Source organism: Hoplias malabaricus, chromosome 5 (genome assembly GCF_029633855.1).
Source record: "Hoplias malabaricus isolate fHopMal1 chromosome 5, fHopMal1.hap1, whole genome shotgun sequence".
NCBI lineage: Eukaryota > Metazoa > Chordata > Actinopteri > Characiformes > Erythrinidae > Hoplias > Hoplias malabaricus.
In genome coordinates this window covers 46210627-46330152 of record NC_089804.1, presented here as the reverse complement: position 1 = coordinate 46330152, position 119526 = coordinate 46210627, and the positions used below count along the sequence as shown (strand labels likewise).

Here is a 119526-nt window from a genome sequence, read left to right as displayed (position 1 = left end):
GTGTTAATTTAACACTAATAGTGTTGATTTAACACTGGTGAATTTACTGTGCATAATGGTTTAATATAGATTCCACACCTTTGTCTTAATTTAGTATGCTTGATTCTATGAATATGAAATTAGTCCCTGTTTCCACCTCCAATCAAATGGTTGCCGCCCCAAGACCCTGTAATTTGACAGGAATGGTTCCTTGGGTTTATGATGTAAGAAACCTTGTTTGTCTGAATCTGCCAGTCTTTCAAACACTGGAGATTCAAAATGGAACAACACATGTTTAAACCCTCAATTTTCTCTGGAGAGGTATTTGAGAACATTTTAGAAGTTATAATTTTGGAGATCCTTTCATGTATTGGACAATCATGGGTTTAATATTTGAAATCACAACTGGGCCCTGATGAGAACGGGAAATAGCTCATAATTTAGATGCAACAGGAAAATGGTAGAAAGAAAAAAAAAAAATAAACATAACATACCATAACATTAGTTCAGGAATTCAGATTATTCCATCAGTCCAGACAATATTTTCCACTGCTCCAAGGTTCAAAACTGTTCAAAGGTTCAATAATTGGGCAAGATGACTTAAGCTCATGTTAAGCTGCCAGAGTGACACTTTTTGAATATTTTTATAAGAATATTGCAGAAGCCATATCTGAAAAAAAAAACAGAATGCGCATACCTTAATATAACATTCATCCATTCATTCGTTCATTCATTCATTCATTCATTGCCTGTAACCGTTTATCCAATTCAGGGTCACGGTGGGTCCTTCAGCGTTCATTTTTCAAAATGCTTTCTGCATCACAATACCGCTGTGTTTATCATCAGGGGTCTTTTCCAGACAAGTGGCTTAAAATGTCTGTAACTTGTTGTAATATGACATAGCAGGCGTGTGAAAATGAGCTGAATATAAATGGGGATTAAAGCAGGTGGTGAAGTAGGAGAGCGAAAAGAAATGCGTCCCATGTCAGCACATGTTAATCTGCAAAGGTGAGGAGCATGCTTTATTTTTATTTATGGCTTATGCCTTGCTAATGGCCCTGGCGTAAACGGTTTCTGGCATTTACTGTCATATGGAGTACTCTGTATACAGAATGTCTAACACTGCATATGTTGTACATGAACAGAATTATATATTTAAAATTACACTGTGTGCATATTTTCTGTGTCATTTTCTCAGTAACAAATTCTTGATAGCTACATATCTTTTTATACCCATAGCTTTGGTTCTTCTTAGTAGAAGGAAGGATGTGAATTTTATTTATTTCTTTTTTGGTCATAAGATGAAGATAGATGTGTTTATCCACCAGTATTTACAGATTTATGAGCTTCAGTTTTCTAAAATCATTCATTCATTCATTCATTCATTCATTCATGTACAAGTTGAAAATCTTTCACATAATCTCTTTAGAAAAATCCCCTTGAAATGAATCACTTGGGTTTAAAGGCTGATATGACTGTAAATTAAATCAAAGAAGGGACATCTTGAAATTACTGTATACTGTTCATTCATTCATTCATTGTCTGTAACCTCTTATTCTGGGCCACGGTATTGTATAATGTTATACACTGTAATATGTATGACAGTATACATATTATATAATGTGTATGTTCTAAGTAGTTTACAAATAGAGTTATGAACAAAACAAGTACAAATAAATATTGTATAACATCCAAATAAAAAACATGCTGATAAAAAAATGTCAAGATTTAGAAGAAATAAAAAAATTTAAAAGCAAGCTAAACTAAGAATCTGTTAAAGCTGTTGTTCTTTGTAATCATGGACGTTTGTGGTATGTTTCATGAAAAGATTTGCCGTATTTTGAAGTACAAACACTAATCATGGCATCACCAATTTGTTTTGCTCTTCTGACAGATACAGATATTCATTCACTGCATGGTGTGCGCTGCTAATTCCACAATTATAACTTCACTGCGTTGATATAGGACAAACAGTGTTTACACCCAGTCACTAACCAAATCTGATGCTCCTTATGGGCCGGAGGGAAAAGGGGGGTGGGGAAGGGGGGTGTTCAGAGGCTCTCGACCTTGAGAGCCAGAGCTGAGATAAGAGTCTCCTGTAGCAAAGACCAGAGCCCACCATGGGTCTCAAAATAGAAGAGAACGCCCGTTCCCAATGGCAGCCATTCCATGAACAGATAGACATGTTTAGAGATAGAAATGGTTAGAGATAGACGTACTGTCTGGCAGGGCTCTGGTGGTTAAAGAGGCAGAGCACTCTTCTGTTTTAAATCACTTACAGTTTTAAAGTATGGTTTTGGGGTTTGTATATCTTTTCCTGAGCATATTAGTGGCTATTTATTTTTCCGTTAAGACATGTGGAGCTGTGCGTTTGTTTTGAGTTGAATACCATAGGTAAGGATGTTGACTGTTGTAACATGCTTTTGCATTTGTAATAAAATCAGGTATGTTCAAATATACATAATAAAATATATACATAAAAGACTGTGCAAACGTTTTAAGCACCAGAGATAATGAGATTAAAAAAGCTATTTATCTGAGCAGTAAGTAAAAAACAAACAAACAAACAAAAACAACAAATAATGCCCAGTATTAAAAGAAAAATAAAGTTACATTATTCCAGTAAGTGTGATATTCTCATATTTTTCCAAATCTCTCCTCGTGGTGGTCCGTATTATTTGAGGTTATCATCCAATACTTAGTTTTACCAGTTAATAAATAATTATTTTAAATAATGTGTGCTTTTGATTTAACAAACATGCAATGAAGGAGAATCTGAACAAAACTTTGTTCTTCAAACTCACTCTCACCTACTACTTCATAGAAAAATGTATTTTGTTTCTTATTTGTTTTTTATTATTATTTTTTTATTTACTGTGATTTATACAAGCACCACGCTTATTCAGAAGGCATTAGTTTAAATATATATATGAATATCTTAGGTGCCAAATACTTCTGCACAGTACTGTATATAATAATATATAAATGAACCCTGAGCAATCATGCATATTCGGATAGACTAGAAAATCTGTTATCATCAGACAAAAGGTACTTAAAGGCTTTATCTTTGAGAGACAAGAGCTAATCCACTCAAACTTATGATCTAAAATAACCACAGCTGTTAGACAAGTAAGAAGACATTTGGTAAATCTAACAAAGAAGGTGCTGGTGTTTCCCCAGAGTACAAACCTCAACATCACTGACTGTGTTTAGTTTTACTTGGATTGTGAGAAATAGAAAATGCCAACAATTTTAAAACTGACTCTTTAGGGGTGTGAGGAAGCATCAGGACATGCTTCTGTGATAATAATTTGAAAAAGTGTGCCATTTTTGGTTAGTTATAAATATGTTCCGCTTTATCATCCCTTAGACTTAATGCACAGTTACTTAATGACTGTTTGACTGTAATAAATGAAGAGTGATCTCTGATGTAGGTAGAAGAACCGTTGAGGAGATGGCCAAAAGCACATTCTAATTGAACGTCAACTTGAACCTAACACTTGCTAGTGTTTGTGTGATTTGTCATAAGCTAGAACTGTACTCTTGCTCTCAATGGGAGTGATCTTTAAATTAGGCCAGATCTCATCCTGGGAGCCACTGGAAGAGGCGCTGGGCTTACCCCAGCCTCAGCAAGCTTTCCTGGAACTTGGGCTTGGAGCTCTGTTCATGGAGTTGAGCAGTTGTCTTAGATTATCACGCACTGAGTTAACACCACCGAGGCCGAAACGCTGGCACAGGGCTGTTTACGGTGCACTTTTTCAGATGGTAGAAAAAAAAACATCACATTAAAAAGGCAGCTCAGGCACACAGAGGCTAATTAATCCTTTTCGCAAGCCAATGAAAGGACTGCGAATGTGAGAGCTTTTCTCAGGATCCTGGTCATGATTTATTTGCCCTGCGGTTGCCAGTAGCTTTTGACAACATTCAAGCCACAGGCTTTTGATTCCCCTCTCCTGATTTGTTTACTTGAATTAAAGTTTTAGTTTAATTTCTCAGCCTGATCTCCTTTAAAAGCCCCTGGCAGGCCCTCATGCTTGATCAGTCACTGGGCCACAAGTGTGTGTGTGAATAGCATGTGAGGAGAGAGAGAGAGAGAGAGAGAGAGAGAGAGAGAGAGACTTTGGCCATCGCTAGGCGCTCTAATCTCAAGCTTATAGACCAGCCCACTCCCGGGTTAGCAATAATGTGAGCTAATCAGTCTTTTAGCGAGTGTCTCACGCTGGGGACATGCCAGTGCCATCACTCCCACCTCTCGGCTCCAGCCCTGGACCCGTCTGCATTGCGATAGGGCTGATCTGCAGTCCTTTAACATCTCTCCTCCACCACACACACACACTCCAGCACATAACCACATAACCCAGATAGGAGCACCTACAGCTGTTTGGCTATTTTCGTCAGCTTTGACAGCGACATGTCCACCTCCCACCCCTCCTCTATTCGAAACCCTGACGCCTGAAGCAGAACAATAGCCTCTAGCTCACGTAAAACCCTGTAAACTTAGAAAGTAGACAGGCTCCAGAATAGCGCAGCAATGCCACAACAATCCCCCATGCTGCCACAATGTAAGCCCAGGGAGGACGGACAGGGTTAATGAGGTCTTGAGTCAACACCAGAAGGTTGATTCCTCAAGTGAGGCATTCAGATGACGTTTTCCCTCACAGTGACTTATGTTTCTTCTGAAGTTACTTGAATGCAAAACACAAGGGGATGGATAAACTGGGATCAAACACCATGACGTTCTGGGGCACACTCAGGAATGGGTAAGGTTCTGGCTCCAGTGTCCTGCAACGTTTTACTTCTAGTTTTCAGATCAAAAGTACAGTCATAAAAGCAAATGGCAATGTGTTTAATGATCTAGAACAATAACCGTGTTCCAAGTTTATCCCTGATAATAATAATAATAATAATAACAATAATTTCAGCTTATATAACGCCTGTTCCAAACCCCAAAAAATCGGAGGATTAAGTTACTGGGAGTAAAATGTGGAAAAAAAAGGATTGTGTTTAGTCGTGATTTAAAAGAAGACAAAATTGAGCAACTGCAAAGAAGAGGAGGAACAGAGTTCCAAAGTTTAGGGGCAACAGCAATGAAAGATCTGCCACTGAAGGTAGAAAGCTTAGTTAAGGGGACAGTAAGGAGGCCTGAGTTGGAGGAGCAAAACAAAACAAAGTACAAAACAAAGAAATTAGTTCAGCCAGACCATGTAGAGCCTTGAAGGTGCTATTCTACCAAAGGTTCCTGCAATGAAATCTTGCCTAATTTATTTGTTTTTTGCAAGACTCAAATAATGCTTTCCTTAGCTTGTAGCAAAACACATTAAACCTGACAATATTTGATGAAATTCCTGTAGATTGTTAGGATGGTCCTCATTCTCCCTTCATCCCCCAGATGATGCTGTCTTGGGTGCCAAAAAATGTTTTATTTACTGTTCTCTTACAAGCATGCTGAGCTGTCCAAAAACGCTGCAGTAGCAGCAGTTTGAAAATACATTGTGGGTGTCTCAAACAAACATACGTTTGCCGTACCTCTCCCAACTTTCAAAAGTCAAAACTTATAATCTTACTTGAAAGGGCTGTATTTAGTACCTACTGGAATGTTTCAAAAGTTATTGCTGCTGTTATGTTGATTGTTAATGTATTTCTATCTCTGAACCGTGTTAAGTGACCTTGGGTATGAGAGAGAGACTGTATAAATTAAACTCATTCCCTGCTCACTGTTTGCTAGCTCAATATTTCTGAACTCAGTAAAGTTCACTCAGGTTGTTGTGACCATAAAATTGTGGATTTATACCAGCTCTTTAAGCCCTGAGGCAGAGAAGAGCTTTCAGGCCAGAAGCAGTCTCATGAATCCTGAAAAATCTCTTGACTTTTAGTACTCAGAATAAGCTGGTTCTGATTTAGCACACTTTATTTCTGCTTTTTTATTTTTTATTTTTGGAAGCATCTTCATGTTCTCCTTTTTTATATTCATTGATAATTTTTTTTAATTGATATCACAAAAACTGCTTGCTAGCAGCTCAATGGTGTCCTAGTTAAGCTGATAACAGAATTATGGTTAAATATATTATATATCCTTGTAGTAAATCATATCATTTTGATCAAATATGTTAAATATTTTCATACCTATCTTTTAATTAATGTTGGTAACACAAATTAATGTAATATTTGCTACGTGGAATTATAACTTAGTTGGTTTTCTTTTTATGAAGTTCTCTCTTTTAAATTTCACAAGCCTGCTAAAACCTTTCCTTGCACAGCCATTTGCACATATCTTTTGGTATCAAGAATGCAGTTTATGAACAGTTTGATATAGTCACAACAAATAATTAAAATTCTGACACAGTAACACAGACTCCTTCGTTCAAAACACAAATATACACATGCCTTTGTGCAAATGCATGTTTCCCCTCACACACACACACACACACACACACACACACACACACACACACACACACACACACACACACACGCACATACACACACACGCACACACACACACACACACACACACACACACACACACAGTGTTGTGCTGGCGGAACCTTGATCCTGGCGGTTAGATGAGGGATGAGAGGGTGAAGTGGGTCAGTGTGGTGTGTGTGTGGAGTGTGCCACAGATATTTTGGTATAAAATGTGTGTTCACACTGAGCCACTCTGAGAGAAGGCAGCTCTTCAAAGGGGCTCGGAATTCTGGCAAAAAGCAAAGGCCTCTGAGGGGCTCACTCAGAAAGCCCCCGGAGACACGCTCAGCACCTGTCCCCTACAACAACTGCTGCTACACACACACACACACGGGCACCCCTATACATACACAATATATTTCAGTACCTTGTGAGCTGACTTTATAGTCAGCATTTGGCATTTGATTTGTTAAAATAAATATACTTTTTTTTTATTTCCAATATAGGTATGAGATCAATATTGTTATAAAGCTTCACTCTTGGATTTATGGAATTCCTGACTTCACTGTCTGCTGGCAAATACCAGTCACAGTCAGTTTCAAATAAAACATGAAAAGTAATTTACAAGCTTCAAATGTCCGTGTTTTATCTAGACCGACCAAATGTGCATGTGTACCAGCATTAGCTTAGCACTAACATACTATTATAAACCTAGCAAAGCAGAGCAGCTGGTAGTAGATTAGCAATATCATAAAGTTGTTGACTTGTTCTGACATTATGTCCTGAATGGAAGGACACAGGATAGTAATATAATCTATGATATACTGAAAACAATGATAAGGTATTTTTATAGGACCCCAGACAGTGAGCATATATCAGTCAACTGGCTTAAAATGCTGGCACACCACTGACTGTAAACCACTGCTGGTCCACCATCAGACCAATCAGGTTACTGTCCTGTGCATAAGTTCTAATTAATATTTAATCTCCTCAACGAGATTTTAAATTCACAGAGACTTTTATTCTGGAAAACAAACTAATACAAATATTACCAACAACTATGAGAGATATAATAATGAGTATAAGCCTGATATAAAATGATTAAATGCTGGAAATGTTGACACTGTGCTGGTTTAAAATGATTTACTAATCAAATTTATAAAGAATAACAAAAGAAGCTAATGAAAATTAGTAAATTGGACTGTGAATAGAAAACTACTAAAATGCGCCATTTTGCGTCTAAAATTCCGTTTAACCACCAGTGGTCGATCCAGAAAACGCTGTGTAAAACACCAGTAGACCAGCCATGGTCCTCTGTCTCCTTTCTATCAGGGACAGCAACACTACATAAATTCTGAATAAAAACATAAACAAGCTAGCATGTTTTTCAGAGCAGATTTTAGGGCTGCTGCTGCTTTCTATAGACTTGACATCTCTCAGAGAATGTGACACCATCCATGGAATGTTCTCTGACATATTTTCCATAACCACATGTTAGAATCAAGGCTTTTCATTCAAGACAATATTTTCATTATTATTTCATAATAAAAGGTAATTTTAGGTCATATTACATCACTGATCATTTTCAAGTTTTCACTAACATTGCCAACAGTAATAAGCTACATTTATGGCCTCCTCAATGAAACAAATGCTACACTATATGGCCGGAAAATGTGTAGACACGCTGCGTAAACCAACGTGAAAAGCATGAAATCAAATGGGACCTTCTGGAGCAGCTGAAAATGAGCTTAAGCCCATCATACTCAATGTCAAGTGTACGTTAGATGTCTGCCAGCACTGTGCTCAGGAGTGGAGGATGGAAAAGCATCTGAGATGGGATGGAGAGTCTATATATCATTATATTTATCTAAAATTATCAAAAACCATAAAGGCTGAATGCCATGAAATTCTCATAGCAATATTTCAACATCTAGTTTAAAACCTGTGGAGAAAAGCTATTACTGTGGCAAAAATGGGTCAAATTTCTAATGATACAGTTAATTTTAGAAGAAATGTTGAATAACCAGGTCTCTACAAAATATATAATGTAAATAAACACCGTCGCTAGTTAAAATGATGATGTAAGCACATACATGAGCTCACAGTAAACACAGTTGTGCTGTTTATGCTTATGCTATTTATGCTAATGTCTTCATAATCCACAGGGCCAGGCTCGCGTGTGGCACTATGGCCAGCTGGCATCAGAGCTGTGAAGACAAATGATTTTCTTGGAGAGAGGGGTGTGGGTGTGAAACACACTCCTTCCTTTCTTCCTCCCAGAAGGTGGAAATCTCAAAGCTTAGAGCTGCTTCAAGTCTTTGGACACTCTGTAAGGCTGCTCAAGAATTGTGACAAGTGCTTGGAGGCAGAAAGCCAAACACTTGAGCTCCCATCTGTTTCCTGCCTCTCTCTTTCTCTCTCAGTCTCTCACACACACACATATGCTTAGATGGACAGCACTCACTCCAAGCAGCACACACACCAGTGTTAAATAATGCCACACACTTGCTTTGGAAAATATGACAACCACTTATGGTTAGAGCTTGGAAGCTGTTTTGGAAAAACCAGACCAGAGCAATAAAAGTATTTCTGATCAAATTCTATTGCATAAATATTTCAAGAGTGGGTTTCCTTGTCAGAGAGAAGGTCTAGTCCTCAACAGCATAAACAATCTTCATTCAGGATGATGTATATTTAATTTCTAGACCTAACTGACCAAAACCCAAAAGTTTATACGGTTTGTTTTAAATTTCTACTAAACCAAAGCTATTTCCGTTCTGGGTAGGCTCCAGATACACAATACCACAATGCCAGGCAGCTTTATATGTCTGTATTTGACATGTGGCACTGAGCAGGTTGAGTTTGAGTCATGCTAGATTATCCATTCTATAGGCAGTCTTTATGTGGATTTTAAATTTGGACATTACCTTTTAGACATAAAATTTAAGAATTTATCTAAATTTTATTTAAGATGTTTAATGTATGTGAACAATTTATTTGGAACAAGATATTTAATATGTGGGAATAATGTTCTCTGGGCCTAAACATATATCAAGAAAAGGAATTTATCTCTTTTTACAGTGCAAATTTAGAATACATGGGCGACATGGTGGCACAGCAGGTTAGTGTCGCAGTCACACAGCTCCAGGGACCTGGAGGTTGTGGGTTCAAGTCCAGCTCTGGGTGACTGTCTGTGAGGAGTGTGGTGTATTCTCCCTGTGTCTGCGTGGGTTTCCTCCAGGTGACTGTCTGTGAGGAGTGTGGTGTGTTCTCCCTGTGTCTGTGTGGGTTTCCTCCAACGGCCCAAAAATACATTGGTAGGTAGACTGGCGACTCAAAAGTGTCTGTGAGTGTGTGTAGCCCTGGGAAGGACTGGCGCCCCCTACAGTGTGCGTTCCTGCCTTGCCCACAGTGGATAAGTGGTTACAGACAATGAATGAATGAATTTAGAATGCACTTAAAATGCTATTGTTAATGCATTATATTAATGATTATTATTTGAATTGTAAACCCATTTAAAAAATATTAAAATTTTACATAATATTTATAATAAAACACATTATAAATAATAATTTCTAACAGATAAAATGAGTAACGGCGATCTGATATTGGCCAGTGAACCCACATCCATCTACACAGTTAAACCTCAGATGTTGCCAAATTATGACCTTACATCTCCATCAGTCCACATTAACCCTGTCACACATTTGTTAATAAGTTAAGGTGTTTGCAACCTATTTAATAACCATGTGAAAAACAGACCCCTTGTTTCTACATTTATTGTCCATTTTGTTCAAGCAACACTGCTCTGTCTGATCTATATGTAGCAGCACAATGCACACTCCCACAAGCTGCCACCACCTCAGTCTCACTGCAGCACTAAGAATGATCCTCCACCCAAATTAAATCTGCCCTGTGGTGGTCCTGTGAGGCGTTCCTGACAATAGAACAAAGTGAAAGGTGGCTAGCAAAGTATCCACCACAAGAGCTGGACTACAGTCATTAATTATACAATCTCCAAGTGCACATCTATGGTCAATAATGGTCAACATCTATGGCTGATAAAATAGACCGTTCAAATACCAGGAGGTCATTTTAATGTTTTGGCTGACTGGTGCATATAAAGAACACTATCTGCATCACCTTAGCTCTCTGACACCATCTGCTGAACGGCCTTGCCTTTGCAAGTGACAAAATATGTATGTGTTAATGTCTGGTCAGTAAAACAGCATAACAACAAATGGAATAAATATTTCATTATAAATTCATAAACTCAATTTTAAAAACAGTTCGTTTAAAATGAAATAAATAAGAGTGCCACAATTATTATTAAAATACATTTAGCAAGAGACAGTGGCCTCAAATTGTTTATAATTGACATTATAACAGAGTTCTGTTGCTTTGGTGTTGAGTCTAGAATAAACGTATGACATCACAAGGGATGACACTCAGCTGGAATTCCATTTCTCCAGTGAAGACGTGGTGGGAGTCAGAGCGGAGTGTGGCGCAGAGAGGAGGTGAGATTAAGTACATGAACAGAGACTCAACAAGAATTGAATTTCTGCTGTAAGATTTTATAAAGAGACTCAACAGACACCGCATCAGATACAAGTAAGTTAAATGAAATATAGCTAAGTGAAATATACATAAACATTACATTTATAAATATCAAGTGCCGACCTTGGTCTTATCCAACAACATCAAAGTCAAAGATTTTCCATTAGAGAAACAGGCAAAAAGACAAGTATCAGAAAACAGAGCAGGACAAAAGTACATCCTAAAACACCTGGAAAAGCAGACAGGTTTTCATTATAGGTTTAAAAATGTATACTGTAGAGGACAATCTTATGAAAACGTAAGCTGTTCCATAATTTAAAAAGCTGCCATAAAAATGTCTTGATCACCTTTTAATCTCAGGTGAGATTCAGGAACTGTTAGAATAATCTCACAGCACAACCAGGGCATTCTACTTCCTTAAACCTTTTGAATACATTTTGTTATTTCCACTTTGTCCAGCTGTTGTTATTAGGTTTTGTCAGCAGGGGGAGCAGTGCACTCACTGTTCAATCTCACACTCCACCTGTGTGCACAAACATTTAGTTGGCTTATTTACCAAAATATCTGATGAGTTAAGGCGTGTTTGATGTAAATTATATGTAAATGTGTCACTGGTTTGCTGATAATTAATGTCCCAAACTGAATCATCAACTGTGCTCTATTTTATTACTGTTTCCATGCTGTACAAAGGTGTTATATATCAGACGATGAATAGTTCATATATCATTCAGCATAATCAAATCATTGTTTTGTCATTCAGATAGTGATGTGGCACAATAAGCTGTTGACTGAATCCTGAAAGAGTAAGAATTCAAACAAACTGAAATTCAGCTCCAGTCCAGAGGAGAGGAGATTACTAAAAAACAGAGTGAAGAAGTGGAGAACCGTCTCTCTGAAGTGAAGAGAGCTGCAGAACGCAGGAGAGCAAGAGAGAAAGGGATGATGAGAGAGTACAAGAAGAGGCTGCAGATGGAGAGAGAGAAATCGAGGCAGGAGATGAAGGAGTACAGGGAAAGGGTGGACAGGGAGAGAGAGGACGAGAAAAGAGAAATGTCTCGATTCATAGAGAAGGCAGAGGAGCAACAGAAAGAAATGGAGAAAGAGAGAAGGATGATGCAGGAGGAGAGGAAGAAGATGGATGAGGAGAGGAAGAAGATGGATGAGGAGAGGAAGAAGATGGATGAGGAGAGGAGGAAGATGGATGAGGAGAGGAGGAAGATGGAGGAAATATGGACAAAAGAGAAGGAACAAATGGAGAGATATCAACAAGAGGAAGAGTCTGAGAAGCTGGAGCTGAGAAGAGAGATATGGTGGATGAGGACAGAGAGAAATAAAGATAAACAACAGCTGAGAATTCACCAGGACAGAGAGGAGGCTTGGGCAATTGAGACAGAGGAGCTAAGGAGAGAGATGGAGGAAAAGATGAAGAGGCAGAAGGAAATGATTAAGAGCAAATTTAGAGAGCGGGAGCAGGAGAGAATAAAGGAGTGGGAGAAAGAAAAAGAAACAATGAGGAAGGAGAGAAATATTGACCTGCTGCTGATAAGGACAGAGGTAGAGACAGAACTGATTAAGATGAGGGAGGAAAGGGAGAGAGAAAAACAGGAGCTGCTGAAAGACAAGGCTCTACATCGTACACTGGCAGAGCAGAAACTGATGAAGGCCTTCACCAAGGTGATGAAAGAAGCCAGTGAAGAACGGAGGGAAAAAGAGAGGAGAGAAAGAAATGAAAGAGTGAGAATCCATGAAAGAATGAATAGCACAGAGGGAGATTTAACCTGGAATGACACACAGAAACAGAGTCAAAGCAAGAGCAGAGCAGAAAAGAAAGAGAAGAAAAAGAAGAGGAGTTTGTTTTGCAGATTGTTTCAGAAACAGAAATGATGTTCCAGAAGCAGAAAGATGGTGTGGAAATACCTGTTTATGAAATAAAATGCAGCAAGATATGTGCTGAAAGATTATTGTTATTCTCTTTGTCTCTTTGTTGAGCCTAAAAACTGACCTAAACATTTTGGGAGAGCGGAACTGAAACAGAATCACTGTAATTTAAAATGTACATTTGCATGTAAAAATTGTTGAACATTTGTTTATTTACTGAACAACTGTGTTCTGCCTGGCTATCTACATATGCGTCAGGGCTCTGCTCTGCATACACTCACCTGTATTTATTTGTACTGCCTCTGCTACTAGTCCAACCTGAAAAAGTGCCTACATGTCAGGCTAAAATAGCACACTTGTGATTGGTCCTTTTACGTGTCAGTCAAATTTCTTTTCCTGCTGTAGAAGGCAGTTCTTGGCCTTGTTAAGTGGCGAAAGGTACCAAAGCAAGACTAATCAGAAAGCATCTGGCAGAATCCTGACACTGAAACCAGACTTGCACTGAAGGTATCAGACTCTCCTTCAAACTGTGTGCTGAGGCTACTGGACAACAGACTGTTGGGTTGTTGTTTTATCATATTTTAGAACATGCATTTAGAGTTTTTTCTTGCCACAGTTCCCTCAATAATTCTTACTTGGGCCAAGACCCAGAATTCTGTAAAAGTGCTTTGCGAAATCACCTGCGATAAAATTAAAATGTACTCTAGAAATTAAATTGTATATAAATTAATTAAAGGTAGTGTCACTGTCTCACAGCTACAGGGAGTAGGGATTGTAGGTTTGAGTCCCACTCCGAGTTACGGTCTGTGAGGAGGTGTGTTCTCCGTGCCCATGTGGGTTTCCTCAGTTTGTAGGTGGATTGACTAGTGTGAGTAAGTGAGTGAATGTGAGAGTGTGTGTTGCCCTACGAAGGACTGGTGCCCCCTCCAGGGCATGTTCCCACCTTGCGCTGAGTAATTCCAGGTAGGCTCCAGACCATCCAGAGCTGGATAAATGGTTACAGAAAATAAATGAACAAATTAATTAAATTTTAGGTTTTTTTTTTAAATTCTCTTTACATCCAGACAACATATCAAATTTTCTGCTATGGCCTATGCCTACTTAACCTACCTACTCCACATATGTACTCACTCTGTGCATGTGGGCTAAGCCTGTGTCGAGTTACATCGATGCCTACAGCAAAACTCACTGCTAAAGAAGAAAGAAAAGTAAGACCTTAACCTCCTCTCTCCAACACTCTCATGGAGTACTCCATCTGTAAGGAAGTACGAGTAAGTGTTGTGGGAGTGACTCAAGATAGTGGGGGGCATCTGTTAAGTTGGATATTTTTTTAAATTAGCTTACACTTTCTTCTTTCTAAAATGAAAATGATAATTCTATGAATATGAAATTCTAAGAAAGATTTTATCATTATATTAATTAGAAATTGTATTAGGATTTATATTATTAATCACATATTATGTATAAAATGCCACGTGTCGAAATATAAATGAATAACCTATTATATTGCAAATTATTAGGCATTATTTTCATGAGACTTTTCTGTCTAACTCTAACAGTTACAGGACTCGTATTTTGAAATTCACCGGTCATTCTCCACTGCTGCTGGTTTGCCGGTGCTAGTTTTTTCCCAGACCTCTCTACTTCTGTATAAAGCGATTGTCTCTTTTGAGGCGGATATTTAAGGTCTTTTTAAATAGACTGTGTGTAAAATGGAGGGTGAGGAGATCAGTAGAGGAGAGGCTCTGTCGCGGGAGGGATATAAACACGCCTGTCATATCCTACTGTACGCGGACACGAGCTCGAAACTCTTCAGAAAAATCCCTATTAAACACATAGTGCTGGTGAGAAAATATACACGCCACTTGCCCAGCCCTTTTAAACAAACTAGCTACTTATAGCACACTTTATTTTAGTATGTTTTGTTTGTTGTATCTTTGTAGGACGATCAGTTTGCACTTTACAGGATCCCTTCATTTTTTCCCTTTACGGCATCCCTGAAACAGTATGCAGGACTTTACAATTAACATTTAATGTGGAAAGGAATACCATACTCTAGAACAATGTTTACCTGACTTAGCATTTAATGTGGAACTGGAACTATATGAAAAAGTATGTTAACTGGTTAAGGTTAAACGGTAATGTAGTTTTTAATGTTAAATTGTACTATTTAATTGATTTATTATAATAAATTAATAAATAAATTCTATAGAGACATTCTGAAACCAAATGTTACTTTTTGGATATTGGGAAATGCATCCACACCTATTTGTGGCTTCAAAAGTTGTCTAACAGGTTCAGCACTGTTGTGAAAGAAAACCAAATTTTTTAATTATATTTTTGACAGTGATGTACATGCAAGACTGTCGGTGTGAAAGTAGCAGCCAAACTAAATTGTAAATTCACCTTTGGTCACTCTCATTAAAGGAATTTGAATCAGTACATTTCTCTACCTGATTTCACATCAAAACATCATTAAGAAATTCAGCACCAATTAATGTTCTTGAAGAAATGTAGAAATGTGTCTTCTATATTGATGCAATACAGTGAAGTTTTTGAAACAGAGATGTTACGACTGAATGTAAAAATGGATTATAAACTCTAATCCCCCTCCCACCACCACTCAGATGCAGATGCGGTTTGATGGTTTGCTGGGCTTTCCAGGAGGGTGAGTTTTGCTTCTGTATTATAAACCAGTGTATACTCTTAAAGGGAATGTCAACAGTTGTAAAAAAATAATCAGTCAGCCCCTGTCTCTGCTCCTGGCAGAAAAACAGTAAAGAAACAACCAAACATCGAAAATCATGAAATGAGATGAGAATATTACTTTATCCCTGCTCCATAGGTGGGTAATATTGGCTTATTTTTGCTCTTTTTGCTCAAGTTGGAACTTGTTCTAAATTCGGAAGACTGCTAATGAATGAAAGTAAACACAGACTGTGCAACAAAACTAAACCACTCAAATTACAAATTAGTTTCTGTGGTAATTTAAACATTGAATAAAAAACTTCAGCTACATACAAACAATGGTCTTTTTTTCCCCTCAAACATACCTTTCCACCTTAAAAGACACATTGGTTCTTTTAAGAGCATTGACTAGTAGAGTATAAAGCTTCCAGTGTTAGCAGTGTTAGGCTGTGGAGCAGTGGAAGTGTGTTCTCGTCAGTAACTCCTTCTAATTAATTTGGGATAAGATAGAGTTATGTTTATGGTCCAAAACAAATCATCTGACATCAGTGGCTAAATCTGAATGCTCTAGATGCTGAACGCAGCCACTTCCTGAGAGTAGGGTTCCAAAGTTAAGGCATTCCCACAAGAGTAGATTGTACCTGCCGCAAAGGGGGGAACTGCCTGTTAGGAATATCTTTTCAGAAGTCATACTTAATAAGCATCCGGCAGCATATATTTGGCTAAATATTGCCTATAATGATGAAAACAGGAAATTATTAGAATGTTACTGAAACAGCTTGTTTTGTTACAGGCTGGTGAAGCCCTCAGAAGAGAGTCTGGAGGCAGGGTTGATCAGAGAACTCCAGGAGGAGATAGGGGTTGCAGTGCCGGTGACGGTGGACGACTATGTGTCATCTCGCCTCGCTCCATCCCCTCCTCTCCTCATCACACACTTCTATACCAAGAAGATGACAGAGGCTCAGCTGCTGGAAATAGAGAAAGCTGCTGTATCTAAAGCAGCTGATCATGGTTTGGAGGTAGATAGACATGCAGCTGTACTGAGTGTAATGTGTCATCTTTTCAACATTCACTGGCCAACATTAATTTTTCATGTTCACCTAACAATTTGTATACAAACGTTTGGATACCCAGTGCACCACAATTTAAAGAACATCTGCACCACTCGTTTGTGCTAACTCCACCCAAGGGGCACTTTAGGTGTGGCACTGCAGTGATGTAGGCGTTTAGACGTGTGGCTGGTGGGCGAGTTAATGTTGGCACCAGAAAATGATGTGCAGCAAGTTGGAGAGGTGTCTGTAATACTGCACGACCCTGTTCCTCATAACCTTCTCTCTCTCTCTCTCTCTCTCTCTCTCTCTCTCTCGCCTCCACATCCCCAATTCCCTCATTATCTCTCTCTCTCACTCTCTCTCTCTCTCTTTCTCTCTTCCCCCCCCACCCCTCTCTCCTCCCCCTTCACCTTCCCTGCTCGTATGTTTTCATATTTGTGCGGCACAGGTGGAGGGCAGTAATATTGCTTGACTGGTTTGCATAATGTGATGTGTCATTGTACTTTGGGACAAGGACACGTCATACGTGGGTGCAGTTACTCTTTAATGAAGTGTGTTAAATAGAATGGAAATCATTAGGTGCTGCATGATTCTTAGTGTTATTTTTGAACACATGATAAGGTTGTATAACGTATAGGAGTATAATTGTAAATAATTGTAAATATGTATTTATGCTTTCTTCAAACAAACCTTAAATACAGGCTTCTACGTCAAAATGCTGTGTGATATGTCTAACAAATACATTTAAATTCAGCTAGTACCTACACAGCTTCTTTTCTAACATTTAGCATGTAATTTAATTGGAGAAGCCGTAGTTTAATCACCCACGCGGTGCACTATGTAGGAAGCACAGAGCCATTTGAGACACAGCCTGCATTCCGCTGCTGGTGCTGGCTGATTATGAATGCACGAAGCATGTGTACAGGCAAAATAAATGAAATGCAAATGCATGAAATCCCATCTGAGCATTTACATTAATGCTGCTTGCTCACAAATTGGATAGGATATAGTTCTACATATCACTCAAATCTGATTTGAAAATATTGGATTTGACATGTCCACACAGCCCCGAGAATATCAGATCTATTTCACATTAATGCAAAAAATCTGATTTAGTCACATCAGCCTGTGTAACATTACCTTTTCCAGCAAAAAGAACCCAGTGGAAACTGTGTGTGTTTTCTCCAGGTGTTGGGCATGGTCCGTGTGCCTCTCTACACCATGAGGAACGGTGGTGGTCTTTCCTGGTTCCTGTCTCACTCCTTTATCAGTAACTCTCGGGCCCAGCTGCTTGGGGCTCTAGGGCGTTTGGGGCTGGTGTCTCAGGGGGCTCTGGAGGAGGCAGTGCGACAGGCAGAGCAGATGAGACACACACACCAAGCTGATCTTCACTGACACTGATTTTGCTCTCCATGTGCTCCTGTGCACCGCTGTGATCAAAGTGAGAGAGAAGCCTCAGCCTCCTAGATCCTGACTGGAGGACCCATGGAGCATCTGTCCTTGGGGTCTTCGTAAACATTCGCCACTGCCTTATCTCAGTCACATGGAATGTGAAGGAATGTGTTTAATGCAGATACCGCCAAATGCTTGCACCCCTGGATATATTTTCGCACAGTTATTATTTATTTGCTGAATGTAACATAATGTAAAAAAAATAATAATATATACATGTGTGTAAGTATGATTTTTTTTCAACATTAAAATATGAACTATAAAATGGATTTTATTTTTACCACTTTGTATGTTTGTTTTCCTAATATGAGAACATCTGAAAATAGAGTAACAATGTAATGTGTTTTTTATTTTTATTTATTTTTATTTTATTTTTTACTTTATTATTATTATTTGTTTTACTTAGAATTGTTCTTCTTCTAAAACACAAAACCATACATCATTAGTAACAATGCTATGGTAGCTGCATGTATGTGGTAGCATTTCCCAGACGATGAGAGATTGTTAATTCAGGCACATGTAAATGTGGTGTGTTTACACCTGTGAAATTGGTTTGAATGGATGGTACAGCTGTATGGGCATTCAGCTAAGAGTGAAACAGCCTGTGGTATAATCCCTTTTGTTTGAGAATATAATGAGAAATAACACCTGCCTAATATGAGCTCATTTAAACAAAACTCCAAGGCTGATATTTTAATAATTTGCTTTACAACCTGAAGGTTAAGAGTATGACTGTTGGTGTGTAAGCAAAATAAATGGTTATGATGCTATATATTTATTTAATTCTGCCAGATATGTAATTAACCGCTTAAATGTGAACTCGGTGAACTCTCAATGCGACAGTCTGTGTAAAGCCCCAGGAGAGGATGCTTTAGTCAAGGTCATTTCCTCGCTGCAGTTTTCAGAAAGACCACAGAGTTGTGCTGTTTTTGCTGAATAAACAGCATTTCTCTCTTCCCGTAAGTATTCAGTTGAATAGTGGTGAAACATGGCGTCAGGAAGTTAATTATGAAAGCACATTGACGCGAATATATTTGCCGTTTCCAACGGACATTCAAGGCAAGACAGGAACACATCATGCACTGGTTAAGATGTTACAGACAATGAATTAATTAATCAACTCAATACTGAGTATTAGCTATGAGGGTTCTCTGCCTTCAAGATGAGTTCTCAATATCTAACATTGCTCTGAGTAGCTCATGTAAACACTACTACATAGTACTACTACTACCTCATGTAGACACAATATGGTCTATATGAGCTACTAAAGTATTTCTCTGGATAAAATGTGAATGTGTTACTGAATGTAACATTTATTCACTACTAATTTGGCCTAAATGTTATATTTTTAAGGGATATTTCATGAACCACTATAATTCTGTGATTTGTGGTACTTTTAACCTGTTAGTGTTGCTATGTAATTTGAAAAATATGACAAAAAAAAAAAACTAATTTTTTTTTTATACTTTAAAATGTGTTTTCTGAGGTATGCACATATGTTTCCACTAGTATGAAAATCTGCAAACCACCGTTATGAGCACTTCCCCCCAAAAAACTCCCAACACATTCATCTTACAGACTCTTACAAAGCTCTGTACTTAACACATGTCCAGACATATCTCAGTGATGAGACCATAGACTCTGTTAGAGACAACGAATTTGGGTTTAAGCCTTATCCATCAATAATAATCCTTTATTTGACTTTTATTCATAGCTTTGGTTATGAAAGTGTGTCAGGACTGCATGAGTGAACTTTGCAAATTTTCAGATGTTGTTTCTTCTGTCTATTTAAAGCTGGAGTATTTATGATAGGGTGCAGAAGTCTACAGTCTTTGTGCTTTGAATTTAGAGCTAACCTGATGCATGCACAGTTTAGGTGTTTTATTGTTGATTCTGTGCAGATCATCTTTGCAAGCAGTGGGAGTCCCTTAAGGGTGTTGGGTTGTCATAGTCTTGTTATTTCTTGATATTTTAAATCTTTGTCACTGTTAATTCCATTCAGGCTGTGTATCCATTTTAAATCAGGGATTTATTGGCAGCAGTCTGAGCACTGTATATAAAAAAATCTGTTTCTCTTGCAGGATGAGGATGAATTCTGTTTGATCAACAGTTTGACATGTGGTTTGTTGCCTCTGACGGTGCGGTAAAGTGTGAAAGTGCAGACTGCTATTACTGAAGTTTCTGAGTGTTTGGGATGATACCATTTATGGTGCTGTACTTTCTCTGTTTTCAGTGAACTTAAACAGTACTGTTCAGTCAGACTGGACAATTTGGAGAGTGCATGTAAAACAAAATTGTAATCTAATATTTCAATAAAATAATCTGCATTTAGGTTTATATTTTTAGTGCATATTGGTATATAACAAAAAATGCATCTTTGGCTCTTGAGTGACACCACATTGTTGGTCCTGTATTTGTGAGATTGTAAGATCCCATTGATGCCTCAACCATCCGAGGCCAACTGGCATTATTCCCATTGGGCCCTCTCCCTGATCATTCAGCACAGTGCTAATAAAAGCAGGGGTTTGTTAATTAGCATAAAATCTGGTATTGTTCTTCTGCTGATAGTGTTCTCCTCCAAGTGTGTTGAGCTGTGCAACATATATTTAGTGGCAGTTTGATAAAATGTGGATGGCTGGTTTCACATGAATAAGACAAAGCATGTGCCAGCCTTTAATTCTTAGTGTCTGGAGAATTGTGTGAATGGGGAGACTGGGTAGGTGGGTGGAATTATACAAAAATGTTTAATCATTCAGCCCTACAGTGTGTGTGTGTGTGTGTGTGTGTGTGTGTGTGTGTGTGTGTGTGTGTGTGTGAAGCCAGAGATGAAGTAGGTCAGAGCTGTGAGGACTGACTGACCAAGTGGAAACTGAATTGCCCTCAGGGGAAAACAGCGAGGCAGCATGGGATGCAGCAGAAGGAGGGGCAGGTGAGGCACCACTGACCAAATTAGCATAAAGGTGGGATATTAACTGTTTGTGTTCTCTCAGAGTGAATGAGTGTGTGTGTGCGTGTGTGGGCTTGCTGCCAGACTGGAGGAGACCACTGCAATGTGACAGTTTCCACAGTTCCTGTCACATCTGGTCTGTTGGTGTCTTGCCGGCTCTCCCCAGCATCTGTCTGGCAGAGGTGTGGTTTTTCCAGGCAAACATTCATGAGATAATACTTCCAGAACATGTGTAGAAATCCCTGTTTCCACACCTACTGCATCTGTATTTGGCCAAGAGTTTGATGACCATAGCAAAAAGCAGCAGTCTCTTGAGAGTGGCAAGTTCTTGGAAGGTAAGGGGTTACTCTGACGCGTGTGCATGCAGCTGTGGGTTTTTTTTTTTTTTTTTTTAAAACATGAATATTTTTTCTGTTCCATGTGAAACTGAAAACAATACTATTCAGTATTCTGTTTGTTATATATTGTAATTTTTCCACATATTTCATTTTCTTACATAGACTGTTAATGTTCGTATGTGTGGCACTATATGTAGTTTCTTTAGCTTTAGTTTTTCTAAAATCAGATGAAAAAAAATCGACTTGTACGTTTGTTCATTCGTCCATCGTGAAGGACGGCACTGTGATTGCTTGGATCATGAGAAGCAGATAATGTAAATAAGACTGAAGTTGTATAAACTTAGTGTATTAAAATATCCCTGCAGCTAGTTCCTTGAAAAACGAACAACTTGCTTCATTAAAGTTTGCTGTTGGCAATTAAGGAAATACTATTATCTGGCTTTTGCTTAGTATTGTATATTGCACACGTCTCCGTCTTAGTAAGTAGCAATGCAACAATGACACTCCATTCTGTTTGCAGCCCTGCTGTGCTTGTGTGTGTGTGTTGTCAATAGAAGGATAAAAGTGGAGTTTTGTTTTTCTGAATTTTTAGTCTTGTTACCACATCCTGAGCCCAAAAATGAAGGCAGAGGCAGAATCAGAGGCAGAGGTAGTCTAACAGAGGAAGGAAGCAAGCACAGGAAAGCTGGGGGTGTTGGAGGGCGTGCTACTTCTCTGAAGTTCTCACACTGTAAGAGCTCATTGCATTCATTAACAGAGAACTGTCACAACTGCAAACTGCTCGTAACACCGTCTGAAACTACAATTACTTCTATTTCCAACGAATGCCCCTGAACAGGGCTTACTTCTTCAAAATAGGTCTTTGTCATGCTTATTCAGGCATATCGAGTTTCTTCTGCTTTCATGAAGCCCGTTTTGAAGACACTAACATCCTCCTTTTTAAAACTTAAGTGCAAAATGATGAGCTTATCGATGCTGACACATGAAAATTTTGAGTTTTCCCTCCCCCACTTCTGATACAATCTTTCTCTCAGTCATATGAGTCTTCATGCACCTTCCCAGTACTGTATGTCACGTACATTGATGAGAAACCTTCACTTCCTGTGAGGTTCTTGCTTGTTTATTGCTCATGGCAGAGAGAAAAAGTATTACTGCAAAGTATTACTGCTCCATGTATCATTAAAAACCTGTCAAATACAGAACATGTACAAAACAGCAGAAGAACCCAGATGAAATACTAATACATTCATTGACAATTTTAATTTTTCATGTAGCTGCAACACAAAACTTCATGACTGTAGACAACATTTCTTCTCAGTCCATCTAAACATGGGACCATGAAACCAGACCACGATGGAATCACCTCTGTCCATATTGATATTGTCGGCATGGCACATCATTCCCAGTTCATCACTGACAGTGCCTTCACAGATGTGCAAATTACCCAAGCCATGGACACTAATACACCCCCACACTTTCACAAACTTTGACTTCTGATCTTTATGCTGGTAACAATCTGTATGGTCTTTTCCTTCTTTGGCTGGACAAAAACAGCATCCATTATCTTTGTAAACAATTCAGAGTTTTGATTTGTCACATCACAATACTTCCTTCCACTGTGCATCCCTCGGAATCGAAAATAGTACAGTCTTATTACAGATGCATTTTTTATTTGGAGTTGTGAAATATTTAATGTCTGTGGTATTGAAGGTCATCAATCCTAGTATTTAATTGCCCCTGTCCCAGGGTTTGTAAAGACTATTAGCAAATGATAGGGTTGAATAAAGGGTTAGTTAAAATTAAGCTAGAAATTGTTTTTTAAAAAGGTCTACTATAAGAATATCAATCAACTATCATGCAATATATGGACGTTTCCTCAATAGCTTTTGCTGACCTTAGTGTTGCCCACTGTTATTTTAGACACTTGCTCTGTGTTTATTGAGCGTATTCACATTTCTAGGTCCAATCTCTGGATATTCCTCATAACTATGTTTTTGCTAAAATTCCTGCTCTTTAATGAGGTGAAACTGTATTATTATGCTATTATATTACAATTTTATCAATGGCATGTAATTGTTTTTAAATGAAAATAAATATAGTTTATCGCTATTATTTTTGGGACAATATATTAACCACAGAAATGTCTATAGTGACAGGTCTATTGATAGTACATACGTGATACCAGTTGGTTTTAGACAGTGTAGTGATACATTTATAGTCATATCTCCTGTTGGTGTGTTGTGTGTGAGCTTGTAGTGGTCAGTGTATTTGGCTTGCAGCCGTTTCTGGGTGTGCAGGAGCACGGAGTGAAGCCTGTTGTTGTTGTGTGGGGTCTGCTTTATCAGCCAGCCACTCTCATTATTGATTTAATCACGTTTGGTCTCGCAGTATCAGTTTTACGGCCGTATTGTCTGCACACCCACGGCCCTGACTGCGGTGCAGTATATTAACCCTGCGATTCAGTGGTCATGTGGTCATTATGTTATGTGTACAGGGCTACTGGTTTGGTGAGCACAATGCAAGGTCATAAGAGAAGCATTTCATGGCTGGAGACAGAGGGAGGGAGAGGGTGAATGAGGGATGAGAGATGGAGGAGAGCAGAGAGAGAGAGAGTAAGAGAACAAGACAGCATATTCATATCCATCCCTGTATTTATAGCAAGCCTGCAGGGAGTGGGGAGAGATGGGGGCGTGGCTTGGCTTATGACATTCTCTCAGTGCAGCGAGCCATTGGGCGCGCACGGTTTGAACGCGCACTCGTGTGTGTGTGTGTGTGTGTGTGTGTGTGTGTGTGTGTGTGTGTGACAGAGAGAGTGAGACAAGGGGGGAGCTGTTTTCTTGTGCGTGTGTATGTGTGTGTGCTTGCATGCATGTGCATGTGTGAGAGAGTGGAGGGCTATTTTGAATGCGAAGCTCAGAGAGAGAGAGAGAGAGGTCTATGTTGAATGTGTCAGAGGGAGAGAAATCAAATTGGCTCCATGAAATCTCTGTGACTCAAACACAGTGTTCTCTGTGTCCAAGGGAGAGAGAGACAGAAAGAGAGAGCAAGGGAGGTGGAGGAGAGAGGAGTGAGGGAGGTAGAGAAGGAGAGAGAGGAAGAGAGGACAGGAGATTACAGAGAATGAGGTAAGCCTTTTGCCATTGTTTATTATTGATGTATGTGAGTGTAACGTCTGTCCACTGTCAGATTGTGTGTGTGTGTGTGTTTGTTCATGCCTGCAGCATTACACATAGAGTGGACATGTGTGTTTATGTGAACCATTGTTTTATCAGTGTACCTGTCAGTGACTGTATGACTGTCTGTATGTCTGTGTGTGTACAGGTTTTCGATGATGCTCACAATTTCTGTGCATTGTCTAATTGTGTGTATATATAGGGACCAAGGGGGTTGTTTCTGTTTGGTCTGACAATGATATCAACACACACACATACACATTCATGGAAATACACATACACTTTACATATACACATACACTACTGCACAAAAATCAGATCAGTGGTATTTCATCCCATGTGTTGTCATGCAACCCTTACTTTGCAAATGTCAGAAATCAGCTTTCATCTATTTTCAAAACATCGATATTAAGAGATTCATATCTACTTCAGGTCTGGATAAATCCACAGGTATATACTATTTCTCCACAATAAGAAGACAGCCCAGTGCTTCTGGCCTGGACAGATGCCGTTACTAAGAAGCAGTTACTGGGAAATGGTAAAAAGAAGAGAAATCAAGCATTAAAAATAAGAAAAGAAATAAGACTGCTGGTGTTCCCTGAGAACCCAGAACTCGACATCATTGGATTTACTAGTAAATAAAAACAAGTACTCAGACTGAAATCTAGAGGTGTTAAAGTTCCTGCAGATGCGTATTAAAGATTGAAACAAGCCTTATGAAATGGGAAGCAGTAAAAAAGGCTGAGGTTGGACAAACTAAAAAATGAAGGGTGGTCACATGGCTTTTGCTCAGTACCACATATGAATACATATGTATACACAGTCCTCCTCCATATCAGGTTCAGCTGTGTATGTGTACACAAATGCATGTAGGCTACTCTGTCAGCCATTTGAGCTGCTGAAAGGATTGTGTGTGTGTGTGTGTGTTGCGCATGTGTGAGCTGCTAACGGTTTGAAGAGTGTGTGTGTGGCTGCTTCCTGTTTCAGTATATCTCAGCATTGATCCATACCAGACAGCTACCACCTCCCAATCTCCATCTCAATCTCAGTTCTGACCAAGCAGCATTCTCCTCCACCTGTTTTTCCTTCTGCTTTTTCTCCTCTCCATCTCTCCTTGCTCTTTTTCATCACTTCTTCCCACTCTCTCTCCCCTTTCTCCCTTTCTCTTCCTCATGCTTTCTCTATTCACCTTTCTCCCTTCTCCCTTTCTCCTCTTTTTTTCTCGTCCTTCTCCTCGTCTTCTTTTCTCTCTCCCTTCTCTTTTCTTACTCTTGCATCTTTCTCTGTCCTTCTTCCTCTTATCTTCTTTCACATTTTCTTGCACACATTCTCACGCTAGATCTTATTCTCGTTTTTTAATGTTCTATCTATCTCTCTATTTCTCACTTTCTCCACCCTCCCCCACTCTTTTCTCGCCCTGTTCATCAGTGTGAGTATATGGTCAACGTGAAGGACAGTGTGATGTGAAGGATAGTTGGACATATCAGAGAAGATGCAGAGATTGAGCAAGAAATTTGGTGCTGATAGAAGGGTATAGAGGAGCTTTTTGGACAGAAAGCAGACCTTCTGTGTCTTTCTTTTTGATGGAGAGAATGCTAGAAAGATGCAGACTGTTTATTATGAGAGTTGTGTTTGTGTATGTACCTGGAGAGCTCAAATAGAGAGTGACTGGACTAAAGTAAACTGTGATAGATAAGAGACCAGTTATAAGTCTGACCTCTGGTCACTGTCCAAGGCCCCATGCTCCTCCAGTGGAGGGACATGTGACCTGTCACACATCCTGCATCTGTTATTCCTCATGTCTCATCGCTGCAATCCGTATCATCTCTTTCAGTTCTAGACAAGAATGCAGATTACACAGGCTGTCATAAAACGGACATCATGTGCTTACATTTAAAGTAAGATATTTTCCATACTCCAGATAGTAGTTTTCCCTACATCACATTATCACAATATACCAAATCATAGACCTGAAACATAATTCATTAATTTATTATTTGATAATAGGCCTGTGAATGGAGCAGTAACAGTGGTGCAGCAGGTAGTGTCGCAGTCACACAGCTCCAGGGACTTGGAGGTTGTGGGTTAGATTCCCGCTCCGGGTGACTGTCTGTGAGGAGTTTGTGTGTTCCCCCTGTGTCCACGTGGGTTTCCTCCGGGTGCTCCGGTTTCCTCCGGGTGCTCCGGTTTCCTCCCACAATCCAAAAACACACGTTGGTTTGTGGATTGGCGACTCAAAAGTGTCCGCAGGTGTGAATGTGTGTGTGTCTGTGTTGCCCTGTGAAGGACTGGTGCCCCCTCCAGGGTGTATTCCCGCCTTGTGCCCAATGATTCCAGGTAGGCTCTGGACCCACCGCGACCCTGAATTGGATAAGCAGTTACAGATAATGAATATATATATATATATATTATAATCTCCCAACAGCTCGATTTTGGAAAAGTCCTCACAGAAATTTTTTCAACGTTTGTATACAACATTTGCATAAAGCCTTCCCAGATGAGTAGATGCTGGACGTGCAGCAAAGTGTCTGCAGTAATTGAAAAAAAAGACACATTAAAAACTGAAAATAAATGAAAACAATATACATCAAAAACCAAAATAGTTTCACAGTTGTTTGTAAATTGTTTCCTCATTATAAAAACTGTAGCTAGAAATGGCATTCTTATACTAGCTGGGACTCACTGACTCACTCATTCATGTTCAACAAAATGCTTCACAAGGGATGCCTTGTAACGTTTTGCATAAATAACACTGCATCCTTTTTCAGTTTGTCTGTTCTAGTTTCATTAAGACAAGTCATATACCTCAAGAATGAGGCATCTCATTGGCTGCTTTAGTTTCTGGTTGTCATATGCTATGTGGGCATGCCTTGTATGGCCTTTCAAATGAAAGTGAGTGGTGAGTGTTATTGTGGTGGGGTAAGGATGTGTGATGTGTCGGCTGTAGTGAATGTGTGAACGCTCATATCTCTATTGATGTTATGAGAAGATAAACAGATGGCTGTTAGCTTCTTTAACACCACTCATAATCCTCCTGGTTTATTTTATCTGTTAGTTCATGTTTCGTTTGAAGGTCCTTTAGCTAGGATTAGCAGGAACCTGAAATGTTTTAAAGCTACGTTAGGTGATTTTGTAGGAACCAATCAGTGTGGGTTGGGTTGGAAAAAATCGTACAAAAAAGTCCCAACCCATTCTTTCAGCCCTCCTTCTAAAGCCACTCCCCTAATCTACATGTGAATGTATACACAGAGATTAATAGACACAGAGAGAGCGCTTTAGAGAGAATAATCCTTGTCAAGCCTATATAAATTTTTTTATACTGTCTTGGTTTATTTGGTATTACTCGGTTAAAATCACAAGTGCCCTCTAAAAGTTCCTTAATATTCCATTCCATGGTAAAAAATAACTAAGTTGAGTTTTTCAAAGTTTCAATTCCACCTTAAATGCTTCCGCCATATTCACACAGTCACACTACCAGTATATTTGAGGTTTTCGTTACACCTTAAACAGTGAAGCAATTACAGCAGCCTGGACAAAACTACTCCATCATTTAAGGAGACACAAAGCTGCAAGCTGGAAAATAAACAGCTACATTTGCTTCTTTTTTTCTATTCCACCTCAAGTGCTGTATCTATCACAGAATGGCTCGCAGAGTCAGGTAGGAGGGCCCCTTAAACATTTTGCTTAGGGCCTTAGGAAAGTCTGGACCAGCTCTGTCTATAAATAAACACAAATAAGCCAGCGAGGTACACCACCTCAACTCATGTCCTGTTAAATGTATAGTATATAACATAAGATAAATACCACCAACCAACACTCGCTCAAACTACAGTGCAGATTACGAACAAGATAAACACAGTGAGATAGTTAGCTGACTGCGTTACAAAGAAGCAGCTATTCTGGCTACATAACTGCAACAATTACATTTCACACACACACATACACACACACACACATATACAAAATGATAAATGATATAATTAGCTATCTAGTAGGAAAACAGCTACCTCTGCATCACTTGCCATGCCTTTCTGCGCTCTTAGAGTCCTCCATCATTGGAAAGCTCCACTGATATTTTCTCTGGTTTGTCCTCTGGCTTTATCCAACTTCTTTTTATTTAATACCATCTCTGCCACTGACTTGTGTTTCTTTAGTTATTTATCAGCGCATGCTGTCGTCTGTTTCTCCAGCACTCTGCGGTGCTAGTATGTATGTATATAGTCGCGTATGCACACATTCAGGTCTGGTGTGAGGGCGTGGATTTTGGGCTGGTCAGTAGATTGTCAGTTAAGCAATTCAATCATTTTCTTCGGTCTGAAAGGTATGACTGGATGAAATATTTACAGTTTTTTCTATTTTTTGGCCTTTATACACTTTAATTCATCACATCTGTAAACTTACTGGATTCTACTTATTAAGATTATTTCAAGAAATAAAACAAAAAATATTTTTAAGACAGTTCACCTAACCTAGCTTTTAGGGGTTGTATTCAGAGGCAACGTTTTGGGGGTGGGCTCTGGTGATGTCCTAGATTTGGAATATTAATCTGTTTTAATTTTGAGAATGAAACTGGTTAAATATGCACAATTTCAACTGTATTGTTGTAAGTAATAGGTCAAACCAAAAAAAAGGGCTTCAAAAGGTTTTAAACAAGTTTTCTATGTTTGTAATGGTGCTGTGTTACCTTTAAAAGCAAAACATTTTATATATATATACAATTAGGCAGTGCACAGAAATTGTGAGCATCATCGAAAACCTGTACACACAGAGACATATATATATGTGCGTATTTGTGTGTGTGAGTGTAGATGAGCTGGTCTCCTGCTTGAAGAGATAAGGCCCAGTGCCTGGTCTCATCTTGGTCCCACTGGGAGCGTAAAACAGGATTGATCCCATGGATCTCTAATTCCCCACAGCTCCTTAACTCAATACAGCAGCCAGATCAAGTTTAAACAAGCAGCGGCTGTTTAGCGAGGACTGGGCCTGATCCAACACACTCTTTTCCCTCACACACATTTACACACTCATATACTGGCTTGTATTCCACTGCATGATTAGTATAATTACAATAACATTAGAATGGATATAAAAGTATGCATTCATTCCCATGATGCTCAGCCCAGCAATGGTGCATTTGCTAAAGGCTTATGTAAGTGAACGAATAAACATTTTAATTTTATTGACTCTTGTGGTCTTGCTGACTCCTTTTTTTAGGCCAGTAATAGTGTGCATGCTTTCATTAGATAATCTTGGTGTGGTCTATGGGGACATAGTGCAAACCAAAACCAGCTGTGATTTACCCTTTGCTGCACACACTACTGTGTTGAGCTGGTGTCCATTATCCATAAATCAATAACTGCATGCTTATAATGAAGAGTGCTCCTTGCTCCTGATTGGCTAGCCTAAGGTTTGACCTCTAACCTTTGCCCTTCTTAACGTTTTCGAATGTTCGCGAACATTTGTGAACGGAGAGGAAATGGGGGTCATGATTACTGTTAGAGACTGGGGTTAACTATCTCCACAGAGACATCCAGAGTCACTCACACAAAGATACAACTACTCATGCTGACCTTATCTTTTTCTGTCTGATGCGTTCTCTCTTTTTCTCTCTCTCTCTCTTCATTTTTTATTCTGCCTTCAATCTCTCTTTTGTTCACTCACTCTGTTTTTCTGTCTCTCACTTCTCTCTTCTCTCACCATTTCTGTCTGTTTGTCTTGCTATCACTCTCTTTCTGTCTCATTCTCCATGTCCCTCCCTATTTCCTTCTCTCTCTCTCTCTCTCTCTCTCTCTCTCTCTCTCTCTCTCTCTCTCTCTCTCTCTCTCTCTCTCTCTCTCTCTCTCTCCCTGTATGTCTCTTGCTCTGTCTCTTACATACAGTCTCTCTTTGTGTAGGGGCTGTTCTGCTCTTTGTGCAGCTCAGATGAAAGTGCCCTCTATGCCGCTATTATCACATCACACCATATGAAACAGTCTGAGGCCGCATCAGCACTTTAAGCCTAAAGCGGTTTCCAAACTCTGTAGTTTGTGTGTGTGTGTGTGTTTTTGAGAGAAGGAGATGAGTCAGGTCCCCGCACCCTCTCACAGGAATAACACACTGCACTGACGCAACCCGCAGAATCCCCAGCAACTGCTTCTCTCCTCCAGCTCTACAATCAGTCAAATTTTCACAGCAGCAGAAATGAACTCTCACATCTGGAGTTTGATTATTTTGCCTTAGTGACATTTTCCCCCTGAAATCCCACGTTTGTTGATCCATATTTCATTTCATTAGTATCAAAACATATTACTTTAAATATACATTTATTTATTACATAATAATCTTAAAGTAATAATTACTAAATTAGGAAAGGTAGGTACTTACATGTGAAGCCATTTTCTGCTTAATTTTGAGCTGCCATTAACACAATGTCTATGGACAGTTCAACAACAGTGATGTGATCTCCCACCCCAATATCTCTTTACGTTAAATAATACTTATACACTACTTATTTTTAAATCTTTTGCAACTGAGGAGGGCCTGAAGCCTGCGACACATACAGCTCACCGGACACTGAGAATCTATCTTGGAGGTGATTGACTTGTCCTCAGTTTGTCAGTCCATGTTCAGATAGGGTGAGTGTCAAGAGAATTCTACATATTGTGTGGTGTTGCTTTGAGGCTTTTGGTGGGATCTGAGCAGTAAGGTTTATGCTGGCAGTCACATCATCTATCAGAATAAGTGAGTCAGTTCTGGCTCAGAGCCCTGGCAACATGTTTCACACATTAGGTGGTATGCTTTGGATCAGTTCCTACTTTTCTTCACATTTTCCTCATTTTATTTTTTTGGTCCAGATTAATCATCGTTTTCTCTGTCCATTAGTCCTTGTCCTGGAACATTTTATCTAAGGTTGACCTGGCTTTTCTAGTGCTTTGTGTCTTGTGTAAATTTGAATTTAGCAGTTTTTTTTTTGTAGTTGCAAACAGTGCCCTTTATTCACAAAGACATCTAGGTATTACATGAATCGTTTGAGGATTTTATGCACTGTAGAGGGTGGAATACTTGAAATTCTCACAGTCACTCACTGAGGAGCATTGTTCTTAAAGTGTTGGACCATTCGCTGACACATATTTTGGCAAATTGGTGAGCCTTGACCCATCCTCACTCATGAAGGACTATTTTTTTGTATTTAAACTCAAGTATGTCTGCTTCACAAGCATATAATTTTTTGAATGTTGCAATTTCCTTAGATCTCTCTATTGGAGACAATTGAAATGCTTTGCAGGCATCAAATTGGCATATACTTAATACAAGTTAATTATCACCTCCCCTGTCCATATGCATTTATTTCAAAATATTTTAGCTATTTAGAACCTGGCTTTCATGCACTTGAGCCTAATGGCTTGTATCGTGTGGTAAACCCTCAGAGGTCGTAGTAGTGGTTTCCTTATATTTCATATTTGTAACTACCTCCGGCTCAACGGTTTTTATTCATAGCTGAAAATATTCTTCGGTCATCCTCTGTGGTCTGACATGGGTGGGGTATTGCTAAGCCCTTCTTGCTTCAGCTGATTTTGATATTCAATCAACTTGGCTTGGCTTTAGATAAACTCAGATTTTTCAGCCCTATAGCGGCATGTTGAGTGACTCCAATAACATACTGAGCAAGCAAGACAAGAACAAAGACTACTGGATTAACAAATGGAGAGTAAAATAAGGTAAACGTAAATAGAATAAAGTGAAAGAAGCTAGAAGAGATGCATGAATGTGTGCACAAGCAGAGCATACAAAGTATAAAGAATATAGAGAGTATAAAAGTATTATTTACATTATATAATAGTCTGACAAGTACAGTTGTTCAAGATGCATTAGAAATGTAATAAATTCTTTCCTTTTTTGTAAATTACAGTACAATATTTGATGATGAATGAGTTGTTTATGTTTCTTTTTTGTTGTTGTTGTTAAATATTGTTGTGTGTTTATGTGTTGGCTGAAAATGAAATGAATGTGGAGTGGACTTTGACCTTTTCATTGTCAGGTGCTTGTTGTTCTACAAAATGTTAGCTTATTTATACCATGGGTGTGGGAAACCACTCTCAAGGCACCTGAGACACTAAGGAAGGAGCATCATAAAGGAAGGAGTATATGTGACCACATCAGCTCAGGAACCCTTGTGTTTGAGCACTGTCTTTGCTGAATATCTTAGTGAGACTCTTAGGTAAAGCGGATGTGGGCAGGTGTGCTGGATTTCGTTGAACTGGTTTCCACGTGCTGGTCATATCTCCAAATCAGCTTCTCTCTCTCTCTCTCTCTCTCTCTCTCTCTCTCTCTCTCTCTCTCTCTCTCTCTCTCTCTCTCTCTTCCTCTCTCTCTCTCTTCCTTTCTCTCTCTCTCTCTTCCTCTCTCTCTCTCTCTCTCTCTCTCTCTCTCTCTCTCTCTCTCTCTCTCTCTCTCTCTCTCTCTCTCTCTCTAATAATCCTGTTGCTTAAATGTACTCCCTGATTTTAAATAGTTTACGCTCCATAGAGTGGGTCACCCACATGAGGGCAGCCATTGCTGAAGGCGGTTTCAAACAGAATCTGTGAAGTGCATCTCATTTCAGGGGCAGCATCCTTCGGAGGCTCATTCACATGTGGCAGACAAATGCGTCCTTCTTTTCCCAAGAAATGAAGGATACAACTGGACTATTTTTCACCAGCCAAAATGGTTCATTGCGTGCTGTGCAGATTTCAGAATGTTGCGACACCAGCAGAGGAGCAAACAAGATTTAAACGTACTGTACTCAACATCAAATCATTATTGATACAAATATTAAGACGGAAAATGTACTACAATGTTTAGTGTGTTTAAGCAGCACTAAACAGTTTATTAAACCGCAGTAGTAGTGTTAGTAGTAGTTAGTAGTAGTAGTGTAGTGTTTATATATGAATCAACTGATTTCTCTCTTGTTTATCTCCTGCATTGTGAAATCGCTGTTTATTTTAAAGATTACTGTTGTGTGTATACTTCTGTGAGGTGAGCACGTTGGAGAAAAGAGAAGGAGCAGAGAATTTTTTTGTTTGTTTAATTAATAATGTTCATTAAAATGTAATGAACATGTGTACTACTTATTATCGCCATAAAAATAACCAGAAAAATCAAAAAGGACTGTATCTGTTTCAAATTATTATTATTTTTTTCACTTTAAAATAAAAAATAAATATGTAACCTGTATTAAAAATGAATGAATCTGAATCTATTTTAGTATTTAAATAATCCAACTCTTTTCAGTCAAATCCACTATAATAAAACACTTTAATCTCCAGCTGTAATAAATAATAAAATTAAAGTTTATGGCTCCGCCTTTAAGGTGCAGGAGCCATCAGGAGCTAACAGGAGAGGCGTTTAGTGACAGCAATCAACCAGGAAATCCATCATAGAGTAGACTGTCCCATTTCAGTTTGGCCTTCAAATGACACTCAACAGCCTTCGAAATGACAGACCACCGTAGACTGCGCACTTCAAAGGATGCAGCCCCTAAATTGAGACACACCTTGTGATTCTAGTTCCTGAATCTTTGGTCAGGCCATTAGGTGTCAGTGTAAAGATTGTTTTCATAACATGAGAAGACTCATTGGAGTAAATGCATGATTGCTCCTGTAGGTACGTGTTCTGTGTCTTTTGATGTGACCTCATTGTTGTCTAGGTGAATTTTATGAGATATATATTTAATTCTTCCTTTCAATGTTTCTCTCTCTCTCTCTCTCTCTCTCTCTCTCTCTCTCTTTTTCTTTCTCTTTCAGGCGAGGACAATCACATTCATCCCTTTGCTCAGGACCCAGATGAAGAAACTGGCAAGCCCCCCTGCTCTGTTTTTAAGATTGAAATTATAAGAGCTCACAGGGGGCAGATTTCATCCTAAAGGCAGAGAACCAGCTCTAACTGCAGCTCAGCTTGACTCAAATCTTGACTCAAACACAAACACACGTCTCTGTTCCCCTTCTGCTGAGGGTACAGAAGGTCAAGGGGTAGAGACGGAGTGGTCAGCCAGTGCACTCCCACTGGAGAGACTGCAGCTAGCCTACGAACAAGAGATACAGAAAGAGTGAGACAGGAAAAGAAAGCCATCACATCTCACGGTGACACTGTGGATCCCTCTCCACTGTGTAGAGGAGCTGCATTTGCTTTGAAAATAAAGGTACGTGCAGTTTAAAGGAAAAGAATGGTATGCTGGAGAAACCGATCATATTACTTTATATGTATATTCATATACGGTCAAGTGTATATGGTAGGCACACCCTAGTTAAACGAACAGTAGGTAAGATTTGGGTGTTTTGCTCCTTGGTCTCCACTGAGTGTAATTCATATTTACAGCACTTTGCTGAAATCAGTGGAGAGGGAGTGGGGGTGGTGGGGTTACATAGTGCAGTTTCTGCAATGCTGAGCCCAGAGTAGCAACGACTGTGGCTCTAGTGGCTGTCAGTTAAAGCTGTAATTTTAAGGCATAAATATTACATAGTGTTTCTTAAATTAAACGTTTTTTTGAAGTGAAATTAAATAGAAATATTGTACTAGATGTCTACTGCAGAATTAACCATAGCCTGAGCAAAAGTATATTACAGATATGAGCAAATATGTTATTTGTGGGTTTATTTTTTATTTTGGTTTGTTTTTTTTCTCTTTGCTTGTTTTTTCACCCCCCACTTCCATATTTAATCTGTTCTTTGACTAGATACAGTAGAATGTGTGCCTTAGAATTTATAAAATCCACAATACATGTCTTTTAAACAGTGGTGCACAAACCTTTGCATACAAATATATAATGTTTTCAAACCACAAAGCTAAGAAATGTTGGCACATTTGTATATTCACTTATATAAACTGTAAGCTGTGATTATACTTATATTTGTTTTGATTTGCTTTTGATTTGTTTAAATGCATTATTTCATAATTAAATCATTAATATACTGTTTTCAGTTGTTAAGCCTGCAACATAAACTGACAGTTGGGGCAGGAGCATGTTTTCCATTGTATTTCATCTACTTTCCTTTTCCAGAAAACACAGTATGCATTATTTCCATAAACAGTCTGAAACGTTGACTTGTCAGACCACAACACTTATTTCCTCTGTGCATCACTCGGTTTTTTACATTACCTGAACCCCAGAGAGCTTGGTGCAGTTTCTGAATGTTGTCCTATTGCTTTATATGAGTCGAGTATGGTATTTTACATTTGTGAGTACAACAATCTGTTTATTGACATTTTATGGTGAAGGTATTCCAGGGTCCATACAGTAGTGTCTGTGAGACTGAAGGTCATCAGAGTTCAGTTTACATCTGCAGTGCCCTTTACGCACAGACATGGCCTTCAAATGTACACTGTAAAAGGTGGAATCCCTCTACTTCTCATAAGCACTCAACTCAAACTGCTGGATTATTCACTGACACTTGTTTTGACGTGTGAGCCTGGAATCTGTTTTTTGAACATCTCACAATGCTCCTGGCACTTGTCTTAATCTTTTAGGACATTTTGCCGGTATCAATTTTAGAATGAGTGTACACATACAGTAAACAATGAAGCTGATAAGGCAACACAATATGTACCTTTCCTTTGAATTATTTTCATTGAAATACAAGTCAAAGTAGATACATTTTACTGATTCCTGTATTCTGCACCCCCTCCAGGGTGTGTCCTTGCCTTGCGCTCAGTGATTCCGGGTAGGCTCCAGACCCACCACGACGCTGAATTGGATAAGCGGTTACTGACAATGAATGAATGAATGAATTAATTAATGATTCCTGTATTCATTTAGATTTCACATATTATCCCTTTTTTTTTATTTTATTTTTTTTTGAATGAAAGATTTTTCATTTCATATTTTCTGAATCTGCAGATGCTTTATATTGTGCACGTCCATCATACTGGCAATGTGTTTTGAAAAAGACCTTGTTTGTTGCTCTATTTCACTAGTTTAGAGTTACAAACTAACTCATCGGATGATTTAGGTTTGTGTTCCCCTGTGCTAATTTCTCACATCAGTGTTGCTGCTGAATTAAGACTGACCACCACCCAAAAATATCAAACCAAAAGCAGCGACTCCACTGTACCTAATATATCCTGCATGACCAAAGATCGTTGCCACCTGTCATTCAACATTTCTTCTGACAGAAATATTATTGTTGGATTATCTATTGTTTGCTGTATTAACAGCCTCTCTGCAGAAACTGATCAGTTATAAATAGGGTAGAGGATGACGGGCAAAGTGTGTATCCACAGGCGAGTGGATGAGGTAGGTGTTGCTAATAATTAACAAAGTTGATTAACTTATGTTATCATATATATTTTACACAGAACAGACGTAGGTGGTTGAAGTCAAAGGGGACTCTTCAGGACCACCCTACTGCTCTTGCGAGACCATGACATCACATGGGAAGCTGAGGAAGGAAAAGGGGAGTCTGGCAGAGTATGAGACGCAGATCAAAGGTAAAAAGCAGGTCATGCAACAGTCTCGCTTTTTACTCTGTCTGGGCTTAACTCCTGCTTACTCACCCTCTCTCTCAGACATGGCTAGGCTTAAGTTATGAGGTCTGTGTTTGTCCTGTACATCCAGGCTGCATGGCGTTAGTCTCTCTCTTGCATGTGATCCGAGCTGTGTGGATGTATTTATAGCTGCATTAGTGACGCTGTCTCCCCTCATCCAATCCACCACTGCCTCGGGCTATGTGTAGTCGGGGAGAAAGAGAGAGAAGTGTGGAGAGGCAAAGTGGTCAGTTTGTGTGCTTTCTATGCCTGACTCTCTCTCTCTCTCTCTCTCTCTCTCTCTCTCGTGGTTTCTCTCCCCCCTTCCTCAGAGGTGCGCAGTCAGCTGTCAGAGCAACTGAAGGTGTTGGATGCGCAACTGGAGCAGAAGACACAGCAGCTGCAGGATCTAAGTGATTATCTGCGCAGACGAGGCGAGATTGAGGCAGAATATGCACGCTCTCTGGAGAAGCTCAGTGAGAGGTTTACCCTCAAGACCAAGAAGTAAATGATCCTTATAATAACATTTCATTATTGCTATTGCAACTTACAATTTTAATCATTTTAAACTCCTCACTACCCTGAGGTAGGAGGTTAAGACTATACAGTATGGAACAGTTTCCCTGGCATGTATTAAAGCAACCCTAGGTAAGATGTTGTATTTGATATATTTTTGTTCCTGGGTGCCCCCTACAGTTGCAGAGTGTAATTCACTTTTCCAACACTGTCCTGAAATAAAGGGGGGGTGGGAGGGACGGACAGGTATTTTTCTGCCCATCTCCAAATGTTACATAGGGCAGTTTCTGCAGTGCTGAGCCTGAATGAGCAATGACAGAGGCTCTGTTCTCCCTATTACAGTTCAGTGAAGCATCACAATCATTTTAAGGTGCAAATACTACCTAGTGTTCCTTTAAGCTTAGTCTGTGATTACATTTTAAAACTAAAACGAAATCTTTTAAATCTATGCACATCTTTATGGGTCCAGATTAAAGGTGTTTTTCTTCCCTTAGCTAGAGTAACAGCTTCTAATCTCTTGGATGTTTGATATGTCACATGTTAGAACATATTCTGTGAGGATGTATCCCAGAGTACACCCCTTTGCTTAATGCATGGCCTTGAGCATTGTAAGCTTCGGTTCATGTGCAGTTGCTCCAGAGCATCTGATTTTACTGAGAGTGCTTTACTTATGAACATTCTCCAAGCTGCGTGTACACAGTTAAAGTCCTGGGTTTGGTTCAAAGGTTTTAAATGTACAGTTTAGAAGATGTTTTAATACTTTCAGACACATTATGTACTATTATTAATATATAAAAGGATGCAGTCTCAATGTGCTTCACAGCACCTTTGTGAAACCTTTGGGTAGATTTGTCCTATTGAAATTAAAATCTAGGAGCACAGTATGTCATGGTGAGGGTCTTCCTTTCCTACCCCTCTCAGGAAGGAGCAGTCGGAGCAGTCTGTAGGGCAGTGTTGGTCTGTGCTGCTGACCCAAACTAAACAAGAGAGTCGAGACCACAGTTCTCTCAGTGAATTGTGCAGCACCACCCTCACCCAGCGCCTGTCTCACTGCATTGAGGACACACACCGTCTTGCCAAGAAGGTACACACACACACACACACTCACACAACATGCTCACTCACAAATACAGATGGTTAGGCCTCTCTTGTGTGTGTCTGTCTGACTGTTTGTGCGTTCTAGAGTAAGGAGGTGGGTCTTCAGATGCAAGATGAGCTCCTAAAGGTCACCTTGGAGCTGCAGACGGTGAGTGTGACTCTGCAGAATCACTAAGCTATCAACAACAGTGCCATTTATAAATGCAGAGAAAATACAGAGCGGTTGGCAGGTGTTAAATTAGTGTAAAAACATACTACACTGATATTCAGATGTTTGAAATAATTTATGTTTAAAATTAGTGTTACGTTTTTATTCAGTCGTACATTACACGGTGTAGATACCAAGGTGTTTCAAGTTTTTGGAAACAATGTTAAGTTACAAACGATGACCTGTATGGTGATCTGGAGTGCTTATCAATTCAAAACCTATTAAATAAAACATTCCAGTCAGTTTTTGGTCTGCCTAAATCAGAAATGATGAGATAAATCTAATCATTCTGATTTTGTGCTGCATCCCACTTGGAGTGTAGGCTCTTCAGAACTCTCCCGTCTTCTTGTCTTAATCTCTCCAGTCACACTGCTGGACCCACATTTATATATGAGAATGTAAAGATGCCTTTAAATGGAAAAAACAGGCACAATGAGTGCAAAGAACGATGCGTACTAAACATGACAGAAATGAGAGCAGAGAAGAAAGATTACAAAGTGAAAATGGCTAGAACAACCTGAGCTGTCCCTCCTCGCTCCTCACCCCTGGGTCCTTGCTCTTCACTGAACTGATTTGTGGCTCATTTTCTTTTAAAGGAACAGGTTCAGAGACTGTGTTGTAAAATTGGAAATTTATTTATTATTCAATGTGCTATGAGTCTTCTGTAGTGCAGCATTATGTTCTTCAGCCGGCTGACTTCACTATAATTTATTATTTTGATGTTTTAATTCATTAGTGTTCCCTCACTGCATTACACAGCATGTCTACCACAAATGCATCATACAACCAATGAATCCTGTCTTGGTCTCGGGTAATGTTGGGCTAGGAAATTGATCTCAAGAACCAGCCGAGTACAAGGCCTTTGTCTGAGGCTTTTGGGAAAAAAAAAAAAAGATTGCCATTCAATGCCAAAAAATATATTAAAATAAAATAAAATAGTACTTTCTCCACATAAAAAAAATATGCACTGGAACTAGATGTATGTACATTTTTACAGTTTTCTACAAATGTTTTAAAACCATTGAGGTTAAATTGTACTAGTATCATAAAAAATCACTGTATTCATAACTACAGTATGTATGGGCTAGTCAGGAAAAAGTGCAACACTGTGAAGAAACAAGAAAAGCAAATACTCATTTATGCATGCTCATGGACCCTCTGAGGACTTTAGTGCCTAGGCCTGGGTCGGTGCCCTGGGACAGGGCCTTCTGACCCTCCCTGACAACTTGTTGTTCTGTGTATGTCTTCACCCTTGAATGGGCACAGAACTGCTTGATTGTCACAAGTGGCTAGTCTCAGGACTCTTGTGGCTTTAATGGGTTGTGTGTGTGATGGGTAGTGGTGGTGGGGAGGGATATAGAGCTGTGAGCAGCACTGATAGTATGTCCTCTCATGTAAGCTTGTCAAGAGAAATATACATTTGAAACCCTTCTAAATATTTATAAATAAAAAGTATTAAAGTTTGATATTTAGTGTGTTTACATTTTGCCGTTATTACAACATCCAGGCTTGCTTTTAGTTTGAAAAGAAATATGCAGGAATAACTTTCTACACATAAACACTTACAACATCTTAGAAGTTAATTCCATTTTCTGATTCAAGTAACAATTTTCAATGTTTTTACATGATACTGAGGCCTGGTGTCTGTAGATAGTCCATTGTCCTGTGATTTAGTTTTTAACCCTCTGGGGCTTAAGGACGTTTTCTCAATTGTTGCACATATTCTTAAATTCACATTTGCAGCTTTATCTCCATATGTTTCTAAATAGTTGATATGAGTCTGAATAATTTGATATGAAACACATGGAGATGAAGTGAATTTAAAATTTACAAAAATTGAGAAAACGTCCTTAGACCCCAGAGGGTTAACGTCTGCTTCCTTTTCTCAGTTATGACTTCTTGACAGCCATGTCTGAGGATGTGCTCAGATCTGCAGCAATAGTGAAACACGATTTTCTCATTTCTCTCAAAAGTGAAATAACAGAAGTTCTGCTTAGTGATAGCAATGGTGACAGTTTTGGTCGACCAACCAATTCTGGCTGTTATGGATCTTTTTTTTGTTTGTTTTAAAACTTTACTCTCTTATTTATTATTACTTAAATATTTTTAAATGATTTTGATCTTTCTCCTTCTTAATGAAAGTGGGGTACATCTGATCTTTCATATGTACATCTGAATAACATTTATGTTATACACTTTGACTATGAAAGTACTTGTCTAGACAAAAAGCTACAAATTTAAGAGACAGATGTCATTATTGATGTTCACTGCAGGCTTTAAAGACCTATCACCAGTATCACACTGAGTGTCTTGCTGCTGAGGGCAAGCTCAAAGAAGCCACACGGCTGGAAGAGAAACAGACTGGCAAGGGAGTTGACCTAGGTCTGGGCCAGTCAGCCGGCCAGAGGCGCAGCTCTGCGAGAAAGATGGAGAGACTGATGGAAAAGGTAAAGCTGACGGTTTTCTTCAGATGGTAATGTGGTTTTGTGCTTTGTCTGAACCTGGCACAGGAAGGTGTAAGTGCAGCGATCACTAACCCAGCATTTCCTGTTTTTGTGTGTGTGTGTGTGTGTGCACGTGTCTTGCACAGAGGCAGGGGAAAGTACAGGAGACTCAGCTGAAATGTACTAAAGCTCGCAACGACTACCTGCTTAACCTCGCAGCAGCCAATGCTGCCATGAACAAGTACTATCTGGAGGATATCTGCACTCTGATTGATGTGAGTGCCTTTCACCACAAAAACCCTCCAGTCTACTCCCTGTATGACACATGTTTTTGGTTCCCTTTTCTGACCATTTTAGCTCAGTTCCCTCTAGTATTCTCTGGTCATAGGGTATGCTTCCATGTTTTGTGTGGTAAATATCTAGGACTGTCCACCTACTTTGACAGTTACTTGCCAGACATTCAAAGAACTTACTCTGGTAGAGTGGAAATTGAAGTTAAAATTAGATTAGTTAGATTTTAAGGTTGGAATATGGAGGAAGCTTTCCCTGATTGGATATTAATTTGTCCTTGGCAACAGGCTCTCTTCATCTGCTCTTCATTCTTTATTCTCTATATTTAGTCACTTTCTGTTTTTTTTTTGTCTGTAGAATTAATATGATATAATGTAAGAGAATATTGGGATCCTAAAGGGCTTTAAGGGAATGGCTCAGAAATGTTGTTAAAGTAATTGGAAGTAACCCTGTAGGAATCTCACTTCCAAAAATCGGTGTCTGCAGCCTTGGATCACAAGTCTGGCGGTTAATGCTGTGTCAAACTGAATGCAGATTTGCAAAGCATTTCAAACGACGTGCTGACAATTAGATTCATTCGATTTACCCCTTATGCCAAATGTAGTCAGTGAGTTAAGAGATAAAAAGGCTTTACAGAATAAAGTTTGCTTTATTCATTTATAGCTGCAGCTGCAAGGCTAATGTAGCTAACAAGTGCTGGAAGAGTATACTCCAGCCGTTAATATTATGCTACCTGCATTTCTAATCGCACAGCTGCCTCAAACCATTTCTCATGACATTGTAATGTACTGCTATATTTAAAAATGGACATATGATTGTGGCCTAACCAAAACAGTACTAGCAGCTATCCTGAAGGCTTAGTTTTGTGTCTGCTATTGTCTATTTTTATAAATAGCACTATGTTAGAAACCACATAAGAAAGTCTCTTTAAATTTTTTTTAACAAATTGAAACAGATTGAAACATGTGTGATCAATACCACATCGCATTCTAGTGCTAGTATTAAGCTTTTTTAAAATGGTTAGGCTTTGCATTCCAAAATTCAACCTAGCACACCACAGCTTTTTTTACTTTGAGGTAAAGAGGGTAATTATGTAAACAGTAACAATTATATGTTGTTTTCTGTCTAATGCAGTAAATTTGTTTAAGGGGCATTTCTTTAAAGGAGCATTATCAACCACCAAAAAAAAAATTCTCTGTAGTGTGATAGTGAAACAAAATGCTTTATAGTTCCCATAAATCATAGAGCAGGCCTTCCCACATGTCTAAATCAGCGCAGTGCAGAATCTCTGAAACATCCAGGGCACTAAGGAAGATTGCCATGGGCACTTCAGATAGGTCCAAGACTTGGCTTAATCTATATCTGGGAATCTACCACTAATATCCCAGACAGGGGTTAAACATAGTTATGTGAATTGAGAGAATCTCACTTGAAAATTATGTCTAGCCCTGGACTAGGGTTAATCCATTTTGGAGAATGCAGCCCTTAGGGTTTTTTTTTTTTTTATAGTATTAAGTCCAGTATTTCATCCTATTTCTTCTTTGTTTTCTCTCCTTGATGTTGCTTACAGTGCACAGATCTTGGCTATCACCTGTCAGTGACAAGGGTAATGCGTGGTTACCTGTCCAACAAGAACCGGGCTCAGCAGAATCTGAAGAATGGATTACAACAGCTGGAAGGATCAGTCAGTGGACTGGACCAGGGTCAGGACCGTGATTCCCTGCTTCAGGCCCACAATGCCGTATTTTGTCTGCCCTTCCGCTTCCAGCACCAGCCACATGAGGGAGATCAGGTAACCACAGTTCCCTCAAAGAGAACTCAGTAGAGAGAAGCACACTTAAATTTAAGATGTACTTAAATCAGACAAATTCGGAAAATGGATATACAAAATGTGGCCTGGGCTAAAGTTATAGGATATTTTATTTTTTAATATATTTGAAACTTGTATTATATTTCATCAGAAAATATACTTTTACTGTAACAGCACATAATATTCTGCATTCCTTCCATTCTGATATGAAAAATATTTAAAATAAATAAATACACAATGAAGCAGGAACAAAAAATAAAGGAGCAATAAGAAAATGAGAGATTATATTTTGTACATATGTGGTAGACATATGCACATACGTGCAACAAAAGGCTTAGAATAGTGTGTCATATATTGGTTGAATAAGAGCAGTAAGACTTTTAAATTGTTCTTCTGAAAAATAATCCACAAACTTTAAATCTAGTAAACACTAATAAAGTGTCACATTACGGCTAATCACACAGTTGAACAGATGGTTCGTTTGTCAGTGGGGGTTTTAATTCTGATGGCTTGTGCATAAAAGCTATTTCTGAGTCTTGTTGTTCTTGAGATCTTGCACAGAGCAGTTCCCAAAGCAGTCTGTGTTGCTGCAGGTGAGAATGCTCATGATGGTACCCCAGTAGGAGTTGCTAAGCATTTTACTTGGGATTCAATATTTTGTCAGCCTTCTCAGGATGTACAAACATTGCAAAGACTTCTTCACCAGGTGAGACGCTGATACGGATGCCAAAGAATTTGAGGGTGCTTAACCTTTCCACCTTGGCCTTCCCAGGCTTCCTTGGATCAACAGTCATTTCTGTGATGGCTACTTCAGAATCGTCCACCTGTTCCTCTGAAAGCCAAGCTACTGTAAAAAGTCCAATGATACCTAAGTTTCAGCTCCCTGACAGAATGCATGATATTTTCTCCTAGTGTTTCCTGATATTTGATTGAATCCATCTTGCCCTCCACACACTGCAGGTTTTCAGTGGCAGAGGAAGCAAAGCAGCCCCAAGAGCATCACAGAGCCACACCATGCTTCACTGCGAAGGTGGCAGGGTGTTCTTTTCAGCTTATGCTTCATTCGTCCTCCTCCAGACATACCGCTAATCCCCAGGCCCAAACGTTACAGTTTTGATTAATTGTTCCACAGAACAGAATGTCAAATTGTCTGTGGCTTATTAATATAGTTCTGAGTATACTGGAGATGAGTTTTCTTGTGCTTTGTATCGGTATGTTTATAAAAATGTGCTAATAAATCAAATTTTCTATACTATTCTATATTTTCTATTGAATCATTAGGATTCATATTTATCATAACATCTAGAAAACATTGTGAAATAAAATGTGGAATGTTTAGTCGATGATTAGAAACAGCATTTTGATCCATGACAAATGGATTGAATGTGGCTCTATTACTTCAGAAAAGTCAGTACCAGTCTTCAATGCTGGATGGATTTTTACCTATCTATGCGATGCGTAGTAGTGAGCATGAATCTCTCGACTTGTTGAGTGTTTTTATGTGGAGTTTATACAAACAGTTCATGTCCAATAGATCATTAGTGTCAACAATGTGTGCTCACTAAATCTAGCTTATCTTACATTAAAGTAGGTAAATTTTAAGGGATGCCTACAACTTTTAAACATACTATGTAGCGTATAGTGTATAGACATATTCTAATCTGATTAACTGAGAAATTGGTGCAGTTGGTCCTCCTGTAGATGTTGTCATTATACTGACCTGTGTAGAGATTCTGTGTTGTTGGTCGGATCTTTTCAGATTTGTGTGTTTGTGTTTTTGTGGCAGATGTGTGAGGTGAGTGCAGACTGTCAGGTGAGGTATGAGATGGAGACGAGATTCCAGCAGCTGCAGTCCAGGCTGGCCGCTGTTACCCTGGAAACAGAGGAGGTACATGCAAAACTGCCTTAACACCTATTTTTTCACATCACACACTCTCAGTGTTGAGCTAGTGGATCCCGTTTTATTGTATAAAAGCCTATGATAATGAAACTGCAGTGGAACAAATCAATTAAAAAAATTCCAAATTTTCCAGTACATTAGCATGGTCATATATTAATTATAAATATACCCTAAAAACTTCATTCATTCATTGTCTGTAACCCCTTATACAGTTCAGGGTCGAGGTGGAGTGTGTTTTTGGAGCGTGGGCAGAAACCCATGCAGACACAGGCAGAAAACAAACCCACAGCCCCAGGACACCTATTTTTTGTAAACTAACAACTGTAAAGTATTGCTGTGTTATGATAAAATATACAATTTCTGCTAAAAAAAAAATGTAAACTGTCCCATAACATGAGTATGATGACACGTAAATAAGTCAGGCAATTTTACTGCCCCCTAAAAATGCCCTCTGCTCATAAATATGAGATGCACAGGACTAGAGTGAGGGAGTATTTTGTGACTGTTTTCGGTTTATTTATTATTATTATTATTTTTTTTTTTTTGTCTACATATCGTTTCTCCTGTTTTGGAGCATTTTTCAAAGTTGAACTAACAGTAGAGTTAACCAAAATCAGAGGGGTACAGTTACCCTTTTAAGTTTTACTGTATCATTAAAGTCAGAAAATGGGAAAAATTCCACATGTGAAACTACCCAAACATGCCAGAATTCTTAAAAAGAAAATGTAATATATAAGTAAAATTTGAACTGCATTATAAACAATAGAAAGTGAGACAGCAGCCATTAGGGCTGGACGATATTGGAAAAACCTGGCATTGCAATTTTTTTCTGTGATATTTACACATGTCACTAACAACAACTAGCAACAAACATGGTGTATCCAAGATTGGAGTGAAATAATATATACTGGGAATATATTATCTGCCTCTGGTGTGTATTCCATGGAATATAAGAACAGTGAAAATTTTAATTGTGTAAAGCAGCAAAAAATGTATATGCAGTTATGTAGCTTTATACAATTATTTAAATTAAAAAGCAAGTGTGGTCATAGCTGTTTAGTGTTGCAGTGCTTTGAAAAATGTTGTTTACATAGTCAGAGCGACCGTCTCTTTTGGCTTCTCTCTGCTTTTCTTGCCATTGCCTCCACTCCACTATTGTGCATGTGATAATGATGCTGACACAATGCATTGTTCAGTCCTTGTAACCATGAAGATTATTAGGGTGCCTCTAATTGTCATATAAGAGCTTGAGTCAGTAATTAGATGTGTTGTTTTCATGGGTGGAGCTACAACTACAGTATCTAATGAGTAATGCTAAATTTCAGACATTATTGACTGGGTGAGTTTAGTATCAGTCTCTGATAGAAATGCATTTACATGAATGATAGGATATTGGTAGGATTTGTTGTTGTTTTATTATAATATGTTAATAAATTCGTATCAGTGTTTTATGTTTCTCAACTGCTGTTTTGTCTAAGGCAGTATTACATTATAAAGATATGGTCAAAGGTACACATGATTTTTTTTTTATGTCGCAGATTAGAGATGATATTTATCCCACACACTTCTCTCATTTTTATATTACTCACAGGTCAGTAAAACACTCAAGGCGACTCATACAGCTCTACTGGACAGTATCTCTGATGATGACTGCAACCCAGCACCTGACATCTCAGCCACAATTTCATTGGACATTACAGGTGATGGCCCCTGCACCAAACAAAGCCTGGCCAAGCGCAGAGCCAACCAACAGGAGACAGAGACCTACTATTTTACTGTAAGTCCTTTGACTGTTGGATGATTGTTATCATTATATATGCTGGTTTTATCACAGCACAGAATGAAGATATCAGAGGTCTAGTAGAATGTAAGGATGTCATGTCAAGCTCATTTTATATGATTTTTCGTTTCTTTTTTTTTTCAGAAAGTGAAAGAGTATCTGAATGGCAGCTCACTCATCTCCAAACTTCAGGCCAAACATGACCTGTTGAAAGACGCCATACAGAAAGGTATGCATAATTAGGAGATTAGAAGAGTGAAATCTTCTCATATGTTTAAGTCTGTGCTTTAGAGCTTAAAACAGACATTAAACATAATACACATCTATCTTTAGAAGATGCTGAAAATGTAGTTTATGATTTCATAACTTATAGATAAGTCTATTGTGACATTGTACTGACTGATTGCTTTGCTGACTTTCTAAATCACCGCCAACTCATTCAAAATGCAGCAGCAAATTAACCAGAAACAAATGTAAATGGATTTCCTGTTAAGTTCTAAGGTCTTGATTACGGCATTTAAAGATCACAATTGCCTGAATCCAGCATATCTTACTGATCTGTTGAAGAATTATTTTCTGTCCAGACCACTTTGCTCAGTGGGAGCAGGCTTACTGCAGACTCGTAAACGCTCACAGTCCCATGTTTGGAGGGTGATTTTCTTGTATAACTTCTAAAGTTTGCAAAAGCAAGATTAGTAATAATGCAAGTTTTTTTTCTATTGAGGTTTAAATACATATATATTTAGGCTAGCTTATGCGTTAAAGCAGTGGTTGCCAACCTTTTTAAATGTGAGAGCACCTTTCGAAATCTGTACAAATAAAAGATCTACAGGCATAATGCCAGGCTTAAGCTAGTTTAAATAACAAAGCTGTATATGTCCCCATAGCCTCAATGTAAAATAACATAAAATTAAACTGTTTACTTACTTCATTAATGTACAGCCGAGTGTTGGCTGTGGTGGGACTGCTACCTATCAGTATCTATCCTACAGCAGCTCTGTGCATGCTCAGACCCACACTTTTGAATGTTTTCATGTGTTTTCATGGTAAATCTGTTTTGCTTGAGTGCATTATACAATCTTAGCTTACTGTTATTTGTTTCAGTGTTCCAAAACTGTACATGCTGAATCAAATGTGCAAAAATCAGTGATACATTTATAAACAATTTATCATTGGAATTACCTTTTATTACCTTATTTTCCCCTCATACAGGAATTAGGCTGTGCATATCTCCTGCTGTTGGTAGCATTTTCTGATATTTAAGCCTATACAAAAATATCAACTATTTTATTTAGGTGGCCTTCAACAAGGTAGCTCAACTTGACAGAATACTGGGTTATAGTGTGACTCTAGCTTGTGTTTATTATTTTTTGTCCAGATGAAATTGTGATCTTTTAACTCCCGTTTTGAAACCAAAACCATGAGTGCTGCCGCCATGTTGGCTCAGACAGGGCAGACACAGTACAAAGCAGCAGCGCTGGTCAGGGATGCGAATTTGTATGTCATAATTTGTGGACACAAACCCTGTTTGACCGTGGCTTTGTAAGTCCCTGCTTAACCACATAGTGATGGCGGATACAGAATGCTGCAGCTATAGTAACTTAAACGCGATAACTGAAGCAGCCATGAAATATCGAGATTGACCTGGTTGGCATTAAAGTATTGTGGATTATTTTCTCCAGTGTCTGCTGCAATTTTCACAAAATAAATGCATCCAGTAATAAACCAGTATTTTAAATTGACAGTTAGTGTTTCCTTCTTAAAAGTGTTGAGATTTCCAAAGATGTTGTGTTAGTAGCAGATTTAAAAGATGTGATTATGCCTCATGTCTCAAAGGAAGCTTGTGCTGACCTTGTGTTTTAAGACAATTGTGTGAAAAGAAGAAAGAAGAGATAATGGGTCATTTTTAACCCTTGTCTGCTGTGTGGAGGGTATTGGTACCCAGTACACTAAACCCTTTAGAACATAATCATGGGTCATATTAAAATGTAACTAAACCTCATTCTGCATTCCTCTCTTCCAGCTGAAGCAGTTGACAGTGACCCCTCCAGGTACAGCTCGCTTTTCATCTGTCTGTCTGTCTGTGTGTATGATGTTCACACATGGGTGTGTGTATACAAACCTGGTAATATTCCAGCCAACATCTGCTGGCATTGGCCTCCTGGGGCTCAGTGTGTGTTTAGAGGATCTGGAGCAGATTTAGATGTGGCGTTTCACTCTCAGTTTCAGAACAGAACTCATGACAAGGAAATGAACACCTCAGGATTTCACAAGGAACTAAAGAAAAATGATGAATGTATTTTAAAGAATAATTTATATGGAGCATCACACCTGTGTGCATGTCACTGTGAGTAAATGTTGCAAGTGTGTGGGATTTGTGCAGGAGTGTGTGTGCGCGCGTGTGTATAAAGATGGTGTGCATGATTTGCATGTGTGTACTGATTGCCATAGTGTCACAGTGGAGTGCCGGTGTATGTATTTCCCAGAATGCAGCCTGGTAGGGCAGTGCGTGTGCGGAAAGCCAGGCCTTGCTCCCAGTACCACCACAAACTCTTCACTGGAGACATGCTCTCCTTCATCCAGGTACAGCCCCCTGTGCTCCACAGCCTTCAGCTGTGTCAGCCATGCCTTCCTGCCACGTTTACGCTGTGTTTCCGTAGCGTTCCTCATTCCTTCAGCTTCTGCACTGCAAAAAAAACTCCAACATTTTAACAACTGAAATCGTTTTAAATGCAGGCAAGATATTCAGAACTACCTAGAACATCTCGTTATGAGATTCTTAAATACGATTTTGCAACATTCTTCTAGATTTGGAAATTCAGTATATCTATGTATGCTGAAGTTATAATAATCTATATATGTCTTAGTGCTTTGTAAATTATACAGGAATAAGGCTGGGCAACCTTAGGTAACCTTAGGTACAAAAGGTAATGAATGATATAATAAAAAAGAAAACATGTTTTTGTTCATTTTCAAAAATATACAGACAGAAAGACAAACAGACACCGTGTAAAAATATCTGTGATTAAATCTACTTCTAATCTTTAAACGTTAAATAAACATTTTAGATATGTTGCCTGCAGTTAAGATGTTTTTTGCAGTGCATTGTTTCAGATTCCTCATCATCGCCTCTCCTGTGGTCATTGCTTGATGTGTGTGGCTGAAGGACCCTAGTGTTTGGCTTTACTTTGCTGCTATTAACATTCCATTTCTTTCCGAGCCCTCCCTGCTTCACTAGAGTGACATGCATTAGTGCCTGAATACTGCTGTGTATTCAGAAATGGAAAAAAAGGCAAATAGAGCCAGCTCCTGGACATTTAAGTCAGCAAATGCACCTCAATAAAGTTGTGATGAGTATGTGCAGGAGTGTGTGTAACCATTTTCTGATCATTTTATTTCAGTTTGCTCACACATAATATAAATCATATTTCTGGTTTACTCCAATTGTGCAGTAATCCAAGCTGAAATAGTTCCCGCTGAGTTAATATGCTTTCTATTTGCATGGCTGCATTATTGCATAAAGTATGTGAAGCGATATGTCATGCTATATTTGTTCCACGAGACCATACAGAATGGCTGTTGTTTTGATACAAACATGTTTTTTGTTCTCTGTGTTAGCTTCATGTAACAGAAATGTGTGTGTGTGTGTGTGTGTGTGTGTGTGTGTGTGTGTGTGTGTGTGTGTGTGTGTGTGTGTGTGAGAGAGAGAGAGAGAGATAGAGAGAGAGAATTGTGTGGCCATGTAATTTATGTGTTGTAGGCAATGCAAACTTGAAAAATATCTGAAAACATCTTAAATCTAGTCAACGTCTAGTATTTATAACTGAGACTGAGTAATTAAACTAGCCCTATTATATAACTAGCCTTTTAAGTTATTTTATTTAGAGAACATGTATTTTTATAATGACATTTCGTTTTGCATTCAAATCTGCGTTGCTTTCTGATAGTAGTCAAATTATCTGCCAGTATATATTTAGTTTATCTAGTGAAAAGGACTCATAACAGGAAAAAAAGCAGTTTGAATATCTTGAGAACCTTAGAGCCTTATAATATATCTCAGAGTGAGAAATAGAAGATATATTGACTAGATTTAAGTTGATTTGACGTGCTTATCTGTGCATTTATGTCGTGTCTTAAAATGACCTCTCATGACTAACAAGGCCTTTCCCTCGTGCTGCTCTGTGAAGAAATGTGGCACCACAGTACCGTCATTACTGCTGTAGTTACACAACTCTCTGTCCTTATTCATCTCCAGTCCATCCCTCCTCCTCAGTGCCACTGTGTTATTATAGTGCCCTCTGCTTACCAAGCTTTTCTGCATTTGTATCTTAAAACAAGCTTGCCCTTATACATGCTAGTCACAAAACACCCAAAATACTTGTAATACCACTGTTTCCTTTTCAATATGCTAAACACAGAATGTGCTAGAATAGTCATGAGAAGATGGTCTTTCATTCCCAAACATGCTTATCACAATAAATGCTAAAATGCTTTTTGAAGATTGTCACCCACAAAATATTTAAAAATACTATTAACTGTATGTTGTTTCATTCTGCTGATTATAAAACGTATGAAATACCTAAGATTAATAGTTTTAAGCATTTTATTTGAAAAAAACAAACAGTAAAATAACCCCGAATTTCCTGTAAACATAGTATTCACAACACGTGCAAAATGCTCCTCATTGTTTGCTCCTTGTGTCCTAAAATATACATCTATGTAGGTATTCACAATACATAATAAAATACTCCTGTCAACATGCTGTTTCATTTTGAACATGCTAATTCTAAATAATCAGAAAATATCTTTGACCATGCTAATCGCAAAGCATGCAGAAATACTCCCAATAACATGGCATTTCCTTTTGAACATACTGATCATAAAACATGCTAAAATACACGCTTCTTATAACATGTTGTTATTCATTATGATGCTGTTAACTTATTTAAATATCCCAAATAATGTGCCATTTCTCTTTGGACATGCTAATCTTGCTGTTTTGCACTGCCTTTGAGCATATGACTTACAAAATAAGCAAAAAATACTCTAATAACATGACATTGGAGTATGCTCATCACAAGACATGCTAAAATATTCCTGACAACATGAAGTTTCCTTTTGAGATTACATATCTACTGCATCTGTCTGTCTTTAATGTGCTTTTGGGCGTAGTCAACTAATGCAGACTCTCATCTTTGGTCAGGAATTTGCACAGCTGCACTCTCCATTTGTTAAAAGTCTTGGCTTTTACTAGAAAAGAGGTTTGAGTGTTTTTTTTGCGCCATGTTAAATGAAGCGAATCTCACAGCACATGGCTCTCTCTCGCTCACTATGCTTTTTTTCCCAACTGTGGTGCCCTGGCTGACTCTGGCACAACATGCATGTCCTCCGCAATGATCTGAAAATAAACAAACGTTTGGAGTCTTTGGGAATCTTTTCCAAAACCTGGGGAAGAGTCTAAGAGTTATAGTACATACAAAATAATGGTGCAATGTTATATTTCAACCTTGATACTGCACAGGGCAATATAGGACATGCATAGTTTTATGTCCTCAGTAGCTTTGCAGTTCTTTAGGAGCATCGCATTTTGAGCCTCTGGGAGTCAGGGCCCCGACTCAGCCTAGTGCAACTGCCATCTGGCCCTCGCTTCTTCAGCATAGCTTTCTGTTTACTGCCCCTGCTTCTTTTTATTTGAATTCAGCTCTCTTGTCCTCTGTATTTAAGCAGTGGTTCAGTCAGGAATCGAGTGTACACAATTTGTTCTGGAGTTGGGACAACTCATTGATTTTCAACCATGGAATTTATCACAAATTTCTTTCCATTTTGGGGAAAAAAGCACTGCATGAAGGTCCACTGTCTGCTTGTAATTAAAAGCTTATTGGTCATGGGTTGTTTTCTCAGAGTTCAATTTTACAAGCTCACAGATTATGAGAGTCCAATGTGTTTGAGGAAAATGTAGAAGAAGAAGAAATGGATTGAGACACAGACACAGTAACTGCTTTTTTGCTTAAAATGTGAAGAGAATGAATAAACTACATAATGAAATCATTCGTTTAAAAGATTAGGTTGAATTTGTGCCTAAAATCAACAAAGCAATATTTTTAGATATATTTTTAATCAGAATTTTTTTTTATTAAACTATGGCTTTAATAACTCACTGCTAATAGTAGCAGAAGTGAAAATCTTAGTCTGTGTAATAGGCCTGGCCTGTTGCTTATCTTAAGTGGACAGTAATACATGGGAGATGCATTCTTGTTACACCACGGAGGACCTGTATAATGCAGCCAGAACCACAGAGCTGTTTGCTAACGAGTTCTGTCTCTTAAGTGAGATATCAGTGTGGACAGCCTCTTGCCTCGAAAATGCACACTTTTTCTGGCTGAGTGGATGGAAATTAAATTAATGTAGCAAAACAAGAATAAGTTTGCTTCAAGCCATGCTTCCAGTGTATTGCAGTGGACATTTAAGCTGTGGTGACCTCTTTGCTTTTGCAATTATAATACTCCTTCCTACTAAAAGACCAAATGTACAACCTTTCTCTGATGCCTTTCACCTGACCTATTGATTCTCTGTCTTTTTTTCCCCTCTCCCCTCCATTTACCCTTTTCTCTTTGCTTTATTTCTTGTGGTTTCCTTCCTGTTGCTTTGTTTGCATTTGCTTTCGGTGGCTCTTTCTGTCTAATGTTTTGCACCTCCTCCTGGCCATGCCATATTTTCTGTTTCTCTCTCTCTCTCTCTCTCTCTCTCTCTCTCTCTCTCTCTCTCTCTCTCTCTCTCTCTCTCTCTCTCTCTCTCTCTCTATCTATCTATCTCTCTCTGCCTGCTGAATGCAGGAGAAGGCGGCGGATGTCTAGGACTCAGGTACTGCCTTGGCACTGTCTGCTCTTTTCCAAACATTGCACCTGCTCTGTGTGTGTACAGCGATGCATGATTGAATATTCTGGTCCTTATTGTGCTCTTAACTACCTTAAAAACCAAATTGGGTCTTTGACAACTTCTACGCACATGCCAATGTTTTGAAAGTAGCATTAACTTTGCACAAATTAACACAAACCTTTTATTGCTTATTAACACAGAACAAATGGGTTAGGTCCAATGTTGGATAATGTCCAGCTAATTTTTAATTTCACTGTCTTAACATTGAATCTATCATTGGGAGATTGCAAGGTCAATCCCTCGTGATGCCACAGCTGTTTGCATCTGGTAATTCAAGAGCACACATTTGGCATCACTCTTTTTGCGTGATAGAATGGCCCTCCCTCTCCCCTGTCTCTCAATAAAATGCTAGCCAATGCAGGCATCGGTTATGTTTATCGAACTGTTCAGTGGCATTGTATCAGCAGGCGTTTGAAAAGAACCAGTGGATGGCTTCACAGGTCTCAGAGAAAGCCATCACTAGCCTTCACCCTTACTGGCATTGACCTAAAATTGGGGTTTAAATTAGGGGAAAAATGAAAGAAAAAAAATATAAATAGTTTAATAAATAGATTTAAAAATAATAAACTGTATTATTAGTATTCATTTCTCATGATCCCTCTTATTTTATTGTTTTCAGAGCTCTGGACAACAGATCCCCCTGGTGGTGGAAAGTTGTATTCGCTTCATCAATCTCCATGGTGAGTCTCCATATCTGTGTAATGTACTTGCTATAATAAACTCAGTTTGTAATGATCTGTTTATATAATATATTGAACTACCTGCACTCAATGCATTGTATTAGAATCACTGTGGTTTCAATGTAGGTGCACCCAAATAGCTGCTTATTGACTCAGTACTGACTTCTTTGAATGGCTGTGAATGTTATGAGTACTTCCATCTGATAAAGAAAGAATCTGTAATTGAAATACCCTGGTTTTCGGTTGTAGGTCTGCATCATGAGGGCATATTCCGAGTGCCAGGCTCTCAGAGTGAAGTCAATAACATCAGAGATGCTTTTGAACGAGGTAAATTAATTTGCTTATTGTGTAACCATTTCACCAGGTTAATGTGTGCTTTAACCAAAAACACTACAGGCCACACCACAGGCCAAAGATATAACTATTAAATGAGCAATCCGTACTTTTTATTAAGAAACAAAGGTAAAACAGATGACCATGCTTTGTTTAAGCATTTTTTTCTCTAATGTTGCTTCTGCCTTCCACTCCTCTGTGTCCCTGTGCTTTTCTATTCAGGTTTTTATGTGTATTGATTGTCTCCTCATTATTCCCTAGCCATGCCCTGCAGCTATGTGTTATCAGTGGTTGTGACTGAGGCCCCAACATGGGGATGGCCATGTTTAAAATAGTTTTAGTATCTCTGATACTTCCAGGGAACAAATTATTTGTAAAATGGCTTCTGTTTAGAATGAAGGAGCATCACTGATGAAAATGACTTAATGCCCCTTTGAACAAACAGATATATCAGAAGTAGTGTGATGAACATGCATGTGCAATCTTCTGTGAACCCCGTGTGTGTGATTCTTTAAGGAGAAGACCCTCTGACTGACAGCGAGTGCGACATAGACTCAGTAGCGGGAGTTCTGAAGCTCTACTTCAGAGGTCTGGAGAAGCCTCTGTTCCCAGAGGAGAGCTTCAATCAGCTTATGGAGTGTGTCCGTAAGATGCCTTTCATTCTCTTTCGTGCGTGTGAGTGAAAAATGCACTCCTGTCCTAATGTGTTGCTGATGGACCTTTTAAAGCTTGGTTGATGATCAATAGAATGATCTGTTTTATTGACTTCAGCGACCGGGATGGGAAATTGCTTGCCATGGAACTGTTGTGGTTTCTGCCAAACAGCTGCCATCAAGCACAAGCAAACAAACTGCAAATGTCAGAATGTCGTATTTAGCCACTACAAAGAAAAGACCAATCCTTCTGGAGCCAGCGTGGCTCAAGATAAAGTGTTGAATGCCGTCATGGTAACCCCAGAATAGACAATGACTTCCACTGATTCATTCATTTCCAAATGATTATTGACCGTATTCTTGAATTACGGTAGCATTTGGAATATTTTGAATTATTTATTGATTATTGATTAATTATTTGAATTATTAATAATATTAATTATTATTACTATCAACAATCGCCGTTCTTTTCTTAATTCATAACTCATACAATATAAAATGAAATTCTATATACTTGGCAGGCACCTGATGATATTTCAAGACGTATTCATCCATCCATCCATTATCTGTAACCGCTTATCCAATTTAGGGTCGCGGGGGGTCCAGAGCCTACCTGGAATCATCGGGCGCAAGGCGGGAATACACCCTGGAGGGGACGCCAGTCCTTCACAGGGCAACACAGACACACACACATTCACTCACACACTCACACCTATGGACACTTTCGAGTCGCCAATCCACCTGCAACGTGTGTTTTTGGACTGTGGGAGGAAACCGGAGCAAGACGTATTCAACAACAAGATATTAAACATTACATCCTTGTTATAATCTTGTCACCTTTTCATCTATGATCTGTGATCTACTCTGTTTTTGTCTGACAGAGATTGAAAACATGACGGAGAGAGCAACTCAGATAAAGACAGTGATCTCCTCCTTTCCCAGACCCATCGTCATAGTGATGCGTTATCTTTTTGCCTTTCTCCATCAGTGAGTAGATCTGGCATTCACCTGTTTGTTAAGTGGATATTTCAATATGGCAACAACTGAAAGTGATGTTACTTATAGGTATGGTGTGTTGTAGCAAAGTAACAGAAAGTGTGTTGAGCTTTCTAGGAGGAAGGATTTAACAGTTTTCATCCATCCAGCTTGGTAGCATTACATATGATTGAGGGAGTGCTGGCAAACCCGTGCAATTGGCTAAAATCCCCCAAAAATTGGGACCTTTAGAGTAATTGGCAGATGTTCTCATGCAGAACTACTTACTGTTCTAATCATATTACCAGTTGATATACTGGGGTGTGTTTATCAGGCTGAAGAATTGAACCCTAGTCTTCCACAAAGAAGTAAAAGTTGTTACCCACCACACTATACCAACCATGAAGGAAATGGGTAAAAATAATAAACAAGAAATTACTACTAAAGAAACCAGTCAAAAACCAGCTAAATCACTAACTAACCAGCTAAAACACTATTAGGAATGATTTATTTCCTATAGGTTGTTGCACATTTATAATAAATCCAGTTACTTGTAATACATGCATGTCATTGCATTTATTGTCATTATACAATGTATACGGAAATATATCTTCTGCCTTTAACCCATCCATGGCTGTGAACACACCCAATAGTGCACTAAATGCAGTGAGCACACATACATTTGGTGTGGAGTCAGAGAGCAAATTCCTCTGTGTGCAAGCACTGTGGCCAATAAAGTGATTCAAATCTGCATGTTACTGTATTGTACATATCTATAATCCATAGGTATGATATACTTTTTGTGTGTGTGTGTGCAGTGTTTCTCAATACAGTGATGAGAACATGATGCAGCCCTATAACCTGGCGGTGTGTTTCGGGCCGAGTCTGTTGCGAGGAGCTGAGTCTGGAGATGCAGTGACCCTGCAGCCTCAAATCAATGCACTTGTCAAAACTTTAATCCTTCAGCACGAAAGCATATTCCCTGGTCCATCCGAGCTTCCAGGACCCATCTATGAGAAATGCATGACCCTGGAGCAGGAATACTGGTGAGACCTTCTGCATTAGCACCTTGTTTTTGTCCATGAAGGGGCTAAATTGTTGTTTTAGTATTTCCCATTTTACTTCTGTATCAATTACAGTGAACTCTATGTTCTATGTTCTATATGAACTGTATGTGGAGTGAATAGAATTAGTGTGATACCACACCCAATTATTGCATAAATTATATAGTCAGCTGTTAAACATGGACATCAACTCCCACAATTCATAGCAAAATCTAATAGTATGTTGCAATATATATGTTTTTGTAAAAGCTGTATTGTAATTCAGTTTAAAATTAGAAATGTTGTTTACAGACTATTAGATATTTTGTCTGTTTTCACACCCAGCAATTTAGCTACTAACTCCACCTTTTGATTGGTTACGTGGTTGTAGCTCAGCACCATTCAATAATTGGTTTGTTACAGGTGGTTAGGAACGCCTGGTTATGAGGGATTAAACACCTGTTGTAATTAACAGGGATTTACACGCTTTAAATATCTCTCTTTGTTGCCTCCAGTGAACCCATAACAGAAGAGGGGGAGGGAGATACAGAACATGTTCCCAGTGAGGATGGTGGGTATTATATAATGTGTGCATACAGAAATCTTACAAAGCATATTAAAATGAATTATTGAAGGGAAAACTTTATAATTTTAGTTATTCATAAAACACAGTAACTATTAACCACCAGTGCATCAAGTCATAAATTCTCATCTCTGTGTTTGTGTATTTTGTGTTGTTTCCTGTATTGTGTGGCCTGTGTGCTCAATGTTGGGTGTGCCATATCTCCCATTTTGTGTGTTCTGGTCGTATGCCATGCCATGTGTGTGTGTGTGTGTGTGTGTGTGCGTGTGTGTGTGTGCATGCGTCTGTGTGTGTGTGTTGGTGTGATGGTGTGCAGAATGGGAGGCTGTGGCTATGTTTGATTATGTTGCACGCTCTCCAGCCGAGCTGTCATTCAAGCAGGGGGACCACGTCCTACTGCACAGCAAGGCCTCCTCTGATTGGTGGAGAGGAGAGGTGGGAGGAGTCAAAGGCCTCATCCCTCACAAGTACATCAGCGTGCCTGAGGGGTGAGAATTTATTTATATCAGAAACTGTTCCAGTATTCAGTATTATAGTTCCTTTATAGATAGATAGATAGATTAAAGTAATTAAGTAAACAAAAATAAATCTACTTTGTGTCACTTTCATTATTATGACAGATGTATAGATAGATAGATATCATATGTCTGTCTACCTATCTGACTATGTAAATATCTACTATATGTCTGGTTTTCAGTCTGTCTATCTATCTGTGTCTATCTGTTTTTTCAGGCTGTGTCTGTCTCTTAATTTACTTGTTTTCTATCCATTTATCATTCTGTCTGTCAATCTATTTTTATGTATGTTAATTAGAACTGTCCTCATTTATGCACATGATTAATCTGGAGGCTTAGTTTGGCCATAACTTCCTCTCGTATTTCACTATTTTTTTACATTTTTGACATTTCAGTGATGCAAACACAGCTTTGCTGTTGTAGAAATCAGAAAGTAGATTACATTTTATTTATGCTAAAATATGCATTTGATCTCATAACTAAATCTCTCTCTCTCTCTCTCTCTCTCTCTCTCTACACCTCTTTTGTTTCACCCATTTATCCAAATTGTTAAATCTGGAATATGGAGGTGTTATTGTTGGAGCCACATCCTACTCTGCAGTAGTGTTACTTTTCTTCATTAAAGCTTCTGTGTCCCAGCTTTGTGTTAGATGCTAAAGCTCTCCATGAAATTTTAACTCAGCAAATTAAGAGATTCCAATTCAAAATTCATCAGAACTACACTGAGATATTACAATAAAGTAAAATAAAAAAAGGTTTACTCTAGCCAATCTTTCATGCATATCACACTAGAATTTGACTTGTTTTTATTGGGATTACTTTTTATTGATTGACACCACTAATATAAATATAACTACATTGCGATAATCTTACATTTATTATGTATTTTGGATATAAACATTCTTTATAAAAAAATTCCATCTCGAAAAAAGTATAAAAATGGGATTAATCACTGTAAATCACAGCAAATTGTGATTTATTTTGTATATATTTCTGTCTCTCTCTTTATCCATCTCCGTATTTCTTACTCCCTTTCTCCCTCTCTATCTTCAATTGTCTATGTAGACAAACCGTGATCACCTGATATATATTATTGCATTTACTCGGTTTTCTACAGTTTTAAACATTTGGTAGATCCACTACCATATGTTTAATACTCAACAAGACTCATTTTTAAAATTCCTTTCTGTGTTGTTGTGGTCCAGAGCGGAGAGAAAGCAGGAGAGAGGGAAGAGAGAGGATGGCCGTGGCGGCAGCACAGGAAATCTAGCAGAGGAGCAACAGCTGGCTGAACACAGCACGCGGTATATAAGATATATATAATACCGTACACATGTGTTTTTTTTTTTGTTTTTTTTTTAAGATTTTGAGATGTATCCACTGTTATCATCTTTCTTCCCACATCAACACAGCATGCGGGTGAACAGTGACAGTGCGTCTCTGCCCGGAAGACAGAGGGCTGGCAGTGCAGGAGGTGGAGGTGGAAGTGTAGGAGTAGGGGGCAGTGGTAGTGGTAGTGGGAGTCCAGTACGAAAATTCACACTCCAGGTTCCTGAAGGACGCCACATCATACCACCCCAGTCACCAAGTGCTGTACGCCAAGTCTCAGGGTAAAACACCAAAGAATTATCACACGTCACTCAGTTTTGTGCTTTTAGAATTTTGGGTCAGTCATCCATAATGCAGAACTGCAGAGATGTACTGTATGCACATTCTAGGGTATGTAATATGGAAGTGCAGCAAGTTTAGGACAGGTTATATGTAATAGTTTGTAATGCTAGATATTTCATATATTTTACCTTATATACAAACCCCATTCCCCAAAAAATGGGACATTCTCTAAATAAGCAATAAAAGCAGAAATCTGTCATTTGTAAACAGCCCATCAAAAAAAATCATTGTTTCTTTAATGAAAACATAATAACGTTGTTAAATAAAAATTATTCAGAAATTGATGCCTGCAAAAGCTGGGACAGAGACATTTACCACTGGGTCACATCACCTTTTCTTTTTTACTGTGCTTTTTAATCATTTGGGATATTAATTTTTGCAGTTGTACAAGTTAAATGTTCCCTGTTCTTGTTGTATACAAAACATGAGCTGTTCAACAATCTGTGGTTGCTGTTGTCTGATCCTCCTCTTTATGATGCACCATATATTTTTTGATAAGAGACGGCATACCACTCAAGCAAACACACTGTAATGTCTATGAAGTCCCAGTGTTATAACTTGTGCAGAATGCGGTCTGGCACTGTGCTGCTGGAACATTCATGGAGTTCCTGGGAAAGGGTTTCCTGGGAAAGTCTTGACAGCAGCATGTGTCTCTCTGAAATACCAAGAAACCTCTGCATCAATAGTACTTTCACATATACAAGATCACCCATGCTGTGGATGCTGATGCAGCCCTCATACTGTTTTTGCACTTTGCGGATAAAAGCCTGGATGTCCATTTTCATCTTTGGCATGTAGAATCTGTCTTCTGTTTTTCTCTTGTTTGGAGTTTATTGCAGATGTCAGATTCTAAATTAGGAAAGCTTTTCTTTGTACATTTGTTTTATTGCATTTTACAAAATGTCCCAACTATTCTGGAAATGGGGTTAGATCACTGGAAGGTTGAGTTTGCACATAACAGTCTACATTATGTTTATGATATTAAAAGTCATTTAACATCACCAGTTTGATCTCAGACAATGCCATTTCCATGCAATCTGTTGCTAAAAATAAACCTTAATTATTCCTACTCTTTCTGGAATGTCCCTCACTTTGCAAAATGTCACTGATTGCTAAGCTAGTCATTGCCTTCATCGGTTAGTTAAATTTAACACATATTTACCATTCTCCTCCAAGAATTGACCTGTTCAGTAACATTACACTAGCTGACATTTTCTAGCTGCAATATCAGAGCTTGTTTATAAATTAGCTGTAAGTAATATGGTTATCGTATGTGCACATCTAAAAAATACCATCAGCAAAATTTCAAACTGATAATGTCTTGCATTTAACAATATAAGACAAATATGTGATTGTGTGACTTCCTTAGTCCGCAGGAACGCAGACACACTCTGGACAGTCTGAGACCAATCGGGGTACCAGCAGACAGACAGACAGTACTTGTTGACAAGGTAAGATAGAATAAAAGTACACATGCCAGCAACAACAAAAAACATATTAACAATAATTGGCATGCTAGTTGTGGAGTACTTCTGCTGTGCATATCCAGATGACTTCCCAGCTCCAACAGGCTCGATCCAAACAATTATGTATCAACTCCTCCTGAATTGAATGGGTGATATAAAGTGGAGAGAACACACATTCATTGGTCTTATTGGCCCATTAAGCTGCACCCATTGCTAGCACAGGTGCTCAGATCTAAACACACATGCTAGTATAATCACCATAGGAAGGCATTTCTAATAGAATGGATCCACTATGATTCTACAATGAATTCCTAAAACCAGGGGTTTGTTAAATGTTAAAAGGCTATATCTCATTTACAAAAATGCTTCTGTAAAAAGCAATCTAATAAAATGTTCTTTAGGGACCCAGTTATTGGTTCATTTTGTTTAGAGTTTCATTTAAAGAAAAGTGTGTAATCTCTCTCTCTCTCTCTCTCTCTCTCTCTCTCTCTCTCTCTCTCTCTCTCACACACACACACACTCACACACACACACACTCTATCTATCTATCTATCTATCTATCTCCCAACCTACAGGAGTTCAGTCGTCAGATGAACTCAGTCTTTAAAGAGCTATTGTCTCGGCAGCCTCCTCAGGAGGGTTCAGTCACTCCATCTCCTTCTTCTCCATCCTCCTCCACTGCCACTCCCTCAGTCTCCTCTGGTGTCACCCGTCACTCAGTGAAGAAGGGATCTGCCTTTAGCCTGCGCAGCCGAGGCCTATTCAAACCTCCTGACCAGCAGGACTGACAGAGGGAGGACAGATCAGTAGCAGAAAAATGATGAGAAATAGAAATCTTACTACAGAAAAGAATCTATTTTTCCAAATATGTAATATGATGATGTTTTTGAGACCTCAGTTGTCCAGACCAATTGAAATTCTCAGTTGTTTATGAGAAATGCCTTTGGCTGACATAATACCAGTAGCAAAACTAGTGACTGGTTTTGGTGTTTGCTGCATTGACCTGTTACTGGTGATGTTACTGGTTTTGTATGTGTTCATGGATTTAATATAAAGAGCATGGTAAAGCAGGCTCATTAACAGTTATTTGTAATTCTCCCATTACAGTGTTCATTCATTATAGTGCTGTCCAGTGGAGTGGCTGAACTCTTCACTGTAGTGCTCCATTGTATTATCATGGAGACTTTTTGCTTTCTGCTGGACAGCAAGTTGACGTGCTCAGAAAAGTCTCTGCTGTTTTTCTATAGTGTCCTTAGAGTGTTAATTATGACTTGCCAATATATTTGTCGCCAACCGAGGAAGAACATGAAGCTCACATTGACCATAAACCAGAAAGAGGCAACTATTTTTTTAGAATTACTTTTGAAATTATTTTTAATAATTTGTTTTTCCTTTTTTTGTGTGTTTTGGACCTGTTTATATTTTATGTCTTGGACTGTTTATTCTCTTGACAGAAGAGGAAGAAGAGAGTTTGAATACATTTAACAAACACCCTACTTTTGTAAACCAGCAGAGAAAATGCAGAAAATCCTCATTATGGAATTTATGTTTACATAATCTGAAACATTAGGTTCTAGAGTTATGAAAACAGCAGAGGCTTATCCACAACAAATTATGCATATTAATGGAAAACCAGAGAAAAAGTTGATTGGTACTTACATTGGCAACTCCATACTTTAATGTTGTTTTCTTTTGTCTGCCACATATGTGAATATGCAACATGATAATTTCATGTCATAAATCATTGTACTTTGGTAAAACAAGTGGACACATATGGACACATGCTCATACATAAACATAGAGAGACATTTAATGTGGGAACAGGTGTGATGACCAAAATAAGTGCAGCTCAGTAGCCACCGTTCTTCCCAGGAGTCTATTTTCTCTGTCACTTACAGACAACTGTGAAGACAAATGTCTGCAGACCCACCCACAGTTCAGAAGTAGATATACAGACAGAGTGTGTGAGAAAGAGGAATAGAATGCTATAACTAAACTGTGAACAAATAGGTGCAGTCGCATTAACGCATACACTCCTCACTTCTCCCTGTCCTCTGCTACTTACTAACACATCCTCCTGAAAATGTGCTTCTCATTTACATGATGTCAACAGAATTGTTGTTACATGAATTATAGTATTATCACAATAAATAATGAATACTCTCCATTCTGAAATGTTGTTGTCATTTTTATGTAATTGAATATATATTGCAAATGTGTTTGATATTTTTCAGTTGTGGAACAACTGATGCAACCCGTTTGTAACTCTCACCCACTCATGTTTAGCAGGCAGAAGACGCTCCACAAGAGGGAGCTATAAGTATTTGGATGTTCCACATATTTTGACACAGTGAGTCCTCTCACTATTTGATAGAAATTGAGAAAATGAAATTTCATCTTTTTAATGGACCCTGACTGCCACTATTTAATACATACCGCATGTGTGGTACTTGTTTCTGATGCTTTTTTCAAAAAAGACTTTTGACCAACCCTGTTCTTCATTTATAAAAGTATAAAATTTAGTTTTTGACAGTGTGTGTGTAGTAGGTTGTAACCTGATATATTCTCTACTGTAGACCCATGCCATTCCTCTTCCCAAAATAAACGTATGCTCGCCTGACTAATTCTTCAAAGAGTACAGGCACATGCTCATAAACACACACACACACACACACCAGTCCTGACCCACACTTCTGATAGCTGTCACAAATGAGTGGTCAGAAATAGTGAGGTCATAAATAAGGGACACCTCATGTCTTCATCAATTTAAGATTACACTTTGGAGTCAATCTGATCATCACTTTATTAATAATACCCAGTTTCTCAACCTAAAGCAAACCTTTAGTTGCTGAAGCAGGACTACATCCATCCGAGCTGGGTAAGTGGGAAACTATTCCCTGTTGCTAAATATATCCTGTCTTACATGGATGTTAACAATGAAAAATGTACAGTACATACCTGGTATTACATTTTTTAAAATAGATTTTATTACTAAAGCAGATTGTTTGTATGTTAAAGTATGAAACAGACAAGTATGCTGTAACCTAGTGTGACATTTGGTGATGTGACATTGTAATTCTGCTGCCTTCTACAAAGGAGAGTAGAGATTGATTCACTACTTGATTAATCACACCATGCTACACCAGGTGGAGTCATTGATCAAGTTCTAAAAGGTTCTAAAACCAAGCCTCTGTGAAACTAAATGAGAATCTGAAATGAACTCATCTTTGGAAATGCTTCTCTATTTTAATCGTAGATTATTATTATTATTATTATTATTTTATTTTATTTTATTTTTTTTTTGTGGCCTGGTAATAAAATCAAATAATACATTTTTGATGGTTAAAAGTGGTATTTATCTGTTGCTTGTTACAAGCCCGTGATCTGTCACTGAAATGAGACAAAGGAATGCAATAATAATGGGAAATGCTAAATAGCATTATAAAATTCATATTATCTCATAATGAGAAATATTAGGTATACTGACCATTTTTACAGCAAATTTTTTACAATACTTTTGAGCTGAATGGATTTTAAATCACTATTTTAGTCACCATGATGTCTGATGAGTACTTGGTGGAGTGCAAGTTTGATGAGGAGGAGGATGATGAGGATGAAGTGGTGAAGAAGATCCAGCCATCACTAGCTCCACCTCCACAGTTCTCCTGCACCTCAGAAGCCTCGCTCATTTGTGTTGAAACCAGGGACCCTTACGGCATCAACAGCCACTTAAAGGTGGGATGAACAAGGAACCGAGGAAAATTCCAGTTCCTAATTTCCCTGTGAATGTAATATTGTCAGGGCTAGATCACAGACAGAGCCAGCTGAGACATGGACTAAGGGATTTTAACTATCAGGGGTCTTAGGGGGCTTCAGACCATATGAAACGGTTCAAAGACTAAAATTGGGATTTTTTTATTTTTGGGTGTCCATGTGACAGTGAGTCTGTAATAAACAGGGAACACAAAAAACCTTGCATCCAGTGATTCCCTGTAAGTTCTGGACACATTGTGACCATGAACAGAAAGGAGTTACCCAGCGAGCGCTCAGTTCACTTGGTTATCTTGCCGTGCATCTCTGTCGTATCGTATCGTTGTTTTTTTGTAGCATTAAGTGTGTAGTGAGTAAGTTAAGTTAAGCAATAGAGCACAAAAAGAAAAACTTCCCCAACCTCCTCCACCTCCACCAGTGTCTCCATCTGATCTTCAAGGTAAATACACTTAATAGAACCAGTTTATTTCTATACATTCTCTTTTTTTATGTATTATTATTATTTTTATACATTATTTGTTATATATAAATTATATTTTTCTTATTTAAAACACGTAACAAAAATGTTTTGTGGCTTTTGGGGGGCTGAGATGCTCCAAAAACTCAAAACAACTGAAAATAAATGCTGTGAGGAGTTGGGTGTGTTCTCCCCGTGTCCACGTGGGTTTCCTCCGGGTGCCCTGGTTTCCTCCCACTGTCCAAAAACACACGTTGGTAGGGAGATTGACTACTCAAGAGTGTCCATAGGTGTGAGTGTGTGTCGCACTGCTAAGGACTGACGCCCCCTCCAGGGTGTGTTCCAACCTTGCACCCATTGATTCCAGGTAGTCTACCCTGAATTGGATAAGTGATTACAGGCAATGAATGAATGAATTAAGCAATGAAAATAAGCATGTTAAAGGACATTTTGGAGGTTTCATGTCATCAGTGATACGGTAGTGTCCTCCTCACTTAACATAGCTGTGCCCACTGAAGATAAAAATGTTTCTTTGGACCGTTCTCAAAGTATTTAAAATTTACCAACCCATGAGAAAATAACAAAAAGGTCCAAAATACACTCTCCCTCTTCGGGGGAGGCATGTCCATTACGAGAGAGTCGCAGACACCAGTCGAGTGAAGTTCAAAGCAAATCAAAGTATTTATTTACCCAAATACTGGATCCAGGAGAATTCACACATTGAGAACAGTCTAATACCCCTCCCAAGTGAAAATTCTGACCTCCCATCATCTGACTCAAAAAGTTATACCCATGATGACGTATAGCCTGGTGGTGAGGCGTTTCTGGCTGATTAGCGTATATTAATATGCATGATTTCACATGTTAGTACTCAGCTCTTCACGTGCAATATTCAGGTGCCTGTTGTGACCCTGAAGACATTCATTATCTGGTCAGGCTGACAATGGGCCTCTCTTCTCAGCACTTTTTCCCTAGAGACTAAAATTTAGGGAGTTAGAAATACACTTCAAGGCCACAAGAAGAAGCTACAGATCAGCGCCTCCATGCCCAACACTATGATGTCAGTGTGTTACAATTCTGGAGTGCACATCCGTTCAAGGTTAGACGTTAAGAATTAAAACTGTGTGTAAATATCAAGTTATCATGCCATATAGTGAAGTTAGCTTATAATATGTTTTGAGGAGTAATTATCATATGAGTTAGTAGTGCAGAATCAAGCAAAAATGCTTAACTACATGTGTAAGTAATTAATAATATAAATACTGGTTAGTCATTCATATACATGCATATAGGGTACAGGATTTCACACCATGAGTATGCTAATTTAACTAATCATCATTTAAGGATATTTGTCAACAAACACAAAGTAATAAAATTGTTTTCTACAACACCACTAACGCTTGAATGAGGTGAAACAGGGATAATATTTAATTGTGCAAGACAATTCTCCAGGGTATTCCAGGAACAGGGCGTTTCAGTATTAAAACACACAAAGACTTTCAGCTTTCTCTCTCCAACTCTTAAAGCTTTTTAACCATTTCTTTATTTGTGATACTGTAGGTAGAGTTTAGTGATGTTCTGGCTGAGCCTCCGTCCACTCACAGCTATGACCGTGTTTGGGTGTACAGTGGCATTGGGTTCGAGTCAGCACGGATTTGGAGTTATCGGTGCCTCACCACACTGTGTGCTGTCCCTGTTTCCTGCCTTTCTGGCTGCCTCTTTGCTCTGCTGGCCTGCTTTCACATTTGGTAATGTCACTATTTAGCATGTATGCACCTTCCATGTTTCTGTGAAAGGCATTTTGAATTTTAATTAAAGCTGTGCCAGATGTTTACTGGTGATGTCAAAACTAGAGACACCACCAAACCAAACCTACTTGCTTTAGCTTTATTCTAGCCACCAGCTTTTCTGCTGGAACAATAGTCTGCAGGATTACATGTACAAACCGGATTCCAAGAAAGTTGGGACACTAAACAAACTGTGAATAAAAACTGAATGCAATGATGTGGAGGTGCCAACATCTAATATTTTATTCAGAATAGAACACAAATCACAGATCAAAAGTTTAAACTGAGAGAATGTATCATTTTAAGGGAAAAATATGTTGTTTCAAAATGTCATGGCATCAACAAATCCCAAAAAAGTTGGGACAAGGCCATTTTTTACCACTGTGTGGCATCCGCCCTTCTTACAACACTCAACAGGCGTCTGGGGACAGAGGAGACCAGTTTCTCAAGTTTAGAAATAGGAATGTTCTCCCATTTATGTCTAATACAGGCCTCTAACTGTTCAATTGTCTTGGGCCTTCTTTGTCGCACCTTCCTCTTTATGATGCGCCAAATGTTCTCTATAGGTGAAAGATCTGGACTGCAGGCTGCCATTTCAGTCCCCGGATCCTTCTCCTATGTAGCCATGATGTTGTGATTGCTGCAGAGTGTGGTCTGGCATTATCTTTTTGAAAAATGCAGGGTCTTCCCTGAAAGAGATGACGTCTAGATGAGATATGATATGTTGTTCTAGAACCTGAACATAGTTCTCTGCATTAATGGTGCCTTTCCAGACATGCAAGCTGCCCATGCCACAAGCACTCATGCAACCCCATACCATCAGTGATGCAGGCTTCTGAACGGAGCGTTGATAACAAATAGGGATATCCTTGTCCTTTCTGGTCCGGATGACATGGCGTCCCAGTGTCCCATAAAGAACTTCAAATCGTGACTCATTTGACCACAGAACAGTCTTCCATTTTGCCACACTCCATTTTAAAAGACCCCTGGCCCAGTGCAAATGTCTGAGCTTGTGGAGCTTGCTTAGAAATGGCTTCCTCTTTGCACTGTAGAGTTTCAGCTGGCAACGGCGGATGGCACGGTGGATTGTGTTCACTGACAATGCTTTCTGGAAGTATTCCTGAGCCCATTCTGTTATTTCCTTGACAGTGGCATTCCTGTTTGAGGTCCAGTGACATTTAAGGGCCCGGAGATCACGAGCATCCAGTAGAGTTTTATGGCCTTGACCCTTACGCACAGCAATTGTGTAATTGGTGATCATCTTGGCTTCAGAGAGACACTGACACTCTGAGAAGCTCTTTTTATACCCAATCATGTTGTCAATAGACCTAATTAGTGTTAATTGGTCTTCCAGCTGTTCGTTATATGCTCAATTTCCTTTTTCCAGCCACTTATTGCTACTTGTCCCAACTTTTTTGGGATTTGTTGACACTGTGAAATTTTGAATCAACATATTTTTCCTTTAAAATGTTACATTTACTCAGATTAAACTTTTGATCTGTCATCTATGTTCTATTACAAATTAAATATTGACATTTGAGGGCGGCACGGTGGCGCAGCAGGTAGTGTCGCAGTCACACAGCTCCAGGGGCCTGGAGGTTGTGGGTTCGATTCCTGCTCTGGGTGACTGTCTGTGAGGAGTTGGTGTGTTGTCCGCGTGGGTTTCCTCCGGGTGCTCCGGTTTCCTCCCACAGTCCAAAAACACACGTTGCAGGTGGATTGGCGACTCGAAAGTGTCCGTGTGTGTGAGTGAATGTGTGTGTGTCTGTGTTGCCCTGTGAAGGACTGGCGCCCCCTCCAGGGTGTATTCCCGCCTTGCGCCCGATGATTCCAGGTAGGCCCTGGACCCCCCGCGACCCTAAATTGGATAAGCGGTTACAGATAATGGATGGATGGATATTGACATTTGCCATTTCCACCTCATTGCATTCAGTTTTTATTCACAATTTGTTTAGTGTCCCAACTTTTTTGGAATTCGGTTTGTAGCTCATTAACACAATGAATAGCTAGCAAGGTATTGTAGTCTAATTTGATTCCTCTAAACATACACTATGTTTTTCTGAAAAGTAAAAAGAATGAACAATTTTTTGGTATTTTAGATTGGTACTGGTATCAACAAATGTTTAAGGTTGTGATATTGTATTTAAAAAGCAGTGCAAGTCATCTCAATTACCTGAATAGAAATGTAGTGCTAACATTTTTCTCTACTTTTCTTGCTCTTTCTCAGGTGTGTGATGCCCTGTGTACAGGTGTGCCACACTTGTTTGCCCTGTGTGCGGTCACTGTGGATAAGTGTGGTGAATATCTTCATACTGCCACTCTGCACCTCTGCTGCCCGCTGCTGTAGTGGAGTATACATTTTACTTTCCAGAGAATAAGCACAGAGAACATGCACAAACCTGACAGAACATATTCTTATAACATGTCAAAAATAGTTTTTTAGGGTTTAGGGCGATTAGAATCCATAAAAATATCATCAGATTATCAGATTAAGCTTGTAGTAAGTATATGTAAAGTTTTATAACTACCTCTTTTTGAAGGCGGTATCACCAATTTTATCAGCTTCAATTTAGATAAAACAAACTGACATTTTGCTGATCATGTGTTAATATTAATATCCTATTTTTTACATGCTGAATTAATAAACTACTATAAATAATAATAATTATCTTTTTTTTTTTTACTTTAAATGCTTCCTAGGCCAGTTTAATTTGATTTATTTCTATGTATGTATTTGATGCATAAAAAAACAGATTTAGATTCACCCTTGTTTAAAAAAAATTCAGTTGGAAATTTTTCAATGTATAAGCAATTTTATAAGTAACTTGTGTAAAACAGCATCTTGTATAATATGTATTTGAATGCTAAACAAAAAAAATGACAAAACAATTAAGTCATTTTGGATATCGGAGAAAAACTGATTTAATGATGTTAGCCATGTCTTCTTTCTGTTGTGAAGTAGATTGTTTAAATATTTTTAGCATAATGGATTATTTCTCTATTGTGCTATAATAATGCTTTTTAAAGGTGAAAATTTGAATCTGATATCAATACAACTCATTATTTTATTAATAGCCTAAAAAGATATAAAGTGATTTGAGTCTTCTCTATAACTAGGTTATTAAATATGCCCCATGTATTAAAGTGTTTTAACAGAGACTGATTCCACCATCATGTTCATCAGTGACCACATAAAACTGAACATATCTTTGATGCTGCACCCATCAGATATCCTGTGTAGGCCGCCATGACGTAACAAACCATGGCCACACCAAAAGCACTTCCTAGATGAACTGTTTATTCTGCACTCTGACAAATCAAACGGATTTACCCCACACACTGAAAATGCTGCCCCCCAGTGGTCTTGATATAGAATACTAAATACTAGATTGTTCCTTTTCCCCTTTCACCTCCACTGTATTTCTTTGCCTTGTACTAAGCATCTATTATAGTTTATACCTGAAACTCTGTAATTAATTATATGGGAAATAAGCACACAAATCTTTGTTGTCTGCCATTAAAAAACTCCTACAGCCACCTACAGCTCTGTTGAACAATGTAATGTCTTTCTTGATTTACATAAGATAACATTTAGAGTATTTATTAGCATATTCCCTATAAAACACCCTGATTTCTATCATTCTCAGCCTGCTGTCATCACTGACTTAATAGTACTTGATATGGCCCTAAAAATATGATATTTCAGGGTATATTGGCAATAACAATATCCTTGACAATATGACAAAACACTAAAAAATAATTTTTTTTATTTCAAAAACACACAATATTTATCATATTAAATATTTGTATTTCTTAAAAATGTTAATTTTAATGTAACATTTTAGGGCGGCATGGTGGTGCAGCTGGTAGTCTTGCAGTCACACAGCTCCAGGGACCTGGAGGTTGTGGGTTCAAGTCCCTTGACTGTCTGTGAGGAGTTTGGTGTGTTCTCCCTATGTCCGTGAGGGTTTCCTCCCACAGTCCAAAAACACACATTGGCAGGTGGATTGGTGACTCAACAGTGTCCATAGGTGTGAATGTGTGAGTGTGTGTCACTCTATTAAGGACTGGCGCCCCCTCCAGGGTGTGTTCCTGCCTTGCGCCCAGTGATTCCAGGTAGGCTCCGGACCCACTGTGACCCTGAATTGGATAAGTGGTTAGAGACAATGAATGTAACATTTTCAAACATGCAGAAGTTACAGAAAAAAAATCTGCTTATTTTGTAAAAAGTAACTTACCAAGATTCTTAATGTGTATAAAAAAATGTAGCATATACAGGTGCTGTGTCATAAAATAAGAATATCATGAAAAAGTTGATTTATTTCAGTAATTCCATTCAAAAAGTGAAACTTGTATATTACACTCATTCATTACACACAGACAGATATAGTGTTTATTTCTTTTCATTTGATGATTATAACTGACAACTAATGAAATCACCAAATTCAGTCTCTCAGAAAATTAGAATATTGTGAAAAGGTTCAATATTGAAGACACCTGGTGCCACACTCTAATCAGCTAATTAACTCAAAACACCTGCAAGGCGTTTAAATGGTCTCTCGGTCTGGTTCTGTAGGCTACACAATCATGGGGAAGACTGCTGACTTGACAGTTGTCAAAAAGACTACCACTGACACCTTACACAAGCAGGACAAGACAAAAAAGGTCATTGTAAAGAGGCTGGCTGTTCACAAAGGTCTGTGTCCAAGCACATTAATAAAGAGGCGAATGGAAGGAGAGGATTGTGAAACAAAACCCATTCAAAAAAGTGGGGGAGGTTCACAAAGACGGGACTGCAGCTGGAGTCAGTGCTTCAAGAACCGCCACGCACAGACTTATGCAAGACATGGGTTTCAGTTGTTGCATTCCTTGTGTCAAGCCACTTTTGAACAAGACAGCGGCAGAAGTGTCTCGCCTGTGCTAAAGACAAAAAGGACTTTGGAGTGGTCCAAAGTTATGTTCTCTGACGAAGGTAAATTTTGCATTTCCTTTGGAAATCAAGGTCCCAGAGTCTGGAAGAAGAGAGGAGAGGCACAGAATCCACGTTGCTTGAGGTCCAGTGTAATGTTTCCACAGTCAGTGATGGTTTGGGGTGCCATGTCATCTGCTGGTGTTGGTCTAATCTGTTTTCTGAGGTCCAAGGTCAAAGCAGCCGTCTACCAGGAAGTTTAAGAGCACTTCATGCTTCCTGCTGCTGACCAACTTTATGGAGATGCAGATTTCATTTTCCAACAGGACTTTTCCAACATGCACCTGCACACAGTGCCAAAGCTACCAGTACCTGGTTTAAGGCCCATGGTATCCCTGTTCTTAATTGGCCAAAATCGATGGGATATTGTGAAGAGGAAGATGCAATACGCCAGACCCAACAATGCAGAAGAGCTGAAGGCCACTATCAGAGCAACCTGGGCTCTCATAACACCTGAGCAGTGCCACAGACTTATTGCAAGTTTCACTTTTTGAATGGAATTACTGAAATAAATGAACTTTTTCATGATATTCTACTTTTATGACCCGCACCTGTACATCTATCGCACAACCAAAGAGTGTATGCACATAAACAGATTAAAAATGATGAAGATAGTATTGCAAATTATATGATATGACACATCCCTACAAATAGCCTAATCTAATTTATCTTCCTGTCAACTTGATCCTGCTCATTATTCTCTCGGGATATACTGCCGTATTAAGGGAGCAAACTTATAGCTTCAAAATCATTGAAACCCACCCCCTATCCTTACCCCTCCTCCTTGATTTCAGGGCCATGCTGTAAAAGTGAATTACACTTGCAAATCTAAGAGGAGCCCAGCAGCAATAATAACAAATCTTGTGAAATTCTTACCTTGATGCTGATGTAACTGAATCTGCTAGTATATCTTCCCCTTATAGTCAAGCTTTAGGAAAGGTTTGTAGTCGCTCAACTACATTTTTTTTAGAAAGTAATAACTAACTTATACTTTTCCAATCTGGTTTTCATACCCTGCACAACACTGAGATAACCTTTATGTGTTCTTAATAATATCCTTCTTCAATTGTTTCTGGTGCTCTTAGCATCCTAATTGTATGAGGTTTAGGTACAGGGCATGAATCTTAACACACTCCTCTTTCATCTTTGTGTTATTGGCATAACAGACACTGCCCCTGTGTGGTTCATTTTTTTTTTTTTTTACAAATGGACTTAAGTTTTCTCTTCTTGTAAAAAACATAAGCAAGGTGTACCAAAAGGATCAGTGCTTGGGCCTCTTTTTTTTCATAGTCTATATGCTGCCCCTAGGAGATATAATTAAGTGGACTCTGGTATACTGTACAAAATTCAGACTAATTAATGTTGGAGAATATCCTTTAGTGTTACAGTCCCCAAGCTTTGGAACTATTTACTTCTACATCTTTTAATCAATCCTTTACTTTTTTTCCTTTACATTCTTTCACATCACTTTAACTACTTTTTTTCTAACTTGTTGACTATTCACACCAGAGGAAAGATCAGTAGATGCGCATAGATATTTAACAATGACTACAGCACCTCTTTTTTGATGACATTCATATAACTTGATGTGACATTCCATTTACAAAATAGTTAAATGTGGCTTAATGTTTACATCTTTTAAACATCAAACATGTCAACAACTAATTTTCAAAACCTGCCAAACTAATCCTGTCCTCTGTACAGATGGTTTGAACGGACAAAGAGAAGAAATGTGTATTTCTTCAGAAATGCTAATTAACATGTTTGGATTCCTTTTGTGTCTAGTTGATCGTGGACTGTTTGTGCTTTCCCTTATCCAGCACAAAACATTCAGTGTCAGGTGTGATAGCACAGAAAAACTCTCAAATAGGGAGACTTTACCAATGCCTGCACTTACTATTTAAAATTCTTTAGAAGAAAATGAAAAAAATCATACTTCAATCAGAACCTAAACTGAAAAAAGTCCAATCTATCAATTCTCGTTGCTATATCCAGCTAATCTTTAGCACCTGATAAATAAATGAACAGATTGGATCGTATATTTAAGTATCTGGGACACTTTGATTTTTGAAAACATTAATGACGCAATAAAATAATGTGTATATATTTATCTTTAAAGAGTGCTTTTATTTGCCTTATTTTCCTTCACCTGACTGGAGCAGTTTTTGAGGAGGCGCTGTGATTGGCTGAGAGACCTGTCAGTCACATTTGGCTCAGCTGAAGAAAGAGGATGACATTAGAAAAAAATATAGTAACAACCGCTGTAAACATGAGTGGGAGCACAAGATGTTGTAACGTAGCTAGGCCTCGTTAGTGCTGGTCTGTGTTTGACCGGGATCAGGCAGCCGTTCCCCTATATCCGTTACCCGAAATTTAGCTCCTGTCTGATTGGCTCCACAGCTCTGAGTCGACTGAGTGATGAAGTGCGGAAGAAACGCGGGGGGGAATTCCTGAAGAAACCGCCTCCTGTTGGGGCACACTGGCACCAAGAGCCGTCTTTACCAGTTAAACCTCCTGTTAACGGTGATTATTTTTGCTGAAAATGGCGGGAGAACCTGCAACTGGGTGCTGACTGTTAGCGGAGGCTCGGCGGCTCTTTGCGGGCCTCAACAAGTCTCGCCCTCGGCGGCGTTAAGTTAAGATTAGCTCTCCGCTACAGGAGTCTAAAGTTCTTGGGGAAACGCGTTAATAAAACATCGAGGTAAGGGTATTATTATGTTATTCCACTGTTTTGTTAACTGTTTATATGATTTCTTTTTCCTCTTCTACTTGTAACAAAATATACTGTGCATGACGTTATAAGTAATGTTATTCCTCGTTACCTGCCGAGGCTGAAGTTAGCTTCCGTTCCACCTTAAATAATGCGGTGTGGTAATGTAGCTGCTGCGGCATTTAAGGTGGGACGGGAAATTGGAACGGGGTTTACGTTAGCCAAAATCAGCTCGTTACCTGTGTTGTTGACTTCGTAACCCAACGTCTAGCAAACCTGCTAGGCGAATAACTGGCTCAGTATCTTAGTGAAAGACAAGTGCGTAGTCTGGACAATGTGCAGAGAAATGACAGCTAAGAATAAAAAGACATTTCAGTTATTTTTTTTTGTCTATTTTATGAGGGTAAGTTCTTTAGCTTTAACCCCTGATAAAATGATTGTTTGCAAACAGTCGCTCTGTCGCGGTCAGGTGACCACAGTATAAACATTAAAAATGAAACAGTCTTACTGTATTAAAGGCAGTTGTGGCTATTATATATCTATCACATCCTATCCTAAGTTATTATTTTGTTGTTTAGTGGGCAGCTTTTATCTAGAATATACAACAGGGTCGAAGGTATTTGAAGAGATCTTTAAAGTTGTGTCTTAATCGCGCAGGCCGTGGTCTTTCCTATGATTCTTTATTGATCTGAAAGCTGAAAAGTAAAAAAAATCGTTTTGTGTTGGAAAATACTTTGGGATAGGGTTTGACTGATATGTTTTTTCAGGGCAGATACATAGAGATGAGTATCGTAAATGCTCATAATGGAGATATTAACAGATCATGTCTCACAGGGAAATGAAACGAAACATTTTGCAATAATAAAAATAAATCTCATTGACCTAGTAAAGATAGTATTAACATTTGAAAAATGAAAGCATGGCTTGCATTCACAGCATAACTAATCTTAGTAGTCTTTTTTAATGTTAACTTAAGGATAATTACAGAGATTTATTTCTGTTTTTTCTCCTCTTGTAAGTCATGGTTCAGCCTCAGCCTCATGGAGGTAATACTTTACAGTGGGAGATGAACGGAGATGAAGCTGTAGGTGCTGCCAGCCAAGGCTCACTTATGGCTAGTTCCCAAGGATCTCTGAGAGTACCACCGGAATTAGCTGGAAACGAGGTGGTCCACAGACTCTTGACAGATAACCACCAATTACGAGGTTTGATAAACTTATATCCTTGTTATGTTTTTAGTAGGAGTGAGCATTACAATGTTATGCCAAGATTATGATCGATTTCAACACATTACATATGCTTTTCTGAACATTTTGTGGATAATGACCGTTTTCAAGAACTTTGCCAAACTGCATGTTTAATTACAAGCAGACTGTAAACATTTTTCTGATTTTAATTATTTTATATTATATGAGACTTTTGATTTCACTGTCAAGTTGTGAGAGCTAACAAAAAAACAAACACCTCAAAATTAAACATTAGCAAAGCTAAATATCAACATATATGGTGTGTGTCATGGAAATTGAAATGTGAATCTTTATTTGTAGTGATGGTATGTTTTTACCATATTGCCCGCCCATAATCCAGATTTTGTCAATTATTGTCTGAATTTTGTCTTTTAGAGGCCCTTAAGAGGAGCAATGATGCCCTCAAGGATAGGTGTGAGGAGATGGAAGGATGGCACCGGAGGTCTAGGGAGGAGAGAGATTTTCTTAACTGTAAATTTCGGGAAGCTCGGGCTTTAGTGGAGCGACTGGCTCAGGAGAATCAGAGTTTGCTGGGCAAGCTCAACCACAGTGCCAGCTACATAGATGCTCAAAGCCCTGGCAACTCCTCTGAGGCAGGCAGTCAAAATAAGAACCTAGAGGTCTGCAGTCCAGAGAGTAATGGACTGATGGACTGTCCGAGGGTAGGTTTACAGTAACATTTTCATAAGACAATTGTATTTGTTTAATCAGATGAGCAAAATTTACTCCTGTGACATTTGCACATGAATTTTTTCTTCACTTATTTCTGTACCTTAGGCTTTTGAAGTGTCTGTCCAGAAGGATGGAGTACAGGAGGATGCTGATAGACAGGCAGTACATCGAAGTTTGGTAAAGTACAAATTTATATTTGAAACTATGAATCAGTGGTTTAGCCAGAATTAGTTTATGGGGAGCCTGGATATAGTATAGTACTGCTCGTATTGTGTCCTAGAGACATTGCTACAGTGAAAATGATGTCCACTATTCACCACCATCTAACTTAAATGAAAGTAAATGGTATAAGGGTTAACCTAAAATTCAAACAAGAAGCCAAAGCTATTTACCAGAAAAAGACCTGGGGAATCCACATTGCTAAAATCTATATATTCCTTTATTTATTCCTGTGTGTGTGTTTGTTTGTTTGTTTAGGCATCTAGTGAGAATTGCTCTATCAGTAGTTTCTCTAACAGTATGCATAACAGTCTGCCCCATGATGAAGGGCTGCTCTGGGTGGAGGGAGAGGGCAGGGCCTATCAGGTGAGCCTCTCACCACCCTCCCAACCTCTTTATCTTGGGTCACTGCTTCCATAATTTCAGAAAAGTTAAGCTCTCCCTGGTGAATCTCTCCTATTATTATAATTTCTCTGTCCTACTTTCCTTTTTTTTTTCTCTTTTCTGTACTAATCATTTTGCCAGGTTGTAATAATTAATTTATTTTCCAATGAAGCATGTGCCCTGTAGAGCTAGTTCCAATCTTAAACTTAAAGGAACACTTTGTTGGTTTTTTAGTAGGGATGTCCTGATCTGATCTCAAAAATTGGTATCTTGGGGGGACATAGCATTATTTTTCTGATCTTTATTTTGCTCAATCTTAAGTCTGTTTTTTTTCAGACGGCAAGCTCACACTCCCTCCCCCCTCCTGTAGCATGCTTTGTAAATGTTGTTGTTATCTGACTTTACTGGACATTGTAGCAGACACCCTCCTTTCTGACTTTTCCGCACAAATGTACAGTCCTGCAAGTCAGATTCAGAGATGGAACATGAGGGCATGTGATTAGAGTCGCCAGCTGTCCTGTATTTGGACACTAAATGCCATGATGTGTATTGGACCCATACGGTACGCGTTCTATCCTGTAATTTTGAGGTGAGACTGTTAAGACCATGATTTGTTTGAGACGCACTGCTCTCAAAATTAGGGTCAGCAGCCAGAGTTAGTTGTCCACCATTTAGTGCTGCTGCCAGTGGAGTCACAGTCCTGCCTGCAGGGGTTTGTTTTGCGGCTGCGTGACAAAATCAGGTCAATGCTGAAAAAATATATTACTTATATAGGTGTCTTGAAGAAACTACATCTGTGATAAAACTGATTGACTTGGCCTAATGGTTAGAGACCAGGCTTAGTACTGGAAGGCTGCTGGTTTGATCCCCAGGACCAGGAGGAACATCCATGGCTGAAGTGCCCTTGAGCAAGGCACTGAACCCCCAAATGCTCCCCACATCGGGGCAAAAAAACTTGATTGGGACATCCCTAGCCTTTGACCTAATTTCTGACATAATATTTGACATAAGATAGCTGGTTTATGTATGTAAGACTAGGGTTGGAACTCAACTCTGCATGGAGCGGATCTCCAGGTGTAGGTGGGGCACTAGGGGTGGGTGATAGGATCTTCCCTTTTTATTTTTTCTATACACTGCTTGCCGGATAAGCTGATTTGTCCTTCCTCACCTTGCTTTACATTTATGCTATATATTTTATGTCCAATAGAGCACAACAAAAGTGTGATAAGAAACCACCAAAATGTCAAATTATGGCAGGTTGGTCATGGCAAGTGGCAAAACTAAAAACTTGCTTTATGCACATTCCTGATATTTTACTGCTGTGCTACTTGGCAGATGTGATATTCTGTTATGAAATATTATGCTGAGTAAAGAATGGGTTCATCTGTATGGTGCAGGTGCTCTCTGTGTTGCAGCTGTCACTGACATATTAATGCTCTATTTTATAAGGTTATTTAACCTCCTGGCCTCCTCTGGTTTGTGTTTAATTTGCATTGGGGTAAAGCTGTAACCACAGAATGGCAAATTCTATATGATGAGACATTTAACCTTTAATTTAACTAGTCAAGACATCATTTCTGTTTGCACACATACACGGGAATACATCCCACCCCTATTGGACACCTGCTTTGTATGATTTCCATCTTTTCCTCAGCTTTTTTTTTTTTCCATCAACCTGGAATCACTTGTGACGTTCTCACTGTTAGTAATACAGTCGTCACAACCTGTAGGCACTCTGTGTTTTTAGTAACAGTTTTAATATAATGGTGACACCTGGCACAAACCTGTTAAAAAATACAATAACACAATAAATTGCATGAATCATCTAAGTTAGGCTTGATTGTTTGTCAGCGATAATTATGCTTCTGTTGCACTCAAAAACAGAATAAAGCACATTTAGGTGTTTGGATATTTTTTCCACTCTTGATTATGAAGAATATGTAGCTGACTTTAAACACTATATACATCTTTCTTCTCTGTAGCCAAGTGAAGGTTCTAATGAGTTCCTAAGGCTGCTGAAGAGTCATAAAGAGAAGCTGGAGGAAGGAATGAGAGAGCTGAGGGGAAGAAATGAAGAACTAGAGAAGGAGAAGATGGAAACTGAAAAAGAGAAAGAAGGACTTCTGACTACTGTGGAACAGCTACGTGTCAAACTGACTCAGTTCACACAGGCAATTAATTTGATTTATTCTGTGAAAATGACAAGAATATTATTCCAGCACTGGTGTTTTCCATCACCTCTCTACATTGTTTTTATTATTAATACAATATGAGGATTATTGATATTATATTTAAGTACAGATGTTTCATATTAATTTTGTAGGAATTTGGATTAATCAAGACATTCATATTATCATTAGGGATGCACTGAATTGAAACGGAACAAAGTGAAATATTTGACAGAATGCCGAATACTGAACTTGTTTTCTTCGTAGTGATCTTTACCACTGCATAAATTAAATTGAATCTGCATTAAGCACATCCAACATGTCTCACACACAATTTCCTGCTCTAGGCTACACTCTCAGAAAAAAGGTATGGTAGTGGTACATTATTGTCACTAAAGGAAGAAATTCAAATGTACCTTTTAAAGGTACAACAAGGATTTTACCTCCTCCTACATTCTCTCCTCCTGGAGGATAGGTGACTATTTGTAATTTTTCATTATAGAACAGTATAAAATAAAATAACATAAGACCTGGGCATGAAATTGGGCATATGAAATCAACACAATTTGAAAATCTACAATTATAATTAAATAAGGTAAAACCATGTACAAATATGTACCCTTGACGATACCATCACAGTGACAGTTTTTCTGACAGTGTACATGTGTGAAAGGACAACTCCGGAAAATGTCCAGAGCTAATGCTACGGATGATTTTGGAGTTCAAATTAAAAAATGGCTTCTGTGATTCAGTTGTGTAATTTGTTTCACAAGTCCAAACTTGGCATGCAAATGAGAAAAGTCCCTTTGACACATTCAGAACTTTTCTGGACTTTACCCGGAGGAGCTATATGTGTGAAAGCAAATGTCCATAATACCTGGACTATACTCTTCTAGCTCCTTAGTATGAAGCCTTGGGAATGTATGAGTGAAACCTTTCAAAACCGTTTCCAGCTGTGAGAACACATGACACACACAATCTCTGGCTATGTGGTGCATGTGTGAAAGAGCAACTCCGGAATCCATATGTGGACATGGCTAAATATATAATTGCCCTCAGTCATTGTAAATACCTGAGATGTAACCAACTGATCAGACCATCACTGTTCCCCACATAACAAACTACAGATAATTTGTTTTATAGCACTTTATATAATGTCTTAAAGTTTTTGGAAATGACTTTCATGTCTGTAGGCTTGAGGTGCTGTTTAAAACTTTGTTTGATTTTTTTTCAGAGCGGTCTTGTAACAGAGGAGACAGTTCCGAACACAAATGCTTTTACAGTCTCCCCAGAAAGGTACCGTACTCTGTTTACGCTTCTTCTTTTGAGTATGGTACTAATTTTTGTCGATGGCGAAGCAGCCAAATTATACTACTTATAGGACTGGTTGTAATACCTCTGTACTAACTGTAGTATTTGCTATAATTAATCTGCATAAATCGGTTCTGCATATTTGAACAGAAAAACCTTCACAATATGTTGTAATACATAGTACTAATAAGCTTGATAGTTTTAAGGTTGATAGTTACTAGTTAAGTTCTTAACTTCATTCCTCATGTTTTTGCTTAGCTCACACCTGGCTAAACTAACAGAACAGCTTCAAGCTACACAGGGCAGGTGAGGGGAGTGGTGTTGCTGTAAAAATGCATGTACAGTATTTGCTTTCCCTTGTGCTACCAGTCGTCCCCAAACAGCATGGATTTCACATTTAGATTTGAGAAAGATGTCCACACTAAAATCAGAAGTGAGAGGTGTTGCTGATGTATGTTTTCTTTATTCTGTGGTGTAGGTACACAGAGCTTCAGGAAAAACTGAACGTTTTAGAACGAAACTCAATTCAGAGGGACAGAATTGAGGCTGCACTCAAACAGAAAGAGAAGGATTGTGTTCAGGTATCCAAACAAGCTTGAAAACAGTGTGTTTCTTTTCCTCCTTCAAGCAACTTCATTTATTGTTATATTGCTCAATATACAATATTAGCGCTGTGCATATAATTTATAACTTTTTCCCTTTTGTGCAGCTAAATAAGGACATTGAAGCACTAAGAGCTCAGGTCACATCTCTGCTTGGGGAGCTGAAGGAGCGCCAGACATGTCTCGAAATGCGAGAGGAAGAGAAAAGACGCTTAGAAGAAAAGTGAGCACAATACCATGTTACATTTGATTTATTTATTAATTTATTTTTAAAAAGAATCTCCATACAAAGGGACTTTTTGCTTTGTGTGAACAAATGGACAACAAAGATATCTTCTCTTTTTAAAAATAAATGTTGTGTGTACTTATTTCAAATAGAACATTTCCACTCATTACTGTTTATTTGTGTAAAATTATCTGCAAACCCATTTTCATTTATCGGCTTTTTTTTTGCCTAAAGCAGTTTACCCCACCTCTTCATACTAAATTTATGAGTGTTTCAGCCCAGATTTATATATTTATTTATTTATTTAAAATGAGGCACAATACAATTCAACGTTTTGGACAGAGATCATTCACATAATCAATTACATATTAAAAAAAGTTTAATTCAACGAATTAAGAAATATAAAAAAATTATCTTGTAAGAAATTAATAGTAAATATTTAAATATAATATATCTGATATTTTTATTATTAACATTAACATAGCAGCAAACTCAGTTCTATGTAAAGGTATAGTAGGGTAAATGCACCTTGGGCAGAAAATGAAGTCTCACAACAACTGTGTATGTTGTTTTCTGCTCTTTGTTTTCATTGCTGTGCCTGCTGCATGTGCACGTTAGTCCTGCCATTTGGAAACATTTGCCCATCCCAGGTTTAGTTTTGTCTGCCTCATGAGACAAGACAATGACCGTCCACACAACACTGTGCATGCTTTATGGTTGAGTGTGGTGCGAATGTATTAAATGTGAAAGGTCAGAAAAAAAGCTAAAAGGCTTGATTTAAGCTAAAAATCCTCTGACCTCAAATGAGACAAAACAAGAATCAACATTGCACTGGCTTTTCCAAGATGGGAAAACTAAGGCCTCCAATATGTCTCTGAATTATCACTGCTCTGTTGTGCTCATCTGTTGGGCAGCTGCTTCCTCTGGGCTTTGCAACACTGTGATAAAAGGGACACTGTATAAATCTTAATGTGGAAAAAGCCTTTATCTCTTAATCACATTTAATGGTAACAATTTTAAAATAAATTATTACTTTCCTTTCGGATTATAGAGCAGTCATATCTGCGGTAGAGAGTTAGGTGTAGCAATAATTGAGAGATATTTTGGTGTTCCTCTGTCATTTCTTTAGTAAATTAAAGGCTCTAGCTTACATTCTGCCACCATATGTCACATTAGGCCACAAGCATGTCAGACAAATATGAATGCTTTGTATTCAGCTGTGCTGTTTCCTTCAGTCCCACCTTCCTGCTCCTGTCATGTTTTCAGCATGGTCAGTGTTGAAGCACAATGGAGCCCATGATATTCACAACAAATTAATACAATTGTTAACAATTAAAATGACTTGGCTAAAGTTATGCCAACTCTTTCAATCACTCATGAAAATAGACAAACACAGTTATAATATTATAACTAATTATGTATTTTTATTCTTATATTATTTTGTAATAACTATGTTTTATTATTGATGATAATCATCATTTTATTATTATATAGCACTATTCCATATCCCATTTCTTATAGAAGTTCACAAAGAGTACAAAATCAAACAGAATATATAAATCCAGGGAGAACAGGTGTACTTAATACTAATGTGGTCATACTGCATCTGTATGTGATAAAAGCAGATGTTCTCCATCAGCTGGAAAGGTAGAAAAAACAGGTTTTCCCAGTTGTACCGCATGTGAAAGCAGACTGTACCCTTTCAGTCCACCATCATACCACACAGCAGTGGTATGCAGACAGCCAGCCAGGGAGCAAAGCCCAAGTTATTTATGCCTCCGGTTGTTGATTCTTGTCTTGTCTTGTTCTTTGTCAGAGGCTTTTAGCTGAAGAACATGTTTTTTTTATCAGTGGAGAAATATTTGGACGGTCTTTCACCAGAACCTACGTAAGTGTCTTGCCTCTGGTGGAGGGCAAAACAAAATATGGGGATGGCCAGTGTTTCCACAAGGTGGAACTAAAACGCATGTGAAGCCAGCCTGGGTATGAAAACAAAGAACAGAGAACATTCTCTACTCATAATGTTTAAAATGTGGAATTTGTCACCTTTTGGCCACCATGTTAAGCATATCAGAATGTCCCTGTAGGGATTGCAAACAGGAGAAGGGCTGTGTGACTGAAGGACAGGGCTATGTACCAAGTTTTTGCTTTAGTCTGAGATGTTAGTGCTCTACATCCAGTGGCAAAAAAAGGAATATAATGTAAAAGACCTTGAACATAACCATAGAATATGCTGCACAAGAAGTACAGGTTTTGTTTTGTTTTTTAATTTTTTTCCTCTCCTGTTGTGAGTTAGTGACAGTATTTTCATGCTGGTTTGCTTTCTCAGGCTGCGCAGTAAGACTGAGAGCCTGCAAAACCTTGAGCGCGAGATGGAGCAGCAGAAAAAGCAGCACTGCGTCACCATGGACAAGCTCAGACTGCAGACGCAGAACTTGGAAGCAGCGCTGAAGAATGAACGTCTTGTCATTGTGGAGGAGAGGTGAGGCCAGCATTAACCTGGAACTAGCAGTGCAAGCTCGCCAGCATCAGCATCAGCTCATGTCTAGGACTGGAGTAATTATTTGACAAACGTAATCATTTGTTGGTGGGAATTATATGAAATTAAAAACAACCTACACTAGAGGATGTCTGTTCCATCCTTGTATACAATTTAGAAAGTGTCCTCAACTTAAATAGGAACTTAAATAGGTTTGCTGGAAATTTTATATATATATAAAAAGATACAAATATTTTTTACTGCATACTATTGGTTGAACAACTTTTTTTTGTTTGTATTTCACCATTTTTTTTATTTAATGCTTAATGAATAAATCTGCTTCTACACTGTGCCAATAAATATGTTCCTAAATTTTCTATTTTCCTTTCCCAGGAGGAAGCTAGCCCAGCTTCAACACGCGTACACCTGCCTGTTTCAGGATTATGACAACAAGCTGAAAACAGAAAAGCAACCTAGGGTGTGTAAATGTGATTTTATCTTGCTGAAATGACCCAATTCTTAGAGCATATATGAAAACCAACTTTAAATAATTAGTGGTTGGAAAAATTAATGAAAGAAGGAAGCTAAAATATTTGAACGAAATGTATCTTTGTGTTTGTGTGCATGTATGTGATTTCTATGGCAGGGTGGGGAAACTGAGACTCTTACTAACAGACTGGAGGAAGCAGAAAGAGCCCTGGCCTTGAAACAGGACCATATTGACAAACTCAAGGAGGAACTAGAACAACAGAGGTCCTTACAGGAGACTGTTCAAGTGCTTACAGCACAGGTCAGCTCCCAACAAACTTTTTATTTATATACACCCCCCCCCCTTTAAAAATGTAATTCTTCAAAAGTCAAGTAAAACATTAAAAAGGTGATTTATTAATCTACATTTTCTTTTGCTTTATGTAAATATATGTGAAATTGTGTTGGAGACAGGTGCAATTTTGATCAGGAACTTCAAATATCTATCAAAATGATAAAAAAAAAACCCAGTTAACCGGTGATTCAAGTTTGCTTGGGTATAAAAATACCTAAGTTTACAATTCAGCTGAACAAATTGAAGGTATTTTAGCCTGTCCTGGGCATAACTATGTAATATAATTAAAACATTGAGGGGAATCTTGAATGCATGTGAAGTTTGATCCTTATTTATAAAAACCTGCATATATCTGTGAAGGATATCATAAATTAGGCTTAGCAATACAGACCTCTATAAGCAACATTCATCACTGTACCGACAAATGCAAAGTCATTTTCTTAGTGAGAGTTTTGACATCTCTCTATAAAACATATTATATCAGTTATTTATTGTTAAGTGATGTTTAGTAATGTCCAATTATTCTTAATTAACTGTATATATCCAGATGTGGCAGTCAAAATCAAAACATGTATTATATTTACAATCAGCTAATTTCAGAAATGTACAACTTCTTCTCTCAGTAACTCAAACTTCACATCTCTTTCTTAGGCGGATATTTACAAGTTGGACTTCCAAGCTGAGAGAGAGGCACGAGAGAAGCTAAACCAAAAGAAAGAAGAGCTGCAGGAAAAGCTTAACCAGGCACTGGCTGAAATCAATCGACTCAAACAGGAGAACATGCAGCAGAGACACAAGGATGACTACAGACCTCTTCTGCCAGCCCCCGGTATACATTCATTCTCTTCTGCAGCCCTCTCTGCTAAAGCCAAATTCAGTTAGAAATCGGGCTGAACTATTAACACACAGCTATTAAGATACTGGGTGGCATGGTGATGCTGCAGGTAATGTTGCTTTCACACAGTTCCAGGGTCGTCAGTTCAATGTCTGTGAGGAGTATAGTGGGTTCTCCCTGTGTCTGTGTGGGATTTCTCCCACAATCCTAATGGGTAGGTTGATAGCTTTACGAAAAAGAGACCATGTCAACTAGAAAATACCATCAATATCTAGCAAGGCAGATCCACATATTGCACTGCCCAGAGTCCTGTTTTACTCATTTTCTCATTCATGGTTAACAAAATGCTCCACAGGGGGCACTATTCAATGCTTTCCATTAAAGACACGGTTTCTTTCTTATCTTGCTAATTGGCTGTGTATTCTGTCTCTGTCTGGTCTCTAATTCTCTGTTCTCTTACTCTGGCAGCACAATTTGCAGGGCCAGTGATGCAACCACAAAACCGGAATGCCCCTGAAGTGCAGCCAGATTACAGATGCCCAAAGTGTCAGTACCGTGCCCCAGACATGGACACACTGCAAATTCATGTGATGGACTGCATCCAGTGAAAGTGAGGAAGGGTCTGGAAGAGAGTGTCAGGAGTGCTTTTAAGGGGGGTAATGCCATAATTACAACTGACTTTACTAAAACAATCAAAAGAATATTCAACAAAATGAACAACTAAATGCACACCAGAGCAAGAGTGGGTGAAGAGATTTTGTGGCCTCTCATTTGCAACCAGGTGGCTTTACAAAGAAATCCAGTATCAGGTGGACATTTTATTTTTGGGGGAAATAGAACTGTGTTCAATTTAACATATATTAGTTACATGTTAGAAAATATCTTCTTTACTGCCTCTCTGTGACAACATAATGTACTGCACGTGTGAATGTGTGTGTTTCTGCTGTGCAGCATACGTCTATCAGTGACAATGTTCCCTTTATAAATGTGGTATTTGTCTCTGGATTCATGAGTTCTTTTTAGGATTCATGCCTGTCCTTGTTAATATTGTCTATTATCTTGCTTGAATGTATTAACCAAAACTTTGTACAGACTATTGTTATGGAGAGATTTAAGAATAAATAATCTATATATATATATATTTATTTATATGGACATTGCTTGATTTTTGGAAACAACCGTGTCTGAAACAGCTCAAGTACTGACATTACACAAAACCAGTTTCGGGACTGTAATTTCCTGGCAGTGGAGAATAATCATGTTTATAATGCTGTGTAGTCCAGGACTAGGTTTAGCAAATCAGGGAAATGCAACCTGTATGTCCAAATGCTCTGACACCTGCTTGTAAACCCTCTTGAAAACAAGGGTATCATTTAAGGAGTTTGCTTTCTTGCTACAGACTCTTCTGAGAAGGATTTACACTAGATATTGTTGGAACATTTCTCTAAAGATTTGATTGGATTCTGTCATAAGAATGTATGTGATGTGAGTTACTAATGTTAAATTATTAATTCCTCTGGTGGACAAAGGAGACAAACCATGTACTTGAGTTAAAGTACAGATGCTCAAGGTAAAGTATTACTCCAGTGAAAGCAGAAGTCCTTGTTGTAGATCTCCACTTAAGTAAAAGTATTTACCTTCAAATGTACTTAAGTGTCAAAAGTAAAAGTACACATGAGGTATTATGGCTGTAATGTCCTAATTTTGTTATAAGACTCATACTCATATTTCACCTACACATTGTAGGTAAAAAGACTCTAGTGTCACTCTTGGTTCCCCAGTCTTTTAATAGAATGTCATTAATTAGTCTGAAGGTGCCACTGTGGCCCAGCTGGTACCTGGAGGGATCTGGAGGTTGTGGGTTCAAGTCCCACTCTGGGTGACTGTGAGAAGTTTGGTGTGTTCTCCATGTGTCCGTGTGGGTTTCCTCTGGGTGCTCCACGGTCCAAAAACACACTTTGGCAGGTGGATTGGTGACTCAGAAAGTGTCGATATGTGTGAGTGTGTGTCACCCCTTGAAGGACTGGCGCACCCTCCAGGGTGTGTTCCCACCTTTCGCCCAGTGATTTCAGGTAGGCTCTGGACCCACCACAATCCTGAATTGGATAAACTATTACAGACAATGAATGAATAATTAGTTTGACATGGATGAACACAGCAGAAATGGCCAAATATTAAATAAAATGAATGAATGATATTATATCAGTTATTACATACACACAAGGTGCTACCCTTCCAAACAAACAGAGGCTGCTGTCTCCTGAGTATTAAGCCCAAATTAAGACTGTACTCAAGTACAGTAACGAATTACATCTACTTTGTTATTGTCCACCACTGATTAATTCTGGAAGACAAAATCCACTGATCCCAAAGATATTGAAATGAGCCCTGCCATTTCAAGATGACAGAAAATACGTGAATTGTCTTTCTTTATTCAAGTGGTCCTAAAACATTTAGGCTAAAATATAAGAGTAATAAATATGGATGTTTAAAATAAATGACTAGGTCTGAATTTTTATAAAAATATATATGATGTTTGGTGGGAAATCTAAAATAGTTTGCTAATTAAAAGTGCAAGCTGGTTAACTGCATGAAAACATATAATTCACTGCGTTTTTTGTAAATTCCCAAGAAAATCCCAGGACTGAGAACAGTCCTTTCATAATTAAAAGGGTTGTGTTTCCCACTTCGATTTTTATTGTTCTGACGCATTACGACCCTTTGTTCGCCCTACACGATAGTGTGCACTACAAACTGAGCCTAAGGAAGAGTAGGAAGGACATGTACAGTACCGGAGGTTGTCGCTGCATGCCGCTCTCCCCTTCTCCTCCTCTTCTTCTCCTCCGGTTCCGTAAAGCAATGACGTGTCTGTCTGTATTTCAGCGAATGTAAAGTGATTGGTGTCTCTTTCTGAAAGCTGAGTTCGCCTGAGATTGTCCGATCCTGGGAAAGACGAAATGATGAGAATACTTGCAGTATTTTTGGCTCTGAGTCTGGGTCTTTGTGCGGGTAGGTTACCCCTTTCTCCTGCCTTTACTCTTTCTGAACACTGGTCAATTCAGCACTGTGTCACAGTCTTCAGCTTCTCGGAGCTGGAGCAGTGGATAGTTAGCGAGGATATAAGGACACAATGTTTATGAATATTAACAGGTTCTTTCACTTTTATGTTTGTGAGCTTAGTGCCAGTCTATACTCTAACGTAAGTGTAATGTAACGTCATGTTCTAACTATCTGCCCGTGATGTTTTACATTTTAATGTCTTCCTGTCTCTAAATTCCTGTTTTATTTTATTATTATATTTTTAGTAATAGTCATCTGTAATACTTGTGCATGGTCCTGCAGTTAAAGGGGAATTCTGGAATTCTTTCACATTTTGTCCACAATTCAGGGTATAAACAAAGCTGTATTATATCAAAAGCAACATTTATAGATTCTGTACAGTAATGGTGCTAGGAATCCGGCTTCATAATTAAAACAGCCATTTTGTTGTTGCTACTTTAGCTCAACACTGCTGAAACTGCGTAGTGGGAGTGAAACATTTGGAGCGGAGTAGACACATCCCACCCTTGATTTCAGGGCAGTGCTCTAAAAGTGAATTACACTCTGCAACTGTACAGAGAGCCTATGATATTCAATAAAAACTATGTTTATCCTATAGAAGTGGAAGTACTGCATTTACTATAGATATTGCCTTTTTTATGGGAGATGGTGATTTGGGTGAATCCTTAAGATGTCAATGTGTATCTCCTCAGCTGATACCTGCACTGACCCAGTCATCTCTACCTCGTCATACACAACAAATGATGCAGTCATCTCTTCTGAGACAGTCTTCATTGTTGAGCTGAGCCTGGCCTGTGGAAATGGAGCACAGGTGAGCAAGATAGAGTCTGAATGATTAGGACTCTCAAAGCACATACATTGATTCAGCACATTGTGGGACATTGCTGTAACACTGGGTAAAGCAAAAACATTCAAATACAGGATGTGCAAAATATCAACTGATTTCCTGTAACAAACTCTGTTTATTTAAAAAAATGTTTAAGGAAGGGTATCAATTAGATTCTAAGCGTATGATAAGAAATGTTATAGTAATCAATTAAAACCACTTTTCCAAGAACATCATAGGCATCTTTAACAATTCTCCAGCATAGAAGTAGTAAAGAAAAATTTCCCAGAGTCTTTACCAGGGCGCTAGGAGGATAAAGTCTGAGTAATGTCCGGGACAAATGTTGTGGTGGTCGCGTTCACACATACAGCTCTGAGTAAACTCCAGAACATTTCTTGATTACTGTGCATGTGTGAAAGCAGAACTAGATTACTTAACCTGTACCCCAAGTAGACCCATTATAGACCAGAAGCTGTAATTCCAAATTTCATGCTTTATTTAACAGTTTCTTGAACATCACATAGCTACAATTGCTGCAACATTTTCAAAATATACATACATACACACATTTACATATACATTGACTAAAAAATATTTCAGCAGACAATTACACAACTCACAGAATTGTCTTCATATACTGTACAGTCCTTTAGAATTGCACAAACCCCTAGATTTATTTGTTTATTTTTAATTTTATGGAAACTGGCACATATTAGGTTTTATATCTATTAAGCATACACCTTGGCAGACTATGCTTTCTGCTGGGAGTTGGTACCCTTGATGGAGGAAATGCAACGGATCAGCTACTATTGTCTGTGCTCCTCTGAGCCCTTTTGTTAATATATTGCCTGTGTTTGGCAAGGATTTATACAGATTTTTCAAGTTATTCAGCTTGCTGGACAGGTGATGCATTGGAAAATGCATTATACTCACAAACATGCATTTGTTTCAGTATAAAAATATAAAAGTAAAACATTACCATGAACTAGAAAAAGACAATATCAGAGGTATAGGGTTACATTAGTGATGCAGTTTCATGATTTTAACTGGATTTTAGTTACATCAGTAAAGTGTGATTAAACATTTTTCCTTTCTTTTTTTCACAACATCTAGAGTGTTGCTCTATATGCAGATGTCAATGGCAAACAGTTTCCTGTGACCAGGGGCCAGGATGTTGGAAAATATCAGGTTAATTTCTCATGTTAACTATTTAAACTCAGTTGCCAACAGGTTTCATGTATTGCCATTTTTAAATTAACCTCAGTATGTCTTGTTCAGGTTTCCTGGAGCTTTCCCCACAAACAGGCCAGCTCAGGCACATACCAAGTGAAGTTCTTTGATGAGGAGTCCTACAGCTCCCTGCGCAAGGTGTGGTGATGAGCACATATTTTATTTCTTTAATTCTTTAATATCTTAATGTGCTGCCATATCAGGTGTTCAGTACATTATTCTGATAAAAAAACATGCCATTGTTTTAGGCACAAAGGAATAATGAGGATGTTGAAGCCATTAAGCCCCTGTTTACTGTGAATGTAGATCACAGGGTGAGTACATAGCACTAAGCCAATAACAGCAATAGACATTTAGTTGTTTTTTTACTTACAAAAAAATAAGTGCACCATTTTCACAGGTTTTTATTTACAATATAATATTGACATAATCGGTATTGAAATCATAGATGTATCAGTAACAGTTGACTTTCTCATTGATCATAAGCCTTTCATCACAACAGACAAAGCTACATAAAAGTCTACAAAGTGTATTCCAACAAGCATCCATTGTCAAAAGCTGCTTTAGCTAGTTTCACTTTACATATACCATGTAGCTTAATGAACGAAGATATACAATAAAGTGTTATCTGTATTTCTTATGACTTCTATATTGATTCTTTCATCCAACACATTCTCCCTCACTCTCTATTCTAGGGTGCTTGGAGCGGTCCTTGGGTGTCCACTGAGGTTTTGGCTGCCGTTATTGGCATTATTTTGTACTACCTGGCCTACAGCACAAAAGGCTCAATTCAGGCATAATAATTATCTGAAAGAAAGCTAAGAAGCAACTTGGTTATGTGCTGAACTTCCGTACCAGGTGTACATAGCAAAAACCATTGAACAGGCAATAATTCACATCTCGGCGCAGTGAGTAATTTGCTCCAGCCAGAGGACTGTAATAATCCAGTTTTTCACATAGCATAACTAATGTTAGCCAATGTTACGTCCAAGTTTGCTATGATGCTGATAACTTGTGGTCACATTCTGGTGTTTGGAATGTCTGCATATCAATGAAATTCATTGAAAAATAAACTTTTTTTAACCTTGAAAATAGTGTTTGTTTTTTCTCAGCATACTGTTATAAACCTGAAAGCAAATTTACATATTTCAGACTTACCAACGTAGTAAAACTATGCCTGAATCTCAAATGTCTCCTTACTCTCTTTGTAGTTCACTGCACAGGTCATTACATTATCTAGTCATACACAAGTGACCATTCTGATATGCTGCCAAATACGGTATTTTGAGTGTTATGACCTACAAAACAGTCTAAATGTACAAAATATTCTAAGTGTAAATGAAGCTGAATATCCTCAGAATATGAATGTGTCCCTTGTACTCCCAGAGAAGAGCGTATCATGAAATAGTGCTTTCTGTATCCAAGTAATAAACCAATGGTCTAGGAAGTAGTTTATGTGAATGTAAATATGCACTGAAGCATACTTAGGAAATTATTTGCATGTGGAAAGTCATACTTCTATCTACAAAATTGCACAATATGTAATGTAATGTATCATGTAATCGGCCTTTGTGTAATGTGTACATTTTGTTAATAACATCCATTTAAAAGCTTTGTGAACTTGAAATAACGGATTCTACTCTTAAAACAGTTTCTGAAATAAAGTAAATGTATTAATAAATGAAATGTATTTAGCCGCCACACTAAAATTTAAGTCTCATGACCTTAGCAGTTCACTTCAGAGGGTGTAACTTCTAAAACACTTCAGATTAAACCTCTATAGGTAGATACTCTTAATACGTTTTTTCTGTTAATAAAAGCATGGAGACAATAGTCGGACTGTACCATTTATGAAGTGGAAATATAATGTAAATATTTTCCTTTAGTTTGCTCGTTTTGCTTCGTCGGGAGTATTGTGCATTACAGTACACCGGGAATCAAAATAGAAAGGGTTTTGAAAGATTGAAATTCCATGATCTGCAAAACTATATCCAAATCCACAATACCACAGAAGGCGGTCTCCAGCGTGAAATGGTGTGGTCCGCTCTGTTGAAGTAAATCTCAAATGGTTTTCTTATCCCTACTTAGTATACTATGTAGGCCATGAATTAACGAGGATGGAACAATCTTTTGCAGCCTTTATTTAAAGTCACGAAATGACTGCTTCTAATCCAAAAAATATGGCAAATTACAATATGCACAAATCATCGTTTTACATATCAAATTATTTAGGTTTAATTTCATGACCTACCTAGTGCACTACGTAGGGAATATGGAGTAATTGGATCGAGACAGTCTCTAAGACTAACCGCTGCGTTTGTGTTAAACACGTTCATATTCAGTGGCTCGTCGTTCCACCTGCTCCGCTTGTGCCTCTGAGTCTTTGTCTGAATGAGGAGCGGGTAATAAAACTACTACTAATAATAATGTCTGGTTCGGGTCCCCCAACCCCGCCGGGAGATTCCGGTGGAGCGAGCGGGTTCGCGGCCTTTTACCCGCCCGGTTACCAGGCTCTGGAGCCCGAGGACCATGGCCTGCAGGTCCCCTTTCGGCTCACGGCTTTTTCAGATATGAAGGGCTGAGGGTGTAAAGTCCCGCAGGAGACTCTGCTCAAACTCCTGCAGGGACTGGAGTCAGACCGCCGCGACGGAGGGACCGAGGGTGGTGATGACACCTCCACTTTCGGGCAGCTCGCCTCACACGGCCCGCGGTTAGGTAAGAATAAAGCCACGGTGCTACAAGCTAACTTAGCTGAATGGCGGGCTGACCGTCGCCGCACGCTCTGGGAGTAGAAATATTTAACGATACGAAGAACACTCCGGTTTTTTTATTTCAGAAAACAGAAATGCCTCTTATTCCAACTTTCATCTTAAACGATGCAGCAGTTTCATTCTGGCGCATAGAGACCCTGTGTATTGGGGTTTCCCTCTCAGAGGAATGGTCCTCTCCACCATCAGCGGTGCTTCAGCCTCGCTCCTGGCCCCGAGAACAATTACAGTGTCCCTAGGCGTCAGAATGAAACCGCTGTGCTATTTAAGGTGGAAGGGATAAGAATAAGACGTTAACTGTAGGCTCGTGTGCACGTTTTGTTCATGAACGCTATTGTTACGGAAATGTTAAAACAAGTGTTTAACAATGTTATTTGCAGGTGAATGAAATGGCAGGAAAAATAAAGTCTGGCAGCAGAACAGAACAGCTAGGGCTGCAGCTCGTACTTGCTATGTGTTTATAAAAGACAATATAAATTAATGACGAGCACGCTTCAAGAAGTTTGGACTATGGATCGATCCCAGAAATAATTAATTAACTTACCCAGCTGGACAAGCGACCTGAATCAGCTTTTCAGTTTTGTCAGCATCTAAGAGAAGCAACTTGTAAGTTTCTGTTTATACGAAACCTATTTGCCATGCAAAGATAAATATAACTGATGGGATTGTTCGCAAAATTAAATAATTCAGTTAACATAGCAACACAGGCCTTGAATGTACACACCTATATTATAAATGACAAAATTGTATGTCACCACTGTCCAATTAAAAACATATATCTCCCAAACAGGAACTTTATATGAGAAGGGGAAAGCCTTCTTAACTTTCAATGCAAATGAATGTAAAAAGATTTTATTCCAAGTAATTTTGGAGCATTTCTATTGGTCCATTCATCATGAAATTTTCAGTGTGTGTGAAAAGACAAATGATTCAAATGAATGAATGTAAACTACAAATTGTGTACATTTGTGTCTTGTGCTTGTGGTAACGCACAAGTTACTGTAACCTGTAGTGTTTTCTAATTGAAGTAATAATATTGTACAGTTTTCACAAACTCTACCCGTCAACCACTTTACATTTCTATTAAGAAATATTAAAATGGCTATTTGGTCTGGGTTGAGGTGAGAACACCATTAGAGCCCTCTGCCAAAAACAGCTCTACAGCTGAAATACTTTGCGATATAAGAGATGGGGCATAGCAGGCTTTTTGGTTAACTACGTTAGCTTGGTTTTCCTTTCTACTTAATATACTAAAGCTTCTGCCCAGGCCAGAATTTTACAGTGCCCTTCAGTGGACTATAGAGATCAGTTAATGGAAATTTGCATATAATAAATTGTCTAAAATTACTGTTTGATTTCCCAAAAAATGTTCAAATATTCCCTTAGGCCTAATGACAATGCCAATCATTGTTTTAGAAAGTGTCACTTAATAAACAGGAGCTTTGAATAAGGTCTCATGTTTCTATCTATACTATTTGTTTCAGGTATTGGTATGGATTCTTGTGTGATTCCTTTGAGGCATGGAGGTTTATCCCTAATCCAAACTACAGATTTTTTTTACCCTTTAGTTGAAGATCCATATATGATGGTACGTACTGCATGTCTGCCAGAAAGTCTTATGCCAAGGTGCAAGTTGCTGAACTATTCCCATGAGTTTTTTTATTACTACTATTTTTATGTGTTCTATTATAACTGATTTGGAAAATCAGTGCCTCTAAATTACACAGTTCATGTTTTTTCTGTGATTAAGCATTTTTTTCAGCCTTATAAAAAACATTGAATATTTGCATAAAAACACTTCTTAAAGTCATATCAAATATCAAACACATTGTCTGTGTGGCATGCACTGAAACAGATTCTTGTCATTTGACCAGAGTTGGCCTAATTTTTTACAAACAATTAAATCAATTTCATAAATAGTGTAATACATTGTCTGTCCTCTATTGGTGACAGGGTCGAATAGCATGTGCAAATGTGTTGAGTGATCTGTATGCCATGGGAATCACTGAGTGCGATAACATGCTGATGCTGCTCAGCGTCAGTCAGAAAATGAATGACAAGGTGAGCCAAAATGTTTTTCTTTTTGAAAACAACCATGGTCTCTCAAGGTTATTTTCTTTATATGATATTATTTCCATCTACAGTACAACAGATTTTCAGCAATTCCTGCTATGTTTATCTTGCGCCTTTGAATAATGACACTTCTCTGTATGAACAGTGGCCCTTTATGATAGTTAAATATGCAAAATATATAGTAGTGTAAATGACTTTTGCACACTGGACAATGATTAGTTTCATTTCACATAAAGATGGCTTTAATTAAGATGATATGATCAGCTAAACTTGTTCCTCCCTTTGACATAGCCTTTTATACACATATATTGTGTGTATGTGTGTGCGTGTGTATATATGTGTAAGTATATATATATATATATATATATATATATATATATATATATATGTGTATATGTATGTGTGTATTATATTTCACATACAGCTGTTTTTGATTTGCATTAAATAATGTGGTGCTGTGTTATTCCAAAACCTGACCCCTACAGTGGCTTACTAAGTCCAGTAACGATGAACACTTTTTGACTTAAATTAGTGTGTATAAATATATGCAACATGTGTCTTTGTGTTAATATTGTATAATTATATTTAACTTTTATAGTTGCAATAAATTGTTTTAACATCTGGATGATTTGAAAATGTATAACCCAAAACATCCAGCCTGATACTGCTGTTTACAATTGATGCTGTTTAATAACTGCAAGTTTGGTTGTCTCGCACACATTAAAATGTAATTTTCAAAAAGAACTGAAAATGTTAAAATGTAAACAAAGAACTCTGTTTGTGTTAGTTTTATTCAGGTGAATTTTTAAATCTCAAATGTAGAAAAATTGTTAACTTGCTCAGATCAGCTATAACAGTATGACCACCTCCATTTTTCTACATTCACTGTCCGTTCTCTTAGCTCACCTTACCATACTGGAGCACTCTGTAGTCCATCTGTTGCTATGCATACTTTGCCACCCTGTCCTTCAATGATCAGGACCCACAGAGAGTAGGTATGATTTGACTGGTGGATCATTCTCAGTGCTGCAGTGACACTGATCTGGTGGTGTGTTGCAGTGGATCAGACACAACAATGCTGCTGGAGTTTTTAAACATTGTATCCACTCACTGTCCCTGCTGGTCAACCTTGTAAATATAAAGTCACAGACAGTAGTTGATCTGTTGCTGCACACTTTGTGTTGGACATCTAGTGGTTACTGGGCATTGTCCACATAATGCTTTTGGATTGATGTTTTTTGTTGGTGGATTTTTCAGTCCAGCCGTAACGCTCAGGGATTTAGAAACTTTAGTGACACTGCTGTGTCGGATCCACTCATACCAGCACAACACATACTAACACACCACCACCACATCAGTGTTACGGCAGCGCTAAGAATGATTCACCTGCAAAATGTGCCAGTATGGTCAGGGGATCTGCGAGAGAGTGAGTTTGAAAACAAGGGGGTGGCCATATGATGGCTGACTGTTTACTGGAGGATTTAGATACTAACCCAACTAGTCTTATGCATAACTGGTACATAACCCAGTTCTGACCCGTTTTAACTTCTAAAATGTTCATTTAGTTTATTGTGATGCACTTCTTGATCACCGCTGTAAGGTTAACTGTTGTCTCAGGAAAGGGAGCAGGTGATCCCATTAATGATGAAGGGCTTCCGTGATGCAGCTGAGGAGGGTGGAACTTCAGTGACAGGCGGCCAGACTGTCATCAATCCATGGATCATCGTAGGAGGTGTTGCTAGTGTGGTGTGCCAGCCCAATGACTTCATCATGTGAGTATGTTACAATATATAAAATACATCTATACCCTTTCCACACATCTTTTTTCATACGGTCCACCTTGTTCCGGGGTTAATTTCTCAGTCACTGTTCTTTAATGCATATAGGCCAGATGGTGCCATACCAGGTGATGTGCTGGTTCTCACAAAACCTCTTGGAACTCAAGTAGCTGTCAATGCTCATCAGTGGCTGGACATAGTAAGATCACATTTACAATAGCACATTGCAACTTGCTTGTGGCTGCAGACTATTATTTTCTTTATTTTCTTTATTTATTTTTTTGTTAATTTGTTTTTCTGTCATTCATTCAACCAGCCTGAAAAATGGAACAAGATCAAGTTGGTCATCACAAAGGAAGAAGTGGAACAAGCTTATCAGGAGGCCATGCTAAACATGGCAACACTTAATCGTACAGGTAAAACAATTGAAAATGTCCATGTCTTGCTAGTGTCAGTTGTTGTAGTGGGTGATTTAGTGCTGTAAATAATTTTTTATTTTTTATTTAATTTACGTGATAAGTCTGAAAACGTTAATGCATGTGTTTTGAATAATCACAGAATACTGTTGTTAATGTTTTTTATTATTTATTGACGCCTCATATAAATCGATTCCAATGTGTTGATCATTCATTTATTTAAATATCTATTATTAAAAGTTTCAGGGTTAATTACATTTTTGCTTCTTTTTACTCATGATTAATCAAAATCAAAATGAGCAGGTGAGGGTTATATTTTAACCATAAATCAATTATGTCAAAAATAGTGTCGTGTTTAAATGTGGTGTTGTTTACTGTTTCCGTTTAGCTGCCGCTCTAATGCATAAGTTCAACGCTCATGCTGCCACTGACATCACGGGCTTTGGGATCATTGGGCATGCACGGAATTTGGCAAAGCAGCAGTGCAACGAGGTGGCCTTTGTCATTCACAACCTGCCCATCATAGCAAAGATGGCCGCAATCAGCAAAGCTGGGGGAAATCTGTTCGGCCTGCTCCAGGGGACCTCCTCTGAGACATCAGGTCAGAGCTCATGGATCGTGGGCATAAACCTTTTCTATTCTAGCCAAACATTGTAGTGTCATGCCTTTTAACAGGATGGAATTATTGTGGTAGTTTTCATGTCATTTGATGAATGTGTTACGTTACGACTAACCAGAGACTGCGTCAGGGATAAATAGATTTTTGTCAAAGGTTCTTATCTCACTAATGGTTGTTTTAAGCAGTGTCTTTCATGGGTGATCAAACAATCAGCTTGGTTAAATGATAGTGGATGAAGGCTTGAACTATTTTAAGCTCTTGATGTTGCCTTTTCTAAGGTTTTTTTTTTTCCCTTCCCCTTCAGGAGGGCTCCTGATTTGCCTACCACGCGAGCAGGCGGCACGCTTCTGTGCGGAGATGAAGGCCAGTCGGAGCTCATCACTGGGTCAGGAGGGAGGTGTGGGTGATGGTCAACAGGCCTGGATCATAGGTATTGTGGAGAAGGGTAGCCGTTCCGCTCGCATCATTGACAAGCCCCGCATTATTGAGGTGCCCTACCGGGGTGCCGTGGTTACCACAGAGGGCAACAACAATAATGCCAGTCCTCCTGAGGCACAGCCAACACAGGCATAGTGATGTCCCATCTACAACCTAGAATACAACAGGAGTGTGATAGGAATATTTCTTTCATCTTCATATTTGTCTTAGCCCCTCTCTCTGGGCATGGCCTCTCTGAGAATGAGTTTGTGTGTGTCTTCAGGGATGTGTGCTTTTGGAATGTGTGATATGTCGTGCTATGTGTTGGTAGGATTTGAGTGGTGCATCTGGTGTGGGTGTGTGTGTGTGCTTGTCTTTGTATGTACGTATTGGGAATATCAGAGGGATGTTATGTGCATCACAGTGCTGTTCATTTCTTCTCCCTGTTCAGCCGATGGGTTGAGAGCAACAGACCAAAAAATTCTTTCTTTTTACCTGGTGGGAAATGAAATGGACAGCAAACTCATGCCATTTGTTGCTTCTCCTGCTACATTTTTTCCCTCCTCCTCTACTCTGTGCCCTTTATTTCATCCAACACCCTTTCAGTCCAGTTGTAGAAATGCCAGTGTCTGCAGTCACTTTTTTTTTCTCCTGAAAAGTGATCACCCTTCTGTATCTTGTGGGCTGGTTAGATTACACTTATTGCCTTTTTTTAAAACTAAGGCACTTATTGCAGCGAGAAGCTTTCAGTCCTGTTTCTGAACAGTCAAGACCTTTATTATCAAATGCATCTTTCTGTGACAATCAAGCCAAGTGTTGGAGAAAAATATCCAAACAGCGTACTTTAAGGCAAGGGAGTCCAGTCTTATTCGTGTAGGCGTGGTTTGACTGCCGGCTTTCACTCCCGAGTCTGCTTTATCTTTAAACAATCTCAGAACACCTGATAATGTGAGTTTCTTCTTTGTTGGAATGAATACCTGCAGCCATCTTGACCCTTTGCAGAGACGGGGAAATCCATGTCTTTGGCTACTCGAGCATGATCAAATCAAACCAAACAATGTTCCAAATGATTTGTAACATGGGTATTTAATTTATTTGATATTTAATCGTGTGATTGTGTTAAGGAGCTGAATGCATTTGTCCAAATTAAGGAGGGCTTATTGCTTTTCCTAATGTCTTTCTGTATATGTTCTGATCATTTTTGACTTTCTCGTTTAGTTGGGTATCTGTCACAGGGGGTGATAATGTGTTTTTAAGGTGTTCCTTCAGGTCTTAAGGAATATGATGAGCTTAGGAATAGTTAGCATTGAGGCATTATAATGATGTCACAAGTAGCATTGGTGTATCGGTTTCATTAGGGGTGTAATCTGCAGTAATTTGTGGGGAGGCATGCATTTGGTTTGGTATGATGTTTTAGAGTTGTGGAAAGCCTGGTTGTCTTGTTAATGCTGAGGGGTGTATTCCTACTACACTCCAATCCCTATCATCTTCATTCAGATCAGTAGTGGAATGGTGGTCTGGTTCCTACCCCTGTATCAAAGAGAGGGTTGAGCAGCTCTCTTTGATCCCTTGGGTGAGTCCAGAACGCCAGGTGTCAGCTGACTGGCTCCAGTAGGACAGAAGTGCCACTCTTCCTGATTATGATGCTTTTCCCTTTAAACCCCAAAACAGGGACAGGGAATGGTTGATGTTACTACAAAGGATGGGTGGTCCCTGCTCTACTCAGTCTGTTCAACTGGCTCAATATTTGTCACTGATTTATATGTCATCTCAAAACAATAAAACAATCCATGTAGTTTCTCTAAACAGTCTCTGCTCTTCATTTATTCAGCAACATGTTTCCTCACGTCAGTTTTTGATGTTTGTAGCTAGGGGTGGCCAATATTGAGAGTTCACAGAATGTCATACATTCCTTCTGAGTTTTTAATGTGCACTGTATAATGCTAGTAGGTGTCACATTAGAGCGCCATCATTTCATATAAAAATGAACACTTTATATTGAGACACACCTTGTCCCATCAACAGTGGCACATGATGGTGATCAACAAAGTATTTTCTGGAGTCAGTCACTCCTGAAAACCCATGGAACATTATTTAGCCAACAGGTTACTTGCACACTGAGGAGAAGAAACACCAGTTCTGACACATGTTGGATGCTTTCAACTGCTACCGTTTGGTCCAAACCAAAATGGTAACACTGAAAAGTGCCTCAGACCACAGGCAAGGCTAATGTTTGGACAGACGTAAAGAAGTGGTCTCAGTTTAGATCAGACTGAACCCAGGTTAGGTTTGGATTTTAGACTCATTACAGGACTGTGAGGCAGAATAAATGGCATAGATGTATGTGACCTGGTGATTTACACACTGCCTGGGGGGCGTGAAAACTCTTGTCTCTCATTTGTTATCTTGGTTTTTATTCCATGTGTAACTAGTAAATATAAAAGCTAGAATTTAAACAAATGTGATTGCCACTTGGCTATTTCTGCTTTATCCCACACCACACACATGTTACACAGGGCATGAAAATATAATGCATCATTAACATAAGGGCACTCGAATGCAAAATGCAGTTGTGGTTTGGGACATAGCAATATGATGTCAGCCATTTAATTTTGTAACTGAAAATGCAAATACAAAGCTGGGAATTAAATTAAAAAAATGTAAATTTAATTAAATGACAAAAAAAAAAAAAAAAACCAAGGTCCATAAAGACATGCCTGCACAGAGTCCTGACCACAACCCAATAGAATAACTTTGGGATGAATAAAAGAGACTGCAAGCCAGGCCTTCTCATCCAATATTTGTCATGAGTGTTTAGTAACTGAAAATGCAAATATGAAGGGGCAAATATTTATGGGAATAAAATTGAAGGACAAATGTTTTTTATTGTAATTTTATTTTACAGTGTGTAATACATTTACACAGTCTTTATGAAGCATGCAGTTAATAATGGTACATTTTATAGACCACTTTCATACTGGTAGCTCAAAGTGATTTACCAACAGGATGACTGACAAATGTAAATGTTAAGGGGATTTATTAGAAATACACTATATTGCCAAAAGTATTCACTCACCCATCCAAATCATTAAATTCTGTTGTTCTAATCACTTCTATGGCCACAGGTATATAAAGCCAACCACTTGGGCATGCAGACAGCTTCTACAAACATTTGTGAAATAATGGGTCGTTTTCAGGAGCTCAGTGAATTCCAGCATGGTACCATGACAGGATGCCACCTGTGCACATTATGCAAGTCCAATCATGAGATTTCCTCACAACTAAATATTCCACAGTCAACTGTGTTATAACAAAGTGCACAATGTGGTAGGCCATGTAAAAAAATGATAGAGCAGGGATGCTGAGTTGCATAGTGCACAGAGGTCACTAACTTACAGCAGAATCTATCACTACAGACCTCCAAACTTTTTTGGCCTTCAGATTAGTTCAAGAAAAGTGTGTAGAGAGCTTCATGGAAAGGGTTTCAATGGCAGAGCAGCTGCATCCAAGCTTTACATCACCAAGCACAATGCAAAGCGTCAGATGCAGTAAAGTAAGCTGCCACTGGACTCTGGAGCAGTGGAGAGAAGAATCATGCTTCTCTGTCTGGAAATCCAAGGGACAAGTCTGGGTTTGGTGGTTGCCACGAGAATGGTACGTCGCATTGTGCCAAGTGTAAAATGTGGTGGATGGGGGTTATTGTGTGGGGTGGTTTTTCAAGAATTGGACATGGCCCCTTAGTTCCACAGAAAGGAACTCTTAATGCTTCAGCATACCAAGAAATTTTGGACAACTTTGTGGGAACAGTTTGGGGAAGGCCCCTTCTAGGGTCGGGCAGTATAATGATCATACCATATATCACGGTATATTGAATTGTAGACGGTATCTTAAAGTGATGGCAGTATTTGTGATATGTGTGTTTTGTGTCAAATTTCTTTTCTGTCTCTCCAAGTACAAGGCCAAAAGTTAATCTGAGTGCATTTAAAAGACCCATAGGGAGGGGGCGCTCTGGGAGCTCGCTGACTAGTGATGTCACACTCTGAAAATGGGTGGGGAAGAAAACCACAAGCCTAGTAGCCCACTGCAGTTGTGAGTTTAGGGCTGTGTTTGGGTTAAAAGAGGGAAAGGAATCTAAAAACAGATAAAATACCCAGAAGACACTGTACTTGATTTTGTATTTACACGTATTGTATTGAGGCATTTTCCTCTAAATATGTATTTTGAGCCTCAGTTTGCTGGAAAAAAATCATCTGCTGCTGTGTGCTAAACCACACATGCCTGTTAGCTGGCTAGCTATGCTTCTAAACAGTGTACAGCCTGCCTCTAGCACGTCACTGAAATTTGCTCTCTCTGAAACTGTTTTTTGTTGTCAACGTGTGGCGGTGTGTGCTGTCGGGCTGTACCAAGCTGAACTGTACAGTCCAGAAAACCTTTAATTCGACCCACAATCACAGATATGAGGCTCACACCCCACGATAGTACTGTTTTGATATTTTGAGACAATATGAACAATGTGGATATCGCCCATTCCTAGCCCCTTCCTGTTTCAACATGACCGTGCACCAGTGCACAAACCAAGGTCCATAAAGACATGTCTGCACAGAGTCCTGACCTCAACCCAATAGAATACCTTTGGGATGAATAAAAGCGGAGACTGCATGAACTGCATAAGTGGTTACAGATGATTTATGAATGAATGAATAATGACAAAAGCAATGTATTCAAAATTGTGTAGTTAAACACAATATCACTTTGTATTGCCCACCCTTCTCTGTACCACACTTGTAACTTTCCTATGAATCCACATGGTGTCAGCAGGTTGCAGCAGTAAATAAAAGCACTACAGTCTCAGTCCACTCTGGGCTTAATGTCATCTATGTTTTAGTTACAGCACCCGTGTGAAATGGGTTTCTCAGATCCAAACCCCAAACAAATCCCAGCCACATTTATACTGTATAATTCATACTGATTACGATTTTCAAACTGCTGGAAATCTACTTGGAACCACTTAAAATATATCTTCCAGCCTGGAAAATAAGTCTTTCTTCAGTGAGGAAGAAAGTAGCTTAGTTTTCTCAGGTGAAACAGCATATCCACCTTTTCATTACTACCCTGATCAAGCATCTGATGGTCAGAAAAGGGCTTGCATGAAATCTTATTTATTTATGCCATTGTGATACTTCCTTATATCAAATTCCAAGGCTTTGTCTTATATGATCCCTTTAGACCCCAGTGGAATTTTGGTCATTTAACCCACATTTTGTTTAAATATAATAAATAAATAAATATTTGCAATTCCTCATAATGGATGTGATATTAGGCTAAAATATAGTATTTTTGGAAATGTGTGCTGTGGTGAGATGACTAAAAAGGACATCAGCGTTTATCAGTGAAAGCTGCAAAAGCCAACATATTTTAGTGTGGGGGAGTGCATCAGTGACAATGTACCACTGACACATGTGTATACAGAGACATATGCTGCCATCAAAGTGATGTCTTTTACTGAAAGGGCCATGGTCCATTTCAGCAAGACAATGACGAATCCAATTCTGCACATGCTGTCACATTGTGGTTATATGCACAGAGTGTGTGTGTGTGTTTGACTGGCCTGCCAGCAGTCCAAATCTGTTTCCTACAATGCATCATGAAGTGGAGAATCAGACTGCTGAGCACCTGAAGACTTCTATGAAGCCAGAACATGCAAAAGTTCCACTTGGCCAACTGCAGCAAATACTATTTTCAGTTGCCAAATGATTATAAATGTAATTTAAAGTTGATTAATACAGTTTTTTGTCAATTAACCAAAAGTCCAAGAAAATAAATCTCTAATTCTTGTTTTTATTGCAACTAAAAAGGAAAAAAAAGTATAAAATTGGTTAAGTAAGGAATCTCTGACACATTCAGGCCACTAAGAGTCAGTGTATTCGCCGTTCTAAAACTTGAATTATTGGAGAAAATTATGTATAGCGCTTTTAAAATATAGTAAATTCATTGTTTAAATGTTAGAACTGAGACTATTCTATTAACCATTCTAAAATAAGTATTTGAAGCTTGTAGAAATGCTTTTCAGGCCAGACCTTACAGAAACAACAAACTTTCCAACAATCAAAACCAGGTTAAATCAATGTTGATCCAGTATGTGTAGTCGATATGTGAGCTGGCAAATCCTTGCAGGCCTTATAGTCTGCAAGTATAAGCACGTTTCCCTTTGACTGAAACTAGGAGCAGCAGAAATACATTTTATCAAGTTGTACAAGAAGCTACAAAGACGAATAGCTGTAGCTCTGTATCATTAAATAAACTTCCAGTTTATGAGTACAATCAATCTGTGCACTCAAGCTTAATGTAATTTTCATTAGGGTTATTATATAATATCATAAAAACAAATCACAGACCTACACCATCAGCGTGCTATTCCCACCACTTTCCCCATGTGCAGCATCCTGCAGTTATCAGTGAAACTGCTGAGTGACTGTACAAAATGTGGGTTTAAGGACCAAACAATTAAAATTGTCAGGAATGTAAATGAATATAAGTGCAAAATTAAAGCATCCAAGATATGAATGGAGCAATAAATTTCATCATGCTGATTTATACCCCTCTAGCCCACACTTACCATTAAAGCAATATGCCTCAAGTTTGTGGATCTCTGGTGAAATTTGTAATTGCACAGAGCATGGGGAAGACTACTTTTAAACCATGCAATGTGATGCAGTCTCTCTTCAGAGCAGATGAATCTGAACAGTAATAAGAGTGGATGGAGTATATGCAGAAAATTGGGGAAGGAAATGGATGAGTCCCAAATACATTGCTCCCTACACAGTGCACTGCACAGATGATAAAACTAAACCAAGATGGTGCAATAAATGTATGAGATTTGAAACTTATAGCCAAATACAAATGTTTATTATAATACAAAATCCAATTAAATATTTTAGTGCCGACACTTATTTTATGTTCTTCACTGTGCATTACATAGGGAGGGAAATTTTTGAGGTTCTGACCATTTTAAAACCATTTAAATGCAGATATATAGCCATAATTTACAAGAACAAACAAACAAAGCCCATGTATCTCCACAATAGTTATGTGCTAGTACAGACCATGCCCGTAAAGGCTGAAATGGGGAGGTGAACTCAGGGTGTTCAGGGTGTCTTAAAAATGCGTATTAAGCTGAACCACAAAAATTACAAGAATGCTAGTCATTCAGTGCTACAGAATGGTCAGAATGCAGTTTGGTCGAGGGTTTGGTTGGTGTCCTGGATCATGATTAGGTGAGTGAAAAGGGGTTAGTGAGTCCACAAATGAGCTACTTTTAGTAAACGTGCATGACTGAGTGCCGTAGGTTGAGTGAATTGAAGGTCCTTTATTAATTATGATGATGAAAGAAATTCTAGAGTGAAGGGGAATAGCGTGATTGGTAATTTGAGTCCTCAAAGTGCCACAGCAATAAAGTGGTAGTGGTTGTGCAATGCCATTGAAACAGAGTTGATCTTAAGAAGGCTAAGATCATTGGGCCAGCAAGAAGTGGATTAGTAGCTGCCATGAAAGTCATTGAATGCTACAGAGGGGCAGCATTAATGAATTGAGATGTCCTTAGTTGGCAGGTTTGCCATGACGGTGCCCTTCCTGTGTCATAGAGGGAAACAAAGAGGAAGTGAGAAATGGAAGGGTGATCTAGAGGAATGACAAGTGAAGTAAAATAAGACGCCCCAAAATGGGAACTGTCGGTCTGCACCGCAAGAACAGCGAGAGATGGAGAAAGCAGCTTGTCACATGGGTGCGAACCCAGATAGAGACAGAATCTGAATAGTGCTGAGGAGCTCAAGCATGGTGGCAGGGTAGTATGTTGACCTGAGGTTGGCAGAAATGCCTAGATGGCAAAAAGCAGGTGTCAGATGAGAGGCAGTGCGACAGTGAATCAAATTAGAGGAATCATTCAGGAAAGAGGTGGCATCGGTTGCCTGGAGTGCTGGGCAGGGGGCTAGTCCAAATCATCACCTGAGGAAAGAGCATGAGCTTGTAACTACTGGCTGGGAGCAGTGTGGCTGCAAAGGAGAGAGGTCAGGTTGAAGGCCCACAGCAGCTGGAGGAGACGAACTGTACCACAGGAGGCAGGGTGCTGTGTGGTCGCTAGAGGAAATATATGGAATGAAGGTCCTCAGTGGCACTAGCTGAACAGTTAGAAGCTGGGAGCCGTGTGCCTGGCGAGAGGAGAGGATGGGATGAAGACAGAGTGAGGGCTGTAAAAGTAGAAGTTGGGAGTGGCGTAGCTGGAAAGGTGAGAGGTTGGGTCAAAGGTCTGTGGTAGGAGAAAGCATGAGCAGCAAAGCTAGGGCTGGGAACAGACTAGCTGCGAGCGGAGAGGCAGGATGTAAGACCCACAGTAGGAGAGGGTGCGAGCTGTACAGTAGACGCAGGGCGCTGCTTGTTTGTGAAGTGGAGGTCGTAAGGGCAAAAGGCCCACAGCAGCTTCTGAGGAGAGAGCACAAGCTGCAAAGTTGGAGGCAGGGGGCGGTGCAGCCGCAAAGTGAAGGGTTGGGACGAACGTCTGCAACACATGAGAGGGTGGGCTGATAAGGAAGAGGCAGGGTGTGGGACAACTTCAAAGGGAAGTAGATTAGAATAAAGGTCCACAGCAGCACCTGAAAATAGGATGAGCTGGAAAGTGAGATATTGGGAGTAGCCCAGCAGCAAGGGGGTTGTGGTGTGATGAAGGTCCACAGCAGTACCGGAAAAGAGAGAATAAGCTAGAAAGCTGGAGAGTGGGAGCAGCACAGCAGCAAAAGGGAGGTGTTGGAATAATGGTCCACAGCAGCACATGAAAAAAGAGAGCATGGGCTGAAAGCAGGAGGATGGGAGAAGCACAGCAGCAAAGGGGTCGAGATGAGTGTCCGCAGCCACACCTTAAAAAAGAACGTGAGAACTGTAAAGTTAGAGGCTGGGTATGGCATGGCCACAAAGTGAAGGGGTTGGGACGAACATCCACAAAGCACACAAGCTGTCAAGTTAGAGGCTGGGAGGATGAAGGGAAGGTGGGATGATGAGATGAGAGCGAATCGACAATGAGGAAGCCGTGCAGCGAGGAGACTGCGTCAAGTGCCCAGAGTGGGTCCCGGGGTTATGGGTTCAAACCCCACTCTGGGTGACCGTCTGTGAAGAGTTTGGTGTGTGGATGACTGGCGCCACCTCCAGGGTGTGTTCCCCAGTTGCACCCAGTGATCCTGGGTAGGCTCCATTCCCACCTTGACCCTGAACTGGATAAGCTGTTACAGACAATAAATGAATGAATGAATGAATGAACGACTTAAGGTCAGCACCCCGTGGACTAGGCCACCGCTGGTCCCGCCCATATTACCTTCCTGTGTACAAGATCTGACTAGTTTTTAATAACTTTAGACAGATTTTACATTCACAGATAATACTATTCTAGAAAATAAATGAATACCAATATCTCACACATCTATGAAACAATGAGTATGAATATGGTAAAAAAAAAATTAGCAAACAACACTCATGACATGAGATGAATGTGGACCAAACTGTAATGTATATTTCTTTTACTAAACAACAGACAGCGGAAGGAACTTTAATTACATAGTGCCTTACTATATAGCACAATACTATTTGGTCATAGCCTGAGTTTGTTGTTCTGATATCTCCATGTTTGAAATAACTCAGCACTAGAAACGCAGCAGTTGCTCCGATTACCAACAAACAGGAACTTAAGGCTGTGCATGAAACACAAGTAGTGTGATATGGCCAGACACACTCCTGCAAAAAAAACCTACCTGACCACTCAGTTTTTAGAAATATCTTAGATTTTGCAGGAATTGTCACACCACCACACACATACCTTATATTTTGCCCCCTTCCCATTCAGGAATACTACTTCTTTCATATGAAAAGGAAATGTTCATTGCATTGGCAGCTGCTCCAGTGTGATGTGGCAGTTGATTTCTGAAAAGGGAAAAAAAATTGGGGCCTGCACTACCCACTACTGTTTATTCTCCTAAAATAATTTTTCAAAAAGCTCTGATACCTGCATTCCATACCCACACCAGGCAGATGGAAACTTCATTTTTCCTTTTTTCTTCTCAAATACATTCGCACAAGCCCAGCATTGTCTTTGCTTCCTGCTCAATCAGTTCACTGCAATATGGAGAAAAGATCTCAAAGACTTGTCTTGCCCTCCTTTTTCTTCTTTGTTTTTAGCACTGATTTCCACGTTCTCTTTTCCACTGTTCTTTGGCCTTGCCCAGTGCTAAGCAGTATACTTATTCCACACTTGGAGGAGTCTGCAGGTTTCTATAATGAAAAAAAAAATGCGTGTACTTGTAAAATAAACGGTGCTAGCACAAAGTCAGCAATTCGATTCAGAAACAGTACCCACACTCACCGCTTCAATAAAGGCACATCTTTCCTCTACAGTAAGTAGAAAGGGATTAAAGTGTCTGCTAAAAATGTAAATGTCCTACATAACTAGCTAGACGTCTCACCCAAGAATAGTTTTCTCTAACATTAGAAAGCTAGCTGTGTTCCTCTCGGGCTTCTTTCAGTCCTGCAAAACGAAGCTGAATTTCAAATGGTTTTTGTATATGCACCCAGCACGCCACAGGCCCTGAAAGAATGGATTTTCTATCCAAATACTGCACTATATGTCCAACAAAGAGCCATTTGGGATGCAGCCCAGGTATTATTCTTGCATAATGTTGTTTTTTAGTGTCTGTAGCTGAGACAGTCCTCCATGTCCTCTCCCTTGTGGACAGATATTTGTGAGAGCAGTCAGAGTCGTTCACAGCAGGAATAAGACAGCCAACTTAAAGCTTTAGAAACATAAGTGTTATTACTGATGCCTGGTGCCAGAGACTTTATTATATGATAGAGCTAAGAGAATGTTTTGATCTAAAATGTACAACAAACAGCCAGAACATTAAAACTGACAGGTGAAGTGATAAGCATTGATTTCCTTGTTACAGTTGCTCTGCTGGAAACAAGAAAAAGGGAGAGCGTAAGGATATAAATATAAAAAAATACAACCCACATACTTGGTTGTGAGAATTAATGTCAAACTTACCTTTCCCATCAAGCTGACTGCAGTGGCTTTTTGAGTAATAGGAACAAATATACCAGATTATAATCTAATTCGGCTTGGTAAAACATGGCTCATGGCATTTATATGGAAGTATCTTTGACTTGTACCATGTACCTTAACACTGATGCAGACCAAGTACACTCTTTCATGGCAGCTTGATTCCCTAATGGCAAGTACCTTTTTCAGTAGAATAATGCTTCATGCCACACTGCTAGCATCAGAACCTACACAGATTTAGGGAGATGTTTTTTAATATATATGTCTAAATGCCAACCCAAAGAGTAGCCAGTTATTCTCTTGGGACTAGGGATCAAACATGCATTCTTCTGATGCTTAGACATTTGTGTTGTAAATATTTCAGCCCTTTGGATCATATCACTCCCACTGTAAAGAAATCAGTAGATTTCTCTACAAACCTTTTCACGTTAGACCACTCTGGAAAATATGTTTATACCTCAAAAGCTAAAATATGCTAAGTGTTCCGTTAAACTGACTTAATAATAAAGCCATGTTGCATGATCTCGAAAACCGAGCAGTGTACGATGACTTGTCCAAATAGACTTCAAAAAATAGTTATGTGCCATGTTCACTTCGTTGATAGGATTCTCTGGCCTCTGTGGGTGATATGGCAACTCATGTATGTGTGATGTAAGTGCATGAGAATGTGTAAGAGAGGTAGAATGACAGATGTTGGCTCTCATGTTTTGGCCCGGGTGCTGGATGTAGAGTAGGGCTTGTGCTGTGGTTTTATGAAAGACAATGTTACGACAGAGCTTGCGAGATTTTTTTTTTATTCAGTCTCCAAAAATATCAGCTGTTCTCAGAACTCTGTGCCTGGACATGGAGAGCAGTGTGGTGGCCATTAAGATTCCTCAGTTTTACAAGGACACAAAAGCCTTTCATCTCCCTGTGTTATTAGAGAGTGGGAGAAGGGGGGTATTTGCTTGGATTAGGCAAGTAAAAGGTGCTTTGGCAGGTGGATTCTGGGCTGGTTTGCCATTTGGTGGTTTTTTTTTTTTTGTATGTTTTTTTTTTAAAAGATTATTATTTAAAAATATTTCACAATCTCAGAGGAAAGGTGTGACATGGATTATTAATGTTCTTTATTAAATACTGTAACACTTAGAAAATGGAATGGCCAGTGATCTGTTTGGGGTATCCTATAAAAGGTAGGTTTTAAACATGTTTAGGGCCGTTATGATGAAGGAATTTCCCGTACAGTGATTTAATGGGGCTCAGCACTGCGATATCCGTTATTACAACCCCAAATTATTAATTTATCATGATTCTGATGCTTCACTCCTAATTGTCAGCAGAAACTGGCCTGTTTGTTTGAAGGCTGCACCATGACTTGGACCTTGACCTGGATGACATCTGAGATCTGAGATGAGGTCTCAGATTTGATTTATCAATGACCTTTCTGGCACAAATTTTGCATATTGGCTTATGTGAATAAGCCTGCTCTCCCTTTTTATTTGATTGAAAGGGATTTTAAGATTTTAATTCATTCATTTAAGTTCATTATACACACAGTAAGGTGTAAAACAAGAAAGACCTTGCAAAGCACAAGGGAAAACAAGGAAAAAAACGACAGCCCTAAACATGTTTCTCTTGTTCAGAAAAAATAAATCTTAATGGTAAAGGATTATAAAAACAATATTTTATTGCTGTATTAATGATTATATATTTAAGTCCTTAAAAATACATTAATAATTAATATAAAAGGTACTTTAAAGGCACAGATAAAGGCCTACCAAATCAGGAAGAGTCTGTAGTGATGCATTTTGCAGACCTATGGTGCGGAACACTGCTTTAAACCAAGAATCTCGCACGCTTATATAAGCAATTACCCTGGCTTAGAAGGCCCTGAACCTTATGTCTGAGCTGCATGATGTTACTTTGTAGCAAATGATATTTCCCAGTGTGATGGCCCTGGTACTGGTGTAAAGTGGCCATTGCTGTATTTTGGAAAGACAAACCAGTGTTTTTTTGCTTCTCAACTTTTGTCTGAATTAGGCTTGTCCTCTCCTAACGCTCCTAAAGTGGCTCTTCCCAAAATCACAATATGCTCAGCTCCTTATACAGTCATCATGAAGAGCTCTGGGTTTGGACTCACTTTCAGTGGAGCATTTGGCATATATCCCAGTTGTGGAATCAGTATTTAAAAAATATTAAGATCAGTATTATTTTTAAAATGTTTTAAAAAATCCATATTGTGATAGTGAGATATTTACTTGATGACGTCATGCAGTTACACATAATATGACATGTGTTCATTAGTTTTTTAGGCATAACAAGGAAGATGGCAGAAAGTAGCTCTTAGTTGGAAGAGTTTGTTCCAAACAGGGGAGCGACATCATTAGTGTGGAGTTGGTTTAATTACAAAATATCAGATGCACAACAAACCACAATAATATGTAAGATAAGCAAGAAACATGTAACAACAAAAGGGTAAAACACAACTAACATGTTTCAGTACCTCAAGCAGAAGCACACAGTTGAGTACGAGGAAAGTAAAAATGCCATGAGTAGAGCTCACCAGCCAATGTCAAATCAAATGACTCTACAAGCCAAAAATAAAGTGTCTATGTGTCATATAGTGCTGGGCGATATGAGCGCAAATCAATATCATGATTAATTGTACATAATGAACTTTTTTTCTTTTTTTGTGTGTTTTTGACCCTCATAGTTCAGTGACAAGGCTTGTACTGTAAATATGCTCCAAGTTTAAAGCTGGGATATTTTTCTAATGTTGCTGGGGAACTTGTTCCTCTCTTGTTTTTTGAGCACTGTTTATATTTGGTGTGTGATTGTGCTTTGGTTGCTGAAACAGTTTTTTGTCTGTGCTTACAATTGACTTCTTTTTGTTCAGTGTCATCTTATTTGTAGTCAATACACAGCATGTCCAAACCACAAACAATGTGTTTTTCTTTGGTACGAGCTGCTCGAATCGCTTGGTCACCCTCTGCGTTTATGTGGGGACATAACAGAATAAAAATAATTGATATAATCGATGTAGACAGGATCATGTCGATTATAAGTTCTGAATCTCTATTAAATTTTTGATTAATTCCCAGCCCTATTGTCAGACCTTATGAACGTATACACATCTCTGTCAACAACTGAATATATATTTCTCCTGAACTAAGCATTTCTAGTCAGTCTACTCTGAATGACAATATGCAGCAGGTAAGAAAGCAGTAGAATTCTATATTAGTATTCAGAATGCTTCACCTTTGAAAATAAATTAGAATATCATCAAAAAGTGAATTTCATTATCTGTAACCGCTTATCCAGTTCAGGGTCGCTGTGGGTCCAGAGCCTACCTGGAATCACTGGGTGCAAGGCAGGAATACACCCTGGAGGGGGTGCCAGTCCTTCACAGGGCAACACACACATTCACTCACACACACACTTTTTTTTTGAGTCGCCAATCCACTTACGAATGTGTGTTTTTGGCCTGTGGGAGGAAACCAGAGCACCTGAAGGAAACCCACGTGGACACGGGGAGAACACACCAGACTCCTCACAGACTGTCACCCAGAGCCGGACTCGAACCCACAACATCAAGGTCCAGCTTCTGGTGGAGCTGTGTGACTGTGACACCACCTGCTGTGCCACCATGCCGCCCAAATGTGAATTATTTCAGTAATTCAATTAAAAAAAAAGAAACTCATATATAGATTCATTACAAAGGGAGTGATCTATTTCAAGCATTTATTTCTTTTAATGTTGATGATTATGGCTTACAGCCAAAGAAAACCCAAAATTCATTATCTCAGAAAATTAGATTATATAAGACCAATTTAAAAAACTATTTTTAATACCCAAACGTTGGACTACTGAAAATTTTGTACAGAATGTGCACCCAGTACTTGGTCGGGGCTCCTTTTGCTTGAATTACTGCATCAATGAAACATGGCATGAAGGCAATCAGCCTGTGGCATTGTTGAGGTGTTATGGAAGCCCAGGTTGCTTTGATAGAGGCCTTCAGCTCGTCTTCATCATTGTTTCTGGTGTCTCTCATCTTCCTCTTGACAATATTTAGGTCAGGTGAGTTTGCTGGCCAATCAAGCACAGTGATACTGTGGTTATTAAACCAGGTATTGGTAATTTTGCAGTGTGGAGAGGTGCCAAGTCCTGCTGGAAATTGAAATACACATCTCCATAAAGCTTGTCAGCAGAGGGAAGCATGATGTGCTCTAAAAATTTCCTGATAGACGGCTGCGCTGACTTTGGACTTGATATAACACAGTGGACCGACACCAGCAGATGACATGGCTCATCACTGATTGTGGAAACTTCACACTTCACTCTCCACTCTTCCTCAGACTCTGGGACCTTGATTTTTCAAATGAAATGCAAAATTTACTTTAATCTAAAACCAGGACTTCGGACCACAGAGCAACAGTCCAGTCCTTTTCCTCCTTGCCCCAATTTAGACACTTCTGGTGTTGTCTCTGGGTCATGAGTCGCTTGACACAAGGAATGCGACAGTTGTAGCCCATGTCCTGGATACGTCTGTGTGTGGTGGCTCTTGAAGCACTGACTCCAGCAGCAGTCCACTCCTTGTGAATCTCCTCCCTTATTTTTTAATGGCCTTTTCTTGACAATCCTTTCAAGGCTGTTGTTATCCCTGTTGCTTGTGCACCTTTTTTATCACACATTTTCCACCAAATGTTTTTCCTTCCACTCAACTATCCATTAAAATGTTTGGATACAGCAGAAGGGTGTCAGTGACTGCCTTCTGGACATCTGTCAAGTCAGCAGTCTTCCCCATGATTGTGTAGCCTACTGAACCAGACTAAGAAACCATTTTAAAGGCTTAGGAAACCTTTGCATGTTTTTTGTGTTGATTATTCATTTTTTTCTGAGATAATGACTTTTGGGTTTTCTTTGGCTGTAAGCAACAATCATAATCATTAAAAGAAATAAAAGCTTGAAATAATGAATCTGAGTTTCACTTTTTGAAATGAATTACTGAAATAAGTTATCTATTTGATAATATGCTAATTTATTGAGATGCACCTGTACTGAAGCAGTTGAAATCTCAAAGATGATTTCAATGGGAAAGGTATAGGACATATTTTATCCTATATTTTATTACTTGTTTTTCCCAACATTCTTGACATATTGAATGAAACGAGTAGAAAATATCTATTTCAATCTAGTAGATGATATGTAAATTGTTTGTCTAAGTTATAATTGTACACGTGTCCTGTTGACATCCAGCTCAGTGGTGTCCAGGCATACTGGAGCCAACTGTGCCGTAAATCCATATCTAACGAATGTGTGTTGTTGTTGTTTTGTAAGCCGTTCCATCAAATGTGACTTGTTTGTACACCAGTAAAATCAGAAAGCAGCAAAGGCATAGAGCAGAGCCCAAAAATACACAGGTGTTGTATTCTCTGCACTCTACTGTGCATGAAAGTTTTTTAATCATGATCTACATGTAGGATAATGCTCTAGAAATTTTGCACAGGGACTCCTATTGTTGTAGCGTAGTGGGGAATCAGACCCTAGTTTGTCAAGTATAAGAGTGGCAGCCTTAATCATGACACTATACCATGTACATCTGTGTATAACACAGCACTCAGCACTCTGTTTTGTGTTTTAGTTTAATACTCATGTAGAAAGACAACAAAACTCAAGACTCTTAGTAGGTATTTAAAAAAAATAGTTATTTATTACAACATCCAGTAAAATGCAGATAGCACATGTGTTATAATACCTGGCAGAATGATGAGAGGAAAGATAGCGTTTGCTGATATTTCCAATGCTAGTGTTTGTTTCTATATGATGACTCTCACTACATTAATGCTAGTATATTAGGTTGTGAACCCAAATGTTGACAATAGGATGTGTTGCTGAAACTACCTGTAAGTGACACACAGATGTTAGTCACAAACTTAACAATTAAGTTGAAGCAAACATTTTCTTTTCATCAGATCTATTCTAGCTGTAGCAGTGTATTTGAGAAAGATGAACATGTAATACTTATGAGGCACTTGAGAGGTACGTTTTTGTTTTGTAAGATACAACCTGTTTATGTACTTGGATATATTTCACTTCTTCATTACATAATATTAAATTAAACATTATAATATCCTCTGTACAAATAAGTTATAATAAATCTTCCAAGGAGGATAAAAATGGTCCCCAGCTTTCAACCAATAACTGAAATTCGACTTGTCGTTGTGAGGACAGAAGCATGGTTGAGGTAGAGCTGAAAATGAGTGACAGGCTTAATTAAAATATTTTCCTGTGTTAAAGATGATAAACAAATGGGAAAATGAAAACATACAGGACACGCAAATGTCATTTTCTAATATGTGATATAGATGAATCTTTCATATAAATATCCTGGTAAATATTGAGTGGACCATTTACCATATTTGAAGCTGTAATTGTACGTTTAGCATCAAACGTACATAGATGTATGAAATAGGATCATTTTACATGGAATGTAGTTCTCAGCACAATTGACAGTCTTGATAAACAGAGTTTTAGTTCCTAGCTCTTTCTAATGGGAAGATAACCCGCAAACCCCCCACCCCCTTCAGCGCTACTTGAGCCAACACAGACATCTGCTTAGCTAACAGGCAATCAGTGTGTTCACCTCCAAGTGTGTCGAGCTGTCCAATGGGGTGTCACTGGCACCGGTTTAAAAAAGGACAGGTGCATTCATGACCTCTTTCATAACTGTGAAGCTTCTTGAAACCCACTTCAATATCCGTTCAATGTCCTGTTTCACAATGTGGGTCTAATCATAGACTTTATTTTCCTTTCAACTGAGAATGTCCATTTAGAAAGTGGAGTAGAGACTAGGCTAAAGCCACGTCTAAAAGAATAAACCTGTGTGTTGGTCTTTTCCTTATGGCTATGCAATGGCTTAATTAGCTGGTGAGGAAATATGGAGGGACCAAGCTGAACTGCTTTCTTGGTTACACCACTCAAGGGCCTTTAGTTCACTAGCGATTGCATTCATGTATTAAAACTGAGCTTTCAAAAATTAATATTGCTACCATTCCTCAAACAGTTACATTATTTACCCTGTAATTCCTCATTCTAGAATAGCAGTTTCCATCTTGTCCTAGTGCAATCTTCATTATTGTCATCCACAGAAAATGTAACTATTTGAGAAATGTATAATATCTCTAGTGGTCACAATATTTACATTTTAAACTACACTCAGAACAAATGGTACGGTAGAGAGGTACATTATTGGTCACTAAAGGTACAAACAGTGTAAATGTACCTTTAAAGGTACAACAGTGGTTGTAAAGTCCAGTTTTGTTCCTTAAAGGTACATTACATTCTATTCTCCATAAGGATAGGCGAATAATTGTAATCGTTCATTACAGAAATGTGTAAAATAAAACAACATAATTCTGGAGATTAAATGGAGCATATAAAATTGACACAAATCTACAGTTTTAACAGAATAATTTACAATTAAAAGGTACTGTATATACCACTATAGTGATTTGTTTTTTTGAAGTGGAAAAATGTCTTCCAAATTTCTGAATAACCGACTCATTCATTTGATATGAAATGCTTAACTCTGTTGTCAAGCTGTAAAAGGTTGCATTGTCCAGAGTGGTGGTGATAGGAACCAGATATCTCAACTGTTTAATGCCTCTAAAAGAAAGTCACATAAAACAGTTACAGAGGTTTTAGAATGACGCCTGAGACAGTCTTTTACAAGATTATTGATTTGGAGAGTAAGTAGAAAGGCAGTATTTCTAAAGTAGATGTTTTATCACCTTCTTGACAACCACAGCAAAAGAATCAGTGTCGTTAAGTTGCCAATAAATATTTTTTTCTAAAAACAGGAGCTCAAATGGAGAAAGAAAAAAGTTGGCATGTGTGTCATTAATTGTAATTAAAAATCTCTTTTTCACTGCTCTCACTCCAGCCATAGCATATTCTAGTGGTCATTAGGAGAATATTTCAACCTCATGCTCTGGTTTTCCTCCCAACACCTTCCATTCGCGTTCCCCAGTGCTGTTTTCAAAATAATACTCAAAGAATGTGGAAGAATCCATTTGGCAGAGACCTGTGTCTGGATTCCGGAGCATTCCCAGTCTTTGTTTGATTGCAAACAGTGGCGTCTGCTCTCCTGGTGTGAGGCTGCTTTCTCCACCAGTCTGGAGCTGTTCTTTTGGGCAGCCGTGTGCCAGTGTGTGTGTCACATTCTCACAGCTTATTCTCCCCCTCAAAACACTGAGACATACACACACACACACACATTCCTGTTGCACTGTGGACATTCACTTCACTAAGCTCCTGTCTTATGATGTTTGCTGCCAGTGGGCCAAGGCTCTTTCATGTACACCATGTCTTATAGTCCGTTCATACACAATCACAAATGGTCCTTTTTTCACGGTCAGATTACCTTGTGCCTAGCTGCTAATTGTTGAAAACTGAAAACACAGGAGCCCCTAATCTTTCCTGTAGGTCTGTCTCTTCTGCTTTTCTCCTCCTCCCCCTGACATTTAGATTGTGCTTTGGGTAAGTGTCATGTGCCCTCAGCCATCGCTGCAGTCCGCACTAGTGACAGGCTTGGTCTCAACTGTATTTGAACTGTAGTTTGGCTTGTGTCAGCAGTTTGATGTGAGCAAATCTCTCTGCTGGGTGTTTTTTCATGTGTTTATGTGCTTAATCAGAGACCACTATTAACTGATTCCATTTCCAATCCAAATTACCATTATGTTATTCTTCTTTTCAGGAGTT

General features: G+C 38.7%; 7 protein-coding genes and 1 long non-coding RNA gene across 15 annotated transcripts; 7 read left to right on the top strand and 1 right to left on the bottom strand.

Annotated features, from left to right (window-relative positions):
* The first annotated feature begins 10858 nt into the window (after positions 1-10858).
* LOC136697410 (uncharacterized) lies at positions 10859-12841 on the top strand. Its single transcript, XM_066672491.1, has 2 exons — positions 10859-10995; positions 11702-12841. Exon 2 carries the CDS (start codon positions 11881-11883, stop codon positions 12823-12825), a length of 945 nt encoding a protein of 314 aa, XP_066528588.1. The 5' UTR covers positions 10859-10995; positions 11702-11880; the 3' UTR covers positions 12826-12841.
* LOC136697412 (uncharacterized) lies at positions 11260-14066 on the bottom strand. Its single transcript, XR_010802698.1, has 3 exons — positions 13951-14066; positions 13763-13804; positions 11260-11464 (listed from the first exon to the last, which is right to left on the bottom strand). It is a non-coding gene; the product is annotated as an uncharacterized lncRNA (long non-coding RNA).
* On the top strand, positions 14008-18269 carry zgc:103759 (U8 snoRNA-decapping enzyme). 2 transcript variants are annotated; one of them, XM_066672493.1, is made up of 4 exons: positions 14008-14090; positions 15447-15487; positions 16301-16526; positions 17748-18269. In XM_066672493.1, exons 1-4 carry the CDS (start codon positions 14061-14063, stop codon positions 17952-17954), a joined length of 504 nt encoding a protein of 167 aa, XP_066528590.1. In that variant the 5' UTR covers positions 14008-14060; the 3' UTR covers positions 17955-18269. The 2 variants fall into 2 exon arrangements, with proteins under 2 accessions (XP_066528590.1, XP_066528589.1); XM_066672492.1 differs by lacking the exon at positions 14008-14090 and adding an exon at positions 14420-14663 and having other exon boundaries at positions 17748-18266.
* Positions 18270-24142: 5873 nt separating this feature from the next.
* arhgap4b (Rho GTPase activating protein 4b) lies at positions 24143-64008 on the top strand. Of its 2 annotated transcripts, none has more exons than XM_066670629.1 (25): positions 24143-24421; positions 34231-34625; positions 36779-36910; positions 37279-37450; positions 38384-38546; positions 38646-38708; positions 41042-41215; positions 41359-41487; positions 43074-43295; positions 45100-45201; positions 46805-46990; positions 47138-47222; positions 49017-49044; positions 53827-53854; positions 54549-54609; positions 54859-54936; positions 55459-55587; positions 56477-56582; positions 57389-57616; positions 58129-58184; positions 58513-58684; positions 59917-60015; positions 60124-60321; positions 61752-61833; positions 62424-64008. In XM_066670629.1, the coding sequence occupies exons 3-25, from the start codon at positions 36844-36846 to the stop codon at positions 62634-62636; spliced, it is 2841 nt and encodes a 946-aa protein (XP_066526726.1). In that variant the 5' UTR covers positions 24143-24421; positions 34231-34625; positions 36779-36843; the 3' UTR covers positions 62637-64008. The 2 variants fall into 2 exon arrangements, with proteins under 2 accessions (XP_066526726.1, XP_066526725.1); XM_066670628.1 differs by lacking the exon at positions 53827-53854 and adding an exon at positions 49480-49576.
* Positions 64009-65403: 1395 nt separating this feature from the next.
* On the top strand, positions 65404-70241 carry cav4b (caveolin 4b). Its single transcript, XM_066673258.1, has 3 exons — positions 65404-65583; positions 67637-67824; positions 70091-70241. The coding sequence occupies exons 1-3, from the start codon at positions 65404-65406 to the stop codon at positions 70239-70241; spliced, it is 519 nt and encodes a 172-aa protein (XP_066529355.1).
* Positions 70242-75102: 4861 nt separating this feature from the next.
* On the top strand, positions 75103-87635 carry ikbkg (inhibitor of nuclear factor kappa B kinase regulatory subunit gamma). Of its 5 annotated transcripts, none has more exons than XM_066672964.1 (15): positions 75103-75533; positions 76603-76747; positions 77165-77451; positions 77567-77638; positions 77939-78046; positions 80047-80235; positions 81467-81528; positions 81802-81849; positions 82022-82124; positions 82253-82368; positions 84701-84853; positions 85244-85328; positions 85497-85640; positions 86325-86502; positions 86977-87635. In XM_066672964.1, the coding sequence occupies exons 2-15, from the start codon at positions 76609-76611 to the stop codon at positions 87114-87116; spliced, it is 1824 nt and encodes a 607-aa protein (XP_066529061.1). In that variant the 5' UTR covers positions 75103-75533; positions 76603-76608; the 3' UTR covers positions 87117-87635. The 5 variants fall into 5 exon arrangements, with proteins under 5 accessions (XP_066529061.1, XP_066529060.1, XP_066529063.1 ...); XM_066672963.1 differs by having other exon boundaries at positions 76562-76747; positions 86977-87634; XM_066672966.1 differs by lacking the exon at positions 77939-78046 and having other exon boundaries at positions 76562-76747; positions 86977-87634.
* A 1705-nt stretch (positions 87636-89340) lies between these two features.
* ssr4 (signal sequence receptor, delta) lies at positions 89341-92707 on the top strand. Its single transcript, XM_066672572.1, has 6 exons — positions 89341-89517; positions 90261-90379; positions 91508-91582; positions 91673-91762; positions 91873-91938; positions 92320-92707. Exons 1-6 carry the CDS (start codon positions 89466-89468, stop codon positions 92422-92424), a joined length of 507 nt encoding a protein of 168 aa, XP_066528669.1. The 5' UTR covers positions 89341-89465; the 3' UTR covers positions 92425-92707.
* A 1216-nt stretch (positions 92708-93923) lies between these two features.
* On the top strand, positions 93924-101492 carry sephs3 (selenophosphate synthetase 3). Of its 2 annotated transcripts, none has more exons than XM_066672236.1 (8): positions 93924-94339; positions 95877-95980; positions 96346-96453; positions 98083-98237; positions 98352-98442; positions 98560-98659; positions 99048-99260; positions 99583-101492. In XM_066672236.1, exons 1-8 carry the CDS (start codon positions 94051-94053, stop codon positions 99849-99851), a joined length of 1329 nt encoding a protein of 442 aa, XP_066528333.1. In that variant the 5' UTR covers positions 93924-94050; the 3' UTR covers positions 99852-101492. The 2 variants fall into 2 exon arrangements, with proteins under 2 accessions (XP_066528333.1, XP_066528334.1); XM_066672237.1 differs by lacking the exon at positions 93924-94339 and adding an exon at positions 94884-94998.
* Positions 101493-119526: the final 18034 nt, after the last annotated feature.

Excerpts from the sequence above, each read along its gene's own strand:
- arhgap4b (XM_066670628.1), top strand. The coding sequence starts at position 36,844 with ATGACATCACATGGGAAGCTGAGGAAGGAAAAGGGGAGTCTGGCAGAG. Across the intron at positions 49,045-49,479 it reads GTTGACAGTGACCCCTCCAG|AATGCAGCCTGGTAGGGCAG; the intron begins GTACAGCTCGCT and ends TGTATTTCCCAG. Across the intron at positions 54,610-54,858 it reads TCGCTTCATCAATCTCCATG|GTCTGCATCATGAGGGCATA; the intron begins GTGAGTCTCCAT and ends TTTCGGTTGTAG.
- ssr4 (XM_066672572.1), top strand. The coding sequence starts at position 89,466 with ATGATGAGAATACTTGCAGTATTTTTGGCTCTGAGTCTGGGTCTTTGT. Across the intron at positions 89,518-90,260 it reads GAGTCTGGGTCTTTGTGCGG|CTGATACCTGCACTGACCCA; the intron begins GTAGGTTACCCC and ends GTATCTCCTCAG. Across the intron at positions 91,939-92,319 it reads CTGTGAATGTAGATCACAGG|GGTGCTTGGAGCGGTCCTTG; the intron begins GTGAGTACATAG and ends TCTCTATTCTAG.
- cav4b (XM_066673258.1), top strand. The coding sequence starts at position 65,404 with ATGATGTCTGATGAGTACTTGGTGGAGTGCAAGTTTGATGAGGAGGAG. Across the intron at positions 65,584-67,636 it reads GCATCAACAGCCACTTAAAG|GTAGAGTTTAGTGATGTTCT; the intron begins GTGGGATGAACA and ends GTGATACTGTAG. Across the intron at positions 67,825-70,090 it reads CTGGCCTGCTTTCACATTTG|GTGTGTGATGCCCTGTGTAC; the intron begins GTAATGTCACTA and ends GCTCTTTCTCAG.
- sephs3 (XM_066672237.1), top strand. The coding sequence starts at position 95,885 with ATGGATTCTTGTGTGATTCCTTTGAGGCATGGAGGTTTATCCCTAATC. Across the intron at positions 98,443-98,559 it reads CTCATCAGTGGCTGGACATA|CCTGAAAAATGGAACAAGAT; the intron begins GTAAGATCACAT and ends TCATTCAACCAG. Across the intron at positions 99,261-99,582 it reads GACCTCCTCTGAGACATCAG|GAGGGCTCCTGATTTGCCTA; the intron begins GTCAGAGCTCAT and ends CTTCCCCTTCAG.
- LOC136697410 (XM_066672491.1), top strand. The coding sequence starts at position 11,881 with ATGATGAGAGAGTACAAGAAGAGGCTGCAGATGGAGAGAGAGAAATCG.
- zgc:103759 (XM_066672492.1), top strand. The coding sequence starts at position 14,532 with ATGGAGGGTGAGGAGATCAGTAGAGGAGAGGCTCTGTCGCGGGAGGGA. Across the intron at positions 15,488-16,300 it reads TTGCTGGGCTTTCCAGGAGG|GCTGGTGAAGCCCTCAGAAG; the intron begins GTGAGTTTTGCT and ends GTTTTGTTACAG. Across the intron at positions 16,527-17,747 it reads CAGCTGATCATGGTTTGGAG|GTGTTGGGCATGGTCCGTGT; the intron begins GTAGATAGACAT and ends TGTTTTCTCCAG.
- ikbkg (XM_066672963.1), top strand. The coding sequence starts at position 76,564 with ATGGTTCAGCCTCAGCCTCATGGAGGTAATACTTTACAGTGGGAGATG. Across the intron at positions 78,047-80,046 it reads GAGAGGGCAGGGCCTATCAG|CCAAGTGAAGGTTCTAATGA; the intron begins GTGAGCCTCTCA and ends TCTTCTCTGTAG. Across the intron at positions 80,236-81,466 it reads AACTGACTCAGTTCACACAG|AGCGGTCTTGTAACAGAGGA; the intron begins GCAATTAATTTG and ends ATTTTTTTTCAG.